The sequence below is a fragment of the Gouania willdenowi genome, unplaced genomic scaffold (genome assembly GCF_900634775.1).
Source record: "Gouania willdenowi unplaced genomic scaffold, fGouWil2.1 scaffold_212_arrow_ctg1, whole genome shotgun sequence".
Taxonomy (NCBI): Eukaryota; Metazoa; Chordata; class Actinopteri; order Blenniiformes; family Gobiesocidae; genus Gouania; species Gouania willdenowi.
In genome coordinates this window covers 6,205-128,721 of record NW_021144966.1, presented here as the reverse complement: position 1 = coordinate 128,721, position 122,517 = coordinate 6,205, and the positions used below count along the sequence as shown (strand labels likewise).

The window sequence follows — 122,517 nt, the reverse complement described above, 5'->3', positions numbered from 1 at the left end:
CCAAAAGAGTCAAAAGACACATGAGCTCTAGAGCCACAGGTTACAGACCCCTGCCCTAACCCAAGAAATACCAACATATACCAAATGTGTCAGAATTCAGTAAATGACACTTAATGACAGTCTTCATGACATCTCATTCATGCTAATGTCATAAGAATGACATTAATGATAGCGTAAGGTCAGCCTTATACATGAAACTACAAATTAACAAATAATCTAAATTTCATTTTGTGCTTTCGCTTTTTAATTTTACTTACCTCATTGATTCATGTTATTGTTTTTATCTTTTTTGTAAAGTGTGCCTGATTGTTATGAAAGGAGATCTTAAATAAAATGTATTATTATTATTAATAATAAGATAATGAACAATTGTTATTAATTCCTGGTGCAAGAAGTGACTTTCTTATCATTGCTAAATTTGAGAAAAATATCTATCATTATCATTACACAGTAATTAGTAGAATCGTTTAACTACATATGATGCAAACAATAATAACATTGTAAACTACAATATTTGCATTTCCTGAATAAAATACAAGTGAGGATGCAGGTGCTGGTCCACGTCACACTGCATTAGCTTAACATTAGCTAGCATTAGTCTAGCATTATCATTAACCTAACAATAACACTAACCTTGCATTAGCCTAGCATTAGCACTATCCTAGCATTAACATTAGCCTAACAATAGCATTAATCTAACATTAACACAAAGTTAGCATTTGCATTAACCTGACATTAGCACTAACCAAACATTAGCATTAACCTAGCATAAACCTAATATTAGCATTAACCAAGCATTATCATTAACCTAGCATTAGCATTAATCTAGCATTCCCAACCTAGCATTAGCCGAGCTATAGGCTATAGGATAACAAGTGCCTGCTGCATCCTCACTAATGAGTTGTCAGAGGAAGCGTTTACTTGTCGTGTGTGTCGCTGGCAGTGTCTTCGTTGAGAGTGAAGAGTTCTCGGAGCTCGCCCAGAGAGAAGTGGCGCTCCACGTCCTGTTCCTCATCCACTACACAGCTGCTCAGCGCTTTCTTATGGGCCTGTCTCTGCAGGATCTTCTCCTCAATGGTCCCAGTCTGTCAGCACGCACACACACACACACACACACACACACAATTAAAGGACTGGCGACTGGTTCTGCTCACAGCCAAGTGCACAGAATTGATTTTAAATATATGTTAGTTTATCACAATAAAGGATCTTTCCCATAACTCTCAAAAAGTAACTAAAAACCTCGCTTTCCTCCTGACCTGCCACGAGGAGGGAATGATTGATCAGTAAGATGGCGCTGGTGTATGTGGCCTGTCGTCTACCTCTGTCCCACTATTTTTGTGATTTTATTGTTTTTGACGCTTCTTATTAATGACATCGACTCCCTCCTGGTGCATCACCGTCGACACTTTTGGATCTTCATTTTTCTGCCGTTAATTTGAGGCAAAAAGAGCAAAAAACTTGTGATCCTTTCAACTCTTGTGGAGTGCCACCTTAAATAGCCCGTACCACATCCTCACCTGCCTGGAGACACCGCAGGAGGACACAGAGGCAACGAGGGTCGGCTGTTAACTCAAGGCTTCCCTTGTGCTCTCATCAGATCTTGGATTGATCCACTGCATACCCTGGCACTTTGTGATCCTGCGATCTCCTACTGGTTCCCGTGGTGGGCTCTGGAGTCGACCCCCAGTCCGGTGCTGTCTTTCAAATCTCAGGACACACGGAGAAACTGGAGAATCGGTGGGCATCTGACTTGGGCTCCGTGCCTTGCCTCTACTCAGGATGGCCCTCTCGGTTCCTATCAGGATGGCGCTGGTCATTGCAAGATCCCTGGCAAACAGGTTCCAGTGGATTGGATTTTCTCTTCGTAACTGAGGCCTGGCTACGCGTTGGCGAGTCCACTGCTCTCTCGGATCAGTTGCCTACTGACTGTTTATTTTTTAATAGTCCGAGAAAGTCTGGTAAAGGAGGAGGTCTAGTGACTATTTTTAAGAAGAGCTTTGTTTGTAAACAGCTCTCAGCGCCATCTCCTCCGTCCAGCTTTGAACTGTTTCTACAGTATTTGTGCTGGGCTGATCCCAGCTGGTACTGTGTGCTGTGATTTACAGACCAAATACAACAAGGATTTTATAAATGACTTTTCAGACTGGTTGGCCGAACTAATGCCAAAGTATGATTGATTGTTTTTTAATTGTTCGGCATTTCAACATGAGATCCACAAAGTCATGTGTGTTGTCCTGACAACAATCTTGGTGCAATGCGTAGTGGGTCACACACACCAGTTAGGTCATATTCTGTATTTGTTCTTGTGTAATGATGTCTATTTTAAATTTGAATGTGGGTGATGCAATTTTATCTGATCATAAACCTGTTGTTTTTTACTTTTCCTTTGCACACAAATTTAAAGCTCCAGCTCCAGCCTCGCTCTCCAATGTGGTTAACTCCTCCACCACAATACTTTACTTCTGACTTCACTGAGAACTCTTTGGTGACTCTGGGTAATCTGTGAGCTTAGATACAGAGCATCTGCTCACACAAGCTGAATGTCTAAAAACTCTGGACTTTGCGGTGCTGCTAAAAATGAAGCGTTTAAAACCTAAACCTCAGCCTTGGTTTAACGATGTTACCCGGATCCTCTCATTGATGGGCCTCAGCCAATCAGCTTCGATGCCTCCACTGAGCTCTGTAACACATTTTTGCAGTTTTTTATTAATAAGGTTGCTCATGACCCTTCTATCTTTGTCCCCTGCTCAGCTACCTTTATTCAGTTTGAGCCGACATCCTTACAGAAATTAAAGGAAATTGTGGATCATATGAATCCTTCAGGCTCCCCTACTGATGATATTCTGCCACGCCTTTTTAAAGACATTTTTCTCACGCTCGGACCATCAGTTCTTGCGATCATAAATAGCAGCTTGACTTCTGGTGTTGTCCCTGTTGCTTTTAAACATGCTGTAGTAAACCCACTTATTAAGAAACCTGCCCTTCATCCCTCAGTCTACTCTAACTTTAGACCCATCTCTAAGCTCCCATTCTTGTCTAAAGTTTTAGAGAAAATTGTTTTTAACCAGATAAATGATTTCCTCTCTGCAAATAACATTTATGAGGATTTTCAATGAGGTTTTAAACAAATTCACAGTCCAGAAACTGCACTGTTGAAGGTTTTTGTAATGATATCTTCTTGGAAACGGATTCAGGGAACACAGTGATCCTTTTGTTTTTAGATCTCACTGCTGCTTTTGATACGGTGTACTAGGTGGGCGATATGGGAAAAATATCATATCACGATTTTTACTTGTGAAATCACAATCACGGATTTTATCACGATTTTTTTCATTCCAAATCATTTAGACTATTTTCACCGTTCTTTTACCAATAAAAAAAACCAAATCACCTTCTTAAAACATTGCCCTAAATGGAAAAAGGAATATAAAGATCATTTAGGACAAGGAATTATCTTTCTTTTTTTTTTTTTTTTAAATTGTATGTAAGCAATTCATCAAACTGGTTTCTAGTACAATTAACATCAAACAAAAAAGCTGACAAGTTATTTTAGTCACACAGTCTTTTTACTTTGTTTAACTAAAGTGGTGTAGCATTAGCATTAGCAACACTTGCTACATAACATGCATCATATCAGTCTAGTGATTTCTATTTGTTATTGAGGTAACACACTCATATCAATAAAATCCTACTTTAAGCAGTGTTTGAATCCCTCATTTCACACAGTTCAGACAATCATATACTTTACAAAATAAAACGTTACTGCTTTGGTTACATTAGGCCTGGGTGATATGGACCAATACTCATATCTCTATATCAAAATGGCACAAGGTGATATAAACTTCATTTATTATAATTTTTTTCAATAGCTTTACAAGAAAAACAATATTGGGTCAAAGTCAGTGGAGCCACAAAGACCCTTTTACTAATGACTAGCAACACAATAACAACAGTTTGTGTCACTTTTGACTTTTTCCTTCATTAGGCTGAAATGTGATTAAATTATGTAGTGTTGCTTGTTTCAGGGCAGCTCTGAGTATGATGAAAAGTAGTTTTTACAAGTAAATCACATTCAGGACACTGTCTCTTTAAGAATTATGGAAACAGCACCGTTAGCTACAGCAGCAGATCTCTGCTACAGCGCAGGCGACAGAGAGTTAGTTATAGAAGAGAAACACATGCAGTGTTTCTCAAACATATTTCAGTGTTCAACACTCAGAACTGATGGAGTTTAAACAGACAGACAGACATCTGCACTGAGCCTCGTGACAGACAGGCGTTAACACGAAGGAGAACAGCACTCTAAGCTAATTCTGTGTCCGTACACTGGGGGGGGAGCCGTGTCTGCATCATATGACTGTGTAATGGACCACAGACATATGACGCAGACACGGCACCACAAGGGTTAAAATGTGAACTACAGACGATTCTACAATCTCCGTGATTTGGGAGATCATCGTCATGTTGAAATCCTTAACGATCTAATATCATCATATCGCACACTCTCGATTAGAGCATTGAATTGGGCTCAATGGGGCAGATCTTAACTGGTTTTACTCATATTGTGCGACAGAACTTTATTGTAAAAATTGACTGTTTTACATCTGACTCTGTGCATCCATCTTGTGGTGTTCCTCAAGGGTCTATCCTTGGTCCCCTTCTTTTTGCTCTGTACCATCTACCTCTGGGGTCTATAATGAGAAAATATGGCATCTCGTTTCATTGTTATGCTGATGATTGTCAGATTTAGATGCCCTGATACCCAATGATTCCTGTCCTTTTGAACTGTTTAAATGAGGTTAAGGCCATGGATATCTTTAAATGTTTTTAGTTTTAATGAATCCAAAACAGAGCCTATTCTGTTTGGTTCAAGCAAATCCAAAGTCTTGTTCAGTCGGGACTCTATGAACAAATATTCAAAAAAGTCTGTGACCGTCATCGTGGACTCTGATTTACTTTAATAAAGATGTCAACTTTACGTTTTAAAAAAGAGCTTCTTTCAGCTGTGGTGCATTGCTAAGTTTAAACCTGTTTTAGGTAAGAAAGAACTAGAGACCGTTATCCATGCTTTTATCACAACACAACTGGACTAGTGTAACTCTGTCTATGTTAGGCTCACCTCCAGCTGGTACAAAACACTGCTGCCCTGTTATTGACTGGTAAAAGAAGGCAGGAGCATAAAACACCTCTTCTCTCCTCCTTTCACTGGCTCCCTGTACGCCAAAGAATTGATTTTAAAATTATTTTATTGACATACAAATGTCTAAATGGCCTCCATCCATCCGACAAGTCTGAACTTCTTCAGCCATACACTCCATCTCGGGCTCTACGCTCAGCTGGCCAGCAGCTCTTGGCCGTGCCGAGGACGAAAAGGAAGTCCAGAGGGGATCGGGCCTTCTCTGCGGCAGCTCTAAGGCTATGAAACGAGATAAATATAAGAGAGGCTCCTTCTGTTCCCATTTTTAAATCTCTTCTGAAAAAACAGTTGTTTGCTGTGGCTTTTAACACCGTCTGAGTCTATGTCATTTTTAATTGTTCAATGTTGTATTTCTCTTATATGTTATATGTTTTATTGTACAGCGTTTTGGTCAAACCTTGTTTGTGTTTAAACATGCTTTATTAAAAAATTGGAATTGGAATTTAAAAAAATGCCTTGATTATGGGCGGGAATCCTGGAGCAGTTAAGACATGCCCAGTCCACACTATTAAATCTCCAATTACGGTAACAATCTATGCTATGCTAACTAGCTACTCAATACTCAATATACCTCTCTATTCACTCTTCTCTCAATCCAACCTACTCACCACAGATTGTCGAGACCACAGTTGATTTATCAAAGGACCGGGGGGCTAACAATGCTTGTTTGTGACACAAGATGGTCCCAAAATGTCACATGATCTTGTTCTCAGCCAATAGCAAAAATCAATTGTAATAGCTGGGTTTCAACACATAGAAGGCAGTCACTCACATTTTACAATAAAATATGCCAAATTGAAATACTTTGACTAAAATGTTGAGAGTTGGACCAAGATCAATCAACAGCATTACTTCATACCCAAATACATTTGTATTCAGTAGAAAAAGTGGTTTTGGGGTTTAGTTATTCTTTCAGGAGGGAGTGTTGTGTTTAAGTTTTTTGTTGCTGATTTAATGTGGTAGTATTTTCATTCTGTTAACTGTGTGCACTCACAGAGAGGAGCCTGTAGATGTAGCAGGTTTTCTTCTGACCGTCTCTCCATACCCGAGCCATCGCCTGCTCGTCGTTGGCCGGGTTCCAGTCAGGATCAAACATGACCAGACGATTTGCACCAATCAGGTTGAGGCCACACCCCCCAGCCTTACTGCTCAGCATGAAGATGAACTCTGGGTTCTGAAAAACAAATGCATTCAGGTGCAGTTCCTTGGGTGTGTTCAAAATCCCATACTAGCGTACTACTCACATTAAGTCAGACGTCAAAATGAGTATGTAGTGCGCTCACACTAGATAGTATGAAAAGATTGAGTACGTGAGAAATACCCAGATGTATGCTATATCGAGACATTTCCTAAGTATTGCACGGTGGGCACACTAATCACACAGAACCGCCGCATGATGCATTGCAAGCAGAACGTAAAATGGTCATGGAACCGGCTTCAAGCTAAAAAATTAACATCCCCATTTCAAAACCCCTTTTGTAAATAGGGCTCTTGTTTTGAAGTTAACTGGAAGTTTTGTCAATAGCATGGAGGTTCTCCCAAAATCTCTGAAATGTGGGAATTAAATGTGTTTTCCGCAAGTTTTATGGATCAAATGAGCACATGTTGATATTCTACCTGGTCACTTTCTCACTTAAAATGTTTTCAGAACTTTCAAAGGTAGAGAATCAACAGAGATATTTAGCCTCAGTGTTTCAGATTTTTGTCGTTATAGGTTCCAAAAGCATTTTGGAAAACTTGGAATTATACTTCAATGGGAACGGTCCATCATCCTAATCATACTATTAATATACAGTAGACCGCATATACTCGTTGTGATTGTAGAATGTTAGTGGGACATTTCGAACACAGCCCTCATTTCTCATATCTTTCATTCTTGTTCCACAAAGTCACACTCACAGACTGAACGTTGAACCTTTCAACAATCTTGGCCCTTTTCTTGATGGACATGGTTCCATCCAGGCGAACATACTGGTATCTGGAACAGACCGACACAAAGGTTCACACGTCAGAGAAAACTAATGACCAAGGTCGGACATGGGCAGCGTTTCCAAAGCACCTTCTAGATCTGCACAGCTTCTCAAACAGGTCCAGTGTTTGCGTGTAGTTGGAGACAAGAACCACCTTGTCACTCGTAGTGGTCCTCGTCATGGCCATAAGTAGTCCAGAACCAGCATTTTTCCTAAAACAGAACAAGTTATGATTAAAAATGTGTGTGCAGCTTACAAACCACTAAACAGAAATTTTATAAAAACTACAATTTTATTAAACACAAAGCTGGGGAACCATGTTCGAGTTCTGTGGCTTACACTTATGTAGTTAAAAATGATTAAAATATGTTTCATTTCAAGTTTTCCCATTTCAGTTCTGTTGAGGATCATTTTATCTTCTTTTTAAATAAATTGAAATTGAGGGGTATACAAACAGGAATAAGGCTCAGACGCCCACGCCAAAGACATTAACACCAATATCTTCATTGATTAGGAAGCCTGACAAGGTAACCATAAGATGAAAAACAAATTAGATGATACATAATATTTTTAGTGTATTTTACAGATGATTTAAGACATGTGTCAAAACTGACCCGTTATCAAGGGAGATGCTAACAGAAAGCTATCACAAGAAGAATGTTGTGTTTCATGGGGTTATTTATTAAAGGCTCAGTAATTGTGATTAATTAAATTTGAACTTTAGTAATTGTAAACGTAATTGTAATTGACTTTTAGTGGAAAAATAATCATTATAATTTTAAGTGTAAAAAATGCTGGTCACTATAATCATAATTTTGTTGGAATTGAGCATAGATACTTAAAGACGTTATTGTAATTGAAATATGTAATTGAACCCAACCCTGGCTAGTAGTGCTGACTCATCACTGAAAGGCATCACAGTCAGGGAAAAAGATTGATAGATATCGATCTCTACGTACGGATACATGGACACATCTTTCCTAGGGAAGATTTCCAAGGAAAAGTTAATAGTGTTGTGGACATGAAGCAGTCGAATACTTCAACACTTCAACTGTTTATATGTGGCACTCAATGCCACATATAAACAGTGTGCTTCACAATCTAAACAAAAACAATCAACTAATTAAAACAATAGAAAAAAATAAAATGAATGAGTTGGGAGGGCGTGTCCATAATAGTCCCAATATTACTGCGGATCCCACATAATGCCTCATTCAAATTTGAAAAGTACGTCTTCAAATCAGAGTTTTGAATCAAGTGTTATTTTTTGTCTCTACAGTGTGTGTGAGTATTTATTATTGAGGGCCTATAACAAGCATGAGTAACTCTATAACTACATTCATCATCAACTTCATCAATTCAACAATTCACTTTTGGCTTTAAAGTTATGACGTAACAAAGACAAAAAAAACTATAACTTGAGCGTCTCTTCACAAACATTGGCCCTCAGAGAGTTATAAATGCAGGAGATTTCTTCCTGTTAAAAGGGAGTTGTTTCTTCTCACTGTTGCTAAATGCTTGTTCATGTGGATCTTGTTGAGTTTTTTCTTTCTTATTATGAATTTTATATTTTGATAAACGTATTGAGATGACTGCTGTAATTTGTGCTATACAAATAAAGTTGAATTGAATTAAACACTCTAAGAATCTTTATCATATGCAATAGGACTTGGTAGATTGTTGTCATAAAACTGGAGATTTAGCCCCGAGCTATTAGAGCTAGCTATTAGATAATAAGCTGCATTACTTGTTGAATGTGCTTCCGATGAGGACGTTCTATTATATTTGTTTAATTCAAGGAAGCTGATGTTGATGTTTACAGGTTCTCACCTGAAAGCTGCGGTTCCACAGCTTTAGGGCAGTAGCCTGAAGGAAACAGGTCCAGTGCTCCCTCGAAGCCTTCGTTCCCTTCCACACATTTGTCATAGATGAGAGCAGGGTCTGGTGGAGAGCACAGTCAGGTGTGGAGATACGACCATGATTTGAACAGCAGGTGATGCAGAACTCACGATTGCAGAGTTTCTTCAGTGAAGTGATGGAGGACAGAGAGGAAACACTGATTCTGTCCTCCTGTAAGGACTGCATGGCCTGCTTCAGGAAGCGTTTGTAGAGCTGTGTCTGTAGAGGAGTCAGCCTGCAGGGCATCATGTACTCAGAGTCTTACATAACACAGACATACACGTGTGTTCCTGCAGCTTCTTTTTACACTCAAAGGCTCCTTACCTGCAGCACACAACCTGCTCGATCTTCACAGGAAGATACTTGGAGAGGATATCAGATGTTCTCCTGATCAAACACCTGTGGATGCAGGTCAAAGAAATCCAGACAAAAAACATACAAAGTGAAACAGCTGAAATAATTAAGACAAGGCAGAAAATCAGCCGTCCTCGTACGCAAGTGTAGAAAATCCTCTGCTTCGACAAACATTAGAGAAAGAATGGATTCTCAGCTAGGTTCAAGTAAATGGTGAAGAGTTTGTTATGGAATCAGAACAGTACCATAATGAATGAACTCTTGCAGTTGTATTTCAGATTCACAAATGCACACGATCTGTTTCACAAATATATATTTTATGCAAAATTGTAATAGAAATTCTGAAATGCACAAGCTCTACTTCACATTTTGAGGCACACTTGTAATATAAATCCAAAGGTAATGAAAATTTCTGAATATGCGTTTACAAACTGCTTCTGTGCTGTGAAACCTCTGTGCATTTGTGAGAGAAATGTGTGTGGTCAATTATGAGACTGCCTTCACGTAGCGGGTCAACAAACGTCACCATTGGCTGATAAAACTGATTGACAGATTCATCAGCCAATCAGGTGTGTTTGGTTTCAGCCAATCATATAGCTTCTTACATTTTCTCCACACTCTTGTTTGAACACTGCATATGCGCACATATCAGTAGCTCTGCAATTGGTTTAAAAGTGTTGAGTTTTTAAACTTCTTCTTCAAATAATAATAATAATATAAAAAAAACATGGGCAATATATCGATATTCAAGATATATCAAGTTTTCCATTTTGGCGATATAGAAATGTACAATATCACTTATATCAATATATTTTTAGTTTATAGCTCATTTTGGATTTAGACTTGTTTTAGGGATCAGTGCCTTCACTACTTCTCAGAACAGCATGAAAAGCACAGTTAGATGGATTCATGAGTGCGTCCTAACCCAGATCTTTTCCTATACAGGTCATACTCCAGAACTCACTCACACATGCTGCCCCTTAGAGGAGAAAAAGCCAAATATGGCAGTATATTGTGCAGCGGTTTGTTAATAAAAGTGCCTGTGTGGCATTTTTCATCAGCAAATTTGAACTAGAATTGTCTTTCTGGTAAAATTTCTTTGAGTTAAAAATATCAAGATTTATATTGTATATTTATACGTCGCCATTTTGAGAAAAATATTGAGATATGACATTTCACCCATATCGCCCAGCCCTATTTGCAATCACATATTTTAGAACAATAATAAAGCTTTATTATTAATGATCATGCTAAGGCCATTCTAGTAGCCCCCACCCCCCTGTTATGACGCCCCCCAAATATGGAACCACTGCATGGTGGCATTGACTTTGAAGAGTTAACGGGTAGAAAGCAGTGAGTGTTTAAGTTAACAATTTATAAACTGAAAATATCTGATCCACTGAAAGAAGATGTCATTTTTCCACGTCTTTTCTCAATTACAATCGAAACACAGAAATTATGGAAAATCTTGTATCGTTCACATTTTCCCAAGTCATTCCTGAAGCAGTAAGGAAAGTCCTACTTGTGAGCTGGTGGCAAACCTGTTGACAACGCTGATCAGCTCCTTGAGTTTCTCCTCTCCTCGCTGTCTGTCTCCATCACTGGCATCAGCATCCCGACCCTTCAGGATGGGATGTTCAAAGCGCTTTTTAAACTCGTGGGCTGTGCCTGGTAGAGGGAGAAGAAATCACAGGTACTGTATGTGTGCACGAGGTGGACAAAGAGAGCGAGTACTCCTCACCAAGTATGCCAGCATTCACAAAGTGGACTAAGCTGAAGAACTCCAGCAGGTCGTTCTGGATCGGAGTCCCTGATATCAGCACTCCCCTCTGAGCGCTCATGGCGTTCAGAGCCTGGTACGTCTGGTTGTCAGAGTTTTTCAGACGGTGGCCCTGCGACACACGGCCATTACAGCAGTTCATCATTCCCTGATCGCTCCGATGGCTGAATGAGTTCAAACCACACGTACCTCATCACAGATGACGAGTCCCACTTTGCAGCGGTGCAGCACCTCAGCGTGCAGGCGGAAAGTCTCGTATGAGATGATGAGGATTGGGGTTGGTACTCGCAAACCATGCTGAGCAATGAAATTCTCTGGAAAACATGAATAAATGTCAAATTCTGTCCGTACTTTCTAATAAACACCAGAGTGTGAGCACATCATAAGCTCTTTAAAGCCTTCACTGACTGAATGACATGGAGTAAAACTAGTGACCTAGCCGTCAGCGGACCCCTTTACGCATTAACTTAGCGCAAACATGGTCCCATTGAGTACATGCTAGTTTAGCCAACTAGCCAGTTAACGTGGATTTCATTTCAAAATGTTTCCTGGGACCGCTTATTGAGTGCACCGCCCTCCCCCCTGAAAGCTTCGTGTATCGCAGCGGTGCTCCGTGAAAACGTGATCAGCTTTAATCATCTTCCCCTGCTCAGTGTTGGAACTGTTATGCCTGGCTAACTAAGAATAACTCAGTCCGTTCTGTAATTTTGGTCTTTTAATTCCAGCTTTTTGTCCGTGCTTCATAGGTAAACATTCACAGTCAGCAAGCTACCTCAAGTACAAACGTTTCAATGGGAACTTCCGGTTTACAAAATAAAAGTCCGTTGGAGCAACGTTATTAGAATGTTACATTCGAACAACATCTCATCAGAGCTACAGACAGTGACGTGCCGTCAGGGTAGGTAAGGTAGGCAGTGCCAACCCAAGGGTGAATTGATATTTTTATTATTTGTTTTAATTATAATATAATTATAAATTATTTAATTTTCCATTTCCAATAGCCTACAGTACCTAAGTGTAAAAGTGTCAGCATTTTGTGATTTTCATAGCCCAAATTACTGCTATTTCCTGGAACAGCTGCAGTCTCACTCCGCTGTAAGGCAGAGGGAGGCCACGCCCCCTCCCAAAGGCACGTTGCTCCTCTGCCTCGGCTCCCAATGCGTGGTTTTATGTGTTTGCGCATGCGCAGTCAGGTCCCCAAGATGACAACCATTTACGTCCAAAGGCAGCGTAGAGATCTGCCTTTGGACGTAACCGCACTATGCTAAATGCTATACGTAAGTTCACAGTACATTAGTGAATAGATACCACGTGACCGCTGCTGCTATGTTCTCTAGCTAGTGGGCGGGATAACACTACAGTCAGGATGACAGCGCTAGAGACAATAAAGAAACTTTTTTTTGAGGAAAAACGACAGCTTTTAAAAGATGGGAGACCAACATCTGAGTTAATTTAATCTAAGTTGATAAAAACCTAATCAATAAATCTGATCAGATTCAGTAAACCATTGATCCCCGAGAGGAAATATGGTGACATTAATGCTGTTCTCATACATCTTTATATGACATAAGAGGAAGAAGAGTCTTCTTCCTCTTCTTATGCGGTGTAATCGTAATAATAATATTGTTGTAATAATAATATGTTAAACCTTTCCTGTTAAGCCTCCCAACCGTGGTCGAAAGGCACAGGGGAGATCCGGGTTCTCCAGGGCCGGAGGCTGCTACTCCTCCGGGGCTAACACCCGCTCGTCACACTCGGCAGAGTTGATACCGCCGGCGTATAAGAACCAGGCCGTGTCGTTGTTTCAAGGCTGCACTTTATTCCTCTCTTAAACACGTTTAACTCCCTAGCTATCTCCCAGTCGCCGTGTAGGACTCTCCCTCGTCTCCGCGGCTCTCTCCACACACCTGCGCGCGCGCACACCTACGTCACTCACCTGCGCCACTCACATTCACGCACTGAGCTGCCCTACCTTAGAAACATCTCACAACAAATAATAATTTTTCCGTCTCATAATTTTAATTTGACGGACTTCCGTCACCCTGACGGAAAACTTTAATCCCTGAGTAGCTATCTAATGATAGTAAAAACTTTCATTAGATTAAATGAATAAAAAAGGTTTCGGTTACATAGCCTATAATCAAAAACACTGACAGATATTCTGGAGATGGAGGATAAGAGCATTTTTAAACAGAGACACAGAGGTTAGAGAGCGGATCGATAATGGGAGAATGTTCCAGTCAAATGGAGCTTTATATTTGAATGAAAATTTACCGACTACTTTTTTGACTCTATGGGACTACAAGATATGGTTGATCAGCATGACGCAAACTGTATGACGATCTGAAAGGAATTATATATTGTTTTAAATAATCAGAAAAACTTAAATTAATACATTTAAATATAAATAATAGCCAGTGAAGCTGTCGTCTAGATGCCCGAGAGAGCCATGACAAATGTTCATACACTTGGCAGTGGTGAGTTCTGAAGGGACAGCGGAGGATAAATCTACACAGACTATTGTACGTGACATTAAGTGGTTGGAGAATCGTGGCAGTGGTGTTTTGATAAATAATATCACTGTAATCAATAATGGGAAGAATCAATTGTAAAATTATCCTTTTTCTAACTGAGTAACTAAAACAATTAACTGAATGATAAAGCAATTTTAAGCGATAAGAAATTTTGTTTGTAATAGTTTGTATATGAGTTTTAAATGACAGTAAGGAGTCTAGCCATAGACCAAGATATTTAAACTGATCAACAACTGGGACTGGTGACAAATCAGAAAAAGTAAGTTTAATCTCATTGGCTGAGACTGGGCGAACCCGCTTCTGGAACAACATAAAATTTGATTTCGAGTTATTGAGTAATAGTTTATTAGATTGTAGCCAGGATTGAACTGCATTGAAGTCATGCTGAATAGAGTAATTAATATCTGAGATATTAGATTTTGCAGAATAAATCACGGTGTCATCAGCATAAAGTTGGATGTTACAGTCATTGCATGCAAGAGGGAGATCATTAATAAATATTGAAAATAAAAGTGGGCCAAGAGAAGAACCCTGTGGAACACCTTTCTCAATAAATAAAAATTCAGAGTAGCTGCCATTGTAAAACACACACTGTTGCCGATGATGAAGGTAAGAATTGAACCAGAGGAGCGAAGACCTATCCAGGCCTATAGAATGAAGTTGTCTAAAAGCAAATAGTGATCGACCATATCAAACGCTTTGGAGAGATCTATAAATAAAGCACCAGTAAGCAGATTATTGTCAAAGCCAGAAAAAATACCATTGGTAAATTTTAATAAAGCAGATGTAGTAGAGAAGTGTTTTCTAAAGCCAGATTGAAATGGAGATAAGAGGTTATTGGTTGAGAGGTGTTCTGATAGTTGATTAAAGACTATTTTCTCATAGACTTTAACAATACTATTAATCATAGAGATTGGTCTGTAGTTATTGACATTACTAGTGTCACCCCCTTTATGCAGGGGGATGACCTTTGCACATTTCCAGGCAGAGGGAACTTCACATGTACTAAATGATAAGTTAAACAAATCGGCTAAAGGAAAACATAGAACATGAGCGGCAAGCTTGATAAACTTGGTCTCAATGCCGTCTGGACCAGCACTGCTATGAGAAAGTTCATTTATGATCTGCTCTACTACAGCTTACCCTACTGAATGAGAAACTGCTGCAAGATGGAGCATCAGAGGAAGAAAGTGAAGGAGGAGAATGGACCTGTGGAAGTTGTGAAAAATGTTGGCTAAAGGCAGAAGCAATCGCACCAGAGTCATTGGTAATTACATCATTAATAAGCATATTATGTGTTGCAGAGTTAGATTTACCTGATAATTTGTTTATTTGCTTCCAAAACTGTTTAGGATGTTTAAAGTTATTTGTAAGACTGTTTTTGTAATAATTTGATCTAGCATTTCTAGTTTGCGTGGTACATATATTTCGCAGGTGTCGATATACATCCCAGTCAGCAGCAAGCTTAGTTTGATTAAATGTTGACCAGGCCTTATCCCATTGTCTAAACAGACTGAGGAGTTCTCCATTCACCCAGGGAAGATGGCTTCCTTTAACTCTGATTTCTGTAAATGGAGCATGAAGATTAATAACATTTAGCAGTTCAGAGGAGAAATAGTCCCAGGCTTCATTTATGGAAGGTATTAAATAAAATCTGTCCCAGTTAATATTTAAAATATCGTTAATAAAGTTTTCACTGTTTAACCATTTTGTTCTACGAACTTTAATAATTTTTGGGGGGAGACATGGAGGTTTAATTTTCCATATACAATACACAATACAGTGATCGCTAAAACAACCAGATAACACACCAGAGTCTAAAAAGCGCTCAGGGTGAGTTACTAAGATCAGATCAAGAAGAGATTGTGATGTGGGACTAATTCTTGTAGGGTCATTAATCAACTGGGAAAAGTTTGAGCTATTAAAAATGTTTCGCTCAGATGCAGAGGAAGGAGCCAACCAGTTTATGTTAAAGTCACCCAGTAATATCATCTCATTATTACGGCCTAAGGATGAAACTGTAGACAATATATTTTTCACGGAATCAGAAGGGGAGTTAGGAGATCTGTAAATATTACCAATGATTTATTGTTTATTTTCATGCAAAATAACTTTTACAAACAGACCTTCAAAGTGCACTGGTTTTTCTTTTGGGTGAATAAGCAGAGATTGAAGATTAGATGCTGTAAAGGTGGCTACGCCGCCGCCTCTAGAGCCTCGGTCTGCTCTGTACAAAATATAATTCTCCAGATGAATATCATTGTCAGAGATGCTAGAAGAAAGCCATGTTTCAGATATTGTAATAATGCAAGGTTTATTGTAAGTTATCCAGGCTCTCAATTGGTCGATTTTAGGAAGTAAGCTTCTAATGTTCACATGAATCATTTTAAGACCATTAACCATACTTAATAAAAAAGAAAATATAGAGAAAAAATATAAAGCAATTTACAACAAATAAGAGTGAGAACAACCAGTCAAGAGCAAATATAATCATACATACACTTCCACACCACCACACAATCACACATACATACATAATACAAGAAACAGCAAACAGCAACAAAAACAAAACAGAAATCTCAGAACAGAAATCTCAGTCTGCAATATTAAATTAGGGAGATCTTCTTAGACTAGATAGCATACCAAAATGTATATCAATCAAAGACATAGGATTTGTTAGAGAAAAATTAAATAAACCCTAATTAATGTAACAAAACAGAAACCACTCAACCATTAATATTATTGACTTTATAACAGTCGAATCTGCTGCTCCAAACAGTCAAATAGACGGGATATGCATCAGGTGATTAAATCACGACAGCCACCGTTTACGGCAAACAGAGAACAGCGTGCACAATAGTCAGCAGTCAGCCGCATCAGATCAGAAACTTAAATATAAGTGACACGCAGAAAGAAGGTTTACAGACCAGAGTCGTGTGGATCATTTGGAAACGTTACGGATGTACACGACCACCTCATCAGGAGAACGGAGCAGTAGGAATTTGCCGTTATCTGCATGGATTCGAAGAGTAGAGGGATAGACCCAGTTGTACTGTATCTCCAGGTCACGGAGCTTCTTCTTTGCGGCATTAAAAGAGCGGCGCTTCTCCATCAGTGCCACACTGATGTCAGGATAAATATGCACTCTGGCTCCATTGTACACAAGCTCCTTTTTGTCGCGGGAGAGATGGAGAACTCTGAGCTTCTGCTGAAAGTAGAGGAACTTTACAATGATTGGCCGAGGACCTGCTTTGGAATCACGTCCGATCATTCCTGGAGATCGATGTGCCCTCTCGATGACCAAAGGAGAAGGGAGGTTTTCTTTACCGAAGAGTTGAGTGAGGAACTGCCCGACAAAGCGATCATGTCCCGGCCTTCGGAACCCTCTGGAACACGGACAAGACGTAGATTTGAGGACCTGCTACGGTTCTCGGCGTCATCCGCTTTTTCAGCCAGGTAAGCATTTTGTTTTTCCAGGGCCTTAACCCGTTCCTCCAGAGTAGACAGGGTGTCTTGATTAGTGCTAACCCTGGCTTCCAGCTCACCGACTTTAGCACCCATCGACACGAGCGACTCTTTCATAGAATCCATGCTGCTTTGAATGCAGTCCAGTTTAGAGTCAAAGTGAGACAACAAGTCATTTTTTAATTGCTGTAGGGTATCGATCAAAGTTTTGTTAGTGACCGCATCCATGCCTGAACGAGCCGATGTTATAAGAGTCACAGGGCACAGGTAAGTAAAGCACGTTGTTTGACTCTCAAACTGGGCCCAAAAACAGAAAAAAGTACTAACAAATGGCAAAGGAAGTGGCAAGATATATTTAGGTTGAGTGGGTTGAGTGGGTCACTGCATTATCAGCATTAACAGCGACAGACTGAGATAAATGGAGAGCTCACGCCAGCCCTACTGCACTGTCAGCCATCTTGAACTCATCTTCATAGTTAGCAATCATTAAAATATGTCTCATATTTACTTTTCCCACCAAAATAATGAAATCTAGAGGTATGCCAACAAAAAAAAAGGAACAGACGTCCACACCAAAGATATTAAAACCAATATTTTCATTGATTAGGAAGTCTAACAAGGTAACCAACAGATGAGAAACAAATGAAATCAAAGGTAATATTTTTTAGTGTATTTTACAGCTGATTTAAGACATGATTCAAAACTGACCTGTTATCATTAGAGATGCTAACAGGAAGCTAACACAAGATGAAGGTTACATATCATGAGATTGTTTATTAAAGGCTTAGTTATTGTGATTAATTGTTGTTAAACTTCAGTAATTGAGAACGAAATTGTACTGATAATTGACACTGTAATTGTAATTGAACATAGACAATTGAAGAAAATGTAATTAAAAAATGTAATTGACCCCAACCCTGCATACAATACAATATAATGCAATAAGTGACTGCTGCAAATCGTACTTTTGTAACCAAGGTTCTGATGCTTCTAACCCTAACCTGCTACCCGTGCATCTTCCAGAACTCAAACAAGTCCCTCATTGGTTTCATCTTTTATATTTAAAGTGTGTCAGTACAGGAAAAGGAAGTGTTTTACTGCTGTCAAACTGTTTTTAGTTCAGGCGCCAAAGATGGAGCAGTTTGATCTGCAGTGGGCCACAGATTTTAGGAAGGACAAAGAGCAGATTTAACAATAATATGCCCTAGTTTGCACTTCCACGTATTAACTGATATGTAAGATATGTGAAGAATCAACGATATTCAAGCAATGAATGACACATCAATCCAGCAGGATCTTGCCTTCAAAAGTACTTATTTTTGGGACAGATTTTTGTTTAATTTAGGGGAATTTTGTGCTATTGTTTGCATGATACGGGCGACCATGGCTCAGGTGGTGGAGGGTCGTCTTCTGATCGAGAGGTTGGGGGTTCGATCCCAGTCCATGATTATGTGTCAAAGTGTCCTTGGGCAAGACACTGAACCCTAAGTTGCTCCCAATGGTCGACTAACGCCTTGCATGGCAGTCCTGTTCCATTGGTGTGTGAATGTGAGAGTGATTGGGTGAATGAGCTGATATGTAAAGCGCTTTGAGACTGCTTCACTGTGGTTATAAGGCGCTATATAAATCTAGTCCATTTACTATTTACTATGAAATTACAGGATTTTAGAAAAACTGGGAGTTCTTTCAACAGTGTGAGATTAAAAATGACTGCCATCATGTGATATAAGCATGAAAAAACTGAGCCCTGTAAATATTGTGGAGTTTCACTGGAGAGACTGAGATATGTACAACTGAATTATGTCATTCACGTTTTCTCTATACTTTTTTACTTTCTTCTGTGGGCCACATTGGATGCTTTAAAGCAGGTTGTCAAACTTTTTTGGCTCAAGAAACCCCCTCCTCTAACTTTTGAATTCAAGTACCCCCTTTGTCCGACTAGAAGAATTTGCTTAGAATTGTGTGGAAAAATCACTTTAGAGCACAGTGATGGAATGATGGAGTGATAACACACATTAAATTATGCCATTTTGTAAATTTAGTGCCCCTGAATAGATCTATTTCTATAGTTTTTATCATTTACGTCATTACCCTCCTGTAGTGGGACCAAGACTGACCCTTGTATTTTCAGTTCATGTTCTAATCCAGATTATTTTCATCATCATTTTTTGGTTTTTTGTTGTTGTTTGTCTGTTCTTTTCATTATTCATTATATTTTTCTCTAATTTGGTTCTTTTCATTATTCAGTATATTTTTCTCTAATTTTGTATGTTGTTGTTATTATCTAAATCATTCTCTCTCAGTGTGTGTTTTTGGTGTCGATTGGTTGTTTCTTATTTGATTTTGTATGTTTCTCTGTTATTTTTGTGTTTTTTGTAGTGATATTGTGTATTTTTCTCTCATTTAGTGTCTTTGTTGTCGTTTTGTGTGTTGCTGGATATAATAAGTATTTTTCTCTCTTAGTGCATGTTTTTGGTGTCGTTTTGTGAGTTGCTGGTAATATTTATGATTATGATTATAATTTTTAATTAAAAATAAACATTATAAAGCCCCATGTTTTTTACGCTTTCATTTGTTAAATTTTTTTTCGCTCTCGCTCAAGTACCCCTGTAGTGCCATCACGTACCCTCATTAAAGTATTCATGAGTGTAAACCTCACACTCGTCACTGTATTCTTCGTCACATGGCAATGACTTTTTCTTGCTCTTATTATAATCCTATTTATTGCTTTAAAGATGTACATTGAGAATCATTTTGTTGTAGTTTTTTTATGAGCTAATCTGACTTACTGCTGCAGTATATATAAGAATGGTGTCTAAAAAACACAGGCAGTCTCAGGCATCACAAACATAAAAGTAAACACAAAACAACAACTCAAAAAATACACAAAAATACTCCAAAAACACAGAATACGATGACAAAATAATTCAAAATGACAACATATATACACAAAACAGACTCCAAAAACATAAAATGTGGCATAACACACAAAAAAAAATACAGAAAAAAAACAGGACCACAAAACTACACCAAATTATTTAAAAAACACAAAAGAAATTAAATACAGAAAATGACAATAAAAAATACCAAAAAAAATGAATACCAAAACACAAAATGACAAAAAAAAATACACAGAATGACTGAAAACACAACACAACAAAATTACAGAACAGGGCAACAAAAATACACAAAATGACTCTAAAAACACATAAGGAGGCTAAAAAAAAATACAGAACAATATAAGAAATGACAATCAAAAAAAAAAGTACACAAAACGACTGCAAAAAAAATAAAAAATAAAATACAATAAGGGAGAACAGAAATATGCCAAAGGAGTCCTAAAATACAGAAGAAAAAACATAAAACAACAACAATGATGGCTCCAAAAACACATGATTCTGATTGGTCATTATTCTATCGCAGACACGTATGTTGATAATGTGACCCTCACATCAGACAAACACAGTTTTGTGGCCCTGCTGTGATGAAAGTTGTCATAATGTTCGATATTTGGATTTGATCTGAAGTGTAAGAAAAAGAGTTGCAGGTTTACCTCTCTCTGATGAGGTCTGAGGACTTTTCCTAAAACTGGATCCACAACAACATGTACTGGTAGTTTTTCTCTGGATGGAGGATGAGAAGTTGTGTTACATTTCACTGACTGCAAACATCTACAATGTGCACAGCTTTAGTGTTGATGTGAGGATGTTTTAAACTTACTTTTCAGCCTTTATCTGCTCGTGAGCACTCAGAGCTGGAGGCTCATAAAGAACTAAAGCATCTTCTGCAAAAGGGTCATGAAGTGATTTCCTCACTCCAGCACGTTTCAGACCCAGTGCCCTGATTCCCAGTGAACCTGCAGGTCAATCAATAAGACAACAACTGAAAGCTGCAGGGGGTATTTCAGATAGGAGGTTCAATAAACTCTGAGTCTATCCATAAACTCTGAGTTAACATACCCCACCATGGGAAACTCTGGGTATCCGGTTTCATTACAGCTGGTATGAAGTGGGTCAATCAACTCTTACTTACGTGCATGAGCACGATAAAAAGCCATCATCAATGGAGCCAAAATACAACGAGCTACCATGGCAACGAGACGGAAGAGAACAACTTATTTCTCCCTGATGGAGCTAGAAGTTCTCCTGCAGGTGTTTATAGAGGAATATCAGCCTGTTCTAAATAGGTTAACGGCCAAATCTCAAAAAGGACCTTATTTGGGGACACGTCCCTCCCCATGGTAAAACAAAACACAACTGTATTTTTTTTTTTAAGTGTGATATATAAGAAGTATGAACATTATTGTGGTGGTCTCCGGAATTGGTGGCAGGGGTGTTTTTCATTCCATTTAGCGCATTTTCCTCTAATGAATATGCATTGTAGGCGGATCTCCCAGGGGGAGCAAAAATATGGGAGGAAGAAATGCAAGTAAATTGATGCAGGGGATGAAATGCCATTCATGAAATCTTGAACTGTTTGCGGTGATTGTTTTAGTACGGAAGAATAGTACAAGTGAGGAGCAGGTGCAGACACACACAGTTGACAGAAAACACAGTGGAGATAGAAAAAAGGCTCCAGTTGTGTGTGTGTGTGTGTGTGTGAGAGAGAGAGAGAGAGAGAGAGAAAGAAAAAGAGGGTTGCTGTGCGCAGAGATGGATATACAAAAATGAGCATGGATCAATATAGCTTTGGGCTAACTGCTCCACTGATCTCCTTTCTCTCCATGTTTTGACCGTCAAAGTATTGTGTCGTGTTGATGTCAGGCCAGAATCAACAGATCAGATGTGTAATTTACGCATGATCACTGATGGCACAATGGTTACATATGAGAGTATGTGTGACACAGCGCTGCTCAGACCTGCGCTGGATGATGGTCAGTAGATCATCTTCAAAGAATGCAGACTGGTTGACAGACTGTGTAGTTGTATTAACTCAGATCAATATCAATATTATTAGGTTTTAAAGTTGTTGTTTAAAAAAAAAAAAAAAAAAAGATTTTTATTGTGTATTTATTTTTCTACGTTAATAAATGTTTGAACAGCAGACAGAGAACTCCATCTGCCTCAAATGTCAGTGCTTGTGCGCAGTGACGTCTCCACAATAAACGAGCAAAACGCTCATTTAAGTAGGCAACTAATTTACTACCCTTTATTTCAGATCTTTGTGAATCCGGCCCTCAGAGTATAACTTACCTTGCTTTATACAACCGGAAATTCAGAGTTTCCTTTATTTGAGCACAAACATACTCAAAGTTTTAACACAACCCGCTTTCTGGAATACCCCTCTGGTGATGACAGAAGGAAAAAACAACAACATAAGAGGAAAAGTGTTACCTGAGTAGTTCGGAATGGGGATTTTGAAAGGCTTGGAGAGGATAGCTCGGATAAATGCCTCCTGTTGTCATGATTTGGTGGCTCCTCCCTCCTGTGTCCTCTGTTTTTCCCTCCCTCTTGTTCCTGTCTGTCCTTGTTGGTGTGGAGTGGGGAGGAGTCGGCACTGCAGCTGGAGCTCGTTACTCACCTGCAGCTCATCACCACCAACAGGCTCCAGTATGTAACCTGGTCTTCTCCTCCACTCGACGCCAGATCGTCAGTTATCCTACGTGATATTGATTCCCCTCCAGACTCTGCCCTGCTGCCTCCACGGTTGGCTCCTGGACTGCGACTACCTTCATTTTTTGGTCTCAATAAATTCTGTTACATTTTTGACTTGACTGGTCTGATTGGGTGTTTGCTCGGCCCCGTAACAGAACGATCTGGCCAAAGATGGACCCAACAGACAATCAAGACACACCAACAATACAACAAGCTCTCTCTCATCAAGGAGGATTACTTGGACAACATGAACAGAGTATTCTAGCTCTACATGCTTCTAATCAGCAGCTCTCCCAACAGGTAACCGTCCTCACTCAACAGATTTCAGCGTGGCTTTCCCTGCAGTCAAATGCCTCGGCCCAACCCGCCCAGCCCACCCCTCCATCTCCGCAACAAGTCGAGCAAGGACCTGGACCCAGAGAGCCTGCCATTTCAGACCCTGAACATTTTGCAGGTCAGTCAGAGTTGTGTCGAGGATTTTTGTTCCAATGCTCTACAGTATTTAATCAACGACCAAGTTCATTTTCCTCTGATATAAGCCGGATTCAGTACATGTGTGGACTAATGAGGGGAAGGGCACTCAAGTGGGCTGAAGCAAGATTTTCAAATACTGCTATGCATGAGGTTCGCTACAGGGACTTTGTGAAAGAGATTAAGCAGGTGTTTGATCATCCTGATTACCGGTCTGATGCCTCTGCTAAGTTAATGTCCCTGTCCCAAGGCCAACGATCCGTTTCTGATTATTCAATTGATTTTTGGACTCTGAAAGCTGAAGTCGATTGGACAGAACAAGCCTTACGTGCTGCGTTCACCAAGGGTTTGAGTGATCAAATCAAAGATGAATTGATGTCCCGTGATGAACCGGACGATTTAGAATCTTTGATTTCTTTGGCTAACAAGATTGACAATCGTATCAGAGCAAGGCGCAAGGAGAGAGACAACTCTGCCCGCTCTTCAACCCGTACTACTGCTTTATCTCCCCCAATTCGACCCAGTCGTCAGCCAATTCGCTTTGAAGTGGACCAAATTGATGGTCCAGAACCTATGCAGTTAGGCCGAGCCCATTTGACTCCAGAAGAGTTGCAACGTCGCCGGCAAGCCGGTGAGTACCTCTATTGTGGCAAATCAGGACATTTCCTGGCCAGCTGTCCCACACGGCCAAAAGACCGGTCACATTCCGTAAGTGTGGGGGTACAGATGAGCCAACCTGTTCCCACCGTTAAGACTCCAGTACGTTTTCAGATCCAGGCCTCTTTGTGTGTTAATACCCTGTCTATTCCCCTACTGGCCCTGATTGATTCTGGTGCAGAAGATAATTTCTTGGACCAGCAGGTGGCACTTCAGGCTGGCATCGAGCTGGAGACTCTGAGCGCCCCTGTTTCCACACTGGCGCTGGATGGTAGGTTACTGGCCCGAGTAACTCACAAGACTGCGCCGGTAAATTTAGTCCTGTCTGGGAATCATAGAGAACAGATACAATTTTATATACTCTCAGCACCCACTACGCCCTTGATTCTGGGTCATCCTTGGTTGGTTCAGCACAACCCTACCATTGATTGGAAGGAAGGGCGTGTGACTAGTTGGGGGAACTTATGTCATTCTAATTGTTTGCTTTCTGCCCTGCCTCCACTAGAAGGATTTACTGTTGCTGGTGACGCTGAGAATGGTCCAGATCTGACAAACATTCCTGAAGTATATCATGACCTGCAGGAAGTATTCAGTAAGTCCAAAGCTGTGTCTCTCCCACCACATAGACCATATGATTGCGCCATCGACCTCATTCCGGGGGCACAGCTTCCATCAAGCAGACTCTACAATGTATCCAAGCCAGAACGGGAGGCCATGGAGAAATACATTGCAGAATCCCTGGCTGCGGGACTTATTCGTCCGTCTAAATCTCCCCTTGGTGCTGGTTTTTTCTTTGTCCCTAAGAAAGACAGATCTTTGAGACCTTGTATTGATTTTCGGGGCCTTAATAACATTACAATCAAGAACAAATACCCCTTGCCTCTTCTAGATTCTGCATTCACCCCACTTCAAGGTGCCACCGTGTTTACTAAGTTGGACCTCAGAAATGCATATCATTTGGTGCGCATAAAGGAAGGGCATGAGTGGAAAACTGCCTTTAAAACACCCATGGGACACTTTGAGTACCAGGTGATGCCTTTTGGACTCACAAACGCCCCCGCAGTTTTTCAGTCCCTCATCAATGATGTACTAAGAGACTTTCTTAATCGTTTTGTTTTTGTCTATTTGGACGATATCCTGATTTTTTCACAGACCCAGGCCGAGCATCATGACCACGTTCGACGAGTACTGCAAAGACTGTTGGAGAACAAACTTTTTGTGAAGGCGGAGAAGTGTGTATTCCATGCAACTAAGGTCAGTTTTCTGGGATTTATTGTAAAGAGTGGTCAAGTCGAAGCAGATCCTGAAAAAGTCAAAGCAGTGGTTGAGTGGCCTGTACCAAGAACCCGAAAACAGCTCCAGAGATTTTTGGGCTTTGCCAATTTTTATCGCCGATTTATTAAGGACTTCAGTCGTGTTGCTTCTCCGTTAACCAAACTCACCTCTCCATCCCTGCAGTTCTCCTGGTCCCCTGAAGCTGACTCAGCCTTTAATCGTCTCAAGAACCTGTTTACGTCTGCACCAGTGCTGAAGAGCCCTGACTCCACGAAGCAGTTCATTGTAGAGGTGGATGCGTCTGACTCCGGGGTGGGTGCTGTTCTCTCTCAGAGGTCTGGTGCAGAGGGACTCGTTCATCCATGTGCCTTCTTCTCACGCCGGTTGTCCCCTGCTGAACGAAACTACGACGTTGGCGACCGTGAGTTACTAGCTGTTAAAATGGCATTAGAAGATAGGAGACATTGGTTGGAGGGGGCTGAACAACCTTTTTTAGTTTGGACGGACCATAAAAATTTAGCATACATTCAATCTGCTAAACGTTTAAACCCTCGTCAAGCACGCTGGGCAATGTTTTTTAGTCGCTTCAACTTTGTTCTTACTTATCATCCTGGATCTAAGAACATCAAACCAGACTCTCTGTCCAGACAATTCTCTACAGAAGAACCCCAATGTGAATCTGACCCCATTTTGGCCCCAGCCCAAGTTGTTGCAGCAGTTACCTGGGAGATAAGGAACCTCATAGAAGAGGCCCAGCGCACACAGCCAGATCCAGGCCAAGGCCCTCCTGGCAAGATGTTTGTCCCAGCTTCAGCCCGTTCAAAGGTGCTGCAGTGGACACATGACAGTCGCTTTTCCTGCCACCCGGGTGTCAACCGTACCCTTTCACTACTTCGTCGCTTCTTCTGGTGGCCCTCCATAGAAAAGGACACACGATCGTATGTCACAGCCTGTCAAGTGTGTGCTCGTGGGAAGTCCAGTCACCGTCCCCCATCTGGACTCCTTCAACCCCTGCCTGTTCCGTCTAGACCCTGGTCGCATATTGCAGTGGATTTTGTGACTGGCTTACCTCTCTCACAAGGTAAAACCACCATTCTAACGATAGTAGATCGGTTTTCCAAGGCTGCACATTTTGTTGCCCTGCCCAAGCTTCCCACAGCAAAGGAGACTGCTGATTTACTGGTTAGTAATGTTGTTCGTCTGCATGGAATACCTACAGATATTGTTTCCGACCGTGGATCACAGTTTACATCCCATGTTTGGAAAGCTTTTTGTCTGTCACTAGGTGCCGTGGTCAGTCTCTCATCAGGTTTCCACCCGCAGACTAATGGGCAGACGGAGAGAACAAATCAAGATCTGGAATCGGCACTCCGTTGTGTGGTTACCTCTAATACTGCTACTTGGAGTGTGTACCTACCCTGGGTCGAATATTCCCACAACTCCTTGGTTTCAAGTGCCACAGGTTTGTCCCCTTTTGAGGCTTCACTTGGTTACCAACCTCCCTTGTTTCCTGAACAGGAGCAGGAGCTTGCCGTTCCGTCCATCCAACATCACATGCAACGTTGCAAAAACGTCTGGCATCGTACCAGGGCAGCTTTTCTAAGGACGGCTCTTCGTACTAAAGCAAGGGCGGACAGGCACAGAGTTGATGCCCCTCAATATCAGATGGGTCAGGAAGTGTGGCTCTCCAGCAAAGACATTCCATTGAAGACGGATAGTCGCAAACTCTCCCCCCGCTTCCTGGGTCCCTTCAGGATTGAGAGGATAATCAGTCCCACGGCGATTCGTCTGAAATTGCCTTCTTCGCTACGTGTGCATCCTACGTTTCATGTGTCACAGATTAAGCCAGTACTAACGAGTGACCTTTGCCCTCCGGCCGTTCCCCCTCCTCCCACCCGGGTTGTTGATGCCCAGCCTGCGTATACTGTGCGTAGGTTGCTGGACGTGCGGCGCCGTGGTAGGGGACTGCAGTACCTGGTTGATTGGGAGGGGTATGGTCCAGAGGAGAGGTCGTGGGTTCCCCGTTCCTGGATCTTGGATGCTGAACTGGTACGTGGGTTCCATGCTGCCCGTCCTGACGGATCCAGGCGGCCGCCAGGAGGCGTCCGTTAGAGGGGGGGTACTGTCATGATTTGGTGGCTCCTCCCTCCTGTGTCCTCTGTTTTTCCCTCCCTCTTGTTCCTGTCTGTCCTTGTTGGTGTGGAGTGGGGAGGAGTCGGCACTGCAGCTGGAGCTCGTTACTCACCTGCAGCTCATCACCACCAACAGGCTCCAGTATGTAACCTGGTCTTCTCCTCCACTCGACGCCAGATCGTCAGTTATCCTACGTGATATTGATTCCCCTCCAGACTCTGCCCTGCTGCCTCCACGGTTGGCTCCTGGACTGCGACTACCTTCATTTTTTAGTCTCAATAAATTCTGTTACATTTTTGACTTGACTGGTCTGATTGGGTGTTTGCTCGGCCCCGTAACACCTGTAGACAGATTTGAACAGATGTTACGTGATCAACAGCTGCATTTAGTAAAGAATGCCAATGAAACGTGGTTCGTTGCTTGTTTCCAATGCTTACGTGTTTATCTCCATCACTACAGGCCGGTCGGTTGTTAGTGGGAGTCAGAGGCTTTCTGAACTGAGAAATGTGGTTTTCTTGCAGCTCATTCTCACTTTTTCTTCTTTTCTCCTGAGAAACCAAGCAGTGTTAGATCACGATTGAACAGGAAAGTAGTGCATTAAACACAGATCTGAGTACAAACTACCACATCTGTACAATCTTCCACATACACACACATTACAAACATTATCTTTATAATCATTATTTGGATAAAGCAATAACTGCAACTAGGGCTGGGCATCATGGACAAAAATATCACATCACGATATTCTACTTATTCTTCTTGCACAAAAAATCCCCAAATTTTGCACAAAGGTCCAGTCTCATTCCAGATTGTCCCAGCTGCAAAAACAGGCCAATCGTCCTAAAGGTGGCGCTACAGTACGCCTCTAAAATTTTAAACTTTGGAAATTCCCAATAAATCAACCATATTTGCTAGATTTCCCCAAAACGTTGTCCCAACAACACTGAAGAAACTGTTGTACTCATGTAAACACACTACATACTGATTTTAGACATCAGAATTCGTACGAGTAGTACGTTAGGATGACATTTACAACATGGCCTATCAATCTGAGCTCAATGTGTTCAAACCGTAGAACACAGATGAAAAAGTTGTTCATGTTTTAGTAAAGAGTTTCTCAGTCACCATCATGAGTAACACTCCTACTTTTCTGAGTGTCCAGTCCTGGTCCACCTCGTCCTGGCTTCGTTTGGCCCGCTGACTCGGTGCTTGGCTCCTCCTCTGTGTGTGGACAAGTGATGACATCACAATCTTTATCAGGCCTTGATTTATACGTCACAGTTTTCATCAACTACATTTTTTAGAGTGACGATAACAAGACTATGAGTAATTTAAAAAAATACACGTGAATGAAAAGTGTATCAAAATATATTGATATTGTCATCAACAAATAAAAATCAAACCACTTTATAACTTTCAATAAAAAATCTGAAAGGTGACAACCTGATGCAGATCCATACAAGTCGGCTCCCTCGTCTTGGATCAATGATATATTTCCTCCTTGTTTCTGTCATTAGACCAGGGGCAGACTGGGGGACGAACGTGTCCCGGGAGTCATTGACAGACCGACCCACTTCATACGAGGTGTGAGGAGCCAGCCAGCCAGTCGGCAACATAAGTTTCATGTCCCTTGATTAAAAAAAACTGCATTTGATGTTGCTTTGGACCATAATCATATAGTAATCTTTAACTTGAACCCTTAAGTTGCAACAGTAAAATAATTACAGCAGTATAATGATTTTACAGCATGTAGTGATTTTAAGGCAAACAGGTCATTAACATGTGACTAACCCACCAACCCAACCAAGCTCCAGTATCCCTTATATTTTAATACAAGTGTACAGGAAATCTAAAATAGCCACTTGTCAATGTCAACAACTTAAAACTTAAATACAAATGTGATTAGAATTAAAATGCTGTGAACATTCCTACTAGAGCTGGCCGATATGCACCAAAACTCATATCTCAATACATTTTCTCAAAATGGTGAATCTCAATAATTTGTATTTCATATCAAGTCTGACCAGAAAGACAATTCTTGGTAAAAAAAAAAAAAAAAAATTGCTGATGCAAAATGCCACACAGGCTCATTTATTAACAAACAGCTGCACAATACAACATCTCCTGTGTGAGTGAGTTCTATAGTGTGGCTTGTTATGGGTTAGGTCAAACAAGTATTTTTATACAAAATACGAGATATATCTGTATATGCGACTTTGTAGTTTTCTATATTGCCAAAATAGAAAACTCAATACATCTTGAATCTCGATATATCGCCCAGTCCTAATTCCTAAATTATAATACAGCCTAAATTAAAACATAAATGGGTATATGAAGCACATGTGTTTATCTATTATACTTACAGTTCATATACAAGTCAACACATTGCATATTTGCTGTTAATTTCATGTTGCTTGTATTTAAGTTAGACATTTACATTTGCAGAGCTGCCAAGCCTCATGCTTTGAGCGTGACAGTCACGCAATTTGACGCATTCTCACACCACACTTGACATTTCTCACGCTTATATTTCCCCATTCCCCATTTTTTTATGATAATAAACTTTGATCTTCGTGGCATGCTGTAGCTCGAGTAATTCTGATTGACTGACCGAGACAACTAATCCATGTCTCCTTGTGCCTAAATCCAACCAACCATGGCATGCATCACACAATAATCAACCAATCAGAAGCAATGTAAGGCGGGTCTTGACGAGCCCTCTCTCGACACAGAGCGTACCGACTCGTCGGCATGCTTTCAGAAAGAGTTTCTAGAAGTCAGACGCCGTTTGAGATGGAATTTAACTACCCAATTTTGTTCACTGCTTTGTATATTGCTGTGTGTGTGTGTGTTATAGTGTTAGTTTACTTGTCTAAAAAACTGACCCCCCTCCCCCCCAGTGCACGAACACACAGTCAGCTGTGTTAGCGACTGTCTGTCAGAAGCTCAGTGCAGATGTCTGTCTGTCCTCAGTTCTGAGTGTTAAACACTGAGAGATGTTTGAGGAAACACTGCATGTGTTTTTCTTCTCTAACTCTCTGTTGCTGTTTACACATTCTTAAAGAGACAGTGTCCTGAATGTGATTTACTTTAAAAACGACTTTCTGCAACTCAGAGCTGCCCTGAATGAAGCAACACTACATAATTTAATCACATTTCAGCCTTAATGAAGGAAAAAGTCAAAAGTGACACAAAATGTTGTTATTGTGCTGCTAGTGATTAATAAAAGGGTCTTTGTGGCTCCACTGACTTTGACCCATTATTGTTTTTCATGTAAAACTATTGAAAAAAATAAATGGTTTATGTTGCCTATTTCCATTTTGAAGAAAAATATAGAGATATGAATATTGGTCCATATCACCCAGGCCTAATGCAACCAAAGCAGTAACATTTTATTTTGTAAAGGATATGATTGTCTGAACTGTGTGAAATGAGGCGTTCAAATACTGTTTAAATTAGGATTTTATTAATATGAGTGTTACCTCAATAACAAATAGAAATCACTAGACAGATATGCTGCCTTGTTATGTAGCAAGTGTTGCTAATGCTACACTACTTAAGTTAAACAAAGTAAAAAGACTGTGTGTGACTATAAGAACATGTCAGCCCTTTTGTTTGATGTTAGTTGTACTTGGAACCAGTTTGATAAATTGCTTACATACAATTTAAAAAAAATATTTGAAAATTACCTTGTCTTAAATGATCTTTTATTCTTTTTTTCATTAGGGGCGATGATTTTAAGTAAGTGTTTGTGTGTGTGTTTGTGCTAGACATTAACTTACATTATTTAAAACTCTTATTCAGCTACTACCAGTGTTATGAACACTGGTAGTAGCTGAATTGCACTTGTAGGTTATGTCAGCATAAATACATAGTAAATGAAACAAATGCCTTGTCTAATCTAATGTTCATTTGAACTGTTTTTATGATTATTTTTGTATGTAATAGTGTTTTTCTATGGACCTTGAATCTGCTGCTAAGACATTCATTCAATCAAAAATCACTTGATGTTTTAATGGGTTTTTTTTTTTTTACATGATTTGCTTTTTAATGACTTCCTTTCTGTTGCAGACAAGGAGAGCTGAGGGGTATTCCATAAAGCGGGTTATGTTCAAACTCTGACTATGTTCAGGCTCAAATGAGGGAAACTCTGAGTATCCTAGGGCTGGGCGATATATCGAATATACTCGATATATCGCAGCTTGTAGTCTGTGCGGTGTTGAAAATGACCATACCGTTAAACTCGCTGACTTTTTTTTTTTTTTTTTTTGATTTTTTTTGAAATGTCATTTTAATGACAACATGCACAAAAGGGCACTATTTGTTTTAAAATATTGTAGTGGCATTATGTACAAAAAGTGCACTTTAATTTTGTGTTTTGAAATGCCATGTGAGTTGCATCCTGCACTAATGTCTTGTTTTGAAATGTCTCTGTGACAATTTTGCACAGAACGTGCACTTTCTGTTGACAATTTTATGTTTGAGCCACTCACTGTTTAATAAATACAGTTATGTCAACTTTGACTTAGTTGTGATATCCCCTTTTTTGCATGAAAGTTTAAAATTGGCATATATTAATGCAGTATGATCAAGAATGTTTTAATGTAGACATATAGAATCATCATACTGGTGTGATTTTGTGCATCAAAGTGTTAATTCAAGGGTAATGCAAAATATCGAGATATATATCGTGTATCGTGACATGGCCTAAAAATATCGTGGTATTTATAAAAGGCCATATCGCCCAGCCCTAGAGTATCCCATTCCAAAAAGCGAGGTATGTTCTTCTCTGAGTATGTTACCATGGCAACATTGTCCGTGAACTAAACCTGGTCGCTGGCAGGTTTTATCAAAGAAACCCTGGGTTTCTACCTGGCTCCGCCCACCTGAACACCGTTTCTTAACACTTTAATGAACCTTAACACTTTTCTCTGAAACACATTAGTAACATCACACACCACAGACGTGTTCACATAATTACTAATGTTGTGTTGCTTTACGACTTTTTTTTTTTTTTTTTGTGCAAATGGTAGTTTTCTTTCTAACATTGTAGATGTAGATCATTAAGTGAAAGTCACTGAGAGGTTGATCTGCATTAAAACATTTACTGACATCAGTAAAGTTCTCTGGATAAAGTTCATCAGCAAAGTTCTCTGGATAAAAACCTGTGGATAATATAAAGGAGGAGATGATCATTTATATAAATCAACTTTTAAGGCTTGATTGTTGTTTTATATTGTTATACAGTTAAGTCTGTAGAGCATACATCTTTAAAGGTATGATGATGAATGCTCTACAGACTTAACTTTTTTTAATTTGTTATTATTTTCATTTAATTCTTTTTTTTGTTTTCCTCTCTTCTCTAAATTTTATTTGTATGTACTGTGTGTGTGTGTGCGTGTGTGTACACACGCACTAAATCTGACGTAATAACCAGTACGTAATTGCGTGTAATGTGTACATTATTGGAACGCAATGACGTACTGGTTATGACGTCAGACTTAGTGCGTGTAGTTCACAGTACACGGTGTCGAAACGCAGAGTGAAAGTTCTCTCTGACACTACAACTTCTCTCCAAAGCCTGAGCATTTAAAAAGAAAGATAAACAATGGTAAGACAGGATTTCATTGTCTTCATCTGCTTTATATTCATAATTGAACAAATGATTAGATTTTGCAATAAACAAATTAGCATATGACCAACTGATGTCATGATTAAGTGATGCCAGGATCCTGATATATTGTTTTCTCTCTGCAGCGTGAGATTATTTCTATTCATGTGGGCCAAGCTGGAGTCCAGATCGGTAACTCCTGCTGGGAACTTTTCTGTCTGGAGCATGGGATTCAGCCAAACGGACAGGTGCTTTCTAACCAGGAATCTGGAGGCGGAGACGACTCCTTCAACACCTTCTTCAGTGAAACTGGGACAGGGAAACGTGTCCCCAGAGTGCTTTATGTAGACCTGGAGCCTACTGTCATCGGTTTGTAATCATATCATTACTCATTATTATATGATTATATCAGAACTATGACTAACAAACTTATAACTATACACAGAATACTTCTTTATACTGAAATCACTGTGAACACATTATCATTTCTTTTAAATATCAAGACAAAACAATGCAATTCTGTGATACAACAAACCCATTGAAAAAATATACAACCTATTTTAAAATTTAAAATTACAATAATACACTATGATACAACATAACACTTACAGGTATAGTGCAAATGTCTCAAGAAACAATAACAACAATGGTGCAAAAATCCAAAAACAATGTAAAACAGTGCAATCAAAAGTTAAAATACAGTATATACAGTTTCAGTACAAGGACATTTCTACTTTCCTGTTTGATTTTAGGTTTTGTGTTACTGACTAATCAAATCAAAGAACACAATGTGCAAACAACATAATATAATTACTGTATATAGAATAGAACAAGAATTAGAATAAAATAAATAAAAATATGAGCAGAAGATTAACATTAACACTACCAAGAGAGCTAACTGTAGTCATCATCACGGCTGTCTATATCCCGCCTGACGCCAATGTCAACACAGCGCTCTCTCTCCTGCTAAACACCATAAACGAACAACAGCGAGTCCACCCTGATGGTGTCCACATTATTGCAGGAGATTTTAATAAGGCTAATCTAAAGACTGTACTTCCAAAATTCCATCAGCATGTCAAGTGTCCTACGAGAGGGGAGAACACTCTGGACCATGTGTACTCTAACATCAAGCGTGCTTACAGAGCTATACCTCTCCCCCACCTTGGCCAGTCAGACCATCTCTCCCTGCTGCTCACTCCAGCATACACCCCCATCAGACGGAGAACCAGGCCTGTCATTAAGACTGTTACATCTTGGCCTGATAATGCACTTCTAGAATTACAGGACTGCTTTGATCACACAGACTGGGACATATTTGAACATCAGGATCTGGAAATATTCACAGTGACTGTACTAGATTACATCAAGTTCTGCATCGAGAACGTGACTGTGGACAAAATCATTCGGGTTTTCCCTAACCAGAAACCCTGGATAACCAGCCAGGTCCGCAAACTCATCAGAGTCCGCGATGCTGCTTTCAGGTCTGGTGACAGGGCCCTATACAGCATTGCCCGAGCCGACCTGAAAAGGGGAATCAAGGAAGCCAAAGTGGACTACAAGAGGAGGATTGAGTCCCATCTGTCCAGCAACAACCCACGGCAGGTGGGGCAGGGGCTACAGAACATCACAAACTACATGGGCTGTGATGTACCAACAGTGGATGGAAGTGCTTCACTGGCAGAGGAGCTCAACTACTTCTTTGCTCGTTTTGAGACCCCACAGCACTCACCAGCCTCAGCCCTGCCCCCACCAGGTTCCAGCACCTCTTCACTCACTATTGAGGAGCGTGACGTCAGAAGGGTGCTCCTGGCAGTGAACCCCAGGAAGGCTGCTGGTCCAGATGGAGTACCTGGCAAGGTGCTCAGAGCATGTGCCCACCAGCTCACGCCCATCTTCAATAGCATTTTCAATCTCTCCCTGAACCAAGCAGTCATCCCCCCCTGCCTAAAATCTGCCACAATCATTCCCGTGCCAAAGAAGTCGCCTCCTGTCAGCCACAATGATTACCGTCCAGTGGCCCTAACACCTATAGTGATGAAATGCTTTGAGAGACTGGTTCTACACGGTGTCGAAACGCAGAGTGAAAGTTCTCTCTGACACTACAACTTCTCTCCAAAGCCTGAGCATTTAAAAAGAAAGATAAACAATGGTAAGACAGGATTTCATTGTCTTCATCTGCTTTATATTCATAATTGAACAAATGATTAGATTTTGCAATAAACAAATTAGCATATGACCAACTGATGTCATGATTAAGTGATGCCAGGATCCTGATATATTGTTTTCTCTCTGCAGCGTGAGATTATTTCTATTCATGTGGGCCAAGCTGGAGTACAGATCGGTAACTCCTGCTGGGAACTTTTCTGTCTGGAGCATGGGATTCAGCCAAACGGACAGGTGCTTTCTAACCAGGAATCTGGAGGAGGAGACGACTCCTTCAATACCTTCTTCAGCGAAACTGGGACAGGGAAACGTGTCCCCAGAGTGCTTTATGTAGACCTGGAGCCTACTGTCATCGGTTTGTAATCATATCAATACTCATTATTATATGATTATATCAGAACTATGACTAACAAACTTATAACTATACACAGAATACTTCTTTATACTGGAATCACTGTGAACACATTATCATTTCTTTTAAATATCAAGACAAAACAATGCAATTCTGTGATACAACAAACCCATTGAAAAAATATACAACCTATTTTAAAATTTAAAATTACAATAATACACTATAATACAACATAACACTTACAGGTATAGTGCAAATGTCTCAAGAAACAATAACAACAATGGTGCAAAAATCCAAAAACAATGTAAAACAGTGCAATCAAAAGTTAAAATACAGTATATACAGTTTCAGAACAAGGACATTTCTACTTTCCTGTTTGATTTTAGGTTTTGTGTTACTGACTAATCAAATCAAAGAACACAATGTGCAAACAACATAATATAATTACTGTATATAGAATAGAACAAGAATTAGAATAAAATAAATAGAAATATGAGCAGAAGATTAACATTAACACTACCAAGAGAGCTAACTGTTGTCATCATCACGGCTGTCTATATCCCGCCTGACGCCATTGTCAACTAGTGTTGTGTTTAAGACCACACTATCCGAGACCAAGACTTGCCCGAGACCAGAATGCACCGAGACCAAGACAAGACCAAGACTTTCGGGAGCCGAGACCGAGTCAAGACCAAGACCATGAACATTTTTTTTTTCCAATTTAAAAAAATCTATAAATAAATAAAATTATGGCAAGGTTCAACAGTTAAATAACATTCTCTCTTTAATTTTAGTTTATTTTAAATACATTTGACGGACAAAAAAGGTGCCTGCAAAAAATTAACTAAAATATTAAAACTACTACTGCTACTGATAAATTCACAATTATTCTACATATTTGAAAACAATATTTTTATGTCAGCTGAATGTACAGCAAGTGTTTTAAAGTATTTCTGCCAAGAAATAATGATTCTTGATTCTGATTCTTTGAGCTGTGCAGGTCAACAGGTCACAGATTTCACAAGATATTTTTTTAGTTTGAAAAAGCCTTTACACAGGCCATTTTTATTAATTCACTTAGTTGATATAGTTTAATTTGGTTGCTGTAATGTAACTAGGATATTAAATTAACAAAGGTTTCCAACTGTAACTGTAAAAGTGAAACTTTCTGAAATAAAACTACAAACAAGTTGTCATCAGTCTAAAAAACAAAGAGCTACAGGTAGATGTGAAACTAAATAAAACAAACTCAAACCCTGGAACAGTCATGTGACAAATCAATCAATAGTTCTTGTTGAGAATTATTATTATTCTGGATACAGTGGAAACAGAAACTAGAAAAAATAATTATATTGTGAACCTGTTTATATTGTGGGGAACATATTATATACATAAATGTAATTGGAGTCTAAAGACACAAAAAACACCACTTTAAAAAGAAAATAGACTAATATAAGACCTCTTTACAGTTATTTGGCTCATTCTGTGCTAGTGCAACTCTGCGGCGATGACGCGCTGGTGACGACATAAACCAAGATGGCGGCGGCCCGGACTACAGCCGACATTATGTAAAAAAGCCTTAAAAGACATGGATATAATGAAAAGAGTGGATGGACAGAGGCATAAACATGCAGACTTTCACACAGACACACACAGACTTATTAAACACACACGGACCTCAGTACACACGGTAAACGGAACAGGCTTCACCGCTCGGCTGGCACTAGGACCCAGAAGTAGAGTAAGTGCGTCCCCTATCCAGCCTTCACAGGCTGTAATATCATCAGTTTATCATTTTACCAGTTGTTAGAGCTACTGTCTTTACCAGGGAGATAATATTTATTGCTGGTGATTTTTAACTGGGATTTTTACCGGTGATTAGTTCATGTCTTCCTTGCGCTCCGCGGTCCAAACTGACACCGTAGCCACACACACGTATGAGTGTGTCACACACGTCACTCAGTCACATTAAGGAAGGTTGTGGTCATTATACGGGGTGGATTAAATAATGAATAAAGGATTGTTTTATTCCGTTCTTCTCCGTGTTATTATCACATTATAAGAAAGTTTAAAAATAGCAGGAATTAGTGCTGGTCTCGAACGGTCTTGATGGAAAATCCCGAGTCCGGGCAGCCCGAGTCCGAGACAGGACTAAGTCAAGATGCTTGAGAGTCCGAGACAAGACCAAGACCTTTAAAATTTGGTCTCGAGACCAAGACCGGTCTTGACCACCACAACACTACATGTGACCTAGAAATAGGTTGAATGGAGGGTGTCTGTATTCATATAGGTCATGGGCTGTCTTCAAAATGGCAAACTTTGCACTATACACTACAAACTCAATGATTGATTTTGGAAAATAATCTAATTTTTTTCCTCAATATTGCGATTGCGATTTAATATGCCGTTATTTGTTCAAGGGCCTCTTGTCATGTGTTTTTTAATGAACACAAGCAATAAATCAATCTGTTTCATAATAAACAATTTCAGATTTATTTAAACTTTAAATATATATAAAATGTAATTTTTAAAGCACAGATTACAACAGTAAAGCAAACAAATCTGTGGCTTTACCTCTTAAACATATCGAACTAACTTCACGTTTCATGAAACATGGAAACATTTGGACTGTACTTCTTAAACACTGTCTGAAATTAACAGGACATGAAAATAATAATAATTAAAAAAAATTGCAGCCTTTGCGATTGCATTAGTCTAGTGTTAGCATTCCTCTAACATTTGCACTAACCAAGAATTAGCAATTTGTTTGAAAAAAATAGAGATGGGTTGGAAAAGTAGAAGAAAAAAAAAAGTTGAAATGGGTTAATAAAGTTGAAATGGGTTGCAAAAAGTGAAAATGGACTGAAAAAGTTAAAAAAAAGGGGTTGAAAAAGTAGAAAAAAGTTGGAAAAAGGTTGAAAGAAGTTTAAAAATCCCAGTATGAAAGGAAAACCAGTTAGAAGTCCAGTTTATACAGTATTATGTGTTAAAATCCCAGTAGGAAAGGAAAAACCAGTCAAACCAGTTAGAAGTCCAGTTTATACAGTATTAAGTAGTAAAAAGTTGAAAAAGGTTGAAAAAGTTGAAAAAAGTTGAAATTGTTGAAATGTGTTAAAATGTGTTGGAAAGGTTGAAAAAAGTTGTAATGGGTTGGAGGTAGTAGCTGAACATGTTAAAGGTTCATTTAAATCAGTTACAAAATGGCTGAAGGGGTTAAAAGTTCCAATAAGGGGAGAAAAGCACTGGGAGAACATGTAAATCACACAGAAAGGTGGATTTAAAAGATTAAGTCATAGGTGAAAGGTTAAATAATGGGCTGGAAGATACAAGTTTGATAAAAAGGCACTGGGAGAACATGTAAATCACACAGAAAGGTGGATTTAAAAGATTAAGTCATAGGTGAAAGGTTAAATAATGGGCTGGAAGATACAAGTTTGATAAAAAGGCACTGGGAGAACATGTAAATCACACAGAAAGGTGGATTCATCATCAGGGCTGTCAGTTACCTAGTTACCATGGTAACAGCACTAATCACATGCACCTGTGGAGAGAATGTGTGTGCAGGATGACGAGGCAGAAACTGGCCTGTTACAGCCAGGGGGAACCTGTGTAAAACACATCACAACTGAAAAACTGTATAATTTACAGAAAAACTGAGCAGTTTGTGAGAATCACAAGGCTTTAGGCTACAAATGAGTTCAATTGTATGTTTTTAGGACAAAAAATTAGGCCAGGAGGACGAGAGAAAGACCATGGATTTTAAGCAGTGACCTGACGGTTCTCCAATGCAAACAAGCCTGTGGATTTGTAGGATTATGTCCACTTCAGGCTTAATAAATCGAAAACTGCTGAACTTATGGCAAAAAATGTGGTATATTGAGTGGCTCAACACACATTTCTACTACTTTTGAGAAAATTAGGTCTTTGTGTTCAATATTTTGGAAGTTGTGACAATTTGTTTGCAGATTTTTTAGGATTAAAATAAGGGCTGCTACATTTCAGGAATGTGAAGAGTTGGTGGGTGTGCTTGAAGCTCCATAGGTCAAAAACAGTTAAAGACGGAGAAAATGTGAAGATAGAAGTTAAAAGACAACAGATTTGTGAACATTTTAGAAGTTGAATGGTTTAAATCGGTTAAAAAATGGCTCAACAGTGGAACTTTGGAAAGTTGGAGGGTTGAAAGTTGAATTTTCTCAAAAGTGGATGGGAAAATGAATGGGAAAGTGAAAAGTGGAAAAAGTTAAATAGTTTAAAAAATTACTAAAAAGTTGAAACATAGCAGAAGAGGGAAAAATTAGCTGAACGTTTTGACACCAAACTTGTTAAAATCGGTTGAAAACTGTTGGAGTTACTTGCGATGGCGGAAGAATAACTACTATAATAATAAAGTTTAACGAATACAATAGTGAAGATGCCTCCTGCATCCTCACTAATAATGGCAATAACAAAATAACAAAGATAATCCAGTAACTGTAATACAATAATAAAAAGAATAATAAACATAAAATAATAAGGTAATAGCAATATTAATAATACAATGAGAATACCAGTAACTATAAGATAAAAGGATACAAAAAAAAGAATAATATAAGAATAACAATACTACAATACAGTAGTAGTACAATTAGATAGAGCTATAATATTAATAGTGAAAGTAGTAATGGTTATAAAAAATTATAAATAAGAATACAAGAATAGCAATAACAATAATAAAGTAGTAGTACAATTAGATAGAGATATAATAGTAATAGTTATAATAATAATAATAGCAATAAAATATAGAGAGAATCCAGTAACTATAATACAATAAGAAATATTAGATAAGGTAATAGCAATGATAATATTATAGTAACTATAAGATAAAATATTAATTAAGAATATAAAACTAGCAATAACAATAATACAGTAGTAGTACAATTATAAAATAATTATAGCAATAACAAAATACTATAATGAGAATCCAGTAACTATAATACAATAATAATAAAACCAATATAAGAAAATGAGGTAATAGCAATAATACAATGAGAATACCAGTAACTATAAGATAAAACAATAATAAGAAAGACTAATATGTAGTCACATCATTCATCTCTCCTTCTTTGGATGCAGCGTCTAGGTTTATTACCTCGAGCACCATGTGATAAGCTTTAGCTTAGCTTAGCTTTCTTAACTGCCGACATTAGAACTATGTGCATGTTAACACGGACTTTGGAGGTTTTTCTGCTATAAATGACTTGACTTCTCCAGAGTGAGATGCTCTGCTCCGGAGTAAAAGCCTCACGTGCTTTTGTTTTGCTTATGTGGTGAAAATATGAGCATTTATAATGCTGTGTTCACGGATAAACATGGATGTTTACTTACCAGAATAGTACGTCCAGCAACAATAATCATAGTGGAGCCGTGTTGTGGACCCTTCCGCTCACAAAAACGTTACATTCCTCTGAATGTTTTCTCAGCACAGCCTCCGTCCACAGTCGTGGAGACGAAGGAGGAAGTGAGTTTGTGACCCGAGATTTAAAGGAAGTTTGGAATCACGGGAATAATATTAAATAACCATGCAATATTAACTTAAATGACTTTTAGCGGTACAAAAACGTTTTTAATATTGACCCTTTTTTTTTTTTGTTAACCCAAACAAACTGCGACACGGTGACATCATGAACATATTATTGCTGAGCAGTTTTGAAAGGCATCACATACACACCCATCACATCCAGGCTGCTGATGAATCTTCATAACTAAATACTTTCAATGTTTGAAATGACATGGTGAAATGGTGTGTCATGAAAATACACAGTCACTAAACTAGCTTCACTTTATTATCTAATATCTAATACAGTTGTCCTAAGCCGTTCACCATCTACGACCGCTTTTTTCTATCCGAAGAATCCGTGCACCCTTCATTCTTTGGTTATTTTGTTTTAAAACCAAATCAAAATGACAAATAAACAGTGTGGTTATTTTGTTTTTCTGATTTAAAACCAAAACAGAAATACAGAAAAACCAGATTCCGAGACCAATCTGCTCTATTTGAGTCCACAAACAAATCATAGCGTAGTTATGTTTTAAATGACACTAAACAAAAACTCTCCTTTTTCTTTAAATCCAAAATCAAGTTTTCACGATGAGTCTCTTGCATAATCCATGACTTTGTAAATGTAAATTATTTTGACGGGAAAAAAAAAAAAAAACCTGTGAAAAAAGTAAAAATTACTTAACTAAATAATGGATGGATAAGTCTACTAAAACAACAACAAAAATGTGTTGACTAGAATATACTTTTAATCCACTTTATTTATTTGCACTTTACTGTTGTCAGAAGGAGGAAACTAAGACTAAGTTGTAGTTTAAAGTAGTGAACATTTATATGTATATATTGTACTTGTTGATGGTCTCCTAAATGTACATATTGAATGAGCACTGCTGTGTTCTGACCTGTAGATGGCAGCAGAGATTCAGGGTTCGCTTCACTTCTCCAACCTGCTTATCCTCAGTCACGATGCTCATTGTTGATAACTCTAATCATTGCTCCTCACATCAGTCACAGGTAATTAATGCATCGTATCCATGGTGATACAGCTGTTTTGATGTTGAGGCCTGCAGATAGGAGCATATGGACGTCATAGGAACACTTTGCATTGAACAAATTTAGCTTTAATTTAAATGCAAAATGATCCTCGTTCAGTTTTCTTATTTCTGGTGTGTAAATGTAGCCTCTGTTTTCCATACTTTATTCTCTCTCTCTGTTTTTCATCCACATGTGCCAAATGGTCAGCAATCCATGTCAACTATAGATGGCCAATATAATTAGCCCACCGATATTATCGGCTGATATTAGCAACAAAATATAATCACGTTTGACATTAGTATCTTTTTTTTTTCTCACCGATATTGAAAAACCGATATGTGCTGTGGTTTCAGACAATAAAATAAAAACCAACATTTTCCAAAAATAGTGAATACATTTTGGGTTTTTGTATAGATATTTTTTTATTTGTGAAATAGATCCAGTAGTGCATCGTAATAAAAATAGCCTTAACCTGTTACCGTATTTCTATTGAAATTCATATCATGTGACCAGTGTTGTGTTCAAGACCACACTATCCAAGACCAAGACTTGCCCGAGACCAGAATGCACCGAGACCAAGACAAGACCAAGACTTTCGGGAGCCGAGACCGAGACCAAGACCAAGACCATAAACATTTTTTTTCTGCAATTTAAAAAAATCTATAAATAAATAAAATTATGGCAAGTTTCAACAGTTAAATAACATTCTCTCTTTAATTTTAGTTTATTTTAAATACATTTGACGGACAAAAAAGGTGCCTGCAAAAAATTAACTAAAATATTAAAACTACTACTGCTACTGATAAATTCACAATTATTCTACATATTTGAAAACAATATTTTTATGTCAGCTGAATGTACAGCAAGTGTTTTAAAGTATTTCTGCCAAGAAATAATGATTCTTGATTCTGATTCTTTGAGCTGTGCAGGTCAACAGGTCACAGATTTCACAAGATATTTTTTTAGTTTGAAAAAGCCTTTACACAGGCCATTTTTATTAATTCACTTAGTTGATATAGTTTAATTTGGTTGCTGTAATGTAACTAGGATATTCAATTAACAAAGGTTTCCAACTGTAACTGTAAAAGTGAAACTTTCTGAAATAAAACTACAAACAAGTTGTCATCAGTCTAAAAAACAAAGAGCTACAGGTAGATGTGAAACTAAATAAAACAAACTCAAACCCTGGAACAGTCATGTGACAAATCAATCAATAGTTCTTGTTGAGAATTATTATTATTCTGGATACAGTGGAAACAGAAACTAGAAAAAATAATTATATTGTGAACCTGTTTATATTGTAGGGAACATATTATATACATAAATGTAATTGGAGTCTAAAGACACAAAAAAACACCACTTTAAAAAGAAAATAGACTAATATAAGACCTCTTTACAGTTATTTGGCTCATTCTGTGCTAGTGCAACTCTGCGACGATGACGCGCTGGTGACGACATAAACCAAGATGGCGGCGGCCCGGACGACAGCCGACATTATGTAATAAAGCCTTAAAAGACATGGATATAATGAAAAGAGTGGATGGACAGAGGCATAAACATGCAGACTTTCACACGGACTTATTAAACACACACGGACCTCAGTACACACGGTAAACGAAACAGGCTTCACCGTCGGCTGGCACTAGGACCCAGAAGCAGAGTAAGTGCGTCCCCTATCCAGCCTTCACAGGCTGTAATATCATCAGTTTATCATTTTACCAGTTATTAAAGCTACTGTCTTTACCAGGGAGATAATATTTATTCATGGTGATTGTTTTCTGGAGTTTTACTGGGATTTTTACCGGTGATTAGTTCATATCTCCCTTGCGCTCCGCGGTCCAAACTGACACCGTAGCCACACACACGTATGAGTGTGTCACACACGTCACTCAGTCACATTAAGGAAGGTTGTGGTCATTATATGGGGTGGATTAAATAATGAATAAAGGATTGTTTTATTCCGTTCTTCTCCGTGTTATTATCACATTATAAAAAAGTTGAAAAATAGCAGGAATTAGAGCTGGTCTCGAACGGTCTTGACGGAAAATCCCGAGTCCGGGCAGCCCGAGTCCGAGACAGGACTGAGTCAAGATGCTTGAGAGTCCAAGACAAGACCAAGACCTTTAAAATTTGGTCTCGAGACCAAGACCGGTCTTGACCACCACAACACTAGTTTTTAAAGCTCTTTTTTAACTGAAACATGTTTGTACCTTCCTTTAGACGTACATTTAAACTGTTATATGGTCTCACATACAGAAACACCAAATGTTTTTGTTGTTTGTAAAATGTTTTCATTTAACTCCTGATACCTTTCACTGAATCAATTTGAAATACTTGTTACTAACTCTAACATTCTGTTGAAGTTGCCATCTTAAAGATAGGAGCGCCGGCAGAGGAACATGACAGAGGAAAGGAATCACACAGCTAGTCTTTGGTTTGACTGCCATGCACCAACACACTCAGAGAGAAGTGGCAGGCAGTCATTTATTGATTACCACACCCAGCAACTGATTACAACAGCTGATACTCATCAACCACGGCCACAAACAATAGTAAGGTGTAAGAGCACACAAAATAACATTCAACACCCCCACTTGCTCTTAATTTTTCTCTTTTTTTTTTTTTTTTTTTTTTTTTAAGTCTTTTAAGTACTTTGCTGTCACTTGCTGCAATAATAAGGTCATCAACCCATATTATCAGTATTATTTTCTCACTTTCAGTTTGTTTGCTGTAAACACAATGGTCAGCTGAATTTTGAATAAAATTGTTTTGGATCAAAAAATCATTTAACATTTTATTCCAATTTCGTCCCGACTGTTTTAAACCATAAAGTGATTTGTTAAGCTTACAGACAAGCTTCTCCCCCATTTTTGACTCTACTTCAAAACCTTCTGGTTGTTCCATATATATCTCACAGTCAATGGGAGCATGCAGATATGCCGTTTTTACATCCATTTGATCCAGTTCTAAACCATATTGAGCTGCAATCTGTATTAAACTGCGTACTGATGTCATATCAGCAGTAGGAGAGAATGTTTCATCATAATCAATCCCTGCTACTTGACTATAGCCTTTTGCCACATATCTGGCTTTATATAGCACTTTAACTGGATTTTCTTTAAATGTGTAAACCCATCTGCCCCCCACTGCATTTTTACCTTCTGGCAATGTAGTTAGGGTAAAGGTATCATTCTCCCTCAGAGAATTCATCTCCTCCTGCATAGCCTGGGACCACTGGTCTGATTCTGGTGAGCTCATAGCCTCCTTTAGCGTTTGAGGTGTATCACAAGCAACTCTGTAACAGTAATCAATACTGGTGAGTATAAGGTTATCATCGCATTTTATCTCACACTCATAATCTCTCAGATACTGAGGGGGTCTCCTCTCCCTCTTTGGATAACGCCTGCTCTCATCTTCCTTTTCACCTGTAGCGGTGCTTGGGTCACGCTCACCTACTCCTGTTTCTCGGGGAATTAACTTTTCCATTTGTGATAGATGAGTTTCAGTACCCTTACGCAAAACATAGTCATTTATTAATTCATCAGTCTGAGTTTGGCAATCAGTGACACTCTTTTTAATAAATTTCACCAATCTGTTTTTGACAACTCTCCCTGAATCTGGATAAAAAACTAGATACGCAGGGCTGTTTTTATCATAACCCACAAAAATCCCCTTATCACATCGAGAGTCCAACTTCTTTTCCTTTTGTTTGTAAGCATAGCATTCTGAGCCAAATTTTTGCATTTTTGAAAGATCAGGCTTTTTTCCCGTTAGCAAGAAATATGGGGTCTGTCCTATGCGTCTGTTATAACACCTGTTGCGAATTATAGCTGCTGCCTGAACTGCATAGGTCCACAACATTTTTGGTAGGCAACTCTCAATTATCATACATCTTGCCATTTCAATCAAAGTTCTCCAGCTTCTCTCTGCTGTGCCATTCTGATGTGGTGAATAGGGAGAAGAAGTTTCATGTCTTATAGTATTTTTACTAAGCAGTGATTGGTATTCTCTGGATGTAAACTCTGTCCCATTATCAGAACGAATACATTTTATTTTACCATACGGTGCCACATCAGCAATAAACTTCTCTGTACCTCTGACTGTGTCACTCTTAGCTTTTAAGAAGTATGTAAATATTGCACCTGAATAGTCATCAGTAAATGCCAATATATACTTGAAACCGTCTTTTGCTATTGGCTCAATTGGTCCACATAAATCTGTGTGTACCAGATCAAGGGAAAACTTAGATTTTTCTCCTGCCTCTCTATTCCTGCTTTGAACAAATTTACCCTGGGTGCACACTTCACATAGGTTAGGTGTTACAGTTTTACTTTTGATTTTCATCCCTACTGTGACCGCTTCCAACTTTAAGACATCCTCATAGTTACAATGTCCTAGGATTTTGTGCCATGTTTGAACGTCATAGCATCCATTACATTCATCGGCATCCTCTGTCACTGTACATAAATAAAACAGTCTATCCAGCACCTGAATTTCAAATGTCACACCATCTTTATGAATCAGTCTGTTCTGACCTTCTTTGAAGACTACAGTTGCTCCATGGGAAGTCGCCGCCTTCACTGAGAAGATGTCCTGTGGAAAGGATGGGACGTACAGCGCCCCACTCAGCATAGCGTCCATCACACGACCTTTATTGTCTCTGGCGAACTCTGGCCGTACCTTTCTTCAGCGCGATGCCGCTGGTCCTCTCTCCATCAGCCAGCTCCAGAACATGCTTGTGTGGTTCAAAACTTTCATCAAAGTCTTTGAATTGAGTGATGTTCCTGATGATGTGTGAGGTTGCTCCGGTGTCCACCATGAGGCCTTTCTCATTCACTCTTCCAACCTGGACTTCATTTACGTGACCGATTTTGAAGACGAACGTGTGGTCCTCTTCATCCACCGCCCGCTGCACCTTGTCGCGCTTTCTCCGCCTGCAGTTGACATCCTTGTGTGTGGAGCTCTTGCAGAGACGGCACCACTGTCTCTGTTCCCTGCGCTCTCCAGTTGTAGCAGTACACTCTGCAGCTTTATGCCCCCTCTGGCCGCAGGTATAACAGGTCAGTTTCATGCTCCAGCTTTCTTTTCCTCTGGCTTTCATCACGCTGTCACTGTCTGAATCAACAGCATTGAACCTTTCAGTGCTCTCATAGCTGCGGAGTTTGGCCTTAAACTCAACGAAAGTCAACTTCTCATCACTCTGGGTTATGTGGATAGAGAAGGGCTTAAATTGTTCCGGCAGACCTTTCAAAATCATAGCGATCAACAAGTCATCACTAAAAGTCTCTCCTGCATGTCTCAGTGACGTAATCGCTTTCTCTGCCCGGATGACGTAGTCCGTGACGCTCTCATTAACAGCTTTCTGAAGGGATGTTAACTCAGTGTATAAGCTGATCACTCGGGGTTTCCCCTTACCAGCATAGTGTTCCCTTAGAATCTTTAGCGCCTTTCTGCCATCATCTGTTGCGTCCCTCATTACAAGTGACAGGCTTTTATCATCCAATACTTGAATCAGCTCTGCATAAGCGTCTTCATTTTTCTCAGCGTCGGCCTCTGCACCTTCCTCATCATCACTGGGTGCTTCATTGATGATGGTGCTCTTTAGACTAAGTAGACGCAGGTGTGCCAGAAACTTAGTTTCCCAAAGTTCATAATTTTTCTCATCTCCGTCGAAACACAAACGACTCCATCGACATCCAACATCTTTCCTGGGCCCATAACCTGTTGAAGTTGCCATCTTAAAGATAGGAGCGCCGGCAGAGGAACATGACAGAGGAAAGGAATCACACAGCTAGTCTTTGGTTTGACTGCCATGCACCAACACACTCAGAGAGAAGTGGCAGGCAGTCATTTATTGATTACCACACCCAGCAACTGATTACAACAGCTGATACTCATCAACCACGGCCACAAACAATAGTAAGGTGTAAGAGCACACAAAATAACATTCAACACATTCTACCTCATAGTGGAACACTCACAAGTGCCTTGTCTGTCGATTGTCTGTTGTTCGTTATTTGTTGTCCGAATGTCTTTAGTTGTTATTTGTTGTATAGTATTGCTAGTTGTTTTTTTGTGTGTTTGTTGTGTGTTTTTGTGTTTTAAGTGCTCTTTTTATGCACTGCAGGTTTGCACTGGGGGTTGGGGGGGGATTGCAATTTCATCTGTGCTGTATGTTTAACATGGTGCATATTTGACAATAAAGAACCTTGAACTTGAACTTGAACTTGAACGAACAAAAAGGGATTTGTACCATGAAAACAGCAATTTAATGTCTGCTTAGCTAAACAAAAGAAGCACTTACCATTACATTTGATTAGTTCTTTAGTGTTTGTTAAATGTACCTCATGATGCTCAAATGTTACAATTAACAGACATGTGTTTTTGTTAATAATAAAGGTGTTGTTGTAGATTTGTTTTTGTTATATAAAACACTTATATTAATAAATGAAGCTGAGTTATTAAATGTTAAATATTGAGCCTTTTGCACAGCTCTTTGTTCATTCTGTGAATAATGGGGACTTGGTTGGTTTGATGAGGTTTAGTCGGTTTTGTCCCTTTTTTGTGTGAATGTGAGTGTGAATGGGTGAATGAGCTGATATGTAAAGTGCTTTGAGAATTTCATTGTAGGGATAAAGCTCTATATAAATCAAGTACATTTACCATTTGAATAATAAACACAAACACAGTTGTTGTACATGCTGACACCAGTGTAGACAAAATAAGTTATAGTTAACATTGGAGCATGTTAATAATAATTGTTGCTATGTTGTGTATATAATCTTTGTAACTATAAATATAGAACTATCTGACACCACTTTCAGGTGGTGCTTTTATTTTTTACATATATTACAAAGCTGTAACAATAACATTTATTTTATACAATACAATAATCATGTTATTGTATGGACTGTGGTCTAGGTCAATGAATAAACTGAGTTTTTCATAATTAATGAGTAAATTGATTGATAACCTTATTTATTTAAACTATTGTGGTTTCTCCCAGTCTATGTTAAACTAAAACATTCCCTTTAATACAGTGTGACTATAGAAGGTGATTTTATGTCTGTCTAAAATAATACAGTGAGCAGGTTACACGTATTCTATCATTTTCTGTCTTTATTTGCATGTTTGGTGTTGAAGTAATCCAAAAGTAATCAGTTACATTACTTTAATATAGTGATACTTAGAGTAAGTTACTGATTCTATTTTTTTAACAGGTAACTTGTAATTGTACCAAATTACTTTGTACCAAAGTACGTCATTGCGTTCCAATAATGAGCAAAAAAATGCCCGGATGTACACTATGGCCGTGTTGTAAATGTCTTTTTTTTACTTTTTTTATTTTTCATTTTATTAGTTTATCACTTCAGAGCAAACAGTTGGTGGAACAATGACTGATGACAAACTTTTGGGGTGTGCAGTTACATCAAGCCCTTTAATATTCTTCTCCTTCCTCTCCCTCATCTTCCACACTATCAGCGCCAACTTCTTCATAATCTTTCTCCAGGGCAGCCATGTCCTCTCTGGCCTCTGAGAATTCTCCCTCCTCCATTCCCTCTCCAACATACCAGTGGACAAAGGCTCTCTTGGCGTACATGAGGTCAAACTTGTGGTTTAGTCTGGCCCAGGCCTCAGAGATGGCAGTGGTGTTGCTCAGCATGCAAACGGCCCTCTGCACTTTGGCCAGGTCTCCTCCAGGAACCACAGAGGGAGGCTGGTAGTTGATGCCCACCTTGAAGCCAGTGGGGCACCAGTCCACAAACTGGATGGAGCGTTTGGTCTTAATGGCTGCAATGGCAGCGTTGACGTCTTTTGGCGCCACATCACCTCGATACAGCAGACAGCAGGCCATGTATTTACCATGGCGAGGATCACACTTCACCATCTGATTGGCTGGCTCGAAGCAGGCGTTTGTGATTTCAGACACAGACAGCTGCTCATGGTAGGCTTTCTCAGCAGAGATGACCGGGGCATAGGTGGCCATTGGGAAGTGGATACGAGGGTAAGGCACCAAGTTGGTCTGAAACTCTGTCAGATCAACATTCAGAGCTCCATCAAAACGAAGAGAAGATGTGATTGATGAGATGGTCTGGCTCATGAGACGGTTAAGATTAGGGTATGAAGGGTGCACAATATCAAGGTTCCTCTGGCAGATGTCGTAGATGGCCTCGTTGTCCACCATGAAGGCACAGTCTGAGTGCTCCAAGGTGGTGTGGGTGGTCAGGATGGAGTTGTAAGGCTCAACTACAGCAGTGGAAATCTGGGGTGATGGGTAGATAGCAAACTCAAGCTTGGCCTTTTTACCATAGTCAACAGAGAGCCTCTCCATCAGCAAGGAGGTGAAACCAGAGCCAGTGCCTCCACCAAAGGAGTGGTAGATGAGAAATCCCTGCAGGCCAGTGCACTGATCCGCCTGTAAAAAAAAAAGCAATAAAATCCTTATTAGTTTTAAGATTAGGTTTTATTTCCTGCAACTTTCATTTCTTTTAGATGTACCATTTTACGAGTCCTATCCATAACAAGTTCTATGATCTCTTTCCCAATGGTGTAGTGTCCTCGGGCATAGTTGTTGGCAGCATCCTCTTTTCCTGTGATAAGGTGATCTGGATGAAACAGCTGACGGTACGTTCCTGTTCGCACTTCGTCTATAGAGAAAATCAAAGCAGTAAAGTTATGTAGTTTCAAAATATTCTAATGAAATACACAATTCAGAATAATCTTCAATCCATAGACGTTTTTTTTTAAAAAAAAACATGACTTATTTAATTGGTGCAGTTTTCCTGACGTTTAGTCACAGGCCCAGGGCGCCATCTGCTGGAAGGGGGCCAAATAGCACCACATTTCTTTTTTTTTTAAATGATAATTTAAAAAGGTTTAATGAACGTGAAACACACCCTTTACAATCACTGTACATGTTTTCTCCTAATTGAATATTAATACTAAAAATCTGTAACTTTATATGTTAATCTTCTGCTCATATTTCTATTTATTTTATTCTAATTCTTGTTCTATTCTATATACAGTAATTATATTATGTTGTTTGCACATTGTGTTCTTTGATTTGATTAGTCAGTAACACAAAACCTAAAATCAAACAGGAAAGTAACTGAAACTGTATATACTGTATTTTAACTTTTGATTGCACTGTTTTACATTGTTTTTGGATTTTTGCACCATTGTTGTTATTGTTTCCTTGAGACATTTGCACTATACCTGTAAGTGTTATATTGTATTATTGTAATTTTAAATTTTAAAATAGGTTGTATATTTTTTCAATGGGTTTGTTGTATCACAGAATTGCATTGTTTTGTCTTGATATTTAAAAGAAATGATAATGTGTTCACAGTGATTCCAGTATAAAGAAGTATTCTGTGTATAGTTCTAAGTTTGTTAGTCATAGTTCTGATATAATCATATAATAATGAGTAATGATATGATTACAAACCGATGACAGTAGGCTCCAGGTCTACATAAAGCGCTCTGGGGACACGTTTCCCTGTCCCAGTTTCACTGAAGAAGGTGTTGAAGGAGTCGTCTCCTCCTCCAGATTCCTGGTTTGAAAGCACCTGTCCGTTTGGCTGAATCCCATGCTCCAGACAGAAAAGTTCCCAGCAGGAATTACCGATCTGGACTCCAGCTTGGCCCACATGAATAGAAATAATCTCACGCTGCAGAGAGAAAACAATATATCAGGATCCTGGCACCACTTAATGATGACATCAGTTGGTCATATGCTAATTTGTTTATTGCAAAATCTAATCATTTGTTCAATTATGAATATAAAGCAGATGAAGACAATGAAATCCTGTCTTACCATTGTTTATCTTTCTTTTTAAATGCTCAGGCTTTGGAGAGAAGTTGTAGTGTCAGAGAGAACTTTCACTATGTGTTTCGACACCGTGTACTGTGAACTACACGCACGAAGTCTGACGTCATAACCAGTACGTCGTTGCGTTCCAATAATGTACACATTACACGCAATTACGTACTGGTTATGACGTCAGACTTAGTGCGTGTGTGTGTACACACGCACTAAATCTGACGTAATAACCAGTACGTCATTGCGTTCCAATAATGAGCAAAAAAATGCCCGGATGTACACTATGGCCGTGTTGTAAATGTCTTTTTTTTTACTTTTTGTGTTAATGTCGAAGATGCGACTGTAGACTTAGATAAAGTTATAAAAATATTCACAGATTCAGCTTTTCTGGACCAATAACTCATCAACGGAACATTGCTTTTACAAAACCGAGACCTCGTTGCAATCACAGCAAGGTGGACTGAACGCTACAAGCGGATTTTCCTCAAAACGAGCCGTTCTCCGCTCTTGGTCATTTATATTGGCCTCTACGCGGAGCCGACTGTGGCTGGAATAAGCAGGGACCGTCTGCAAATTACAACACCGGAAAAAGGTACAAAAAATAAAAACCAATAACTTCACAAAGGAAAGTGGTAGTGTCATAAAACTTACAGCACACATAGTTGAACTTTTCTTGATTATACTACAACACTTAGTTTTTAATAAATATTCATGTAATTTTAGTGATTTTTTCATTAAATAAGTACTAAAATATGCAATAACTGTACTATTACATGTTGTAGTGTAATCAAACTCACAGCACACATAGATTAACTCTTCATGATTATAATACAACACTTCGTTTCAACAAATGTGCTTTTATAACATTTTAGTGACTTTTTTTCATTAAATAAGTACTAAAATATGCAATAACTGTCTTATAACATGTAGTAGTTTTTTTTTTTAGTTTATTTTTTTTCTCAGAGCACACATAGTTAATCAAGAAGAGTTCAACTATGTGTGCTGTGAGTTTGATGACACTACAACATGTTACTGAATGAAAAGCTGAACCTGTGAATATATTTCTAACTTTACCTAAGTGGTTCCTCACCCCTCCTGTTCCACTGATTGCTGGGCGGTGACACACACATTTTATATACGGGTCTGGCCGCACTGTGTTAGTGTTCCTCTGCTGTCAGAATACCGCTGCTGCGTCAATGCGGCTGTTTTATTTTTATCAGCAGCCTATGCTCTTTAGACTTTGATTTATTTTGTATTTCTTTTGTGTGCATTGACATTCTGTTGGAGATTTAATACTTTGTTTATTGATTTATTTGCTCCTTCATTTGTGTTCTGATTTCAATTTCAATTATTTCGTAGTTCCTTTGTATTTGAAATTTAAAATATTTGTTTACTGATTAATTGAATTTCATTTCTTTTGTATTTCTTTTGTTTGCGTTGATAATCTGTTGGAAATTTAATTATTTTTCATTTTTGTATTGATTTGAATTTGATTTATTTTGTATTTCTCTTGTATTTGAGATTTAATTGTTAATTGTTGATTGAGTTCAATTTATTTCGTAGTTTGCTTTTGGTTATATTGTATTTTGTTATTTCCATCCATCCATCCATTTTACCGCTTTTATCCGGGGCCAGGTCGCGGAGGCAGCAGTCTCAGCAGAGATGCCCAGACCTCCCGATCCACACACACCTCCTCCAGCTGTTCTGGGGGGACCCCGAGGCGACTCCAGGCCAGCTCAGAGACATAGTCCCTCCAGCGTGTCCTGGGCCTACCACGTGGCCTCTTCCCAATAGGACATGCTTGAAACACCTCCTGAGGGACGCGACCAGGAGGCATCCAAAACAAATGCCCGAGCCACCTCAGCTGGCTCCTTTTAACGTGAAGGAGCTCTACTCCGAGCTCCTCCCGAGTGACTGAGCTTCTCACCTTATCTCGAAGGGTGCGCCCAGCCACTCTGCGAAAGAAACTCATTTCGGCCGCCTGTATCCGCGATCTTGTCCTTTCGGTCATTACCCAAATCTCATGACCATAGGTGAGGGTAGGAACGTAGATCGATCGGTAAATTGAGAGCTTTGCCCCCCAACTCAGCTCCCTCTTCACCACAACAGTCCGATACAGCGACCGCATCACTGCTGACGCCACACCGATTCGTCTATCTCAATCTCACGCTCCATCCTACCCTCACTCGTGAACAAGACCCTGAGATACTTGAACTCCTCCACTTGTTATTTCTATATTGTTTATTGTTTAGTGAGTGTGCTGGGTGGTCATTTTATGGTTCTCCTTTGCCCTGTGGACAGGTGCTGTGGACTCCGGTCGGCGACCCAATCCCTGGTGTGTGTGTGCGCAGTGTCACGAGTGATTGTATGATTTCCTCGTCCCTCCTTGGTTTTGGGCCTCCGAGGTAACCCAGCACTGTCCATTCCCCTCTGCTGGCCTTGTCTAATATTAGGTATCGATAGCAGGTGAGCTGCTTTTAACACTCATTGTAATAAAGATTATTTGTACTTCTGAACACTGTCTCTGGCCCCGTGGTTAATTTTGAACCTGTGTAGCCTTTAGTCCACATGTTACAACTGGTGATAACTTCCTGGAGTGAAATTCCCCAGGTGGCGTTGTTCAGCAACCAGATTGATTATTTTATGATCCTCATCTTGCCACACAAACTTTAACTCATATTCAAAACACAGATGATATAAACTCCCCTGCCAAAAATATATGAAGGTAGATAAAATAAAATAAAATCTCGCAAGAACTGTCACTCAGGCCATTTCAGCTGGACTACAGATGAGAATACACAAAAAAGGACGGTTCAGAAGAAATCAAGAATGTTTTGACCAGAGAGACATGGAAACCCATGTAAATTTGCGATGGTAAAACAGGGGACGGGACCCAGATAAGCAAACTGCTTCTCTCGTCTCCTTTTTCGGCATGTACAAAAAAGAAAAAAAAAAAAAAAATGCAAAAAAAAAAAAAAAAAAAAAAAAATAAGTGAATGTAACCAAGTCGGAAATAAACTGAATAAATAAATAAATAAATAAATAAATAGATATGTTGCAAAATGGGATTTAGGTGAGAAAAATATTTGTGCATTTGTAGCTGCAGAATTGAGAAGTTGTAACCGTAGAATTGTGGTTATAAACAATAACTGGCACAAGAAATAAAGAAAAAAAAAACATACGAATAAATGTTTGGTTACATGTTTGCAACTGTCATTTTATTTTTGTAATATCATTCTACACATTTGGTAATATTTTTTCTGTGACTTCACGTTCAGATCATGCATGTGTGAATATTTTCTTTGGGTTTAAATTGTAAATCTACAGGTTTACATTTTTTCCCATCATTTGTCTCGTGAAAATCATTTCACACGTGGGTGAATTTTTTATTTATTTTTTAACACAAGCTCACATCACATTCAACAAGTTCTCCCATTTTGCAACATATCTACCTTCATAAAAATACACAGCTCCAACATCTGCAATAATATCAATGATTCATGTAAAAAAAATACTTTGAGTCTTTGTGCAGTGACTCAACAGAAATGTGAACCTACCTCAAAATCTATTAGCTAAATGTTGCAATATCAGCTCATTTGTGTTCCCTACAATAATGTACTGATGTTCTAGAACAGTGGCTTTCACACTTGTTTGTACCCCCTTTTTCTTATTTCTGAATCACAGTACCTCCTTTATCCGACTACAACAATTTGCTTAGAAAACTATTTAAAAACATCTATAGAGCATGATGATGGAATGAACGACTGATAACACACATGTTAAAGAATCTCATTTTGTAAACAAGTGGAAATACACATTATTTCGTGCAGTGGTTCCCAACCTTTTTTGGATCGTGACCCCATATTAATATCAAGAATTTATGGCAACCCCAAAGACATTTTGTTTTCTAGAATTAGTTTTTGATCATGTTTGAGCTCAGATATATTTTCACTGCATTTTAGTTGAACTAGATTTATATTTCACAAAGTGAAAGTATAGAAATACAGTTGTTAAAGATTGTGTTGTTTAAATTTAATTAAAAGAAAAACAATAATATATTAAAAATCTTATTGAATTTTTCAGAAATTTCAGGCAACACCAAATAAACTCCAGGTGACCCCAAGGTTGAGAATCAATGATTTAGTGCCTCCTGAATAGATTTATATCTATAGTTTTCATCATATCCAGTCATCTCATGTCTGGGGTGGGACCAAGACAGACACTTTATTTGTTCCACTCTCTTTCTCTCTCAAGTAACCCCTGTAGTGCCATCGCGTACCCTTAGGGGTACACGTAACCTAGGGGGTACACGTAACCTAGGGGGTACACGTAACCTAGGGGGCACCCTCCTAAAAGTGCAGGAATCACAGGATATTTTAAACCTTGGAACAAATTACCTATGGACCTGAAAAACATGTCAGCTTTACGCATATTTAAAAGATCTTTAAAATCATTATTTTACCAACATTAATGTATATATCGTGTTTTCTTAATGTATTTACTGGTGTAACGAACACGTGTCAATCACCATGATGGAAGCTAATGGGGATCCAATGAACAAATAAAGCAATAAACATGCATCACAAAGCTTTAAAATAGACCCTGATTTCTTATTTGTAATCATTGATCAGCTGATCAAAGGTTCAAGTTTCAGTAATGTGTAACTCTACTGTTCCTGTTGATCACAGTGCAGGGCACTATGTCTGTTAAAACTTATACCACAGTGTTTTTCAAATCATAATGTTTCATGGTATCAGAGTATAGGGTATAGTTACTGCAGTACTTTATAAATGACTTTTTTCTTTTTACTGTCATAAGGAGTGAATGTTATAGAAACAATAATTAAATACACATTGTGTCTCTGTGTCAGACTTTCAGACACTCATTCACAGTTGAGATATAAACCAGTAATGTACTGTTGTGGCCACTAGACGGCGGTGTTTCTCCACACATCAGCTGTCCTTCTTTAGGACGCACCACACTGGGTGAACTAAACACACATTCTAATATATTATATTGATAATTCATCACTTATGTTTATTTTGCATTAAAATTTTCAACATACTTGAAATGTTATTTTATTTTTTATTTTTTTTAAGTTTGGATTTAAACATTTTTTTTTTTTTTTTTTTACTTTAAAAAGGTGTGTCTTATTACCAGTATTTGAAGCTATTCTATATTGTATTAGTCCTTACTTTATATGCCTGTGAATCTTGACTTGACTTTAATTGTATTTAAAGCACTTTGAAAACTCATTATTATACCTTTGCTAGGGATGTCGCTTGCGCGGCGAGCCAGGCGGGGCCCCCTCGGGGGCTTTTTGTACGACCGCAATGGCCGGGGTGTGGACGTTATGGCTAGGGGGTGGGGTGAGGGGTACTATGGGGCCTCCCCGGGGGTCGTATTGGGCGGGTGTGCGGGGGCGCGGCGCGTGGTTCCTCGCCCGGTGGATCCGCGTTGGGATTGGCTGGTCTGCTGGCTGGGTGCACCGGGCGCCGTGGGCGCGATTCTGGGGCGGGGGTGCCCCGGGGGCGGATCCTTGGGCTACGTGTCCGGGGAGGTGCTCTCCGGCCATCTGCCCGGGGACCGGCCGCGGCTCGTGGCGGCGCTGCGCAGCCTTGGGCGGGGCGGGGCTGGTGGCCTTGGTCCCGCTGTTGTTCGGGGTGTGCTGGCGTCGGGGGGGTGTCTCGTGCCGGTGCGTGGGTCGTCGGGGATTGCCTCCGTGGGGGGGGGGGGGCGCTATTGGCGCCGTTGGTGTGGGGGGGCGGTTCCGGGCTGGGGGTGCTTCGGTACTCTGGCTTGCCGGTCCGTGGCTGGCGGGATGGCCCTGCTTGGCGGTGGATGGCGTCCTCTCTCGTCGGGGGGGCCGGGGCCGCCTCCCGGTGGAGAGTGTTGTATCGTGGCGCCGGGTGGGCCTGTGCTGGCCCTGGTGCGGGCATGGGCCTCCCCCCTGCTCGGCCGCTCCCCTTGGTGGCGGGGTGGCGTTGCTCCGGGCCGGCGGGCGGCGGGGGTCGCCCCCTGGGGCGCCGGGGGATGTTGTTGGTGCCTGGCTGTGCCCGGGGGTGGGGGGTGTCGCCGTGCTCCGCGGGGCCGGCGCGGTCTGGGGGGGTGCCGTGGGGGGGGGTCTCCGGCTGTGCTGTTCCGGGGCCCGCAGTGCCACTTGCCCGTCTGCGCCATCTACCCTCTCGCGTGGCACGCCACGCGGACGGGCCCGGCTCACACTGGACAGGCCTCCTACATGTTCACTTCACCCCACTCCCAGCTGGTCTGGCTCACTCAGAAAATGCACCACACACCAATACCCAACCCTTGGGGGGCTGGATGGTGGCCTGGGGGTGGAGGGGGCCGCCACCTGTGTTACTATGTAGTGGCATGGGGGCGGCCCTCCCACCTCTAGTTGCCCTACTAATCCCTCCAATTTTAATCGCATCTCAACATGTCACCCCCCGGAGGGTGTATCATCATTTACACCCTCCGGCCTATTACACCACATACACATAAATCCACAGAGGCTGGAGGGGGAGCACCGCTCCCCTCCATCCCCCTTCTTTTAATTACACCCCATACATTCACCAAACACACACATTCACACAGGGGATCGGGAAGTGCCTCTCCATTGGGGAATGGAGAGGCACCATAACAGGGTGGTGGGTTGGTACACATATTTGGGCCTCTCCGGTGGGGGCCTGGCCCCTCTGTTGGTGGCTGGGCCACTGCATAGAGTAAAAGCACATCAAGATGGTGCGGTCGGGCGTGGCGGTGGGTCTCGGGGGGGCTTTGCCGGGGTCTCTCCTTGCGGGGTCTTTCCGGGCTGTGTCGGCCGGGTGGGGCGCGGGGGTGCCTCTCCCCCTTGGGTGTGGCTTGGTGCTTGCTTTGTCTCCTGGTGGCCTTGGGGGCGGGCCCCGCGGTGTGCGGGCCCGGGGCGGCCTGCCTCGCCGGTTTGGGGGGTGGGTGTGCTGGGGGGGTGCTGGTGTCCTCACCGGGGTTGGGGCAGGGTTGTTTGGCGCCTCGGGATGATGCTGTTTACTGGGGGGGCGGCGTTAGCTGTTCCGATGGTTGAGGTTGCTTTCGGCCGCCTGGTGGGTATGTCCTGCCATCTGCGGACTGGTGGGTGGGTCCGGGGCATCTTTGGCTGGGGGCTGCTGTCCCGCGCTGGATGTGTGCCATTGGGGTGCCTCCGTCCCCGCGGTGGGGGTCGCCGGTTGCTCGCGGGCCGGCGGGGGGCGCTGCCCTGTGGCTTGCGCTGTCCGGGGGGCGGCGGGCCCTGGGCTGCTGGCCTTGTGCCGTTTGGGGCTGTGCGGTCCTGCTGGGCTGTGGCCGGGACCTGGGCTGGGGTGGGGGGCGCGTCCCGGGGGGCTTGGCCCGGGGGCTTGCCCTTGGGGGGTCCTGGTCCCTGGGGGTGCTCCTGGGGCCCGGGGTGCTTGGCCGGCTGGCCGGGCCGGTCCTGGCGGGGGTCTTCTGGGGCGGGTGGCGCGTGCCGCGCCCTTGCATACCTTCTGGTGCGGCCCCTGCTTGGGCAGTCCCCCGTGAGGCAGAGTGTCGGGGTTAAATTAGGGGCCACATCCCGGCGGGGCGGTCTGGCTTGGCCTCTGGAGGGGGCCCTGGCTTTAAAGAACTGAAGCTCGTGGCGCGGGCGGCATCAGCATCTGGGGCGCCCGGGGGGGCTAGGTTGGGGTGCCTGGGGACCGGCGGGGGGACTCCCAGCGGCCCCCTGGTACCTTATGCGGCTTGGGGTGTGGTCGTTCGCCCTGGGCGGGCTGCTCCTGGTGCTGCATCCATTCCGGGTCCTCCTGGCCTGGGGTCGGGTCCTTGCTGGCTCTGGGCTCACCGGCGGGGGCCCGCCGGCTGCCCGTTCGGCGTGGCTCTGGTCGTCTGCTGGGCGTGGGCTTTGGCTCCTCCGCTGGGGTCTCGGGCGGGGGGCTCTCTGGGCCCTCCCCTCGGGGGGCTGGGCGCGGGGGTGTGGGTGGTGGTGGGGGGGTGGGGGGCTGGGGGGCCTGGGGGTTGGGGGTTGGAGTCGGTGGCGTGGTGCGCTGGGTCCTTGGCTCCTTGGGGGCTTTTCGGGTGTGTATGGGGGGGGCAATGGCAGCCTCTCGGCTTGGGACCTTGGGGGCGTTCGGGGGGCTGCTTGGCCGTGGGGTGGTCGCCGGGGGCCCCTAGATCTCTCGCTCTTTCTGCTGGCCCGACTGCTTCTTCGGGCCCGGGGGCGGCTTATGGGTTTTGCAGTAGCGGCTCTTGGAATCACATTTGTCATGGACGCACTGGCCTCGGGCTGTGGGATAACACTCATACTGGGCTCAACCATAGACACGTTGTTCCCAAATACCTGTTTTATGTAACTTCCACTCACTTCCTCCTCTGCTCACAGCCACCATCATTATTCCTAAGCCGCACACTGGTCACCAGACTGGCTTGATAACACAACAATAAGCACAATATACACAACCACAATTTCACATCACATCACTTGAAATTTATTGATTATTCCCCACCCATTCGTTTTCCTATCTTGTATCCCTCCTCCCTGTTAACCCCCCCCCCCACCCCCCTCACCCTGGTGTAACACTGCCCTCTCTCTTTTACATCCTCCCTTTAATAAAGTATTTACCCTTCCCTAGGGAGGGCTGGTGATGGTCACAATTATGCAATGAAATAAATTCATTTATTTAATTGCAATAATAAAATATGCATTGCTGTTGAAAGATTGCACTTCTTGTAGTGTTAACCTTCAACAGCATGTGCAAACAAGGTAAAAAAAAAAAAAAAAAAAAAAAAAAAAAAAAAAAAAAAAAAGAAAACTCATTATTATATAAATATCATTAGTCAGTATAAGAAAGAACAGCAACAATTTTACCAAGAACAGCAATGATATATAATATTAGGGGTTGGGGCTGCTTGGGGCTTCCTCGGATGTGTGTGTGGGGGGGTGGTGGCAGCCTCTCTTGGGGGCATCTGGGGGGTTGCTCAGCTGCGGGGGGGGGGTTGCCTGGGGCTCCCTGGCCCCCGCTCTTTCTGCTGGCCTGGCTGCATCTGCGGGCCCAGGGCAGTTCCTGGGTTTGCAGTAGCGATTTTTTTTTTTGCACATATACTGGTAAACGATGCACTGGCACGCCTTGGGATGTGGGATAAAACTCATACTGGGCTTAACCTTAGACACGTTAATCCCAAATACCTGCTTTAGGTACTACCATTCACTCATTCCCCCTGTTCACAGCCACCACCATTATAGCTAAGCTTCACACTTGTCACCATACTGGCTGGATTACACAACATAATAAGCACAATTTATTCTACAACCTCACATCTCACCCTCACTGCAAAACAGTCAATTCTTCCCCACCATTTCTATTTCCTGCCTTTCGTCTCTCCTCCCTGCTCCCTTTCCCCTCCCCCTCCACTTAGGTGTAACACTGCTCTCCCTTTTTATATCCTCCCTATAATAAAAGACTTCTTACCCTTCCTTAGGGAGGGCTGGTGATGGTCACAATTAAGCAATAAAATAAATCAATGTATTTTATTGCAATAACAAAATATGCATTGCTGTCTCATAATGATTGCACTTCCTGTGGTGTTGACCTTTGACAGCATGTGCAGAGAAGTAAAAAAAAATAAATAAATAATAATAATAATAATATTAGGGGTGTGTATTGCATGGCATCTGGCGATATGATTCTTACCCCGATACATAGGTTACGATACGATACGATTTATCCCGATATTAAAGTACGTATGAGGCGATTACTGTGATTTCTTTTTATATATGACTTAAAAAACAACTAATCTGTAAATGTGTACACCTTTATGAGAACATTATGTATGAAATATACTTTATTGGCATATTTTACACTCAAAACATTGGCTTTAACATGCCATGAGCCAACAACTTCAAATAAAAAATAACATATAATCTGCCTGTGGCAGAATAATGTGATATAGCAGGAAGAGCTCCTGAAAAATGAGACTATTTATTACTACTTAATACTAATTTACTGTAAAAAGTAACATGGCTCATACTGAGTGTACCAACAGAAAGTTAGGATGTTCTACACATGCAGTTAATGCAGAGACAGGACTTCACATATGAAGTGGATTTGCAGGCCTGCTGGTTTTTTTTCTTTTCTTTTTTTTTTTTTTTTTAAAGGATTTTTTTGGCTCCAGTGGCCTCCACATGACAGCTGCCCGACAGGAAGGGGGCCAGAGAGAGCAGGGAATGACACGCAGGAAAGGGTCCCAGGCCGGGAAACGAACCCGGACCCGCTGCAGGCGAGGAACCACAGCCCCAGCACATGGGGCGGGCGCCCAACCCACTGAGCCACACACCACTTTCTTTTCTTTTTTAACCCAAACTTTAGAAGTGACAGAACAAGATGTGATTTCCATGTTTGTGTGGGTCTTAGTGTTGAAATACTAAATGCATTGATGAGTGTGACAGACTAAATATATTATATCTCTAAAGTGAGGCATCTATTATCAAAATCAGATCTGGAACTGTTCATACACACATTTATATCATCTCGTATTGACTATTGTAATTCTGTTTTTACTTGTTTTAATAAGTCGACCCTAAACAGACTCCAGATTGTTCAGAACGCTGCTGCCAGACTTTCAACTGGTGCTTCTAGAACATCCCACATCACCCCCATTCTTGCTACTCTGCACTGGCTTCCAGTTAAGTTTCACATAAAATATAAAATATTAGTTCTCACGTTCCGAGCAGTACATGATCAGGCCCCTAAATATATCTCAGACTTGTTGTGCCCCTACTCATCGGTCTTCAGGTCAGGGTCTCCTAAAGACCCCAAAAACTACATTTAAAACCAGAGGAGACCTGGTGTTCCAGGCTGTAGCTCCCAGACTCTGGAATAACCTGCACCAGTCTCTCTGGGAGCTCAACTGTGTGGTCACTTTTAAAAAACTGCTGAAGACTACATTTTACAGAAAAGCTTTTATTTACTGGATTAGAATTTTTATTTATCCTTTAATGTTGCTGTTCTTATGATATTTATGCACTCTTGTTTTATTATTCTATTGTGTTGCACTTGTACTTTTACCACAACTCTGTACAGCACTTTGTGATTTTATCTGCAAAAAGCACTTTATAAATAAAACTTACTTACTTACTATTATAGAACTGGGATAACCTATATGACAATCAATGAAACTATTTATTATCAGAAATTAAGCAACTGCAAAAAACTAAGCTGACAGGAGGGAAAAGTACTGAATAATAACAGCATCAATAGAAATGTAATATAGAAAGTATCCCAAAAAGTACTTGAAATTGAACGGTTACCGTGGCAGCAAGATGAAAGAGACTCAAACAAAACTAAATCTTCAGTTGCTTCTCTCACTGTCAGTGTTACGCTGGGCTTGTAATCGGAGGGTTGCCGGTTCAAGCCTCACCGGGGCCGTCACTGTGGGATGTTGAGCAAGTCCCTTAACCCCGAACTGCTCCCCAGGCGCCGCAAAATGGCTGCCGACTGCTCCTCAGGGATGGGTTAAGTGCAGAAGACAAATTCCAATAATGTACTAACATTACATGGCCAATTAAAGGCGAAAGCCCGATTTGATCTTAATCTTTAATCTTAAAAGTGGTGAAGTAGCAAAAACTCTCTCTGAGCATCTTTGCATCAAAAAGTAAAACAATCAATTTTTGTGAAATTTGAAAGGTTAAATTGTAAAAACCTGAGAGAGGAATGGCTGCTGCAGGTAAGACACAATTTACAGACAAAATATGAGGATTAATTTTAATCTGCTCAGTAAGATGAAAGAAAAATGTAGTCATTGAAGGAATTACTGGCTTTTCTTTAGGAAAAAAAAAAGATTATTATAATTAATACATTTTTTTTCCAAAAAAGTACAGATTATACTTAAAATAATTCTTGAAAAATAAGTTTCATATCTTATGTAGATGATACTGTTTGAAGTGTGAAAAAACTCTGTCTAAGTATCTTTGTATCAGAAGTAAAACAAGCTATTTTTGTGAAGTTTGAAAGCTTCAATTGTAAAAACCTGAGTGAGGAATGGCTGCTGCAGGTAAAACAGACTTTACAGACATAATATGAGAATGAATTTGAATCGGCTAAGATGAAAGAACACTGTAGTCATTGAAGGATTCACTAGATTTTCTTTAAAAAAAACAAAAACAGAAATACAGATTGTCATTATTAGAGAATACGTTTACTCTGGTTTTAATATATTAAAAATACTTTTCCTTGAAAAATAGGCTCAATATTTGATGTAAATGATACTGTTTGGAACACTTTGTGGGAGCTTTCAGAATCAAAAATGTGTGTGCATATCTTTTTACTGTAAAAAGTGCTGTGTACCAACAGAAAATTAGGATGTGCTACACATGCAGTCAATACAGGGACAGGACTTCACATGTACAGTGGATTTTCAGATACTGTTGGATTCTCAATCATCTTGCAGTTAGACAACCTTTCACTTTCAAATAATGTCAATAATCTGTTTCCTATATTGTACATGCATGTATTCAGTGTGGACAAATGAACTTAAAGTACTTAATACTGTACCTAACTATTTTTGAAGTATCTGTACTTTACTATTATTCTTGAGGGATATTTTTTCATTACGTTTCTATTGATGCTCTTGTTACTCAGTACTTTTTCCTCTTGGCCTTTTTTTCTAACCCAAACTTTAGAAGTGACAGGACAGAACAATATTTCCTTCTTTGTGTGAGCATTAGTGTTAAATTACTGAATACTAACCTTGTGCCCTGTCATTTCACTTTGACAGCACATCCTCTAATGGTAGGGCATGCCCTCCACAGCCCCTCCACTCGAAACACAATCCTAGAGTTTATCGGAGAAGGTAGCTTTGGGAAAGTTGCCAAGTGTCGTGCTCACAACAGCAGCAAATTGGTGGCAGTAAAAATCCTAAAGAAGGAGTATTTTCAAGATGTGGAGGACGAAGTAAGTGTTTGGTGCCTTCAACAGAACTTAAACTATGAATTTTTGGGGTAAAGTGATATGAAGGTGATCTAACTGTCCTTTTTTCCCTCCAGCTGTCAGTGTTGAAGACCATCAGCTCTCTGAATGCTGACCACTTCAATCTGGTCACATTCTATGAGCAGTTTGAATACCTGGGCTATAAGTGCCTCGTCTTTGAGCTGTTGGACGTGGATTTGCTCCACCTGGTTCATTCACTGAACGTCAACCACATCCGTCCTATTGCAAAGCAGGTATGAATCTTTTTGTTTCTTGCTGATTGATTAGGAAAGCCTTGAGTTCAAACCTGAGCTTAAACAGCTCCATAAGAGGAACTCCATTCTCATCCTGTCTTTTCTCATTGTGTCCCTGCAGCTGATGATGGCATTACAGGGACTCAAAGCTGTAAGAGTAATGCACACTGACATCAAGCCAGACAACATTATGATGGTCAGCATTGATGAAAGTCCATTCAGCGTAAAGCTCATTGATTTTGGAATGGCTTCTCCCATCTCTGCCGCCATGCCCGGGCTCAGACATCAGCCCATCGGCTACAGGTATGAGGGTGTCACCCTGAATGACTTATGGGTTTTTGGAACAAACCTGTGTTATTATAGTGTTGGTACTTAATGCTAAAATATAGAGTTCTGAAGTATATTTCATTCATTTTGCTTCACAGGGCCCCAGAGGTTTGTCTTGGCCTTCCTTACTCGGGGGCCATTGACATGTGGGGAGTGGGCTGCACGCTGGCATTCCTCTTCCTAAATGACAACCTCTTTCCTGTCCACTGTGAATACCTCATGGTAGGTCGTCTTTTCTATACATCATCCCTCCATTCATTTAATTACCCATGTGCTCTTTTTTACAGGTATAGAAAGTGTTGAAGAACTGCCCCTAATGTGTATAATTGTGTGTTTTTTGTGCAGATGCAGAGCATGGTGGAGATGCTGGGAATGCCATCAAAGTACCAGCTCCACTTTGGCTTATACAGCAAGAGGTTCTTTTGTCATGAGGTGGATGAATTGGGCACAAGATGGAGGCTGCTGGTAAAACATAGTTTTTATTGTTGTTGAACCTTGACTGTTGCCCTAAACTTATCTTAAACCCCTTATATTGTCATTGTGTTTCCTCAGACACCAGAAGAGTACACCTCTAGGAACAGAAGACAAGCTGAGGAGTGGCCCGAATATCGTCCACATTTGTCATCATTAGATGACCTGCTCTATGTAAGTGTTCTCTATGACATTTGAGTTCAAATACTTAGAGATCTCTTCTTTAAAATCTAACCTACTTCAGACATGTTTATAAGCTGAATTTACTCACCATTATCGTTAACATGAGTAAGAGAGGTATAAACTAGTGTATTGACCAAACTCTATTTAATTTAATCCAGATGTCTGAACTAGGGGACAATGAGACGGTAGAAGACAGGAAGGCCTTCATCGAGTTCCTGAAAGAACTGTTGAATCTGGATGGGGAAGAGAGAATCTCTCCCATTGATGCTCTTCAGCATCCCTACATTACAGGGTCATACCTGAGCCAGGAGCCAGACAACAGAGAACAGTGAGTAACTGCACTGTGAAAGCGATCACGCACATGAAGGTCATTTTGTTGTTCTTTTGAATTTTGTACTAATCTTCTTTTATTTTTCCTCTAGTCAAACCGAGGCACAGGTCATTGAAGAACATTCACCTGAAGATTGGGATGCCGAGTACCCTCTCTTCAACGAACACAACAAATGTGGACTCATTGTGGCATATTAGCCCAAAGATTGAAATACCAAGTACCCTCTCTCATGCAATTGGTAAATGTAGACATTCTGAGTAGTATTTTCTTGTTCTTCTTTGTATTTCTTTGTAAATTTGTTTATTTCAATGTATTTTTTAAGTAACTGTATTGAATGAATAATCTTAGTATATTTTTTTTATTTCATTGTATTTGTAAATAATCCTATTGCATGAATTTTTTAGCCACATTTTTACAATAAATATTTATGACTTACCTGCTTTGTTAATGTTTTCATAGTTTTGACCCCTTTCTCAAACATTTTCATTTTAGTTCTTCGGGGAAGTCCCTGACATTGTAGTGTGCTAAAAGTTCTGCAGAGCTGCTAAATCTCCTGGAACAAAATGAAAAGGGGCTTTGTTTTTATAAGTCACTAAGGGTTATGGCATATTGCCCAATACAATGTCGGCCTCAAAACTAATTCCGAACTCCAACTTGGTAGCATGATCTCAACTTCCTCCTATGGTTACCAGGAGTCCATGTGGCCTTTGTCCTGTCTATTCACCTCATGCAATTCTTCAAATATTAATAATTTATGAACAGTCATAATAATTTTGACTCTGTCCATAATCAGTTTCCTATGGAAGAGCTCAGTACAGTACAAAAATAATGAAAAGGGTCAGCCATGGGTGTAGCTAACAAAACTGCACATCAAAATGAAAAAGGGCCTCTGCTCTCTAAAAGGTGACAGGGATTGCTCTCCTCTATCACCCACTGAATATATCAAAATGATGAAGACAATTAGGACCTGAATTATAATTAGGGCATTGTTCGCCACAAACAATCAAAGTAGTACTTGGATCAATTATTCACTGTACAGGTGCAGCAGATCTCTCAATCAATCAATTTCAATCTTTTATTTGTATAGCGCCAAATCATAACCAATGGTATCTCAAGACACTACAGTAGAGCAGTCTTAAGGACGGACTCTTCATTTTATGGATACACACATATGCATATATACGTATATACACATGCATATGTATCCCACACCCAACATGAATTCATCATGGCGGCAAGGAAAACCTTCTGTTAAGCAGCAGGAACCTTGTGTGGATCCCATTCCTATGATGAACAGCCATCCACGTTATGCTGTGTTGGGTGTGTGCAGAGGAAAGGGTGAAGACAGAGTTGTTGAGACTCTGTAACTCCACACTAAGGATCCCACGGACCTGCAAGACAAAAGCCAGGAGGAGCAAACACACAATGGAAGAAGCAGACATAGAGGGAGTGTTAGAGAGAGGAATGGGACCCTCTCCGGTCCCTCTCTAACCTAAATGACCTCTCTCTTAAAGGGGACATTTCATGGTTTTAAATCCTTCCTTTTTACATATAAATCACACAGTTGTGGTCTATATAAAGCGGAACTGCAATGCTTGGGTCTGAATTCCTCATTATTATAGCTCCACAGGCACCTTTTCTACCCCTTTTCTGATGTGCTTCTAAGAGCAACTCCATATCCCGCTCCCTCTTCAAGTGACACTCGGTTCAACTCCACCCTGCTCGGCCATTTTTGTAGTTTGATAGAAGAGATACGGCTATGTAGCGGCGCATAAACTTTTTATTCAAAGGTTATTAACAAAATGTCAACAACAGAAGACTTGTTCCAGCCAGAGTTGGACCCGGCGGAGCGAGATGAAAATGAAGATGATGAACCTGCAGAACCCTAACAAGTGAGCTAACACAAGCACCGAGCTAACACAAGCACCGAGCTAACGCTAGCGCCAAGCTAACGTCACGAAATGCATTTTAATAGTCTTTTCAAAGACCAAAACGTCAAAATGAAATGACTAATGAAAACTTTAGACTTAAATTAAATCACGTAGGCCATATCATCAAGGATCTAAAACGAGCACACAGCGCTAACATCTGAAGTCTGAAGACGGTGCAACTGCTAAGCAACTGCTAATGCTAACAAAACAATGACAGGGACGTCTTATCATCACACTTTTTAGCGTTATTTACAGCTTACCGGAGTGCTCTGTTCATCGTCTCCAAAGATAGAAGGAATTGAACCCTCAATCAGACAAAGTCTTTTTTCAAATCCTTCTTTATACTGGTGGAGGTTGCAGAAGCAGTCATCCTTGAAGTGCTTCGCGCACACAAAAATGACCTTACCCACAGATGTGGGCACATTTTCGTGAAAAATAAAACTCAACCAGGCACTTTGAAAAGGTTCTGATGCTGGGAGACGGTGTAATGAAGCGTGTGGGTTACTACATCCAGCAACTGAACATTTTGACTTGTCCTCTCGTAACTTCGGCATCCTTGAGCTTGGACTACAAAATAAAAGCGAGAAATAAAAATGGCGGATTGCTCGAAGTGGTGGACCTGGAGTTGATGTACTAATTTGGCAGTTCCGCTGCAAATACTGTGATGTAATAGTTAAAAAAACGTAATAGAGAATAGAAAAATCGAAACAGATTGAAAAATATGAGCAAAACAGAATATAAAGATATCTACGGAGCACCTGAAGAGACTAATTTGATTTTTTCTGTACTTCTAAACACTCTAAATATACAACAAAATGCATTTAAGGGATAAAAAAGTGGATTTAGCATGATATGTCCCCTTTAACGCCCTCTCCAACCTCTCTTCAACCGAGCATGCCAGAACCCCCCGGCAGTCTATGCCTATTGCATCTTAACTATGAGCTATGAGCTGGTTCCTAACTAAAAGCTTTACCAAAGAGGAATGTTTTGAGCCTAACCTTAAAGGTAGAGTGTCTGCCCCCCGAACCGTGGTTGGTAGGTGGTTCAAGAGAAGTTCCTGAGGTCCTATATGTGTGAAACAGTTTAGGTTAGGCTTATTTACATTTAATGGTACAGCAGGCCCAGGTGAAGGCAGGGAGTGGCTAATTTTATCTCTCATCTTATGAGTTTTATTGTTAAAAAATGTCATAAAGTCCTCACAGCTGAGGGCTAGAGGAATCATGGGCTCAATTGAGCTCTGACTTTGTGTTAACCTGGCTACAATGCTGAAAAGGTACCTCGGATTATTTTTATTTTCTTCAATTAGTGAGGAGTAGTATGTAGATTGAGTATGTTGTAAGGCTGTCATGTATTTACTATGGCTTTCTTGCCAGAGTATTCGTGACTCCTCTGTTTTATTGGAGCGCCACATTCTCTCTAATTTACGGGTTGTTTGAGTGTGCGAGTTTCAGAGCTAAACAATCCGTGTATCATTCGTTCATTCGTTTTTCATTATGTAACAAAAACATGAAAAACAAAAAAAAACACTCATTATTTGATATTTGTTTACAAAACCAAAATGAAAAAACAAAAAACGCCTTGTTTTTCAAATCCAAGCTCTTTTACTTCGGTACAGAAAACGAAAAATGGAAAACAAACATCTTTATTAATTTTCTCCATTACCGATTTGCCAAAGTACGTGACCCGGAAGTGTCATCTGACGCTAATGGCTATGCTAACGGCAGTTCGGCATGACAAGATCGCTGCTTCCAGCTGTGCATCCAAAACGTGTCCTTTTTGCTTTAGCAGGTGTTGAACACAGAACCTCCTCACGGACATTTAGGAGGATTTTGAGACTCCTAAGTGTTGCAGAGATAAAGATATCACAGAATGTGTAACGCTTCACTTCCGGGTCACGTACTTTGGCAAATTGGTGATGGAAAAAACAAATAAAGTTGTTCGTTTTCAGTTTACCATTTTCTGTACCGAAGCAAAAGAGCTTGAATTTGAAAAACAAGGCGTTTTCCATTTTTTTCATTTTGGTTTTGGAAACAAATATCAAATAATGAGTGTTTTTTTGTTTTTCATGTTTTTGTTACATAATGAAAAACGAATGAACGAATGATACACGGATTCTAAACCACGGAGCTTTCCTCTGACGTTTAATAGTTTTTTCCGTCAATGGGGCAATTGAGTCCAAGGTGGATTTTAGTAGACTAGCAGAGCTATCGACAAGCAGATCCAGTTGAGAGGGGCTATAATTAATATCATAGTTATTTATTGGATGGTGCACTGAGTTTAAGGCAGCAGGAATGGCCTCTTTAAATTTAGCCACAGCACTATTGGACAGATTTCTACTCGTAACTATTTTATTGCACAGTGCGAGATCCTTTTGGACAGAGATCGACAAACTACGGCCCGCGTGCCACATCCGGCCTGTTGGTCTTTTTATTCCGGCCCGCCGAAGCCAAAATAAACAATTAAAACACAAACAGAATCGTCGACTCCATCATGTATTTCCTCAACACCCGTGGGAACCATTCTCCTATTCTCCGCTTACGCCCACCCTTTTCCAGCCTCCCAGCCATTCAACACGCAGAACACTTGTAAACAAAGACGAACATTGGCAGATAAAGCTGCACGTAACAATGATGCCTTAACGTGCATGGGAAACCACAACACTGTTACACATTGAATAAACTTAATGTGGAACATTACTCATTAACATATGACCCAGTCCGTTACAATATCATAATTATGAAAGCATTTATTTGACTTTGTCCTGTAATGCCTGGCGTCCTACTAGGTATGGACAGAAAATGTAAAATGAGGAAGAAAGATTGAAGGCATTGCTACCTGCTACAACTAATAAAAGAAATGCAGAAAAAAAAATAAAAAAATAAAAAAAAAATAAATAAAAAAAAAAAATAAAAGAAATGCAGTAAAGAAACCTGATGTCAGAGTAAATTCCTGTCAAACATCTTCTGAGTGGGTCTCTCGTCCTATCAAGTACAGGACAGTTAAGAGAGTACTTGACAATAAAAAACCGCTTGTGGATTTACCGAAGAAGGGAAACAGGCTCCAAGGAGATCCAGTCGGACTCCAGTTCCAGTCCGACTCCAGATCCAGTCCGACTCCAGATCCAGTCCAACTCCGGTTCCAGCCTGACTCCTGCCCAGTTCCAGCCTGACTCCAGTTCCAGTCCGACTGAGCTCCAGTTCAAACTCCAGTGGCAGGCAAACAGTCAAGCTTCAGGCACATCCTAATCTCAGACAAGATGGCAGAACCAGTGTCTGTGCAGCAATTGAAGGCCCTCAGAACAGTGGCCAAGAGACAGTTGACAAAGATTGTAAATCGTGTCGGAAGGACATATACCGAGATGACTGTGGAAGAGCTTGAAGAAAGTTTCTTTAAACTGACAACTGAGGGTGCAAAGATAAAGGACATAAACAATGACATAGAGGCCGAGCTGCTTGCTGAAGTAGGAGAAGCTGAACAACTTAGTCCTGAGCAAAGAACTGACTTGGCCAGGACAGAAGAGGAGTGTCAAACCAAGCTAAAGGAGACCAAAAGCCTACTGCAAGGGAGATTGTGGGCGGACTTTGAAGAAGCAGAGGTGACACTGGCACTGGAAGCTGCCGAGAAAAGAAACCAAAGGTTTACAAGCATCCAACCAGCCACGACCAAAGAGACCTATGATTTTATGGTAGACCATCTGGAGCAGCTTTTAAAGACGGCAAAGGCAACCTTCCAGAAATGGTATCGCTGGACTCCCCGTCCTGAAGCTAGGTACATCACCCAACTGCTAAGAGTTCTTGAGCAGTCCCTCCCAGAGTTGGTGTCCAGGAAAGCTGATTACATTCAGGCTAAAAGGGAAGAGGAAGGAAGAATGTCTATGTTTGGTCAGACTGCTTCATTCACACCAGCCATTAGACTGAAGCCAACATCCCTTCCAAAGTTTACAGGGAACCATCAGGATCAAAAGAGGTCAAGAAGTTCCAGTTGCTCGACAGTTTGGAAGACAAAATAGTCAGAGACCTGCGGCTCTCGTCCTACAACTCAGCAGATGACATTGTTTGGGTGCTAACTAACCGCTTTGGAAATCGCACGGCCATTGCTGTTGAAATAGTGGAAGAGCTACAAAGGTTACCACCCATTAGGAGTCAACAGCCAAGAAGAATTATAGATTTGATTCAAGCAGTTGAGAAAGCCCTGAGTGATCTGCAGGACCTTGGTGATACTGGAGCCATAAAAAATCCCTTGACAACCAAATCTATAGAAAGTAAGCTTCCTGATGGACTCAAAAAAGAATGGTTGCTGTATGCTGCTGAGAAGGGAAATGAATGTACTCAAGAGAATCGTTTCGACAACCTGTTGTTCTTCCTAAAAAGCCAAGAAAGTATTTACAAACAGATGGATCAGCTAAAAGATGATGAAACCAGTCGGAGAGAGACAAGGTTGGAACCTAGACAAGCCAGGACCAGAGCTACAGGGTCCAGTAGCAGTGACACCTTGTCAATATGCAGACTCTGTGAGGACCCAAAGCATTCCAAGAAGCTGTACCATTGCAAAAAGTTTCGATTCATGAAACCTGCTGAGAGGGAAGAAGCAGTAAAGAGGGCCGGTGCATGCAAAAAATGTCTAGAAGTCCACGAAAGAAGCTATACTTGTTAACCTGCCTTCCTATGCCAGAGGCCAGAGTGTGAAAATTGGTCAAATCATCACTACTACCTCTGCACAAAAGCTGAAAAAACTCCCAGAACGAGCAATGGTAGCACACCAAGGGGAAGCAGGTGCACAGAGGCTCAAGAGGTTTTCCTGGCAAAATTGTCACCTGATCTCGCTCAGCAATGCAAGAACGCTTTCTGCAACACAGTGTCTAGGACCCTAAACTCTAAGAATCAGTCAGATCTACTGGAAGACCAAGGTGTCCAAGAAATACCTGTCATCGTGATGATCTTGGAGGTGACGGCAAATGCAGGTCAGAAGATTGGGACATTGATCGACCTAGCATCAGACACAAATTATATCACCCACGCGGCAGCAGAGAGGCTTAATTTACGGTGCGAGGATGTCACACTGATAGTGCACGGAGTTGGAGGCATGAAGACCTCAGTGAAAACAAAAAGGTGTCTCTTGAAAATTAGGGTTCACTCCATTCAAGGAACCATAATTTCCCACCAACTGCTATGCTACGGTCTTGACAGTATTGCTGGAATCCAGCGACATGTCTCAACAAGACAACTGGCACGTTTCTTCCCAGATGTCCATCCTGATGAACTGAGAAGGCCAAAAAGGATAGATCTCATCAGTCACAAGGAAGGCAGACTGGTCCCACAAAAGATTCAACCCATTGGTGACCTGGTGCTGTGGGATGGCCCATTGGGGAAGACAGTTGGTGGTGCTCATCCTGGGCTCTTTGAGCAATCCATTGTTCAGGCCCACACCTCAAAGACTCACTTTGCTCATTCAATGAGGTCTGCTGCTGTCAGATATGAAGAACTGATAGATAGCCACTGTCCACCAGAGAAGTCCTGCTTCACTTCAAGTCATGACTTCTTGAGATGGTGGAGATGGGAGAGTATCGGGGCAGCATGTGAGCCCAAGTGTGGTGGTTGCCGCTGTGGGAACTGCCAGCCAGGCGGTAAAGACATGACCCTTGCAGAGGAAAGAGAGCTGGAAGTGGTGAAGAATGGACTTTCATACATCCCCTGTGATGAGCACAGCAGAGATCCACACTGGCACAGCAGCTATCCGTGGTTGGCAGACCCAGCAATGCTCCTGAACAACAGGAAAGGTGTCGAAGCCACATTTTTTAGAAACGGAGAAGCAACTCTCAATGGATCCAGAGTGGAAAGCTGCCTACACCGGCCAAGTTCATGAGATGACTGCCCGTCAAGCCGCAGTGAAGCTGACAAGAGAAGAAATGCTTGCATGGTCTGGCCCTGTGTGGTACATTAGCCATCTCATTGCACCCAACCCGCACTCTGTCACCACCCCAGTTAGACTTGTTTGGAACAGTAGCCAGTGATTTAAAGGCCTAAGTTTAAATGACCTCTTGATGAAGGGGCCAGACGTCTTAAAGGGGACATATCATGCTAAATCCACTTTTTTAGCCCTTAAATGCATTTTGATGTATACTTAGATTGTTTAGAAGCACAGAAAAGTTCAAATTAATCTCTTCAGGTGCTCCGTTGATATCTTTATATTCTGTTTTGGTCATATTTTTCAATCTGTGTCGATTTTTCGATTCTCTATTACGTTTTTTGAACAATAACGTCAGCGGAACTGCCAAATTAGGACATCGACTCCAGGCCCAACTCTTCGAGCAATCCGCCATTTTTATTTCTCGCTTTTATTTTGTAGTCCAAGCTCCAGGATGCAGAAGGTACGAGAGGAGAAATCAAAATGTTTGGTTGTTGGATGTAGTAACCCACACGCTTCATTACGTCTCCCAGCATCAGAACCTTTTCAAAGTGCCTGGTTGAGTTTTATTTTTCACGGAAATGTACCCACATCTGTGGGTAAGATCATTTTTGTGTGTGCGAAGCACTTCAAGGATGACTGCTTCTGCAACCAGAATAAAGAAGGATTTGCCGAAAGACTTCGTCTGATTGAGGGTTCAATTCCTTCTATCTTTGGAGACGATGAACAGAGCACTTTGGTAAGCTGTAAATAACGCTAAAAAGTGTGATAAGACATCCCTGTCATTGTTTTGTTAGCATTAGCAGTTGCGCCGTCTTCATATGTTAGCGCTGTGTGCTCGTTTTAGATCCTTGATGATATGGCCTACGTGATTTAATTTAAGTCTAGTTTTCATTTTAAGTTTTCATTAGTCATTTCATTTTGCCGTTTTTGTCTCCGAAAAGACTGTATTAAAATGCATTTTGTGACGTTAGCTTGGAGCTAGCGTTAGCTCGGCGCTTGTGTTAGCTCACTTGTTAACGTCCATATGAAAACGTTGTTTTGCAGGTTCATCATCATTTTCATCTCGCTCCGCCGGGTCAGACTCTGACTCGAACATGTAAGGCTGGATGGACAAGTCTTCTGTTGTTGACATTTTGTAAATAATGTGTGAATAAAAAGTTTCTGCGCCGCTACATAACTACAAAATGGCCGAACAGGGTGGAGTTGAACCGAGTGTCACCTCTGCAATCTGGAGAGGGGGCGGGGTATGAAGTGTCTCATTTGCATTTAAAGAGACCGCACCAAAACGAGTTGCTCTCAGAAAAGGGGTAGAAAAGGGGCCTGTGGAGCTATAATAATTAGGAATTCAGACCCAAGCATTGCAGTTCCGCTTTATATAGACCACAACTGTATGATTTATATGTAAAAAAGGAAGATTTTAAAAGCATGATATGTCTCCTTTAAAATAGACATTAGGTGCAGCCCTAGTTATGTCACTAACATTACGGTGGTTATTACACATATTTTGTACTCACCTCGATGGTTGCTACTGTTGGCACCGCATTGACTTCCAGCAAGAGCACTTTAGCATAACCCAAGTTCACTTTCACCAGATTGGAAAAACACTCGTTGGAAAAATGAAGGTTGCAAACTCCGGCTCTAGGCGGGAGACAGCTTTCTGCTAATCGCAATGCGCATAACCACTGGCGCCTGATTTCTGGGTCATCTGGAAACCGATGTAGCCCTGACGTGTTTACACAACCGGGAACACAGCACTGCCGAACCATTGTGAACACAACAACAACAGTACCCACTCAACAGTGCTGAACTTTGTCAATCCAGTCTATGCACTACAAATTGCAGGGAGGCGGGGCCAACAATGAAAGTTGATGACGCAGGGAAATCTGAAAGAATCTGTTTCAGCCAATAGCAAAATTCAGTTGGAAAAGCCAGCATTCAACCCTTAGTGGGCAGTATACCGGACATTTTACAGCTAAATACCTTTACTACAATGTGAAGAGTTGGACAAGGATCAATCAACAGCACTACTTAACACCCAAATACATATGTATTCATCAGAAAAAAGTGGATTTGGTTTGGGGTTTAGTTGCTCTTTGAAGTCCGCTTGAGTCCAGCAGTAGCTTGGAAACAATCCTCAGTGAAATGATCAGTGCAGAGCACCAAGTGTTTCGTGGGACTTGCAGAATCCATTCCCACCTCAGTTTGAGATCCCGAGGAAAGGTGAAGAAGGAAACTCCGTCCCTGGAAGTCCTCGTACAGTGAGCTGCTACACAGTACCGAGGCATCTGTGGTGCTGAGCTGGTGTTACGGTTCAACTGGTGACCGTGTTACCCTGAGGCTGGGCTGAGTGGAACGGTCAGTGTTAGGAAGATAAAAACAGTGCAGATGTTCTCCTAAAGGAGGTTTGACCGACAATAATCAGCTTTAAAGACAGAAAACAGCTTCTCACCTTTTCCTTCTTCTTCTTCGTGTTTTTTTTTTTTTTTTTTGCTAGTGCTACCTAGTGTTGCAGGTGCATATGTCGCACAATTGTGCGATGGTCAGACCCAGCTTTGATTTCACTGTTTAAGAATGAAACACAGTCAGTTTGTTTCCTTTTAAATATATTTTTAATAGTGTTAGTGTATCAGAAAATTGGTTCCTGCATCATTTAAAATCTTAAAACAGTATCTAAAAGTAGCTCCGTTAGTGGTTCTAGCGCTGTCCAAGGTACTTATCCCGTCCGCCGGAAAGTACTAGTCCCAAGTAGGAAGGGGAGTGGGCTTGAAGTGAATCCGTAGCTCCTATCCCAGATGTCGGCGCGTCAGATGTTAATGTGCGTATCAGTCCTCCTCCTGCGCGCGTTGGCACGTCTCCAACGGCGACTCTCGACGGGCCTGCAGCGGTGTAGACGTGGCACCGTCTCTTCCGGGATCCCCGACACCTCTGCTGACGACGTCCAACGATGCGCTGTCAACACAGTAAACAGTTCCTCAGGCGAAGCAACGCATCGGCACCATGCTCAGCCTTTCGCTCATGAGGATAAAACACATTCCTTTACTCAGCTGTTTGTGCGCGCATCAATATCCATCCGCTGATCCACCGCCTCGGCGTCCCGTTGCCCGTGCGTCTCCGGATCTATGGGGAGGATCATCCACTTCCTTGTGCACGCTCCCGGGTGCCGCCGCTCGCATAGAGTCCTCTGCCTGCTCCTCGCGTGGTATCTTTCTCTGGTCACCTTTTTCCTTTCCTCCATTGACTCCTCAATGTTCCTTTTATATTCCCACCTACTATCCCAGGAACACCTTTGATAGGTTAAGCGCACCCGTGCGTAATTGGTCTGAGTAGGGGGGTGTGTCAGGTCCATCGGTCATAGTTTTCTATCGTGAATATTTACAACATCACTACATGAACACACACTGCAAACTTAATGACACTCCACAGCATATGCACAAAAACACACCACGCACAGGCACAAAAAAGTACTTTGTATGGTTTGAACCAATACACTTGACATTTCCCCCCCTTTTTAACCCTAGTCGTCTCGACTACTCACTGTGTACGGAACCTAGCAGGGGGCAGCCCAAAGTTTGTCCTCCGTGAGTGGCGTACCACTGGTTGTTCAGGTTCATTTTCCTGCCCCAATGCCCCAGGAGACACAGGTGGGCCTGCCGGTACCTCCTGTATTTGGGGTGTAGGGTGCATCATGGTGCCGGTCACTATGCCTGGCAACCACAATGTTGGTGGGATGAGGTTTTGCGGGGCCGTTACAGGGTCTCTTGCCACCTCTCCTCCTGCGTCATGTTCCATTGTCTTACAGCTACTTCAACCACATCCGCTTCAATGTGGTGGATCGTCAACTCCTGTTCCCCTCGAACGTCATCCAACTTTATCTCCAGTACTTTAGCCAATGGTCGTCGTTGTGGAATTTCCACAGAATATGGATTGGGGTTGCAAAGGCGGCAGGGGACCCGTCCATCTTTGAGTCTCACCAAGGACCGTGCCACCTGAAACTCAGTCTCATTATCGGAAAGTGGTTTCACCATCACTAGGGGCTGATTCTTTGTCCCTTCTACTACTTGCATCCAGACAATCATCTCTGACTCTGGTGGGATTACTACTGGGGACTGTTTTGGGAGTCTTACTATGCTTTCATAAGGTGGGCCGGAGTCTCTGGTGGCCACCCTTTGACATTCAGTTAGAGCTTGAGCCCACACCGTTCCCTCTTTTGATGGAAGATTGGTCCTGAAAACAACCAGTCCTGGATGGTTGCTCTGGTTCAGAATGGACCACAGTGGCTTTATAATGTTCATTCCAAGGATACCTTTTTCTGGTCCAAGGCATTCATCTTTTACAATAACCACTCCTTTCTCAGGTAGGTGAACTCCCCCTACAAAACAGTCCACCAGTGCATATCCAACATAAGGGATGTCGAGGCCATTAGCGGCACGAAGATTAAGCCACGGTACCTGATCTGCTTGGGTCATACCCGTCCCCCCAAGGTGTCTCTGGAACAGTGTCTGGCTCATCAGGGTGACCTGGGATCCTGTGTCCAACAAAAAAGAGATAGGTTTCCCATTAATAGCAACCACCAGGACATTCACCGATTAGGGCCACCCTCTCCAGTGTGGACTTTGAAGGCGTGGGCTCTCCCTCCCGGGTCACTACCCCCACTGCTTGGCCCTCAGCTGTAGGGGACCCTAAAAATCCTGTGGTCTGGGTCTTCGATTTGGGCAGCGTCGATTCCGATGACCCCTCTCCCCACAACCCCAGCAGATGAGTTCTTGGGGACCCCGTTCATAGGTTGCGGTATTGTCAGTTCTACGTTGTCTCTCCCTTGGGCTTTGGGTTCTACTCTGTTGTCTGTCTGAGGGAGTGGCCAGTGTCAGGTGGTTTTTCATTTCCTCCATGAGGTTGGTTGAGAGAGCTTTCATTTGTTCAGAGATCTCTTTCTTTACTTCGCCCATTAAATCTACTTGTAATTGCGAGTATATTTTTTTCTCCATTCGTTCCCACTCTAAAACCTGAGGGTCTTTTGCAGCCGGAGCCATTATTCGTTGTACGCCTATGCCCTCCTCCATCTGTAGCTCCTGTTCTAACGCTAATACTTCTCTACAGGCTTCCTCAAATGAAAATCCAGGGTGACGGCGCAAATGTCGAGCTAGCTCCTGTTTCACCGGGCCTGCCCTCAAACCAACTATTAGTTGATCTAATAGTAACTCAGTTTCTGCCTCACCCTCTTCTTGTCGTTGCCAACTAAAGAAGAGCTCTCTCAAGCGTAGTACAAACGTCCTTATGGTTTCCTCACTATATTGCCGACAGTTAAAAAAACGGGACCTCAGTTGAGCTCTGGTGTTGGGTTTAGCATACAGTTTCTGCAATAACTCTAAAAGTTTTTGTCCCGTATCCCGTTCATCGTTACTTATTAGCAATATTTCTCGCTTTGGCTCTCCTTCCAATGCACCTAAAATAAAGTCTGCTTGTTGTCGTTGGCTTAGTCCCTGGGCTCTGAGCATAGTCTCTACCTGAGCTCTCCATTCTACAAATATCGCTTTTTCTCCACTAAATTTGGGTATGAATGCAGCTCCCATAAACCACGGCATCACAAATTGTGCAGTAATTGGTGGATTAACCCCATTGCTCTGACCTGGTTCCATTCTCAAACAGTGGTGCTGGGTCCTGTCGAGCAACGCCAAAATTTACTGTCGCACAATTGTGCGATGGTCAGACCCAGCTTTGATTTCACTGTTTAAGAATGAAACACAGTCAGTTTGTTTCCTTTTAAATATATTTTTAATAGTGTTAGTGTATCAGAAAATTGGTTCCTGCATCATTTAAAATCTTAAAACAGTATCTAAAAGTAGCTCCGTTAGTGGTTCTAGCGCTGTCCAAGGTACTTATCCCGTCCGCCGGAAAGTACTAGTCCCAAGTAGGAAGGGGAGTGGGCTTGAAGTGAATCCGTAGCTCCTATCCCAGATGTCGGCGCGTCAGATGTTAATGTGCGTATCAGTCCTCCTCCTGCGCGCGTTGGCACGTCTCCAACGGCGACTCTCGACGGGCCTGCAGCGGTGTAGACGTGGCACCGTCTCTTCTGGGATCCCCGACACCTCTGCTGACGACGTCCAACGATGCGCTGTCAACACAGTAAACAGTTCCTCAGGCGAAGCAACGCATCGGCACCATGCTCAGCCTTTCGCTCATGAGGATAAAACACATTCCTTTACTCAGCTGTTTGTGCGCGCATCAATATCCATCCGCTGATCCACCGCCTCGGCGTCCCGTTGCCCGTACGTCTCCGGATCTATGGGGAGGATCATCCACTTCCTTGTGCACGCTCCCGGGTGCCGCCGCTCGCATAGAGTCCTCTGCCTGCTCCTCGCGTGGTATCTTTCTCTGGTCACCTTTTCCTTTCCTCCATTGACTCCTCAATGTTCCTTTTATATTCCCACCTACTATCCCAGGAACACCTTTGATAGGTTAAGCGCACCCGTGCGTAATTGGTCTGAGTAGGGGGAGGTGTCAGGTCCATCGGTCATAGTTTTCTATCGTGAATATTTACAACATCACTACATGAACACACACTGCAAACTTAATGACACTCCACAGCATGTGCACAAAAACACACCACGCACAGGCACAAAAAAGTACTTTGTATGGTTTGAACCAATACACTTGACACATATACCGCCACCAACTAAGAGGACCCATCTAACTTGAAATTAAAAACAAATATTCTTCTTGATACTCTGTTCTCTCCAATTACAAACCTATCTAACACCTTAGTTCCACACATACTCTTAATTCTCATTGTCTTCTTTTTCTTCTGGCAGTTGGCAAACTTAAAAAGTGCATAATTCATACCTGTCAAGTTTTGGATTTGAAAATAAGGGAAATTTTCTTGCGCCCACTACGAGTCGTCCCACCCACCCAACCAAGCTCCAGTATCCCTTATATTTTAAGATAGGTGTACATGAAATCTAAAATACCCACTTGTCAACCACTTAAATACTATTATGTGATTAGAATCTGATATGTCGACCTTTATTAACATTAAAATGCTGTGAACATTCCTACTAGGGCTGGGCAATATGGACCAAAACTCATATCTCAATATTTTTTCTCAAAATGGTGATATATGATATAAATCTAGATAATTTTATTTCGAATGAAGTCTGAGAAGAAAGAGAATTCTGGGTTAAATTTTCTGATCCAAAATGCTACACAGAATCATTTATTAACATGTGTCACTTTTGTTTTTTTCTCCTGTAAGGGACAGTATGTGTGAGTGATATGTAATCTGTAATATGGCTTGTTATGGGGAAGCTCTGAGTTAGGACTCTGTTCTGAGAAGTCAAAGCAGTGACTCTTAAAACTAGTATTTTGATACAAAATAAGCTATTAATTATAATAGAAAACTCGATACATCTTAAATCTCGATATATCGCCCAGCCCTAATTCCTAAATTATAAAACAGCCTAAAAAAACATAAGTGGATATATTAAACACGTGTTTATTTAATATACTTACAGTATATATACAAGTCAACACGTTGCATATTTACTGTTAATTTCACATTGCTTGTCTTTAAGTGAGACATTAACAATTTATTTTCATTAGATATTTTTCTTATAATTTCTCATGCTCACTCATGTGGTTCTCTGATATTCACTAATGACTTATTAGACATTTATTACAGACTTTACATTCTTTAACACTTTTTTAAAGCAGTGTATATTTGTGGAGCTTGTGATTGGATGATTTCTCATGCTGACTTACGTGTTCCTTCCGCTGTTGTAGACGCTAAAATCTCAGTTACTAATCTAACAGAACATGTAACTGTGTCACATCCTGCTGCTCTTTAGGAAGATAAACTCTCTGTTCCAGTTTCCAAGGTATTTACATGAGTTCTTTATTTTTCTCACCATCGCTTTTCTGAGTTGTTTCCGGGTTTGTTGCCGCTGTCGGCACTAATCTCGCGAGAACTGCCACTCAGGCCATTTCAGGTGACAGTTCTCGCGAGGCTAGTGACGGCGTTCTGTTTAGTAAGGCATCTTTTAATTATTATTACATTAAAATACGGGATATTTACGGGAAAATATTAATACGGGGTAAAAGAGGGGTAAAATATGGGAGTTTCCCGGCCAAAACAGGATACTTGACAGGTATGGCATGACCGCCAGCTACTGGATTCTTTGTGGACCAGACATTAAGAAGACCATAACTTGCAAAAAATAAATAATCAAATAAATGCTCATAATAGGACTCATTCTCACCTCCATTGAATCAGGGTCCGACATGGACACTACACACTCACACCAGTCAAGAGCATCCCTGTCTGTGTCGCATTACATTTGGCATAAAAGTAACGCCACATTTCAGAAAAAGAACATCATACAAACACTATAATATGGTGGTGGCAGTGTGATGGTCTGGGGCTGTTTTGCTGCTTCAGGACCTGTAAGACTTGTTGTGATAAATGGAAGAAAAACAAAATGAAGACTTTAGAGTGGCTAGTCGAAGTCCTGACCTCAATCCTATTGAGATGCTGTAGCATGACCTTAAAAAGCCGATTCATGCTTGAAAACCCTCCAATGTGGCTGAATTCCAACAATTCTGCAAAGATTAGTGTGCCAAAATTCCTCCACAGCGTTAGAAAAGACTCATTGCAAGTTATCACAAATGCTTGATTGCAGTAGTTGCTGCTAAGGGTGGCCCAACCAGTTATTAGGTTTAGGGGGCTAACACTTTTACACACAGGGCCATACATTTTTACACTTTTAAATTCTGGCTCTACAGTACACTATGCAAAACTGCATAATCCGTTTCCTGCTTTACCTCCGGACTTTCCCACAGTTCTTCCTCTTCCTTCTTTATGTGGAAATGATCCTGGAGCTGCAGTCCATGAACAGATTCTCCTTTACAGGAAACAAAAAAGGGTTTGATTGATTTTGTTATCATTGTGTATATTTTCGAGAGGTGGGACTTGATTAAAAAATGAATCTAATTAATGAGAAAATTTGTAATGAATTAATCTAAATTAATGGCCTAACAGTATTTGACATAAGAAACAACATTTTTTTTTTAGTTTAAATGGATTTTGGTATATGACTGAAACAATGAAAACAATAAATGAACTTAAACAAAATAGTGTTTGCATCACTGAGTGCTAATATAATGTAATGAATAAATAATATGATTGCATTGTTCAAAAAGCACAAACTTAAATTTAACTAAGCTATATTCACACTTTTCTGGATTTTTTTTATAAAACAAATGTGTGTTTGTGTTTTAAAAGGAAAAAACAGGACTTAGTCCAGAACATTCCAGAGAAGTAGAAACTGAACAGTGTAAAATAGTTAGAATATCTGTGGCATGAAATAAATAGAGCAACTGATGAAGCTGATGAATTTAGTTTGAAATATTCTTTCTACATCGCAGGTGATAAGTTGGGTCAGACAATGCTATCTGTAGCAGTGCTTCTAGCCCCGCCCACATCCTCTACCACAGAGAGTGGTCGACTGTCTACTATCATTTATCCACTGACTGTTCATTTGTCACTTATGGATTTATTCATTTTGGCTCTGAACCCTGTCTGAGTGTCCAGTGTGGTTTGGAGACACTGTCTGCTCCCACTAAGACTGTTGTCCGTGCTAGCTGCTACATGTTGGCATTAAGCTGCTAGCTGCTACGTGTTAGCACGTGTTAGAGGTAGAAGCTGAGGCTAGAAGAGCTCTGGTGATAGTGCCGTGTCTCCCCAGGTGATGATGTGGATGGTAAAAAGGAGGTGTAGTGTGGAAAAAAGTCTTCATTGAAGCTGACAAAATAATACAAAGTTTATTAAAACAAGCAGAATCAAAAACCAGGGCAGAGACGGAACACTGGAGGAACAAAGGAGGTCAAATCATGTTCTGAGGCAAAAACAGGAGAACTGGAGATATCAGTTCAATGAGAGCAAACAGGGTCAGATCATGCTCTGAAGAAATCCAGCTTGGCCATCATATATATGGACTGACGAGAAATCTGAAACCCAACAGGTGGAGTCTAAGGCTTTAGCCTTAAGACAAAGAAAGGAAGTCACAAATGTCTATTACGGTGGTAGAAGTCCCATACATCAACAAACGAAGGCCAAAGTTAGACTGTTTATGTATACAGCTGTAAATGGAGGAAAGATCAGCCTGGGAACAGGCAACTTTCAAGGTTCACAAGTCAATAAACATCCCAACAGCAGAATAGCACAACAATAAGCAAATTCCACGATTGACAGGCAATAAACATCCCAACAGCAGAGCTACAGAAATAACTGGCTAGGATTGCAAACCCTATATGTTTAAGGCCACCTGTTGAAGGCCCATACTCAGTTTTTAAGTGAAAAGGTATATAGAATAAATTAATATCATATTAAGCAGTCAATACACCTCAATAGACAAACTGTTTCTTGCACAAGTTGCGCACAACGGGGCTTTTGTTTTCCATCCGGTGTTTTTATTTAAACTGATATTAATGCTCACAAAACACAGCAATAAACTCTCCTCTGGTTCTCCCATTTCTTGTGTTGTTTTCTGTGCATCCAGAGCTGCCTGTCTCCTGGTTCCTAAATCTAAACAACCACGGCAGGCCTCACACAATAATAAACAAATCAGAAGATACGTAAGGCGGGTCTTGACGAGTCGTGTCTAGACACCTCACACAACACACCAACTTGTTGACATGCTTTCAGAAAGAAAGATCTAGAGGACAGACTCCATCTGAGATAGTATGTAGCTACCCAATTTTGTTCACTGTTTATATTGCTCTGTGTGTGTTATAGTGTTAGTTTACTCATGTAAAAAAACTAACACTGCATGTGTTTTCTTCTCTAAATAACTCTCTGTGTAGCAGAGCTGCTGCAGCTAACAGGGCTGATTATACATTCTTAAAGAGACAGTGTCCTGAAGGTGATTTACTTTAAAAACGACTTTCTGCAACTCAGAGCTGCCCTGAAAAAAGCAACACCACATAATTTAATCACATTTCAGCCTTAATGAAGGAAAAAGTCAAAAGTTACACAAAATGTTGTTATTGTGCTGCTAGTGATTAATAAAAGGGTCTTTGTGGCTCCACTGACTTTGACCCATTATTGTTTTTCACGTAAAACTATTTAATATAGTATATATATATATACTTTAAAATAGTCTTGAAATGATTTGAATGAAAAAAATTGTGATGTGATCGTGGGTTTACAAAGAATAAATCGTGATAAGATTTTTTTTCCCCATATCGCCCACTCCTACGTGTGTGTTTTATTTGTTTCCAAAGGTGCATATTTTAGGTTTATTACCAAATACCAGTAATGCTATTGTACAACTGTATTAGATACAGAGCAGCCATTTTGAGGTATAGGGCTACAGCTGTGCACGTGTTTAGTGAATTATATATTAAACTTAGTGATTTGACTAAAAGCATATTTCATAGTTATTGTTAAAAAGATAAATATATAAATAGTGATTCATTTCATAGTGAAAATAAGTAAAAAGGGTAAAAGGTATAAATATATTAAAATACATTGGGTTACAAACAATGTACATTTTGTATTGTATTTTTGTAATTTTTGAGAAACTGTAATTGTGTAAGTATAACGTGTGACTAGTATAGCTTTACTAAGCTATGGCCACATGGACTTTGGGACTCTTTAAGGCCATTTAGAATAGAATAGGTATCTGGATTACTGCTGTGGTTGATTGTGAAAATATGTTAGAGGAAGAACAATCCTTGGTGTGAAGTAAATGCAGCTGAACACGTGCCGTCTCCATTCTTTATCACAGGCTGAGTTACAGCTGAGTACTTCATACACACACACGTATTCCCTCTGAACCCCAGAGGAGCAACAATCTTATAATTATTTTTGTATGTAATAGTGTATTTCCATGGACATTGAGTCTGCTGCTAAGACATTCATTCAATCAAAAATCACTTGATGTTTTAATGTTTTTTACGTGATTACCTTTTTAATGACTTCCTTTCTGTTGCAGACAAGGAGAGCTGAGGTAAAGGTAGCACTGCCTTGGGCCACAGTGTTTTAAGTGGGAGCCCCCTGCCTCTGTCATCAAGGCATCAACATCTGTGACAAACACCTACAACATGAGACATGTCCCCAGATAAATGATGGAGAGTTGGTTGAAATGAAATATTGACAAATAAATGTATTTTGTCAATTTTTTTAATTAGTTTTCATTTCTAATTTCTGGTTGATTAAAACTCGCATTAGGAGGCCACAGTGCAGGGAGAGCCGCTGGCATGGAGGTGAGGACATCTGTCTTAAGGTAGAAATCAACGTTAAAACAGGCCAAAGCCATGTTAAAAAAGGGCACATCGTCTTTCGCTGGAACACATCATGTCACTAAAGTCTTATTCTTGTCATTTTCTGAAACTTGGCAGCCCTGGTGCATCAGCATTATGACACCTCTGACTTTTATAACAAACCACTTTATTTTAATTGTTTTATTTGTTTCAAATATTTAAAGGTTCTTGAAATTCCAATTACAATGGTAAAAAATACTAATGAGAAATACAAGTTGATTGCGTTTGAAAGGGTGTACTTGTATTAATATTGTAGCGACCCGGCAGGACTTTGGGGGGGATTGATGGGAAGTTGTGGGGGAAGGAGTTGCCCTAGTTAGTCGGATAGGCCAGTTTTGTTGGGAGCGGAAGAGGAACTAAAAAGAAGGGGGGAAGAGAAAAAGAGTGACTCCTCGTCCAGTGGCTAGTTGAGTTAGCTATCCGCTTTTGTTATTTTCCGGCACTCCTCCAACCCAGTATTAGCCTGTTTTTGAGGGTAATAAAACCCGGTTCATCCGGTTAAACGGCAGCCACTCAGTGTCCTCGTCATTTGGCTAGTTAGCCCCGTAGTGTCGGGCCGCAAACGCTACAATATGATATGTTATCATTACATTAGTGGTTAATTTGGTATAACAAAAAATAATTTGTGGAACAATATGTCGTCCAGCAAAATCTGTTATCGGCCCAGGCCTAGCTCTTTCACTTATCGGCCTGTCCATCTTGTGCACTTCCTTCAAATTTGTAAAATAATAGCTTAATAAAAAATAATCATGAACATGGTTAGTGAATAGTGGACCTCGTAAATTTACCTTTTCAAAGTGAGAACTCATACTGTCCTTTTCACACACAAATCTGGCTTTACTTTATCAATAACATTACATTTTATTTATAAGCATTTTTCAAAACTACTTTATAGTTAACAACATAAAACCCTCAGCCTGACATTTGAAAAATCCTCAAAATATTAACCGTCACAAAAAATAATTTATATTGATTTATTGTGACCAAGTACTGTACCTATGATGAAAACTACAGGCCTCTCATCTTTTTTATGTGGGAGAACTTGCACAATTGGTGGCCGATTAAAATAGTTTTTTGCCGCACTGTACTTCAGTGAATTATTAGTTGGAAATGGTTCATCCATTATATTTTTAATACCGGTAGGGAAATAAAACATGAAATATGATTATTCACGTGTTAATGCATACAATTTTATTACGTAGTAGTTTCTGTGACAAGCACAAAGATAACATTTTTTGCCACTAATCAAGAGCCCTGAGTGAATGTCACCTTACAGCAAGGTATGAATGGTCCACCTCCTTTCCTTCTGTAAAATCAGTCCACAACAAAGCTTTTTTTGAAATCCTCAAAAATGCTGTTTTTTCACAAAAAATTGACCGACTGGAATTTTGTTATTACCCTGGAATCCCCCCATTAGTATCAATGTTTTGGTGTGAGAATGGTTGGTGGGTATTGCATTAAAAGACCTACACCACTCTACACACACAGACAGACGGACGACGAACTGATGACAATACTCTTCAGCCGAGGCTGAGGGTAACAACTACAAAAAAAACAAACTACTAGAAAGCAGAGGTGGTCAGTTGCTTTAATATTGCTTCTCCCATCTGTTTTACAAAAGTGCTTGAATATGTGCATCATTCCCGCCCTCTGGAGACCTGGGTAGTCGGTGTTTTTTCGTCAACCAGGTGTAGCCTGCTGTGTGGAAGTGAAGGGACTGCCCTTTCTTCCATACTGCTGCTAAGCTGCTCCTATCAGTTTTTAAAAGTGCTCATATCAGCCGTAACTGACATCTGGACACCTCCTCGAGTCTGAATATGTGTAATATAAATATGAACACTATTAAAATACCAACAATCTCTGGAAAAACAAACGCTGTTAGGTTGGAAATATCAACAGAGTAAACAAGCTTGTTTACGTTTTTTATCCCTCTCAACCTATGACCCCCCCAGATCGCAGTTCCAGAGTGTGAAAAGGCTTATTGGCCGGCAGCGTGGACAAGACATCTAGCCTTTTAATATAATAGTGCCAGTTGGAAGTATGTATTTATGTGGGAGCTTAAGTAGAGTTATCAATTATGGCCAAATGAGTATGTGTTTGAAGGTTGGATGTACAAAAAGGTGTACATACTCTAGTGTTACAAAGGGGTATACTGTATGTGCGGGTGCAAACTAAAATAGCGTGTGCATTTTCCCTGGTTTCATTCTATGGGACATGCACATGATAAATGGATAAAGTTGGCATCAATGCTGTGGGTTTAGGTGAAATCTGATGAGAAAAAAAAAAAACACATTTGTACAAATAAAACTATTTAGCATTTAACATTTCTTAGTGCAGGGGTGATTATCATCCAAGGTTAGTAATTAATATACAAACATATGTAACTTAGCGAGCAGACTGAGAATAACTTCATCTCTCAATCATGTGTGTGGCTCACACTTCCAGAGGAAGCATGGTGTGTGTGTGTGTGTGACTCACTACTCCTGCGGCTCGCACATGCACGCGCTTCAGCCGCACACATGCACACACTCAGTGAGTCACATCAGGTTGAATCTCACGCCCCAATGTGTGAGACTTGAGAGCTTTGCTAATATATCAGTGTGAGTGTAGCTGCTCAGATGGCCTTCCCCCCTCTCCGGTCTATCCCTCCTTCTGGTGTAACCTGCGTTGAATTCGCTGTGATTTCAAAATAAAATTAAAATGAACGTTTTGAAACGTAATCACCACAAAAGAATCAGTCAAAAAGTATGTTTCCTCAAAAGAGAAGTCCACAGGAGCTCAAAACTTGTGAAAGAGCCTTAAACTCTCTCTCACTCGTGTGTCTGCTTGGCTATGTACGGACACGTCTGGTGCGTGACTCTAGCTCACCACTGTGATTGGCTCTGGCATGCACCGGAGTGGAGCTGTGCAGTGATTGGTTCTGGGCGCACACGTGACTCTAGTGACTGTGCTTCGGTGGACAATAAGGCTGTGTCCGAATATTCCCTCCCATCCCCTTTACTATCCACTGTTCCTTCACCTTCACCTTCACAAGGGTATAAATAGCGGCCGTGATAAAAAGGAAAAGAGGCTCAATGCTCCCTTTTTTACTTCCTTTAGCCTAGAAAACACTGATGCATCCTTTACCAAAGGAGGCGAGATAATGCTGACCCACAATTTCTTTTGGCGATAACATTTAAAGGGGCACGCACACCTGATCGCTGACAAGTAAAGGCTGGGATACACTGTGCGATTTTTTTTCAATCGTTGCACTCAGCTCCAGCTCAAACTGTGCAACTCAGATGCAGAGTCGGATGTGAGCAGCTCACGATTCATGTTCTCACACTGTACTGTCCAAAGCTGAAGCTTCGCCATTAAAACAGATGAAGAAGAAAAACCCGGAAGTGGAGAGACACTTGCAAATCTCAGCAAAAAGAGCTTTAAAAAAGAAAAGACGGCGATGTGATGGACCAGGAGCTGGATGGACAGTACAGTCCGTCAATTTTACAGCGGTCCTACGGTGTTCGCGCATGCGCAGTGTGAGCGTTTACGGTAAGCCGGTCCGTGGCACTGCTTCAACTGTGCGATACCCTCACAAGGAGCGACTGGATTTCAAACATGTTTGAAATCCTTACGACCTACCATTGCTGATCGGGAGCTGGTCGTGAGGTGTTAATCGCTTCTCGTGACCCCATGTGTACTACACGATGCACGACACACGATCTAGCAGAGACTCGCACGATCCCACAAAATAGTCGCACGAGTCAAAAATCGGCTCAAAATGGGCCAAAAATCGCACAGTGTATGCCTGCCTTAAGGGAGATCATGTAAGTCATGCAGTAATGTGCTTTGAACAACTTTAAATAATGAATCTATAACCCATCTCGTATTATATGTAAGACATTATCAGATTATAACTGACATAAAACACACACTGTTCAAGAAAAAGGGATCAGATACGCCACAATTATGCAATAAAATAAATTAATTTATTTAATTGCAATAACAAAATCAGAATCAGAATTTCTTTATTGATCCCAGGGGGAAATTGCTTTTGTTACAGCCACAGAACACATCACAAATAAAGAATAAAAACATTAACAAAGACAAAGAAGAATAAACAATAAATAAGTGTATAATTAAGTGAAGACTGTTAAAAATAGGGGTCAGAAACACACACATTACAGTAGTAGAAAAAAGTAGGATAGATAATAATAGTAATAATAATAATAATAATAAACAAATATATACCAATATGAATCACATATTTACAAAATACAAATATACAAATGTGATTTAGATATATACAACAATCATGGAATGATTTCCTGTGGCATTTCTGTGGAGCACCGTGGTTGGATCAGCCTGGTGCTGAAGGTGCTTCTGTAATTGACCAGCACATCATGGAGTGGGTGGGACACATTGACCAGGATGGATTTCACCTTGGACAGGCTCCTCCTCTCTGTGGCACTCGCCACCACTGACTCATAAAACATCCTCAGCATTTTCCTTCAGATGTTGAAGAACCTCAGCCGTCTCAGAAAATAGAGGCAGCTTTGGTCCTTCCTGTAGAGGGAGTCAGTGTTCCTCCCCCAGTCCAGTTTATTGTCAATCACCACTCCCAGGTATTTGTACTCCTCCACAATGTCCACGCTGACCCCCTGGATTAAGACAGGGCTGACTGGCCTTTTGGTTCTCCTCAGGTCCACAATCAGCTCCTTGGTCTTTGTCACATTGAGCTGTAGATGGTTCCGCTCACTCCATGTGACAAAGCTGTCCACAGCAGCCCTGTACTCCAACTCATCCCCCTCCCTGATACATCAAACCGCTGCAGAGTCATCGGAGAACTTCTGGAGATGACAGGTGTCAGTGCAGTAGCTGAAGTCCGTGGTGTAGGTGGTGAAGAGGAAGGGAGAGAGTACAGTCCCTTGAGGGACCCCGGTGTTGCTGACTACTTTGTCAGACACAGTGTCTCAGGCGAACATACTGTGGTCTGCCAGTTAAGTAGTCCACAATCCAGGTCACAATGGAGGAGTCAACCTGCATCTCTGTCAGCTTCTTACCCAGTAGAGCCGGACGGGTGGTGTTAAAAGCACTGGAAAAGTCAAAGAACATGACTCTCACAGTGCTCGCCGGCTTGTCCAGGTGAGAGTAGACACAGTTGAGCAGGAAGGTGATGGCATCCTCAACTCCAACCTTGGGCTGGTAGGCAAACTGTAGTGGGTCCAGGTGTGGTCTTATAAATGGTCGGAGCTGCACCAAGATAAGTCTCTCCAGGGTCTTCATGATGTGGGACGTCAACGCGACTGGTCTGTAATCCTTGGAGCCGCTGGGACGTGGCGTCTTTGGAACAGGAACCAGGCAGGATGTCTTCCACAACGATCAGATGTATAATTTACGCATGATCACTGATGGCACAATGGTTACATTTGAGAGTGTGTGTGACACAGCGCTGCTCAGACCTGCGCTGGATGATGGTCAGTAGATCATCTTCAAAGAATGCAGACTGGTTGACAGACTGTGTAGTTGTATTAACTCAGATCAATATCAATATTACTAGGTTTTAAAGTTGTTTAAAAAAAAAAAAAAGATTTTTATTGTGTATTTATTTTTCTACGTTAATAAATGTTTGAACAGCAGACAGAGAACTCCATCTGCCTCAAATGTCAGTGCTTGTGCGCACTGACGTCTCCACAATAAACGAGCAAAACGCTCATTTAAGTAGGCAACTAATTTACTACCCTTTATTTCAGATCTTTGTGAATCCGGCCCTCAGAGTATAACTTACCTTGCTTTATACAACCGGAAATTCAGAGTTTCTTTTATTTGAGCACAAACATACTCAAAGTTTTAACACAACCCACTTTCTGGAATACCCCTCTGGTGATGACAGAAGGAAAAAACAACAACATAAGAGGAAAAGTGTTACCTGAGTAGTTTGGAATGGGGATTTTGAAAGGCTTGGAGAGGATAGCTCGGATAAATGCCTCCTGTAGACAGATTTGAACAGATGTTACGTGATCAACATCTGCATTTAGTAAAAAATGCCAATGAAACGTGGTTCGTTGCTTGTTTCCAATGCTTACGTGTTTATCTCCATCACTACAGGCCGGTCGGTTGTTAGTGGGAGTCAGAGGCTTTCTGAACTGAGAAATGTGGCTTTCTTGCAGCTCAGTCTCACTTTTTCTTCTTTTCTCCTGAGAAACCAAGCAGTGTTAGATCACGATTGAACAGGAAAGTAGTGCATTAAACACAGATCTGAGTACAAACTACCACATCTGTACAATCTTCCACATACACACACATTACAAACATTATCTTTATAATCATTATTTGGATAAAGCAATAACTGCAACTAGGGCTGGGCAACATGGACAAAAATATCACATCACGATATTCTACTTATTCTTCTTGCACAAAAAATCCCCAAATTTTGCACAAAGGTCCAGTCTCATTCCAGATTGTCCCAGCTGCAAAAACAGGCCAATCGTCCTAAAGGTGGCGCTACAGTACGCCTCTAAAATTTTAAACTTTGGAAATTCCCAATAAATCAACCATATTTGCTAGATTTCCCCAAAACGTTGTCCCAACAACACTGAAGAAACTGTTGTACTCATGTAAACACACTACATACTGATTTTAGACATCAGAATTCGTACGAGTAGTACGTTAGGATGACATTTACAACATGGCCTATCAATCTGAGCTCAATGTGTTCAAACCGTAGAACACAGATGGAAAAGTTGTTCATGTTTTATTAAAGAGTTTCTCAGTCACCATCATGAGTAACACTCCTACTTTTCTGAGTGTCCAGTCCTGGTCCACCTCGTCCTGGCTGCGTTTGGCCCGCTGACTCGGTGCTTGGCTCCTCCTCTGTGTGTGGACAAGTGATGACATCACAATCTTTATCAGGTCTTGATTTATACGTCACAGTTTTCATCAACTACATTTTTTCGAGTGACGATAACAAGACTATGAGTAATTTAAAAAAATACACGTGAATGAAAAGTGTATCAAAATATATTGATATTGTCATCAACAAATAAAAATCAAACTCCGGTTGTAACGACGAGGTGACGTTACTTATGGACTGTTACACTTATGAACTGTTGTAATTTAAAAAGAGTCAATTGTAATACTGTGACAAACTGCAGTGCTTAATGAAATTAAGAGACACATTTTTGTTGTATTGGTTTAATTAATTTATTGGTCAAATGGTGAAGCACATGGTTCAGGCCACAGGATTCATCTAGTGATAAACACAGAAAATCCATTTCAGTTTAATTGATAAATAACTTATCAGTGACATGAAAGATAAAACAATTAAATATGTTCTGGTGTTTTGCATATGATTGAGATGTGATCTTCAACAAAGCTTACCTGTGCATGCTCTCTTCCTCTTTCCTGAGGTGTTCGGGTAAAAGAATTCCCCAGGACTTTTGGACACCTTTTTATAGTTCCAGGTGGGAGAAACCAAGCAGAAACTAGGAACAGGGGAGCTGGATGTGTGTAGCTCAATGTAAATATGTAGTTTAATAATTTAGGAGATGTAAATAAGATTAATGATATTAATACAGGGTTAGTGTGTGTGATAATGTCTGTTAGGAAGTGTTTGTGTAAATATTTATGCTGTACTTTTAATATGCACATTACATGTCACCCCATGCTTGGTACAGGCTAATTAGTGGTACACCTGTATATAAGGACATTCATTCTGGTCAGTAGAGAGTGGAATGGAGATTGAAGTACACGGTGCTTGTGGTGCAAACTAAAAAATAAACAGATAAAACTGATGCATCAAAACCTGGAGCCTGGTTTCCTTATTGACTGCCTCCACTGCTACGGTTGATCCTTGACAACGGTATAACTTTCAATAATTCATTCAGAACTCATACGATCATGTGGTCTTTAGGGCTGTGCGATATAGACCAAAACTGATATCTCAATATTTTTTCTTAAAAATGGTCATATATATGATATAGAGCTGCACGATTATGGCCACAATAAAAATCAACATGACTTTGTTCATACTGTAATCATGATTAGAATCACAATTATTTATCATATTTGGTAAAAATATTTTTTAGTTTAGTTATTATGGCACTACTTTTAAACAAATATGTGTGGAGTTTACAGCGCAAAAGTAAGCTTTAAAAATGAATTATAATTAAAAAATAATAATTAAAAAACAATTACCCCAATAATTTAAAATGTACCAAAGGCTAACTGAATAAATACACTATTACAGAGTGCAGAGCCTGTTTAAATGTAAATATTGCCAACAATCAGGTTAATCTAACGTGGCAGTAAAAATGATGGAGGTATATTTGTGTTTTTATCATTATCATTAATAAAATTTAAATATTTTCAATCAAAAATAAATATTTTAAAATCAAAAAAAAAAGTGATCAAATGCTAAAAAAAAATCATGTGAGACCCAAATAATTACATTTGACACTTTTTTTTCATTGATTGAAATGTTTTAGTGTTTGGTTGAATAATAAAGACACAAGTGTACAACCCGTAATATGGCCCAAATACAAAAAAGATGACTTCAATCAAAAAAAAAAATTTAATTTTAAAATGTTTTTTTTGCATTTGAACACTTTTTTACGTTGATTCAAAATATTTATTTTTGATTGAAGTAAATTAAATAAAAAAAAAGGTTTTTTAATTTAAGTTTTTTTTTTTTAATTCAATAATAAAGACTCAAATCTACCTCCATACAAAATTGTGATCACAATTAAAATTCAATTAATTGTGCAGCTCTAATACAAGATAAATCTAGATAATTTTAATTCAAATGAATTCTTACCAGAAAGACAATTCTGGGTTAAATTTGCTGATGTAAAATGCCACACAGGCACAAGATGTGACAAATTTGTATTTTTCGACTATAAGGGACAGCACGTGTGAGTGAGTTCTTTAGTAATCCATCTAACCGCGCTTTTCATGCTGTTCTGAGAAGTAGAGAAAGCAGCGACTCCTGAAAATAATTATTTAATACAAAATCCAATGTTGGTGATATTGTAATTTTCTGTATCGTCAAAATAGAAAACTCGATACATCTTGAATATCGAGATATTGCCCAGCTCCAGTGGTCTTACTCATTATTCGCATCAAATATTTCTCTGTGTGTTTATAAACATTAATTCCATCCAATATCAGAGGGGTGTTCCATAAAGGAGGGTTAACAAACTCTGAGTCTATCCATAAACTCTAGGTCAACATACCCCGCGATGGGAAACTCTGGGTATCTGATTCCATTACAGCTGGAATGAAGTGGGTCAATCAACCCTGAGTATGTAAACCTTGGGTTACTTACGTGGACGCGCGCCATAAAAAGCCATCATCAATGGATCGAAGATGACTCGAGCTGCCATGGCAACCACCAGGAAAATAGTGATTTATTCACCGTAATGGGTGAAATAAGCCGGTGTTTGAGGACTGAGCCTGTTCTAAAGGTGCGTTCAGTCTTTAGTAACTATAGTGGCTTAAATCACCTGTAATTAGTCACACTTTTTGGTCGCTTCATCACTTTATTGCTTCAGTGACGTGACGAGCGGTGAATAATATGAATAAAGTGTGTCTGAGGAGACGTGTCAGCAGCATAGGATGACTGCATAGAGAGCCCTCCTGTTACACTGGATATAAAGACAGTAAATGCCGCTTGATATCGCATCATTTATATTGATTTTTAATGTAATATTGTCGCCAGAGTCCTCTCGACGTCCTAAAAAATGTCACAAAAAACACTGAAGCGGGACGCGAACCATCACTTCCAAGAGCAGCGTCACAATTCACTGTGCCATCATACCTTCAAAGAGCCGTGATCTACAGATTTAACTGTATAACAATATAAAACAACAATCGAGCCTTAAAAGTGGATTCATTTAAATTATCATCTCCTCCTTTTTATTATCCACAGGTTTGTATTCAAGGAACTTTACTACAGACGTCAGTAGATGTTTTAATGCAGATCAACCTCAGTGACTTTCACTTAATGATCTACATCCACAATGTTATAAAGAAAACTACCGTTTGCACAAAAAAAAAAAAAAAACGTAAAGCAACACATTAGTAATGATGTGATGTGTGTGTGATGTTACTAATGTGTTTCAGAGAAAAGTGTTAAAGTTCATTAAAGTGTTCAGGTGGGCGGAGCCAGGTAGAAAAAACCTGCCAGCGACCAGGTTTAGTTCACGGACAACGTTTCCATGGTAACATACTCAGAAGAACATACCTCGCGTTTAGGACTGGGATACTCAGAGTTTCCCTCATTTGAGCCTGAACATACTCAGAGTTTGAACATAACACGCTTTATGGAATACCCCTCTGGTTGATCAATGCTAATTGACACTTTAAAAAAAATGCATAAACTCTTTTAGTAGACATTTAGTTGACTATAACGACTAAGAACTTGCTGTGAGAAGCAACGTAGCTTTGACTGACTGATTAATAATTATGAGCTTGGTTGGAAAGTTAAGTCCAGCTCCATGTACTACAGGCTCGGTGAAGCTGGATAATTCAGGATATGTTGATCCAGCTTCTTGGAACAGGGCCCGGGTCCTGTTAGCAGTGAACACAGTATGAAGGAGTTCATAAATGACCTCACCATGACTGTCAGTCCGCCTCATGTCTCACACTGTCCTCAGTAAAACACTGGAGACTCTGTCTCCATGTAGAAAAGCTCAGTGCACACACAAGCATGTTCGCGCTAAAACTTTCACAACACTACTTCTTCTTCTTCTTCTTCTTCTAATGGTTTCCGGCAGGCTGTACACTAAAAGAAGCGTAATGCTGCCCTCTTCTGTTCACTTAGATTCACTCCATTTTAGATTCTCAAATAGAGGTTGGAAGATTGGAGATACCTCACGACTGCCTTATCTATTAAAATCGACTATGTTCTTGGTACAAATATTGACTTTATTGAAAACACTGTCAGCCCAAGAGTTGAAAGTTCTTTATATAACATTCCCCTTTCAACAGAATCACATCCACAGGCCAATAGAACATGGGAAATAGTCTCAAGTTGACCACACTGACATAATCCATCCGGATGTTTTCCTATTTGATTTAAATATGCAGCTAGTCCACAATGCCCCAGTCTTAATCTGGTTATCTTAACTTGTATTGATCGGCAAGTTGCCCACAGGAGTCTAGTGCCCTGCACACAAGATTGACACTTAAAATAATGCCTCCCTCTAGACTCATTCTCCCACTCCCTTTGCCATTGCTGATACACAGTAGCTTTGAAAACACTGACACACTCAGCCTTCCCCAATAGGACCACATATTCAATTTCCGTCTCGAGAAGAGCCTTCTTTGCTAGCCTATCAGCAGCTTCATTCCCCACAATACCTGAATGAGATGGGATCCAGGAAAAAACAATACTAGACCCCATCAACTCTATCCGGTGAAGGCAACACAAAATCTCTACCACAGTATCTATCCTAGCCCCAGAGGGATGGTCAGAAATTGCCTGTAAGGCAGCCATGGAATCCGAATATATATACATCTCAGGTTTATTTCGTTCAATCCAATCTAAAGCCCACCTAATGGCTAACAACTCAGTCGTGAACACAGATACATAATCAGATACACGCATACTTTCACAACACTACGGCAAACACCAGAGGCCAAAACACACGAGACCGCACATTCGCCGCCTTATTGGTATTTTTTTTTTTTTTTTTAACAAGTGTAGATACAAATAAAAAGGCACGTATTCACATGAATACAGATTATAGACAAGGTTACAAGACATAAAAGACCTCCCCACAGTCGCCCCCCTGAAACCATTGTATATTCACTACTGGCTCTTGACCCTGAAAAGAAACGTCTGATCTCCAACATTTGCAGTCTGAACAGCTCTATCGGTGACAGTTTAGTTTTGGGCCCCAGGGAGTCTTGGGAGAAGGAGCTAGGGACCCCATTATCTGAGGATTATTAGCAACGGGTCTTGAAGTTGGTGCACTCCTCCTCAATCTGCGTGAGGCATGGCTTCTTACAATGTAAAGTTGTACATAGAGTCCATTACACTAACCTGAAACTGTCTCGGATCTACCCCAATGTAACCGACTCTTGTAATAGGTGCAAGCAATCTCCAGCTGACCACTCCCACATGTTTTTTTCTGTCCCAGGCTTGACACATTTTGGTCTGATATTTTTACGTCTCAGCGCAGCATATAATACAGTCATTACGCCTGATCCTCTCTTAGCCCTGTTTTGTACCCCCCAGCATACAACCTCCAAAACCGTGCAGACCGTCCTTGCCTTCTCCATCCTACTGGCCAGGCGTCTCATTTTGCTCCCTCACCCTCCATCCCACCAGAGGTGGATTAAAGAGCTCTTAATGTCAGTTAGACTGGAGAAGTTAAGATGTTCCCTTAATGGCTCACTAAAGTAATTTGAAATTATTTGGAGACCTCTTGTAAATCATTATCCGTCCGATGCTAATGACTGATAAAAAAAATAATGGAATTGTACCTTATTTGGCCCTTAAATGGGGTGTTACGTACTGAGGAAAAATGGAAAGCTGTTCTGTATTTGCACAAGTGTGTGTGTGTGTGTGTGTGTGTGTGCGTAGCAGTGACTGTGTTCTCTCTCTCTCTGTGTGTGTGTGTGTGAAAAAATGTCCAACTCTAGAGAGTTTTCAGTGACTCATGGTGATCTGTCTGACATCAAACAGCCTCAGGAGAAAAACACTGTAGATATGAACAATCTGAGAAGTTCTTCATACATCCATCATCTCCTGAGGCTGATACAGTAGACACATCATGATTGGATTGTAAGCTTGATTAATTTGAAAGACTACTGTGATTTGATTTAATGTTTAGGATGTGGAGGTTTTAAAGTCGAATGAAATATTTATTTATTATCACAGTAGCATTAGGTAACATAAACAGGCATGTTATGTATGACCTTTTAAAAAAATAGGTTAACATTAAATAAATACATTAATTTTTGATTTTACATTATATATATTCCCTTGGTTAAAAATGTTTGTAGAGATTTCTGTATATTCTAGTGGTTCCCAAACTGGGGTATGTGTACCCCGAGGACAGGGGTCTGTAACCTGTGGCTCTTTGACTCTTTTGCAATGGCTTCCTATAGCTATAAGAAAATAATGAATTGTTATTTCTTACAGAGGGTATTAATGATAAATGACATTGACACCAAATAAAATCATGATAAAACAATTTGTCAACCTAAAAATTAATTGTATTGTGTAATAACTGTCATCAACCATAAACTTTCCTTACACCTGTGGCTAACTTTAAGTTTCATATCCCTGGTAAGATAACAACCAACAATAAGACTATTCTGGAAGAAAATAAAGATTTTATTTGTGTTGGGAAATATTTAATTAACTGCCAACATACCAGATTAATAAGCATACTTGATATGTTGCATCTATCAATTAGTATTATATATATATATATATATATATATATATATATATATATATATATATATATATATGTGTGTGTGTGTGTGTGTGTGTGTGTGTGTGTGTTGACCGACATGATCATGTGTTATCAAATTCAGGTTATTTTTTGTAGCACTACAAATACATCAACATTTTTTAAAAATTATTATTAATAACATTGTTCGATATAATTGTAACTGGAATTTTATGCACTATATTGACTTCATTGAGGGCAAGGCAAATGTATTTGTATAGCGCATTTCATACACAATGCAACTCATTGTGCTTTACATGATAAAACATTCAACTGTTTAAAATCAATAAGAACATTTAAAATCATCAGTAAAATCATTTAAAATCATCAACAAACACATTACATCAACAACATGACCAAAAATCTTCCTCTCAATCATATGCAGTAGAGAAAAAAAGTGCCTTTAACTTTGATTTAAAAATGTTCACATGTGATGCTTGTCACCATGTTTACTGTGAGCTCTGGGCTCCACTATCTGACCTGTGTTCATAGACCTGGGAGACCTGCTGGGTTCATACCTGACTAAAATCTCACTGATGTATTCTGGACCAAACTCATTCACAGATTTATACACCAGCAGCAGAACTTTAAAGTCTATTCTGAGGCTGACTGGTAGCCAGTGTAAAGACTTTAAAACTGGAGTAATGTGTTCTGATCTCTTTGTTCTGGTTAAGACCCGAGCTGCAGCGTTCTGAACCAGCTGTAGATGTTTGATGCTCTTTTGGGGGATTCCTGTCAGAAGACCATTCCAATAGTCCAGTCTGATGGAGATAAAAGCATGGAACTTTCTCCTGATCTTTCTGAGTCATTAAACCTTTCACTCTGGAGATGTTCTTTAGGTGGTAGAAGCTGTTTTTGTGATAGATTTGATCTGACTGCTCAATGTAAGATCTGAGTCAATCAGAACACCAAGGTTTTTGACTTGGTCTTTAGTAGGGATGTAACGATTAATCGTAAGGCAGTTAAAAATCGATTCATAGGTATCACGATATCCGGTAGTGTTGGCGGCGGGCGGAGTCTGCTAATACATTCTTTCTGGCTGCCTTCTACTCTTAAATATGTTAATAAATGATTCATTACCCCGTTAGCATTGAAAGAATATCTGTATTATTACTTGAATATCTGTAAAAGTCACGTTTTTTTATTAGCTCTGTCTGCTAGCATAGCTTCTCTTCTTCACTGCAAGATATCTGCATGCCAACCGACCACTGTGTTACCAGCGCCCTCTGCTGGTCCAAACAAATATGACGTAAATCAGTGCAATCGTTTTTTTTTTTTTAAAGTCCAATTGTTAAGGCACAAAATACATTTTCAGTTGCACTTTTAAAAGAAAAATAACTATTATGCAGTTTTGCATTGTTTATTATAGAACCAGATTTTAAATTAATAGGCTTCATTTTCATTTGTATTATTCCTTTATTTATTTCATTCAAGATTTATTTTTAGTTAAATTGCATTGTTTTGAATAGTTTATCAAGGAATTCTTTTGACAATGAAAAATATAAGGAAAATAATACAGTATTTTCTAGTTTTTTTCCCAAAAAACAAATTTGTCTACAGTCCCATTTTGTAAATGAAAAAATCATGAGAGAATCGTATCGTGAACCCAGTATCGTGAATCGAATCGTATCGGGAGTTGAGTGAATCGTTACATCCCTAGTCTTTAGCTTTTAACGCTCGAGACTCAAGATGCTCGCTGATAGCAGTCCTCTTTTCCTTGTTACCAAAGACAATCACCTCCATCTTGTCATGGTTTAGTTGAAGGAAGTTTTCACTCATCCAGCAGTTTACTTTTTCTAAGCAGTCATACAACACCTCAATGGGACCATAGTCATCTGGGTTCAGTGATAGATATAGTTGTGTGCCATCTGCATAGCTCTGATAATCAACCTTACAGTTCTGTAAAATTTGTCCTAAAGGAAGCATATAAAGGCTAAACTGAAGTTTAGATGGTTGAGATGGTATTTTTTTGGCTCCAGAAACATTTTAATCCAGGTGAGAGGAAGCAAAATGGCTCCTTTGAGAATAATGGTTATAGACCGCTGCCATAGGGGCACATGAACACCTTTCAGGAGGTTCACACAAACATTTCAGGTTATTTTTTTTACATGCACACAGACAATGAACAAGAAAATCAGAAATAAATCAATAAAAAGGCCTAAATTCAAGGCTAATAATGGACGAGACAAAGGAAAGAGTTTAGACGCGCCTGCAGACACAATAAATAATATATACCATGAGCTCAGAGCCAAGGTACATGGGGCAGTAACATTTGGTAAACACTGTTCTATGTCAAAATGTTTCTATTTATGAGGATTGTGTTCACGGTGACGTGGGTGTCCTTTATTTTGTTTTCTGAAAGGTGACAACCTGATGCAGATCCATACAAGTCGGCTCCCTCGTCTTGGATCAATGATATATTTCCTCCTTGTTTCTGTCATTAGACCAGGGGCAGACTGGGGGACGAACATGTCCTGGGAGTCATTGACAGACCGACCCACTTCATACGAGGTGTGGGGAGCCAGCCAGCCAGTCGGCAACATAAGTTTCATGTCCCTTGATTAAAAAAAACTGCATTTGATGTTGCTTTGGACCATAATCATATAGTAATCTTTAACTTGAACCCTTAAGTTGCAACAGTAAAATAATTACAGCAGTATAATGATTTTACAGCATGTAGTGATTTTAAGGCAAACAGGTCATTAACATATGACTAACCCACCAACCCAACCAAGCTCCAGTATCCCTTATATTTTAATACAAGTGTACAGGAAATCTAAAATAGCCACTTGTCAATGTCAACAACTTAAAACTTAAATACAAATGTGATTAGAATCTGGTAGGCCTACATTTGTTGACATTAAAATGCTGTGAACATTCCTACTAGGGCTGGCCGATATGCACCAAAACTCATATCTCAATACATTTTCTCAAAATGGTGAATCTCAATAATTTTTATTTCATATCAAGTCTGACCAGAAAGACAATTCTTGGTAAAAAAAAAAAAAAAAATTGCTGATGCAAAATGCCACACAGGCTCATTTATTAACAAACAGCTGCACAATACAACATCTCCTGTAAGGGACAGTATGTGTGAGTGAGTTCTATAGTGTGGCTTGTTATGGGTTAGGTCAAACAAGTATTTTTATACAAAATACGAGATATATCTGTATATGCGACTTTGTAGTTTTCTATATTGCCAAAATAGAAAACTCAATACATCTTGAATCTCGATATATCGCCCAGTCCTAATTCCTAAATTATAATACAGCCTAAATTAAAACATAAATGGGTATATGAAGCACATGTGTTTATCTATTATACTTACAGTTCATATACAAGTCAACACATTGCATATTTGCTGTTAATTTCATGTTGCTTGTATTTAAGTTAGACATTTACATTTGCAGAGCTGCCAAGCCTCATGCTTTGAGCGTGACAGTCACGCAATTTGACGCATTCTCACACCACACTTGACATTTCTCACGCTTATATTTCCCCATTCCCCATTTTTTTATGATAATAAACTTTGATCCTCGTGGCATGCCGTAGCTCGAGTAATTCTGATTGACTGACCGAGATAGCTAATCCATGTCTCCTTGTGCCTAAATCTAACCAACCATGGCATGCATCACACAATAATCAACCAATCAGAAGCAATGTAAGGCGGGTCTTGACGAGCCCTCTCTCGACACAGAGCGTACCGACTCGTCGGCATGCTTTCAGAAAGAGTTTCTAGAAGTCAGATGCCGTTTGAGATGGAATGTAACCAGCCAATTTTGTTCACTGTATATTGCTGTGTGTGTGTTATAGTGTTAGTTTACTTGTCTAAAAAACTGACCCCCCTCCCCCCCAGTGCACGAACACACAGTCAGCTGTGTTAGTGACTGTCTGTCAGAAGCTCAGTGTAGATGTCTGTCTGTCCTCAGTTCTGAGTGTTAAACACTGAGAGATGTTTGAGGAAACACTGCATGTGTTTTTCTTCTCTAACTCTCTGTTGCTCCTCAGCAGAGATCTGCTGCTGTAGCTAACAGGGCTGTTTACACATTCTTAAAGAGACAGTGTCCTGAATGTGATTTACTTTAAAAACGACTTTCTGCAACTCAGAGCTGCCCTGAATGAAGCAACACTACATAATTTAATCACATTTCAGCCTTAATGAAGGAAAAAGTCAAAAGTGACACAAAATCAAGGTTCAAGGTTCAAGGTTCAAGGTTCTTTATTGTCAAATATGCCCCATGTTAAACATACAGCACAGATGAAATTGCAATCCCCCCCCAACCCCCAGTGCAAACCTGCAGTGCATAAAAAGAGCACTTAAAACACAAAAACACACAACAAACACACAAAAAAAACAACTAGCAATACTATACAACAAATAACTTAACTAAAGACATTCGGACAACAAATAACAAATAACGAACAACAATGAGGTAAAATGTTGTTATTGTGCTGCTAATGATTAATAAAAGGGTCTTTGTGGCTCCACTGACTTTGGCCCATTATTGTTTTTCATGTAAAACTATTGAAAAAAATAAATGGTTTATGTTGCCTATTTCCATTTTGAAGAAAAATATAGAGATATGAATATTGGTCCATATCACCCAGGCCTATTGCAACCAAAGCAGTAACGTTTTATTTTGTAAAGGATATGATTGTCTGAACTGTGTGAAATGAGGCGTTCAAATACTGTTTAAATTAGGATTTTATTAACATGAGTGTTACCTCAATAACAAATAGAAATCACTTGACAGATATGCTGCCTTGTTATGCAGCAAGTGTTGCTAATGCTACACTACTTAAGTTAAACAAAGTAAAAAGACTGTGTGTGACTATAAGAACATGTCAGCCCTTTTGTTTGATGTTAGTTGTACTTGGAACCAGTTTGATAAATTGCTTACATACAATTTAAAAAAAATATTTGAAAATTACCTTGTCTTAAATGATCTTTTATTCTTTTTTTCATTAGGGGCGATGATTTTAAGTAAGTGTTTGTGTGTGTGTTTGTGCTAGACATTAACTTATACAAGGAGAGCTGAGGGGTATTCCATAAAGCGGGTTATGTTCAAACTCTGAATATGTTCAGGCTGAAATGAGGGAAACTCTGAGTATCCCATTCCAAAAAGCGAGGTATGTTCTTCTCTGAGTATGTTACCATGGCAACATTGTCCTGAACGCAACCTGGTCGCTGGCAGGTTTTATCAAAGAAACCCTGGGTTTCTACCTGGCTCCGCCCACCTGAACACCGTTTCTTAACACTTTAATGAACCTTAACACTTTTCTCTGAAACACATTAGTAACATCACACACCACAGACGTGTTCACATAATTACTAATGTTGTGTTGCTTTACGACTTTTTTTTTTTTTGTGCAAATGGTAGTTTTCTTTCTAACATTGTAGATGTAGATCATTAAGTGAAAGTCATTGAGAGGTTGATCTGCATTAAAACATTTACTGACATCAGTAAAGTTCTCTGGATAAAGTTCATCAGTAAAGTTCTCTGGATAAAAACCTGTGGATAATATAAAGGAGGAGATGATCATTTAAATAAATCAACTTTTAAGGCTCGATTGTTGTTTTATATTGTTATACAGTTAAGTCTGTAGAGCATACATCTTTAAAGGTATGATGATGTATGCTCTACAGACTTAACTTTTTTTAACTTGTTATTATTTTCATTTAATTCTTTTTTTTGTTTTCCTCTCTTCTCTAAATTTTATTTGTATGTACTGTGTGTGTGTGTGCGTGTGTGTACACACGCACTAAATCTGACGTAATAACCAGTACGTAATTGCGTGTAATGTGTACATTATTGGAACGCAATGACGTACTGGTTATGACGTCAGACAGTGCGTGTAGTTCACAGTACACGGTGTCGAAACGCAGAGTGAAAGTTCTCTCTGACACTACAACTTCTCTCCAAAGCCTGAGCATTTAAAAAGAAAGATAAACAATGGTAAGACAGGATTTCATTGTCTTCATCTGCTTTATATTCATAATTGAACAAATGATTAGATTTTGCAATAAACAAGTTAGCATATGACCAACTGATGTCATGATTAAGTGATGCCAGGATCCTGATATATTGTTTTCTCTCTGCAGCGTGAGATTATTTCTATTCATGTGGGCCAAGCTGGAGTCCAGATCGGTAATTCCTGCTGGGAACTTTTCTGTCTGGAGCATGGGATTCAGCCAAACGGACAGGTGCTTTCAAACCAGGAATCTGGAGGCGGAGACGACTCCTTCAACACCTTCTTCAGTGAAACTGGGACAGGGAAACGTGTCCCCAGAGTGCTTTATGTAGACCTGGAGCCTACTGTCATCGGTTTGTAATCATATCATTACTCATTATTATATGATTATATCAGAACTATGACTAACAAACTTATAACTATACACAGAATACTTCTTTATACTGGAATCACTGTGAACACATTATCATTTCTTTTAAATATCAAGACAAAACAATGCAATTCTGTGATACAACAAACCCATTGAAAAAATATACAACCTATTTTAAAATTTAAAATTACAATAATAAACTATAATACAACATAACACTTACAGGTATAGTGCAAATGTCTCAAGAAACAATAACAACAATGGTGCAAAAATCCAAAAACAATGTAAAACAGTGCAATCAAAAGTTAAAATACAGTATATACAGTTTCAGAACAAGGACATTTCTACTTTCCTGTTTGATTTTAGGTTTTGTGTTACTGACTAATCAAATCAAAGAACACAATGTGCAAACAACATAATATAATTACTGTATATAGAATAGAACAAGAATTAGAATAAAATAAATAGAAATATGAGCAGAAGATTAACATTAACACTACCAAGAGAGCTAACTGTAGTCATCATCACGACTGTCTATATCCCGCCTGACGCCAATGTCAACACAGCGCTCTCTCTCCTGCTAAACACCATAAACGAACAACAGCGAGTCCACCCTGATGGTGTCCACATTATTGCAGGAGATTTTAATAAGGCTAATCTAAAGACTGTACTTCCAAATATCCATCAGCATGTCAAGTGTCCTACGAGAGGGGAGAACACTCTGGACCATGTGTACTCTAACATCAAGCATGCTTACAGAGCTATACCTCTCCCCCACCTTGGCCAGTCAGACCATCTCTCCCTGCTGCTCACTCCAGCATACACCCCCATCAGACGGAGAACCAGGCCTGTCATTAAGACTGTTACATCTTGGCCTGATAATGCACTTCTAGAATTACAGGACTGCTTTGATCACACAGACTGGGACATATTTGAACATCAGGATCTGGAAATATTCACAGTGACTGTACTAGATTACATCAAGTTCTGCATCGAGAACGTGACTGTGGACAAAATCATTCGGGTTTTCCCTAACCAGAAACCCTGGATGACCAGCCAGGTCCGCAAACTCATCAGAGTCCGCGATGCTGCCTTCAGGTCTGGTGACAGGGCCCTATACAGCATTGCCCGAGCCGACCTGAAAAGGGGAATCAAGGAAGCCAAAGCGGACTACAAGAGGAGGATTGAGTCCCATCTGTCCAGCAACAACCCACGGCAGGTGGGGCAGGGGCTACAGAACATCACAAACTACAGGGGCTGTGATGTACCAACAGTGGATGGAAGTGCTTCACTGGCAGAGGAGCTCAACTACTTCTTTGCTCGTTTTGAGACCCCACAGCACTCACCAGCCTCAGCCCCGCCCCCACCAGGTTCCAGCACCTCTTCACTCACTATTGAGGAGCGTGACGTCAGAAGGGTGCTCCTGGCAGTGAACCCCAGGAAGGGGTTAAATCTATTTATATTGTATATACATTGTTTATTCTTATGTTTGTATTTTTATGCTACGTTCACACCAAACGCGGTTTCTGCGGCACAAGCGAACAGATTACATGCAAAGTCAATGGTTTAGACTCGCTGGGAGGCGAATTATTCGCCGGTGGGGCGGCGCGAACTGTTTCGCGCGTTGAACGCGAATGCTGCGGCAAGCGCGCTCCCGATTTTCGCGTTATTCGCCGTTCGCTTGAGTTGAAAATATTGAACTCCAGCGGCAGTTTCGCGTGACGCGCAGGCGCGAAAGCCAATCAGAGTCCTTGTTGGCAATGACGTCAGGCAGGCAACACGGAAACCAGTATTTTCACCCGTTCAACCATTGAAGAGAAGCTAATCGTAGCGGTGTGTGACCATCGGGAGCTGTATGACACGGCCTGTTATTTTAACCGGGACCAGGACAAGGAAGGATTTGGTGTGGAGGAGAATCAGCGAGGAGGTGGAGCAGCAGGTAAATGTTCTCTCTGTAGTTTTCATCTTTGAAAGTCGGCAGTGAGTGAGGATAGCATTAGCTAATGATAGCATTAGCCGCTAACACCAGCTATTTTCACTTATGGGTTATGAGAGGAAAAAAAAGTCAGGAGAAGCGTAGTGGGTCAGCTGCAGGAACATCCAAACGGTGGAAATACCCTGTGGTCATGTCCTTCATCGACCCCTTTGTTTCACCGCGAGAGACAAGCAGCAACATGGGGTAGAGGGTTGAGGAAGACAGGACCGCAGAGTATGGTCACCCATCAGAGACTGGAGGTTTGTTTATCAGTGCAGACATGTAGAAATATATACCAGGTTAATATTCAGGCCTTTATGTATCACAGGGCTTCTTCTAGTGGGGGATCTAAATCTAGTTTAATGATTTAAAATGTACAGTAATGTGTTTCATATATTGTTTGCTGTCACTCAGAGGTAAACAATCAGATGAGTGATGGAGAAGGACAGGGAGGGGGAACAGATAGTGCTCAGGGAGCAGGAGATGATGATTGTGATGGTGCTACAGCAGCATCTCCTGCAGAAACAAGTGCAGCCAAACCATCTGATATGAACATGACAGAAGTTGTTTTGCATTCTGTTAGAAATAAAATGTATCTATAAATGCTTGGTATATCAGTGATGACAATGTTGATCATTACCTTATTTAATGTTTAATTAAAATATATCTATGATCTTATTTAAGTAACAGTGACTTGATAAGCTATTTTATATATATATATATATATATATATATATAATGTTTATTTTTAAGGAAAAAGAGCAAAGAAGAGGCCCAGCCAAGGCTCTCCAAGAGAGGTGGAGCAGCTTATCCTGTCATGTTCTGTTAGTTAAGTTCAGTTGTTCTGTGTCTTTGTGTATTTTGAGTCTTGTCTGGTGTTAACTCTTGTCTGTGTTTTAGGGATTCCTGCTTGTGGCTCCACCCCTCAGTGATGTCTGTGTGAGTGCTTGGTGATTGAGTAGCTCCCTCATGTTTGCACCCAGGTGTGGCCCATTCCTAATCAGGCCTCCTTCACTATTTAAATGTGTGCTTGGTCACAGTGTGGTTGCTGGTTCGTTGTATTATGTTGTCAGGTTTGTGGTCTCCCCTTGTGTGCAGTGTGTCTGGTCTTGCTCCCTGTTCCTGCTCCCCTCCTGTTTTTGGATTTAAGTTTTGATTTTGATTTTGAGAATAAACATGGACTGGTTCCAAGAACGTTATGCGTCTATCCTGCCTCCGTCTCTCCTTGCATTTGGGTCCACACCCACAGCAAACCGTGACAGAACGAACCAGCCACAAGTGGATCCAGCGGAGACAGATTTGGCTGAGATGGACATGGCCGAAAGGACTGCCTACTGGCAGAGCTACCTGCTGGAGGCAAGGGAAGATTTGTTGTATGGATGGGAGGACGAGCCTGTTAGGGATCCCTACTGGGGAACTCGACTGGCTTTGGGAGGACCCCGGAGCCTACAACGAGGTAAAGGTCGGTCGAGAAGGAAGGGTCAGCCCCGCCAGTCTCCTAGCTCCCAGGCTAGCGTCCCTGTTTTACCTAGCTCTCAGGCTAGCGTTCCTGTGTCTCCTAGCTCCCAGGCTAGCGTTCCTGTGTCTCCTAGCTCCCAGGCTAGCGTTCCTGTGTCTCCTAGCTCCCAGGCTAGCGTTCCTGTGTCTCTTAGCTCCCAGGCTAGCGTTCCTGTGTCTCTTAGCTCCCAGGCTAGCGTTCCTGTGTCTCTTAGCTCCCAGGCTAGCGTTCCTGTGTCTCTTAGCTCCCAGGCTAGCGTTCCTGTGTCTCTTAGCTCCCAGGCTAGCGTTCCTGTGTCTCTTAGCTCCCAGGCTAGCGTTCCTGTGTCTCTTAGCTCCCAGGCTAGCGTTCCTGTGTCTCTTAGCTCCCAGGCTAGCGTTCCTGTGTCTCTTAGCTCCCAGGCTAGCGTTCCTGTGTCTCCTAGCCGTCAGGCTAGCGTTCCTGTGTCTCCTAGCCGTCAGGCTAGCGTTCCTGTGTCCCCTAGCCGTCAGGCTAGCGTTCCTGTGTCCCCTAGCCGTCAGGCTAGCGTTCCTGTGTCCCCTAGCCGTCAGGCTAGCGTTCCTGTGTCCCCTAGCCGTCAGGCTAGCGTTCCAGTCCCGGCTCCACGCACCCGGCCGCCGCCTGCCCTGCCGCCAGTCCCGGCTCCACGCACCCGGCCGCCGCCTGCCCTGCCGCCAGTCCCGGCTCCACGCACCCGGCCGCCGCCTGCCCTGCCGCCAGTCCCGGCTCCACGCACCCGGCCGCCGCCTGCCCTGCCGCCAGTCCCGGCTCCACGCACCCGGCCGCCGCCTGCCCTGCCGCCAGTCCCGGCTCCACGCACCCGGCCGCCGCCTGCCCTGCCGCCAGTCCCGGCTCCACGCACCCGGCCGCCGCCTGCCCTGCCGCCAGTGCCGGCTCCCCGCACCAGGCCGCCAACGTCGCCGCCAGTGCCGGCTCCCCGCACCAGGCCGCCAACGTCGCCGCCAGTGCCGGCTCCCCGCACCAGGCCGCCAACGTCGCCGCCAGTGCCGGCTCCCCGCACCAGGCCGCCAACGTCGCCGCCAGTGCCGGCTCCCCGCACCAGGCCGCCAACTCCCAGCGCGCCTGTCCCGTCTGAGCCCTCTTCGCCGGAGGTCTTCCCGCCTGTCCCGTCTGAGCCCTCTTCGCCGGAGGTCTTCCCGCCTGTCCCGTCTGAGCCCTCTTCGCCGGAGGTCTTCCCGCCTGTCCCGTCTGAGCCCGGCCTGCCGGAGGTCTTCCCGCCTGCCTCGTCTGAGCGCTCTTCGCCAGAGGTCTTCCCGTCTGCTTCGCCGGCTCCGCCTCATGGGAGGCCGCCGGACTCCTGGTCCCCTGCCTCGCCGGCTCCGCCTCATGGGAGGCCGCCGGACTCCTGGTCCCCTGCCTCGCCGGCTCCGCCTCATGGGAGGCCGCCGGACTCCTGGTCCCCTGCCTCGCCGGCTCCGCCTCATGGGAGGCCGCCGGACTCCTGGTCCCCTGCCTCGCCGGCTCCGTCTCATGGGAGGCCGCCGGAACTGTTTTGACCCTCCTCCGGGTCCCCCGTCCACCCACCCTGGTTTGGTGTTTGGGTGGTTAGATTTTTTTTGTTTAGAGAGCGTTTGGAACCCGCTCCTTAAAGGGGGGGTTATGTCATGTTCTGTTAGTTAAGTTCAGTTGTTCTGTGTCTTTGTGTATTTTGAGTCTTGTCTGGTGTTAACTCTTGTCTGTGTTTTAGGGATTCCTGCTTGTGGCTCCACCCCTCAGTGATGTCTGTGTGAGTGCTTGGTGATTGAGTAGCTCCCTCATGTTTGCACCCAGGTGTGGCCCATTCCTAATCAGGCCTCCTTCACTATTTAAATGTGTGCTTGGTCACAGTGTGGTTGCTGGTTCGTTGTATTATGTTGTCAGGTTTGTGGTCTCCCCTTGTGTGCAGTGTGTCTGGTCTTGCTCCCTGTTCCTGCTCCCCTCCTGTTTTTGGATTTAAGTTTTGATTTTGATTTTGAGAATAAACATGGACTGGTTCCAAGAACGTTATGCGTCTATCCTGCCTCCGTCTCTCCTTGCATTTGGGTCCACACCCACAGCAAACCGTGACATATCCTACAGACCTTCAGGAGACCACCTCCTCACCACCAGCTCTGACTGAGGATGAGATGTTTTTCAGAGACCTGCTTCCTATCCTGCAAAAAGTGCCACCAGAATTTAGGGAACGTTAAATTTCAAAGTTTTAAACTTCTTGATTATCATCCGGTAACACTAAATTTGGAATATTTTAATTAGGTTTTGGATTGGGCTGAATGGGCTGGGGTGGGCGGGACTCTTTGCATGGCAGGAACCACATTGTGAATAGTTGTTTATACTAGTTTGTTTATTATGTAAGTATTATAATATTGAAGTAAACAGTTTGTTTAAAATTGAGGTATTATATTGTTAATGTACATGGTGTTCTTTCAGAATTGTTGATTAAAAACACATTTTAAAGTGTACTTTTGCTTTCTTTTTAATTTCTATCAATGCATCTTAACAGCAATGTGTACACCACATCAAGGTTATATATTTTGTTCATACAAGAATATATAGTTTCCTCATATTGATTCTCTGTGAGACCTTTAATGCCTTTAATTAATTTCAGAGGTGAGGTTTCTTGGATTATTTCTTTCTGGTTAAAAATGAAGCTGACAGACGTTTCTCTCCCCATTCTTCCATATTTATTATACACATGTTAATACAATAGGTAGTTTGCTCTATAGAAGTATGTGGTTGGCTCTTAAAATAGTCGTTTTGGGTGTGCTGGTGGAATATGTCTAGCCATGGAACGGCTCCTGCAGAGAAGTACGATGTGAAGACCTCTCGTCCATAGCTGTTAGCTGTGGTCCTGAAGGAGTCACCTGTGGCCAGATACCTGCACAGTGAACAACATAGAAAAGCTCAGATCATTGATAATCAGATATATATAATGTGGGTGTGTACGTGTGCATAAAAGGTGGAGAGATTAGAAAGAACAGGCCTTATCTGCCAGATGACAATAATTAACAGTAGTAAATAAATAATGATTTATTAATAAGAGTTAAAAACAATAAATATTAATGAAACAAGCCTCATCTTCCAGAATAGGTCTCCAGAGGACAAAAAATAACAATAGTAAATAATTTATTATAATGATTAACTTTTATTTTAGTTGTAATATATTTATGATAAAAAACAATAATAAAGCAGGGATTAATATAGTATCTATCTTTATTGTGTATTTGAGAGATGTTTCTGATGAATCATGGCATCTTCGGTTGCTTATGAAACTTACCGGAGACAGACACACAGTCGTTCGGCTGCAGAGATGGAGCTCCGGTAGTAGGTATCCTGCCGGGACATCCGTGGGCCAATCCGACCCAGCAGGTCGTCGAATCGGGCGCTGGTCATCCACAGGTACCGCTGGAAGCAGTCATCATCCAGCTGTAGCTTCTGAAGCGGTCAGTGAAGCTCACCGAGTTGGATGTGGCGCTGGTTAACCTGGTGAAGCCAGGAAAGCCGACGTTCCTTCCGAGGTTAGGAGCAGTGAATTAACGGGGGTCCTCCATAGTTGATGGTGGAAACAAACAGAGCCTGGTTGTCGCCGTTTGGGAGTCTGGTGGGCGGAGCTTCGCTTCAGACGCGAATGAAGCGAATAGGGAAACATTTTTTGATCCCGCGAATCCTGCGGAAGGTTTCGCGCGACAGACGCGAACAGTCCCGCAGAAACCGCGTTTGGTGTGAACGTAGCATTATGGGGAGCTCTATCTCATTACATGTTATGTAATGATAATAAAAGGCATAAACATGCAGACTTTCACACGGACTTATTAAACACACACGGACCTCAGTAAACATGGTAAACGGAACAGGCTTCACCGCTCGGCTGGCACTAAGACCCAGAAGCAGAGTAAGTGCGTCCCCTATCCAGCCTTCACAGGCTGTAATATCATCAGTTTATCATTTTACCAGTTGTTAGAGCTACTGTCTTTACCAGGGAGATAATATTTATTCATGGTGATTTTTAACTGGGATTTTTACCGGTGATTAGTTCATGTCTTCCTTGCGCTCCGCGGTCCAAACTGACACCGTAGCCACACACACGTATGACTGTGTCAAACACGTCACTCAGTCACATTAAGGAAGGTTGTGGTCATTATACGGGGTGGATTAAATAATGAATAAAGGATTGTTTTATTCCGTTCTTCTCCGTGTTATTATCACATTATAAGAAAGTTTAAAAATAGCAGGAATTAGTGCTGGTCTCGAACGGTCTTGACGGAAAATCCCGAGTGCGGGCAGCCCGAGTCCGAGACCGGACTGAGTCAAGATGCTTGAGAGTCCGAGACAAGACCAAGACCTTTAAAATTTGGTCTCGAGACCAAGACCGGTCTTGACCACCACAACACTACATGTGACCTAGAATTAGGTTGAAGGGAGGGTGTCTGTATTCATATCGGTCATGGGCTGTCTTCAAAATGGCAAACTTTGCACTATACACTACAAACTTAATGATTGATTTTGGAAAATAATCTAATTTTTTTCCTCAATATTGCGATTGCGATTTAATATGCCGTTATTTGTTCAAGGGCCTCTTGTCATGTGTTTTTTAATTAACACAAGCAATAAATCAATTTGTTTCATAATAAACAATTTCAGATTTATTTAAACTTTAAATAAATATAAAATGTAATTTTTAAAGCACAGATTACAACAGTAAAGCAAACAAATCTGTGGCTTTACCTCTTAAACATATCGAACTAACTTCACGTTTCATGAAACATTAAAACATTTGGACTGTACTTCTTAAACACTGTCTGAAATTAACAGGACATGAAAATAATAATAATTAAAAAAAATTGCAGCCTTTGCGATTGCATTAGTCTAGTGTTAGCATTCCTCTAACATTTGCACTAACCAAGAATTAGCAATTTGTTTGAAAAAATAGAGATGGGTTGGAAAAGTAGAAAAAAAAAAGTTGAAATGGGTTAATAAAGTTGAAATGGGTTGCAAAAAGTAAAAATAGACTGAAAAAGTTAAAAAAAAGGGGTTGAAAAAGTAGAAAAAAGTTGGAAAAAGGTTGAAAGAAGTTTAAAAATCCCAGTATGAAAGGAAAACCAGTTAGAAGTCCAGTTTATACAGTATTATGTGTTAAAATCCCAGTAGGAAAGGAAAAACCAGTCAAACCAGTTAGAAGTCCAGTTTATACAGTATTAAGTAGTAAAAAGTTGAAAAAGGTTGAAAAAGTTGAAAAAAGTTGAAATTGTTGAAATGTGTTAAAATGTGTTGGAAAGGTTGAAAAAAGTTGTAATGGGTTGGAGGTAGTAGCTGAACATGTTAAAGGTTCATTTAAATCAGTTACAAAATGGCTGAAGGGGTTAAAAGTTCCAATAAGGGGAGAAAAGCACTGGGAGAACATGTAAATCACACAGAAAGGTGGATTTAAAAGATTAAGTCATAGGTGAAAGGTTAAATAATGGGCTGGAAGATACAAGTTTGATAAAAAGGCACTGGGAGAACATGTAAATCACACAGAAAGGTGGATTTAAAAGATTAAGTCATAGGTGAAAGGTTAAATAATGGGCTGGAAGATACAAGTTTGATAAAAAGGCACTGGGAGAACATGTAAATCACACAGAAAGGTGGATTCATCATCAGGGCTGTCAGTTACCTAGTTACCATGGTAACAGCACTAATCACATGCACCTGTGGGGAGAATGTGTGTGCAGGATGACGAGGCAGAAACTGGCCTGTTACAGCCAGGGGGAACCTGTGTAAAACACATCACAACTGGAAAACTGTATAATTTACAGAAAAACTGAGCAGTTTGTGAGAATCACAAGGCTTTAGGCTACAAATGAGTTCAATTGTATGTTTTTAGGACAAAAAATGAGGCCAGGAGGACGAGAGAAAGACCATGGATTTTAAGCAGTGACCTGACGGTTCTCCACTGCAAACAAGCCTGTAGATTTGTAGGATTATGTCCACTTCAGGCTTAATAAATCAAAAACTGCTGAACTTATGGCAAAAAATGTGGTATTGTGAGTGGCTCAACACACATTTCTACTACTTTTGAGAAAATTAGGTCTTTGTGTTCAATATTTTGGAAGTTGTGACAATTTGTTTGCAGATTTTTTAGGATTAAAATAAGGGCTGCTACACTCCACTCTAATTTCAGGAATGTGAAACGTAAAAAGTTGAAACATAGCAGAAGAGGGAAATATTAGCTGAACGTTTTGACACCAAAATTGTTCAAATCGGTTGAAAACTGTTGGAGTTACTTGCGATGGCGGAAGAATAACTACTATAATAATAAAGTTTAACGAATACAATAGTGAAGATGCCTCCTGCATCCTCACTAATAATGGCAATAACAAAATAACAAAGATAATCCAGTAACTGTAATACAATAATAAAAAGAATAAATAAACATAAAATAATAAGGTAATATTAATAATACAATGAAAATACCAGTAACTATAAGATAAAAGGTTAAAAAAAAAAGAATACTATAAGAATAACAATACTACAATACAGTAGTAGTACAATTAGATAGAGATATAATAGTAATAGTTATAATAATAATAGCAATAAAATATAGAGAGAATCCAGTAACTATAATACAATAAGAAATATTAGATAAGGTAATAGCAATGATAATATTATAGTAACTATAAGATAAAATATTAATTAAGAATATATAACTAGCAATAACAATAATACAGTAGTAGTACAATTATAAAATAATTATAGCAATAACAAAATACTATAATGAGAATCCAGTAACTATAATACAATAATAATAAAACCAATATAAGAAAATGAGGTAATAGCAATAATACAATGAGAATACCAGTAACTATAATATAAAACAATAATAAGAAAGACTAATATGTAGTCACATCATTCATCTCTCCTTCTTTGGATGCAGCGTCTAGGTTTATTACCTCGAGCACCATGTGATAAGTTTTAGCTTAGCTTAGCTTTCTTAACTGCCGACATTAGAACTATATGTATGTTAACACGGACTTTGGAGGTTTTTCTGCTATAAATGACTTGACTTCTCCAGAGTGAGATGCTCTGCTCCGGAGTAAAAGCCTCACGTGCTTTTGTTTTGCTTATGTGGTGAAAATATGAGCATTTGTAATGCTGTGTTCACGGATAAACATGGATGTTTACTTACCAGAATAGTACGTCCAGCAACAATAATCATAGTGGAGCCGTGTTGTGGACCCTTCCGCTCACAAAAACGTTACATTCCTCTGAATGTTTTCTCAGCACAGCCTCCGTCCATAGTCGTGGAGACGAAGGAGGAAGTGAGTTTGTGACCCGAGATTTAAAGGAAGTTTGGAATCACGGGAATAATATTAAATAACCATGCAATATTAACTTAAATGACTTTTAGCGGTACAAAAACGTTTTTAATATTGACCCTTTTTTTTTTTTTGTTAACCCAAACAAACTGCGACACGGTGACATCATGAACATATTATTGCTGAGCAGTTTTGAAAGGCATCACATACACACCCATCACATCCAGGCTGCTGATGAATCTTCATAACTAAATACTTTCAATGTTTGAAATGACATGGTGAAATGGTGTGTCATGAAAATACACAGTCACTAAACTAGCTTCACTTTATTATCTAATATCTAATACAGTTGTCCTAAGCCGTTCACCATCTACGACCGCTTTTTTCTATCCGAAGAATCCGTGCACCCTTCATTCTTTGGTTATTTTGTTTTAAAACCAAATCAAAATGACAAATAAACAGTGTGGTTATTTTGTTTTTCTGATTTAAAACCAAAACAGAAATACAGAAAAACCAGATTCCGAGACCAATCTGCTCTATTTGAGTCCACAAACAAATCATAGCATTATGTTTTAAATGACACTAAACAATGCAAAATGATCCTAGTTCAGTTTTCTTATTTCTGGTGTGTAAATGTAGCCTCTGTTTTCCATACTTTATTCTCTCTCTCTGTTTTTCATCCACATGTGCCAAATGGTCAGCAATCCATGTCAACTATAGATGGCCAATATAATTAGCCCACCGATATTATCGGCTGATATTAGCAACAAAATATAATCACGTTTGACATTAGTATCTTTTTTTTTTCTCACCGATATTGAAAAACCGATATGTGCTGTGGTTTCAGACAATAAAATAAAAACCAACATTTTCCAAAAATAGTGAATACATTTTGGGTTTTTGTATAGATATTTTTTTATTTGTGAAATAGATCCAGTAGTGCATCGTAATAAAAATAGCCTTAACCTGTTACCGTATTTCTATTGAAATTCATATCATGTGACCAGTGTTGTGTTCAAGACCACACTATCCAAGACCAAGACTTGCCCGAGACCAGAATGCACCGAGACCAAGACAAGACCAAGACTTTCGGGAGCCGAGACCGAGACCAAGACCAAGACCATAAACATTTTTTTTCTGCAATTTAAAAAAATCTATAAATAAATAAAAATGATGGCAAGGTTCAACAGTTAAATAACATTCTCTCTTTAATTTTAGTTTATTTTAAATACATTTGATGGACAAAAGAGGTGCCTGCAAAAAATTAACTAAAATATTAAAACTACTACTGCTACTGATAAATTCACAATTATTCTACATATTTGAAAACAACATTTTTACGTCAGCTGAATGTACAGCAAGTGTTTTAAAGTATTTCTGCCAAGAAATAATGATTCTTGATTCTGATTCTTTGAGTTGTGCAGGTCAACAGGTCACAGATTTCACAAGATATTTTTTTAGTTTGAAAAAGCCTTTACACAGGCCATTTTTATTAATTCACTTAGTTGATATAGTTTAATTTGGTTACTGTAATGTAACTAGGATATTAAATTAACAAAGGTTTCCAACTGTAACTGTAAAAGTGAAACTTTCTGAAATAAAACTACAAACAAGTTGTCATCAGTCTAAAAAACAAAGAGCTACAGGTAGATGTGAAACGAAATAAAACAAACTCAAACCCTGGAACAGTCATGTGACAAATCAATCAATAGTTCTTGTTGAGAATTATTATTATTCTGGATACAGTGGAAACAGAAACTAGAAAAAATAATTATATTGTGAACCTGTTTATATTGTGGGGAACATATTATATACATAAATGTAATTGGAGTCTAAAGACACAAAAAAACACCACTTTAAAAAGAAAATAGACTAATATAAGACCTCTTTGCAGTTATTTGGCTCATTCTGTGCTAGTGCAACTCTGCGACGATGACGCGCTGGTGACGACATAAACCAAGATGGCGGCGGCCCGGACTACAGCCGACATTATGTAATAAAGCCTTAAAAGACATGGATATAATGAAAAGAGTGGATGGACAGAGGCATAAACATGCAGACTTTCACACAGACACACACGGACTTATTAAACACACACGGACCTCAGTACACACGGTAAACGGAACAGGCTTCATCGTCGGCTGGCACTAGGACCCAGAAGTAGAGTAAGTGCGTCCCCTATCCAGCCTTCACAGGCTGTAATATCATCAGTTTATCATTTTACCAGTTATTAAAGCTACTGTCTTTACCAGGGAGATAATATTTATTCATGGTGATTGTTTTCTGGAGTTTTACTGGGATTTTTACCGGTGATTAGTTCATATCTCCCTTGCGCTCCGCGGTCCAAACTGACACCGTAGCCACACACACGTCACTCAGTCACATTAAGGAAAATTGTGGTCATTATACGGTGTGGATTAAATAATGAATAAAGGATTGTTTTATCCCGTTCTTCTCCGTGTTATTATCACATTATAAAAAAGGTTAAAAATAGCAGGAATTAGAGCTGGTCTCGAACGGTCTTGACGGAAAATCCCGAGTCCGGGCAGCCCGAGTCCGAGACAGGACTGAGTCAAGATGCTTGAGAGTCCGAGACAAGACCAAGACCTTTAAAATTTGGTCTCGAGACCAAGACCGGTCTTGACCACCACAACACTAGTTTTTAAAGCTCTTTTTTAACTGAAACATGTTTGTACCTTCCTTTAGACGTACATTTAAACTGTTATATGGTCTCACATACAGAAACACCAAATGTTTTTGTTGTTTGTAAAATGTTTTCATTTAACTCCTGATACCTTTCACTGAATCAATTTGAAATACTTTGATGGTCTTGGAAGTGGTCTCCGTGGTGGGTTGGCCTGGGGTGTCATGTCTGGCTGTCATGGGGGGTGGGAGTTGTGGCTGTCTGCACCGGGGTTGATGTAGGGTTGCGTGGCCCCTTAGGATGGTGCTGTCTGCGAGGGGTGGTGCTCCCTTATACAACTTTATTCTATACTTTCACTATGTCAAATAGGAATATGGTTATAATAATAATAATAATAATAATAATAATAATAATAATAAAATTCAATATAAAAATGTCTGAGCTGGCACAACTTGTTACTAACTCTCACAAAAAGGGATTTGTACCATGAAAACAGCAATTTAATGTCTGCTTAGCTAAACAAAAGAAGCACTTACCATTACATTTGATTAGTTCTTTAGTGTTTGTTAAATGTACCTCATGATGCTCAAATGTTACAATTAACAGACATGTGTTTTTGTTAATAATAAAGGTGTTGTTGTAGATTTGTTTTTGTTATATAAAACACTTATATTAATAAATGAAGCTGAGTTATTAAATGTTAAATATTGAACCTTTTGCACAGCTCTTTGTTCATTCTGTGAATAATGGGGACTTGGTTGGTTTGATGAGGTTTAGTCGGTTTTGTCTCTTTTTTGTGTGAATGTGAGTGTGAATGGGTGAATGAGCTGATATGTAAAGTGCTTTGAGAATTTCATTGTAGGGATAAAGCTCTATATAAATCAAGTACATTTACCATTTGAATAATAAACACAAACACAGTTGTTGTACATGCTGACACCAGTGTAGACAAAATAAGTTATAGTTAACATTGGAGCATGTTAATAATAATTGTTGCTATGTTGTGTATATAATCTTTGTAACTATAAATATAGAACTATCTGACACCACTTTCAGGTGGTGCTTTTATTTTTTACATATATTACAAAGCTGTAACAATAACATTTATTTTATACAATACAATAATCATGTTATTGTATGGACTGTGGTCTAGGTCAATGAATAAACTGAGTTTTTCATAATTAATGAGTAAATTGATTGATAACCTTATTTATTTAAACTACTGTGGTTTCTCCCAGTCTATGTTAAACTAAAACATTCCCTTTAATACAGTGTGACTATAGAAGGTGATTTTATGTCTGTCTAAAATAATACAGTGAGCAGGTTACACGTATTCTATCATTTTCTGTCTTTATTTGCATGTTTGGTGTTGAAGTAATCCAAAAGTAATCAGTTACATTACTTTAATATAGTGATACTTAGAGTAAGTTACTGATTCTATTTTTTTAACAGGTAACTTGTAATTGTACCAAATTACTTTGTACCAAAGTACGTCATTGCGTTCCAATAATGAGCAAAAAAATGCCCGGATGTACACTATGGCCGTGTTGTAAATGTCTTTTTTTTACTTTTTTTATTTTTCATTTTATTAGTTTATCACTTCAGAGCAAACAGTTGGTGGAACAATGACTGATGACAAACTTTTGGGGTGTGCAGTTACATCAAGCCCTTTAATATTCTTCTCCTTCCTCTCCCTCATCTTCCACACTATCAGCGCCAACTTCTTCATAATCTTTCTCCAGGGCAGCCATGTCCTCTCTGGCCTCTGAGAATTCTCCCTCCTCCATTCCCTCTCCAACATACCAGTGGACAAAGGCTCTCTTGGCGTACATGAGGTCAAACTTGTGGTTTAGTCTGGCCCAGGCCTCAGAGATGGCAGTGGTGTTGCTCAGCATGCAAACGGCCCTCTGCACTTTGGCCAGGTCTCCTCCAGGAACCACAGAGGGAGGCTGGTAGTTGATGCCCACCTTGAAGCCAGTGGGGCACCAGTCCACAAACTGGATGGAGCGTTTGGTCTTAATGGCTGCAATGGCAGCGTTGACGTCTTTTGGCGCCACATCACCTCGATACAGCAGACAGCAGGCCATGTATTTACCATGGCGAGGATCACACTTCACCATCTGATTGGCTGGCTCGAAGCAGGCGTTTGTGATTTCAGACACAGACAGCTGCTCATGGTAGGCTTTCTCAGCAGAGATGACCGGGGCATAGGTGGCCATTGGGAAGTGGATACGAGGGTAAGGCACCAAGTTGGTCTGAAACTCTGTCAGATCAACATTCAGAGCTCCATCAAAACGAAGAGAAGATGTGATTGATGAGATGGTCTGGCTCATGAGACGGTTAAGATTAGGGTATGAAGGGTGCACAATATCAAGGTTCCTCTGGCAGATGTCGTAGATGGCCTCGTTGTCCACCATGAAGGCACAGTCTGAGTGCTCCAAGGTGGTGTGGGTGGTCAGGATGGAGTTGTAAGGCTCAACTACAGCAGTGGAAATCTGGGGTGATGGGTAGACAGCAAACTCAAGCTTGGCCTTTTTACCATAGTCAACAGAGAGCCTCTCCATCAGCAAGGAGGTGAAACCAGAGCCAGTGCCTCCACCAAAGGAGTGGTAGATGAGAAATCCCTGCAGGCCAGTGCACTGATCCGCCTGTAAAAAAAAAGCAATAAAATCCTTATTAGTTTTAAGATTAGGTTTTATTTCCTGCAACTTTCATTTCTTTTAGCTGTACCATTTTACGAGTCCTATCCATAACAAGTTCTATGATCTCTTTCCCAATGGTGTAGTGTCCTCGGGC

At 40.6% G+C, this 122,517-nt stretch overlaps 4 protein-coding genes, 1 long non-coding RNA gene and 1 pseudogene across 6 annotated transcripts in view; 2 read left to right on the top strand and 4 right to left on the bottom strand.

Annotated features, from left to right (window-relative positions):
• Window positions 1-917: 917 nt before the first annotated feature.
• Window positions 918-45,688, bottom strand: LOC114458916 (DNA repair and recombination protein RAD54-like; annotated as a pseudogene).
• Window positions 45,689-49,454: 3,766 nt separating this feature from the next.
• Window positions 49,455-51,921, bottom strand: LOC114458917 (tubulin alpha chain-like). The gene is made up of 4 exons (XM_028441294.1): window positions 51,853-51,921; window positions 51,484-51,706; window positions 50,535-50,683; window positions 49,455-50,451 (listed from the first exon to the last, which is right to left on the bottom strand). The coding sequence occupies exons 1-4, from the start codon at window positions 51,853-51,855 to the stop codon at window positions 49,474-49,476; spliced, it is 1,353 nt and encodes a 450-aa protein (XP_028297095.1). The 5' UTR covers window positions 51,856-51,921; the 3' UTR covers window positions 49,455-49,473.
• Window positions 51,922-52,147: 226 nt separating this feature from the next.
• On the top strand, window positions 52,148-64,658 carry LOC114458920 (uncharacterized). The gene is made up of 3 exons (XR_003673180.1): window positions 52,148-52,450; window positions 54,160-54,324; window positions 64,615-64,658. It is a non-coding gene; the product is annotated as an uncharacterized LOC114458920 (long non-coding RNA).
• A 118-nt stretch (window positions 64,659-64,776) lies between these two features.
• Window positions 64,777-66,568, top strand: LOC114458915 (homeodomain-interacting protein kinase 3-like). Its single transcript, XM_028441293.1, has 8 exons — window positions 64,777-64,790; window positions 64,906-65,059; window positions 65,181-65,362; window positions 65,485-65,608; window positions 65,732-65,851; window positions 65,939-66,031; window positions 66,199-66,368; window positions 66,463-66,568. Exons 1-8 carry the CDS (start codon window positions 64,777-64,779, stop codon window positions 66,566-66,568), a joined length of 963 nt encoding a protein of 320 aa, XP_028297094.1.
• Window positions 66,569-82,972: 16,404 nt separating this feature from the next.
• Window positions 82,973-117,075, bottom strand: LOC114458918 (DNA repair and recombination protein RAD54-like). Of its 2 annotated transcripts, none has more exons than XM_028441295.1 (5): window positions 116,948-117,075; window positions 93,302-93,376; window positions 92,590-92,700; window positions 92,433-92,493; window positions 82,973-83,103 (listed from the first exon to the last, which is right to left on the bottom strand). In XM_028441295.1, the coding sequence occupies exons 1-5, from the start codon at window positions 116,975-116,977 to the stop codon at window positions 82,979-82,981; spliced, it is 402 nt and encodes a 133-aa protein (XP_028297096.1). In that variant the 5' UTR covers window positions 116,978-117,075; the 3' UTR covers window positions 82,973-82,978. The 2 variants fall into 2 exon arrangements, with proteins under 2 accessions (XP_028297096.1, XP_028297097.1); XM_028441296.1 differs by lacking the exon at window positions 82,973-83,103 and adding an exon at window positions 91,876-91,911.
• Window positions 117,076-121,372: 4,297 nt separating this feature from the next.
• The window catches only part of LOC114458921 (tubulin alpha chain-like), a 2,534-nt gene continuing 1,389 nt past the window's right edge, over window positions 121,373-122,517 (bottom strand). The window contains exons 3-4 of the mRNA XM_028441297.1: window positions 122,452-122,517; window positions 121,373-122,369 (exon numbers count right to left, since the gene is read on the bottom strand). The exon at window positions 122,452-122,517 is cut by the window's right edge and continues 83 nt beyond it. Coding sequence (XP_028297098.1) covers window positions 121,392-122,369; window positions 122,452-122,517 — 1,044 coding nt within the window. The 3' untranslated portion in view covers window positions 121,373-121,391. The remainder of the gene's footprint in view (window positions 122,370-122,451) is intronic.

What these genes read in the sequence shown, in the direction of transcription:
- LOC114458918 (XM_028441295.1), bottom strand. Translation starts at nt 116,977, where the DNA reads ATGATTATTGTTGCTGGACGTACTATTCTG. An exon ending in TTGCTGGACGTACTATTCTG is followed by an intron (nt 93,377 to 116,947) that starts GTAAGTAAACAT and finishes GTCCACACACAG; the next exon opens with AGGAGGAGCCAAGCACCGAG. An exon ending in GTAGTGATGGAGATAAACAC is followed by an intron (nt 92,494 to 92,589) that starts GTAAGCATTGGA and finishes ATCTGTCTACAG; the next exon opens with GAGGCATTTATCCGAGCTAT.
- LOC114458915 (XM_028441293.1), top strand. An exon ending in GCACAAGATGGAGGCTGCTG is followed by an intron (nt 65,852 to 65,938) that starts GTAAAACATAGT and finishes GTGTTTCCTCAG; the next exon opens with ACACCAGAAGAGTACACCTC. An exon ending in GAGCCAGACAACAGAGAACA is followed by an intron (nt 66,369 to 66,462) that starts GTGAGTAACTGC and finishes TTTTTCCTCTAG; the next exon opens with TCAAACCGAGGCACAGGTCA.
- LOC114458917 (XM_028441294.1), bottom strand. An exon ending in CCTGGAGCCTACTGTCATCG is followed by an intron (nt 50,684 to 51,483) that starts GTTTGTAATCAT and finishes TTTTCTCTATAG; the next exon opens with ACGAAGTGCGAACAGGAACG. An exon ending in TGGATAGGACTCGTAAAATG is followed by an intron (nt 50,452 to 50,534) that starts GTACATCTAAAA and finishes TTTTTTTTACAG; the next exon opens with GCGGATCAGTGCACTGGCCT.